Source organism: Erinaceus europaeus, chromosome 11, assembly GCF_950295315.1.
Source record: "Erinaceus europaeus chromosome 11, mEriEur2.1, whole genome shotgun sequence".
Classification (NCBI taxonomy): Eukaryota; Metazoa; Chordata; class Mammalia; order Eulipotyphla; family Erinaceidae; genus Erinaceus; species Erinaceus europaeus.
In genome coordinates, this window is record NC_080172.1 from 59519580 (window position 1) to 59663758 (window position 144179).

General features: G+C 42.6%; 1 protein-coding gene and 1 long non-coding RNA gene across 2 annotated transcripts; one reads left to right on the plus strand and one right to left on the minus strand.

Moving 5' to 3' along the window:
* Positions 1–19117: 19117 nt before the first annotated feature.
* On the minus strand, positions 19118–50460 carry ATP1A1 (ATPase Na+/K+ transporting subunit alpha 1). The gene is made up of 23 exons (XM_007525504.2): positions 50242–50460; positions 39782–39886; positions 38761–38820; positions 36392–36595; positions 35686–35799; positions 35148–35282; positions 34944–35061; positions 33868–34136; positions 33291–33489; positions 32911–33020; positions 30795–30929; positions 29941–30133; positions 28556–28731; positions 27264–27400; positions 24403–24553; positions 23432–23600; positions 23152–23306; positions 22546–22669; positions 21518–21663; positions 21246–21376; positions 20906–21007; positions 19894–19985; positions 19118–19472 (listed from the first exon to the last, which is right to left on the minus strand). Exons 1-23 carry the CDS (start codon positions 50251–50253, stop codon positions 19444–19446), a joined length of 3066 nt encoding a protein of 1021 aa, XP_007525566.1. The 5' UTR covers positions 50254–50460; the 3' UTR covers positions 19118–19443.
* Positions 50461–50658: 198 nt separating this feature from the next.
* LOC132541378 (uncharacterized) lies at positions 50659–55764 on the plus strand. The gene is made up of 3 exons (XR_009552577.1): positions 50659–50726; positions 51228–51580; positions 55228–55764. It is a non-coding gene; the product is annotated as an uncharacterized LOC132541378 (long non-coding RNA).
* Positions 55765–144179: the final 88415 nt, after the last annotated feature.

Genomic DNA, 144179 nt, shown 5'->3' on the forward strand with positions numbered 1-144179 from the left:
TGCTTCAGTCTTCACAAGAGTTCCTGGGTTAATTTAGTTATCATTATCTTAAATCACATACCATATTTGTTCAAATCTAAGATAGTTACCATTAAGAAAAATAAATCATTAGGGGCCGGGTGGTGACACACCTGATTGAGAGCACATGTTGCAATGCTCAAGGGCCCGGGTTCGAGCCCCCAGTCCCCACCTGCAGGGGGAAAGCTTTGCAAGTGGTGAAGCAGTGCTGCAGGTGTCTCTCTGTCTCTTTCCCTTTCTGTCTTCCCCTTCCTCTTGACCTTTGGCTATCTCTATCCAATAAATAAATAAATAAAATTTAAAAATTAATAAAAAAGAAAATAAATCATTATAATTGCATGACTCTAGAGATATAATGAAAAGATTTTAAAGATATTTAATTATGAAAGCATGTGTGTTTTGGAGTCAATGAAATGTGGTACTTGAAATATGAAGGAAACCTTCAAATTTCAGCAGTGCCTTAGCTAAAGTCACCCTCAATGATGAAGCATCAGGAAACTTGGCAGGTTGGTAAAGAGAGAAGCTAGAATCAGGTGCTACTTCTTAAATATTTATTAACTTTAAGGAGAGAGATACAGAGAGAAAGATACAGAGGAGTGAGAGACCAGGCCACTGTTCAGCTCTTGTTTGTAGTGATGTGAGGAATTGAACCTGGGACCTTGTAGTCTCAGGCATGAAAGTCTTATCTCTAATCACTACACTATCTCCTTTGTCCCAGGTGCTACTTTTGTCACTACACAAACCATACCAGCTGCCAGTTCCATCCACAGAATGGCCACAGGTGGGAAGACCTAGCACACAACAACAAATACAGCATAAATTTAAACCATGTAAATAAAGAAACATATTTGCCTACAGGAAATCCACAGATGTTTTGTAATACTTCATAAGTCTCATTCAATGGAGAAGGCAGAAAAATCATGGATTTTTCCATTTTTATTAAGTAAAGCCTCTGAAATGAGAAACATAACATATATCCTATGTGCTAGAGTGCAGAGACTTGCATGCCTGAGGCTCCAAAGTCCCAGGTTCAATCCTCCATACCACTGAAAGTCAGAACTGAGCAGTGTTTTGGTAAAGAAGAAAAAAAAATTCTATCTGCCATGCACCATGTAGGAATTTGGTATATATATTTCATCACAAGAGCTTCACCACTCAGGGCTAATTTCTTCATGTAGAAAGAGAGAAGGAGAGAGAGGGAAAGAAAACACAGCACTAAAATTTTCTCCAGAGTGACGGAAGCCAGGCTCAAACCTGGAAAGAGTGACTGGCAAAGTAGGTGCACTATCCAGGTGAGCTATTTTTCCAGTCCACAAATGAAAATCTTTTTTTTTTTAAATAATTTATTTCTTTATTGGGGAATTAATGTTTTACATTCAACAGTAAATACAATAGTTTGTACATGCATAACATTCCCCAGATTCCCATTTAACAATACAACCCCCACTATGTCATTTATCATCCTTCATGGACCTGTATTCTCCCTACCCACCCACCCACCCCAGAGTCTTTTACTTTGGTGTAATACTCCAATTCCATTTCAGGTTCGACTTGTGTTTTCTTTTCTAATCTTGTTTTTCAACTTCGGCCTGAGAGTGAGATCATCCCATATTCATCCTTCAGTTTCTGACTTATTTCACTCAACATGATTTTTTCAAGGTCCATCCAAGATCGGCTGAAAACTGTGAAGTCACCATTTTTTACAGCTGAGTAGTATTCCATTGCATATATATACCACAACTTGCTCAGCCACTCATCTGTTGTTGGACACCTGGGTTGCTTCCAGGTTTTGGCTATTACAAATTGTGCTGCCAAGAACATATGTGTACACAGATCTTTTTGGATGGATGTGTTGGGTTCCTTAGGATATATCCCCACACAAATGAAAATCTTAACTTACTTGCTTTTTTACATCAAGTTATAAACTTCATGTGACCTTCATATGCCTCCATGTCCCCGTGTCCGCACAGAATATTGTGGGAAGCACCCAAACGTCAGTCTCTCTGCTTAGGCTTCCATATGAAGGCAAGAGACCTAAGCTTAGTTCTTTGTTTGTTACTTTCCAGTTTCTGGGGTGGGGGCAGAAACATAGGTTTGTGGTTCTCAAACATTGTCCTCTCAAACATTATAGTCCCTTGCGGGAGGGGGATAAACAAGTGGACTTGTGATTCCATCAGATCAACTCCACTATGATATGTCTTAAATAACACATATCTGAGGCTTTTAATTGGAAAAAAGAAATTCTGCTACAAGAAAATTCACAAGCCGTAATATAGATGAATCTACTATTAAAAACCCTCAAATTCACAATGCCCCAAAAGTTATGTTCTAACAAAATACCAAGCAATTTCTCCTTAAATATCAATAGTAACATCAAACCAATGGATTCACATTAGTATGTGCATTTTATCCAAAGTAAAAATAAAGCCCTATATACATGAAAACAGAATGAAGTGAAAATATGCAAAGAACAACATTGTTTTGCTTAAAGGTAGAATGAGTGGAGCCCTTAAAATCATTAGATTGCTCTTAGTATGCTTCTGCAATGCATTACGTCTTTAGGCTAGGTGCACGCAAGCTGGCAGCTTCCAGATGTTCGTCCTTGCGAAATTCTCTGCCTGGAGCCGCAAATATACTCTCCAAATGTCCCAGGATCACGGAGAATCCTCAACTAAACGCGAACTCCGCAGCAGGAGCCTCGGCGGCCGCCGTAGCACAAACCCAATCCGTGCGCCCCAGACGCTAGTTGTGTGGTGAAACCAACCTGAATTCTAAATGGCTTTGCTTTCTGTACTGCTCGGGCCTGCCCTTTGGCCTCTGAGGACTGAGTGGGGCACGAAGAGATATGGCCAGAAATGCTCATCACAGTGTTTCGTCTCAGTGTATGAGCAGCCCGGCAGTGTATTGGCCCCTTCTCAACCCGGAGCTGCCTTTCCAAATAGCCCAGGCGACGGCAATGCCAAAACTCTTAGCACCAGGCAGGGACAGACAGGGCTCTCCGAAGAGATCTTACTCTCCAGTGAGGAGGACGCCCCAGGGTTTCTAAAGGGATTAGATAAGATTATATCTAAAGGGATTAACACAGCGGTTGATGCCAGAATAAATCGTTTTCTCTGCTGCCACCGCTTTTTCCAACAGGAGGTCTGCAGTGGCCTCCTACCAGGCCACCTCATTTGTAGACTGTCTTGTGAGAATTAAGATCGGAGTGCACATAAAGAAAAAACAAAACTGGCATTTAATCAGAATTGAGGAAGATGTAGCAAATCTTTCTCACTGTGATGAGAATAAAAACTGAGCGGCTGGAAATGCATACCTAGCGCCGGTTTAGGAGTGCAGGTGGGCAAAGAGAAAGCAAGTACCCCGTGAGCAGAGAGAGCCGGAGGGAAGTTGGCCTCCTGAGTTCCCTTGGCTGGTCTCTAAACCCATGAACATAAGTTTGGCTTGTGGCTCGCTCTTCCTTCCTTCCTTCCTTCCTTCCTTCCTTCCTTCCTTCCTTCCTTCCTTCCTTCCTTCCTTCCTTCCCTCCCTCCCTCCCTCCCTCCCTCCCTCCTTCCTTCCTTCTTCCTTCCTTCCTTCCTTTTCCCTTTCTTTCTTTCTTTCTTTCTTTCTTTCTTTCTTTCTTTCTTCCTTCCTCTCTCTCTTTCTTTCTCTCTTTCTATTTCTTTTATCTTTATTTATTGGGTAGAGACAGCCAGAAATCAGGAGGAAAGGGATGATAGAGAGGGACACATGCAATACTGCTTTGCCACTTGCAAAACTTCCCTCCTGCAGTTGGGGACTGGGGGCCCAACCCTGGGTCATTATGCATTGTAACATGTGTGACCAACCAGGTGTGCCACCACTTGGCCCCCTGGCTTGTGGTTCTTGAGCCAAGCCGGTGTAAGTATTAAATATCCCCCACATCTTGCCAGCAGATGAAGGTCCTGCAGCCTTTGGGTGAGTGGAGAGCTTCAGTTAGCTACTTGGAAATACCCCAGCTCAGAGGCCTGCCTAGGCCAGTCCTTCTTCATTTCTTCAGTAAATCAGACTTTACTGGCTACTAAAGAAAATAACATATATGTCACTCTTTGCCCCATTGTCTAAATGAAAGGTATTCCACCTGAGTCTAAAGTGAATGAGAATATTACTGCATGCATACAGCTCTTTTCCTGTGCAGTCATTCATTGGGTGTTCCTGTAAGCCTCACAGCCTTGTGTGTATTTTGCATACAGGAAAACTAAGATGCAGGTTAAAAACCTTGATGAAGGTTACAGTTAGTGAATGACAGCAAAGCCATAATCTGAGCCTAGGATGCTCTGAGTTTTAGCTAGTGTGCTTTCAGCCACTTGCAAATATATATTCATGGTTTTCACTCCAAGTAAAATGCATTCTGTATCATGAATTTCAGTGCTTTTTATTTGAAAAAAAAAAAGTTTATGAGAAAGAGAGAGCCAGAGTATCACTTTGGCATATGTGGTACCAGGGACTGAATTCAGGACCTCATGCTTTTGAGTCCTACACTTTACCCTCTGCATCACCTCCCAGACCACAGTTTCAGTGCTTTTAATTAAGTGTTTTTGCAGAACACCTTTTCCAGGTTCTCTTCTAAGGACCACACTCCAAAACTAGGCTTCCTTCACTAAGCTTCCATTCATTGCTGAAGCACACAATAAATTCATGGTGACTTTGTGATTTGGCACCACACTTGACAAATGCTCAGACAAACTCAGAGGTGCTAGGACTTTTGGGTCTGTAGTGGCAGTGACATTATGACAAGGTCTCCTTGAATTCTGCCTTGGAGACCTTCCCATTCACCTGATCTAAGAAATGCTCTCCCCTCCCTGCCAGTTATTGGGACAAAATGTCTTGTGCTTTCACCTTGATGTGGCCAGATGTTAGATTTGATTAAAAAAAAAAAAAAACTCCTACAGTTGAAAGGTGATTATGAGTCAGTTGTGTGTATGCATGTGCTTGCCTGTGTGTGAAGCCAGTCTCTCAGCACCAGCTAAAAATGTGAAGAAGCCAGTCTGTGTCAGAAATTGAGGACACCATATGCTTGTATTTCTAGGTCTTCCTAAGAGTTATGTAACTGCCCCCAAAGCCAGGAGGGCAGGAGGAGGGCAATCGTGGGAAATGTTTGCAGAGAGAAATGCTGAGGAAGGACTGACCTTGAGGAGACAGGGAGTTTGCCAGGTGATGGAATGTTCCCAGCCTTGGGGCACAAACAAAAACTGCATTCAGAGGGTGAACACTCTGTGGAACAAACCCTGTCTGTCTTCCTGCTTTGTCTTGGGGGCTTATCAAGGTGTGCCCTTACCCTGTGGGGCACTGGATATTGAATTTAGAACTGGGCACAGCCGCCAAACTAGGGCCCTAGTAATCCAGTCAGCCATCGCTAATTAGTAGGCTGTAGGGCCCACAGCATCTTGAGGCCAGGCCGAGGTGAGATAAGAAATTCAGCTTCATCTACTGGCAGAATAAGACTGCAAAAACCCATTGTTGGGGGAGGAGGACTTGGGAGGGGGACACAGCCAAGCAACAAAACCTTATCAAAAGCTCACTCTGTAGTGATCCTAGTGAGGGTGGGGGTAGTGGAGTGTGGGGGAGATATCTGATTAGCCTCTGTCTACTGAGAACCTTGTAGGGAAAAAAAAAAGCCTCTTCTCACCACCCTCCCTGTCTCCTATCTTACTTGATTAAAACTTAGTTTCCTTTCAGGCCCAATTTGGGAGTTTAGACTTAGAGCAGCATTTTTCTACCTTGGGGTCATGGCCCATTAAAAAAAAAAAGAGTAAGGGGGCACGCAGTGGCCAACCTGGTTGAGTATACATGTTACAGTGCATAAGGGCTAGGTTAAAGCCCTCAGTTTCCACCTACAGGAGAGAAACTTTATGAGTGGTTAAGCAGTAGCACTACAGATGTCTCTCTTTCTGTCTCCTTCTCTATCCTCTCCTTATCTCTCAATTTCTCTCTGTCTCTATCCAAAATAAATTTAAAAAATAAAATATTAAAATACACACACACACAAACACAATATTGAATTGACTAGATCATTTGAGTACCTCAACTACCAGAAAAGGTTATGTTGGGCCTGGGAAGTACTATAGTGGTTATTCAAAATACTTTCATGCTGGAGGCTCTAAGGTCCCAGGTTCAATTCCTAGCACCACCATAAGCTGAAGAGTATTCTGGTAAGATATATATATTATTCCTGGAACCTCTGGATTAGGAACTGCATCTGTTTATCACACTTTTTCTAGAAACAACAGAAATGCTATCTCAATTTAGACAAGAATTACATTTATTGTCTTGCTTAAAAATTAGTCTACAGGTGGGACAGATTCCAAGGATATTAATATAGGCTCCGCCATGCCACTAAAGATGCCAAGCCTTTATGGTAGATCTTACCTTAGACCCAATGAGCAAGATGACTGCAAGGGTGACATATCACACCTAGGGGCATCTAGAGAAAGGAGAGACTGACTCTTCTTATAAGTCTCAGAGTTAGGAAACCTCTGTTGGAATTTCTCTGCTGACTTACTTCTCAGTGGTGATTTGGTCACATCTCTGTCCTCAGCCTATCACTGGAAAGAAGTAAGTGACACCCCTATTAGGCTACCCCATCAGCTGGGGCCCTATTCAGGAAGTCCTGAGATTCCCAAACAGACATAATGGGCCTAGACCTCGAATAAATCCCTCTCTCCATTGTTACTGGTCATTCCTGTCAGGAACAACACAATAGACCCCTTTGTGGGCCCCCATAGGACCTTGCCCTTAACTTGGATCAACAATGGTAGAGAATGTTCCATCCTCCGAATGGAGGATTGACAACATACTCTATGATACACCTGAGGAAGATGGGTCGATATTGGGGCAGCTTGGAATGTTCCTACTCATGACCACAGAATGTGAGGTCAAATCTACAGGGATGCAGAGGTCACATAGACTCCTAAGCTATTATGGGCCCCAGATCACATCAGATTGATGGGGTTTACAGTCAACAATATTTATACACCTTTCCCATATTAGGGAGCTACTCTCTTCCCTGATCCAGCTTTCTGGGCCTTTTTCCAGCCATGACATCATCTCCCCAGACAATAACTTGGATCCACATGCATATCAGATTTCAGGCTCAGGGGATAAAAGAAAAAAAAAACAAACTAGTATAGCTACAGGCCCTTTAGAATATAACTAAAATATGCCTACTAGCTATCTGCAAAATGGAGGACCCCCCAACTCTTCATCTGCACTATTTTAGCCTTTAGGTCCATGATTATTTAACAATTTGTTTGGCTTTGTATGTTAACTCTCTTTTCAGCCACCAGGTTCCACATGCTAGCATGATGCCAACCAGACTTCCCTGTATAGACAACCCCACCAATGTGTCCTGGAGCTCCAATTCCCCAAAGCCCTTCCCCACTGGGGAAAGAGTATGGATCAACCTGTCAATGCCCATGTTCATCGGGGAAGCAATTACAGAAGCCAGACTTCCCACCTTCTGCATCCCACAATGACCTTGGGTCCATACTCCCAGAGGGTTAAAGAATAGGAAAGCTATCAGGGAGGGGATGGGATATGGAGTTCTGGTGGTGAGAATTGTGTGGAGTTGTACCCCTCTTATCCTATGGTTTTGTCAATGTTTCCTTTTTATAAATAAAAAATTAAAAAAAAAAGAATGTTGGTCCATATTCTCAGAGGAATAAAGAATAGACAACTTCCCTGGACAGACAACCTCACCAGTGTACCCTGGAACCCCACCTCTCCAGAAACCTGCCCCACTAGGCAAAGACAGAAACAGGCTGGGAGTGTGGATTGACCTGTCAACGCCCATGTTCAGTGGAGAAGCAATTACAAAAGCCAGACCTTCCACCTCCTGTACCCCATAATGATCCCGAGTCCATGCTCCCACAGGGATAAAGAATAGGAAAGCTTTCAAGGCAGGGGATGGGATATGGAACTCTGGTGGTGGGAATTGTGTGGAACTGTACCCCTCTTATCCTATGGTCTTGTTGATATTTTTCATTTTATAAATAAATTAAAAAATAATAAAAATTTTTTAAAAGTAGGTGACGTTAATAAGTGAGTAACAGGGCCAGAAAGACAGCTTACCTGGATAGTGCATCTTCTTGGCCATGGGCATGAGCCAGGTGCAAGTCTGCCCCCCACTGCTCCTGAGGAAGATTTGGTGCTGTGATGTATTTCTCTATGTTTATCTCTGCCTTTCAATCTGAAAAAGTTGGTTTGGAGCAGTGAAGTCCCAGTGATAACAAGAAATGAATAAATAGCTAGGCACTGGTAGTTCAGTGGTAGAATTCTCGCCTCCCAAAAATGAATAAATATTAAACTAGAACAAAGCAAACAAACAAAAAAAGTGAGACAGAGTAGACACTCCTCTCCTACCCCCACCCTGGAACTGACGATAGCAAGGAAATGTGGACTCTTGATCAGAAGTAGTGCTCTGACCATGGGCCAGAGGCACTAATATTTAGTGCACAGAGGAGACCCCTACAAATTAGGAACAAAAAAATCAACCCCAGTAGAGAAATAGGCAAAAGATATGAATATGCAGTTTATATTGGGTTGTCAGAAAAATCAGGACTTACTTTTTTTGTTTTTCTATGTAAACGTGTCATGACTTTTTAAACATCCTGTAGTGGAGTTAATCCTGAATGCTAACAAACATATGACAAAACACTCGAAATTATGTTTATCACCAAAGAAATGTGACTTCAAATGAGACTTTCCACCTATTAGGCCAACAGAACTTTGAAAGATGGGTAATACCAACTACTAGTAATAAATACCAACCACTCAGCTAGTGGGAATGTGGAGCAACAGCCATCTGGGAGGATCAGGTGGTCTTGATCGGCTGTGTCAGGACAGATGCCAAATGACTAGCAGTTCTGCTTCCAGAGGTTTTCAAGAAGGTTTCAGGGGCTGTGTGTGAGGATGTTCCTTAGAGCTCTTTTTGGAAGAGGCACTGTAGGTTCCATTGTGTCTGTGGTTGAAAGAAGAGGTGTACTAGCAAGTCCTTATGAAGTTGCTAATTATGGGTTAGTAGGTCCCAAGGCAATATGGAGTTTCAAAAGCAAAGTTTAGATTTAAAGAAAAGCAACTTTAAAAAAAATTTTTATTAGTGATGTAATATTGATTTACAAGGTTGTCAACGTGGCATTTTTTTTATTTTTGCAAAGGTAATTTCTGTTAGAGTGCATGCACAAGTATTTTGGGGTGGAATACCAGGATATGATTTAAAATACTCCTGAAATGGGCTGGTGAAACAGCTCACTTGGACTGTGTGCTGCTTTATTATGTGCACAACCCAGGTTTACTACATTGAAGGAAGCTTTGGTGCTGTGATACCTTTTACTCTCTTACCTCCGTTTCCAAACAAACTCCTGAAAGAAAAAACTGAGCCTGAAGATGGGAGACTAGATGAAATATCAGTAGAATTGGCAACTGTTGGTGCTTGCTCTAGCCAAGTGATGGCGATGGGGAGCATTAGTTCTACTTATTTTATTTTATGAGATGCCCTAGGCTCCATTCCATTAGCAAATAAACCAAATAGAGCAAAAATTATCAGTTCTTCTCAACCTGTAAGATAATCATAACCATTAACCCCTGCTGCCTCCTATAGTCCTTTCTCAGATTCTGGAAGCTCTAAACACAAGGTCGTGCCAGAAGCAAGCTATTTTCCAGAAAAGCCAGAGTGCTGGCTGGGCCTCAAGATCTCATACATTGGTGCCATTTCCTTGCTACATTTCCTTGCTAATTCATTACAGTCTAGGGTCGTTGCACCATAATGTCCATTTGCTCCTAAAGATGTGCTAGTTAACGTTTAACAAGCAACTCTCTGGGTAAACAAGCCCAGGTTTGCAGCTTCTGATGATTTCCATGGTTGTAAATATTCCAACCTTAGCCAATTTCAGCTTACCAGTATAAGGTCAAAGGCTTGCAAAATTCCTAAAAATGTAATAATCAAACAAGTTGGTATAAGGCAGGAAGCTCTCATCCACCCTTGTTTGGTCCCACTTTCTGACTGTCCACAGTCTTAAGCTACAGGAATGTTTAGCAAAGATGTAACATGTCTCAAGGGTTCATGTCTCACTCACATGCCAATATGCATATTCCTCCTGTTTTGTCTACCTTCCTAAAACTTCAGGGCATCGGTCTCACTTGGAGAGCTAAAAATATGATGCATCAGAGTTTGTATTCAAGAAGTCTAGGATGGGGCTGAGAAAATCCTTTTTAACTTTTTTTTCTGTTGTCTTCCCAGGTGCTGCTGCTGCTACTGCATGGGATAGGCAGAGGACAAGAAGATGCTGAGAACTGAGAACGCTTGCTCTAAGAGTGATGGCTTTTGTGGTTGGTCAGCTTACTTGTATTGCAGTCTGTCAGCCTTCTGCAATTTCACCTCTCTAACATTGACTTTTTCATTCTTTTTATTTCAGATGGAGGGAGCCACAGTAGCAGTGGATTTGAAGTTTCCCCTAGTGCCATATGTATTGTGCCGGGGTTTAAATCTGGCTTATGTGCATACGTTCTACCAGGTGAGCTATCTATCTTTCAGCCTCCTATTTTTCTCGTTCTTTTCTTGTAGTGTCAGGAATCGAACACAGGGCCTCATAGACTGAACCCAGGGCACTTTATTACTGATCTGCTGCCCCAGTCACAGGGCAATCATCACACACACACACACACACACACACACACACACACACACACACACACACACTTTATTTAATTTCTTATTGGATGGAGACACAAAGAAATCAAGAGGGAAGATGGAGATAAAGAAAAAGACAGACACCTGAAGACTTGCTTCACTGTTCATGAAGCTTCCCCTTTGCAGATTGGGACTGGGGAGCTTGAACCCGGGTCCATGTGCATTGAAACACATGTGCTCAAACCAGGTGTGCCAGCGCCTGGCCCCAGGGCAATTATTCTTGTGTGTGTGTGTGTGTGTGTGTGTGTTATGGGAAAAGAGTTTATTAAAAATAAGTATGGTACCATGCAGAGGGGGAGAAATTCCATGTTTCCTACACATACTCTCACACACATCCTTTTTGTAGGGCAATCATTCTTAATGTTGACTGTGTATTAGAATTATTTGGAAAACTGGATCCTCCCAGAGATTCTGCTCTCATTGTTCTGTAAGGCAGCCTGGACATGAAGTTAGCTACAGTTCCCCAGGTCATTTCAGTGACTAGAAACCACTACTTTGGGGCCTATCTCTTTCTCTATTCAGTGTATGGGTTTAGGAAGAGGTGGAGGGTGTTAAGTGCTAGGCTGGGAAGTGACCTATATGTCAGGTCGGCTCACCTTCCATTGCCTACAATGGTAACATCACTACACTTCCCAAGGGAAGCTGGGGAATATGGCATCACTGAATGCTCAGGAGAAAAGGAGGCAGTTTGCTGAGCAACTGGAAAGTTGCTGCCACCCTTGCTTACTAGCTCCTGCTTGGGAGCCAGTGTACAGTGCTGGGTGTCTCTGTGTGTGGACACACATGTCTCTCTGACCCTGTAGGAGTGTGTGGGATCTGATCTCCTGGTCCCTGGAGGGAGACAGCTCCATGTGGTGGAGAGACCTATCACTTTTGTGCACAAAGACTGCCTGTCACATTTCACAAGTTACTGCTCTCTTTGAGCCTCAGTTTCCCCTTTCTGCACAGCTCAAATAATATTTCCTTCAGAGGTAATCAGTGTAAAGCCTCAAAGATAATACTGTGGGTACATAGTTTGTGTTTTCAGTGACAGCTTGTTCCCTTCCCCTGAAAGGGATTGCTGAGCAGACTCCAGAGATAAGAGAAGTGGGGTAGGAGACCTGCTGAGTCTAGGCTTCTTCAGTGGTAAATACACACACACACACACACACACCCACACGTGTGCTGAAGAATAGACAGTGAATGGTTCACTGCTTATTTTTTGGAAAGTACCCACACACAGAAGACTTAGTGTTGTAAAGGATGAAACTGCCATTTGGGGCACAATGTTTAGTTAGAAATCATGTCCTTATGTCTATCATTTTAGGAAAAATTTTAAACTACACAACCAGTTATTTTTATTTTTGCGGTCATCAGGGTTTTACTGCTCCAAGCTGACTTTTTCAGAGAGAGACATGGAGACATAGAGAGAAGAAAAGATGCCATAGCACCAAGGTTTCCTTCAGTATAGTAGGGGCTGGACTTGAACCTGGGGCTTGTGCATGGCACAGCAGACACACTATCCAAGGGAACTATTTTAGCAACATTTCTGACCTGCTTTATCAAGAAAGTAATTACACCAGATAGTATGCATGCCTTACCATGCACACAGTCCAAGTTTGAGCCCTGACACTATGAACGGAAAAAAAAAAAAAAAAGAATCAATTACATTATTGATTCTTCATGTTACTCTGCAACATCTTTTAACAGTTCTGCTCTCCTCTGTACAAATACAGCAAGGCAGTACTGAATGTGGGAAGGGTTCCTTACTGCCTACAGAAGGCAAAGTGGATCTTTGGCATTTACCCAGGGGCATATAAACACTAATTTAAAGGGACATGTGTTCATAGCTGGATTATGCACACGCACTGAAGAGTGAGTGCCTATCAACAGATGATTGGATAAAGAAGATATCTCCATGGAATACTACTCGGCAATCAAAAAAAAAGATAATGTTGTGTCCTTTGGGACAAAATGGTTGAAACTGGAAGTGATGAGGCTTAGTAAAATAAGAAAAGAAAGACAACTACCAGATGGTTTCACTCATGTAGAATCTACAAAATTTATACACATAAACTTGTTTTGGCATAACAAAACAAAATCAAACAAACTATTTCTAAGACTTCGAAGCTTGGTGATTATCTTTGGGAGGAAAGAGGTTGGGCACACAGAGCTTTGGTGATGGGTGCAATGTGGAACTATACCCTGTAATCTTAGTCTTATTATCTACTATTAATTACAAATAAAAAATGATTAAAATGAAGAAGAAAAAAGAGAAAGAGGTGACAGAATGGGAAGGACAGTGCCAGAATCACTGACTGCACTCCAAAGAGAGCATAATGGTTATGGACAGACTTTCAAGCCTGAGGCTCAATCACCACCACACCACAAGCCAGAACTGAACTAGTGAGAATATATAGTAATAGAATCACTGACCAGTGAACAGTCTTAGCAAAGAGTCTGCAGGAAGGTAGGGACCCACCACCTCCCCCTCAGCTCACAGCCCTCCCACAACAGCAGCCAGCTGAGAAGGCAAGTCACTAGTCTCCCTGGGTGGGCAGCCTGGAACTGGCTGGGATTAGAGCTGCATGCCTTCTTGCTCCCAGTTATGCAAATTACAGCTAGGTCACCCAGCAGCTGGGGGGGGGGGGGGGGCGGCAAATCCATTTGAGTTGCTCTTCATTTCCAAGAAACTTTCCAGTCTTATGTTTGAGCACCAACTCAAGCCTTCCCTGCTCCTGGAGGGCTGGCATGAAGCACAGGGAGAACACACAGATGGTACCCACTGGCCTCCCTTCCCCAAGAGTACCCCAGCAGGCCCTAGATATGTGTTATCAATATAAAGATAGATGCCTGTCTTTGAAACCAAGCTCTAAAGTGGGTGAATAAACTTGTCACGTGAAAGCTGGGCCACTGCCACTGCACACTTGGTTGAACACATACCTTCCAATGTGCAAGGACCTAGGTTTAAACCCCCAGAGACCACCTGCAGGGAGGAAGCTTCACTAGTGGTGAAGCAGTGCTGCAGGTATCTTTCTCTCTTCCTGTTTCCCCTCTTCCCTCTCAACTTCTTTTTGTCCTATCTAATGAATCAATACTTAAAGAGATGTTTTAACAACTTCTTTCAGCTGAAATGTGCGCTTCCCAGTTGGTTGTCTCTGCTGGGCCTTGGGCAAGTGAGCTAAGCACATGAGCGCCCTTAAGAGTCATTTCTCGGGAGTCAGGTGGTAGCACAGTGGGTTAAGTGCATGTGGCACAAAGCGCAAGGACCAGTGTAAAGATCCCTGTTCAAGCCCCCAGCTCCCCACCTGCAGGGGAGTCGCTTCACAGGTGGTGAAGCAGGTCTGCAGGTGTCTTTCTCTCCCCCTCTCTGTCTTCCCCTCCTCTCTCCATTTCTCTCTGTCCTATCCAACAACGACGACAACAGTAAAACAAGGGCAACAAAAGGGAATAAATAATTTTTTAAAAAGTCATTTCTCAATAAACTGTCTGAGCCTTCTCAATTTGAGCTCTGCTGGACCGATATTTGGAGGACTTATCTCTCGGGCACAAATCTTTTATAAAATTAGTTTATTGGGTAGAGACAGAGAAACTGATAGGGAATGGGGAGATAGAGAGGAAGAGGAGGGAGGCACACATGAAACACTGTTTTGCCACAACTGAAGCTCCTCCTTCCCGACAGGCGGGGACTGAGGGGCTTGAATCTGGGGCCTGGTGCATTATAACATGTTTGCTCTACCAGGTATGAGGCTACTCAGCTCCAGATATAAGTCTTAAAAGTTGTGGTGCTGGGAGTCAGGCAGTAGTGCAGCAGGTTAAGCGCAAGTGGCGCCAAAGCTCAAGGACTGGCGTAAGGATCCCGGTTCAAGCCCCCAGCAGGGGAGTTAGTTCACAGGCAGGTCTGCAGGTGTCTTTCTCTCCCCGTCTTCCCCTCATCTCTTGATTACTCTCTGTCCTATCCAACAACTACATCAATAACAACAATAATAACTACAACGATAAAAAACAAGGACAAGAAAAGGGAAAATAAGTAAGTATAAAAAAAATTCTTAAAAAAAGTTGTGGTGCCTGGGCTGAGGAGAGAGCATAGTGATTATGCAAAAGACTTCCATGCCTGAGATTCTAAGGTCCCAGGATCAATCCCTAAGACCACCAGAAACCAAAGCTGAGCAGTGTTCTGGTAAAATAAATAAAAAATAATAATATTTATAATTAAATACGAGTGCCAATGTGGGGTTTAAAACTTTCCTTCCTCAAGCAGGTATGGGCCTTGCATTTTCTTCTGCTATGGGTTGCTGACTTGGGGTGGGGCTTACAGTGAAATTTTTTTATCTTCAGTCATTTTTCTCACAAGCTGTTTCCCTGTGGGGTGTTCTTTGCCTGATGCATGGGAGTCAATCTGCTAGTTTTAGGATTTCTTGACCAGAGGAAATTATGTCATATATAGTTGTAGATATTGGTGTGTCTGTGGGAGGTGGTGAGTTCAAGAATCTTCCTGTCACTATTCGGAACCAGAACTGACCTTTTCTTTAGATGGGAGGTGGGGGTGAGGGGTGGTATTAGCAGCTGGCAGGTAGTCCAGTGGTTGAAGTGTTGAACCTGAGTATAAAGTTCGAGTCCTATCCCTAGTATCAAGTATACAAGATGCTCTGGTTCTCTTTCTGTCTCATTAGTAAATCGGTCTTTGGGCCACTGAAACAGCTCACCTGCATAGTATGCTGCTCTGCCATGTGCACAACACAGGCTGGAGCTTGATCTCCACTGCATTAAAGGAACATATGATGCTGTGGTCTCTTACATGCACACATACTCACTCTCTCAAATAAATTAGTTAAAAAAAAATACAAGGTCACTTTGCCAAGTTCTCTTTAAGGCACTGAGCTGAGCACCAGTAATATAGAAAGGAAGGCTTAGAGGTTAGCAGGGAAGAAGAGATATTTTCTGTGGTCAACTTAATACAATATATTTATATGCTGGTTTCCACTAGTGCACAATTGAGCCTTTCCTTATATTATAATGCAGTGTTACTTCAATAGTAAATAACTGCAGAATAAAATAATTAGTTGGAAATAAGAACTCTGGGGACTGGGTGGTAGTGCACCAGTGCAAGGATCCTGGTTTGAGCCCCCAGATCACCACCTGCAGGTCTGCGGGTGTGTCTTTCTCTCCCATTCTGTTTTCCCCTCCTCTCTGTTTCTCTCTATCCTATCCAACAATAGCAACAATGGAATGGGGAAAAAAAAAAAAAAAAAGATGGCCACTAGGAGCTGTGGATTCCTAGTGCAGGCACCAAGCCTCAGTGATAACCCTGGAGGCAAAAAAAAAAAAAAAGAAAAAGAAGGAAGTACGAACTCTAAGGAGCAGAGCACTAATCAAGTATGCTAGAGGAGATAACAGGGAGGTAGGAAAAGATCCTTCAAGATCATTCAAGACCCAGAGACTGTGGGAGTCAGGTGATGGTACACCTGGTTGAGCACATGCTTTAGTGCACAAGGACCCATGTTTGAGCCCCGTCCTCACCTGCAAGGGGAAAGCTTCACAAGTGGTGAAGCAGTGCTGCAGGTGTCTGCCTCCTCCCTCTTTATCATCCCCTTCCCTCTCAATTCTTGGCTGTGTCTATCCAATGAAGATAATAATAGTAAAAAAGAATCAAGCGTTAAAGACCCAGAGACTCAAGGACCTGTGCTTCTGTAGCTGTAGACGTCATCGTATCTTCTACTCCCACTTGCCATGGTCTCACAGCCCTTTCTGGACGTCCTAATTCCATGTATTCCATTATTGCACTTCATAATTTCCAACTTCAAAGTCTTTAGAGAGGAAGAGGCCCTAAACCTAGATTGCTGGCAAGCTTACGCATGGATTCCCCTAGGGTGAAATCAGCTCTCAGCCAAGAAAAACTCAAGCTGTAAGTGAAATGTTAAAACATATGGCTATTTGGGCAGCAGGGGGAAAAGTCTGGTGTGAAGATTCATTCATTCACTGAGAACTGATGGTGCCAGATGTTAAAATGGTTACAGCCTGACCTACATATTTTGGACCTTGTTGTGTACCAGAACTTGCAATCTATACTGATTACCAGTCATGAATGCTACAGTAAAGTGTGCAAAAGTGAAACTTTCCTGGATGATCACAAGAAAGTTGAATGAATTAGCCACAAGTATGCAGGTTGGCAAAATGTCAGGTATGGTAGAAGAATGCCAAGGAGACATGTAGCACATAACACAACTACCCAGGAGTTTGAGAGGCTGCACAGAGATGCACTTAAGTGCTGGAGTTGCCAAGAAGAGCTTAGATGGGGCAGGGCAATGGTTGCCAGACTCACACAGGGGGAATGTCAGCATTATGGAGGGTCATCAGAAGGGTTCAGCTGATGTGATAAGGGGAGACAGTCACTAGGGTCAACATTCAGAAGCTGTTTTATTGTTTAAGTAATTTTACGAAGAGGGAGAGACCTAAGTGAGAAAAGGTTGCAATGAGTGCAAGAATGAGCACTCCTTTCATTATTTTACTCTTGTTGCTTTGGGAAAGCTTAGGATGATGCAAGCCCACTTGGAAGCTGGGGTTGGGTACCAGTTTTACCCACCTTTTCTCCCTCCAAATAAATTATTTCTCTGGGAAGTCCTTTACTCAAGGACAGTCAAGCAAAGTTGGCATAATCTGCTGAGTCAGGTCAGAGGTTCTAAGCTCCCCCTTGCTCTGCTCTTCTCTCCCTCCCTCACATGTCCTCCAAGAGCATTCCGAGAATGCCTGGTTTGAAAGCTGTCCAGGGAAACTGCCAGTCTGTGGTCTTGGGCTGCTTCCAGAAACCAGTGTGCTCAAGGGTCAACTCGTTAGGCGGCAAGGGACATAGGGGCAGCAGTGGGGACAGCAAGCCTGACCAGGTTATGTCAGCCTAAGCACAGTGGGCAGCAGCCTCATCCCTGTTCATCACGCTGAGTCAGAAGATGTCCCAAGGGAGGACTCAATCACTCACCACCCGTCTCAGCCCTGTAAGGGTGAGGTCTTTGTCAGTCCTCTAGCTTCATCCCGGTCTCCTTACACTGGGGCTTTACAAGGGGCTCTCTCTAAATGTGGCTGGACTTGCAAGTATAGACAGATCATTCCAGGTAATGTTTTGCTGAAAACAGGGGAGAGCTGGTGAATTAGACACAGATCATCTGGCCTTGAACAGGAGGGGCTGAGGTAAAATAAAATAACCAACTAGCTGAGTTCCCTACAACTCTCCCCTGTACCCTTCCCCCTCCTCACCCTCACTGCCTCAAGGGAGCAGCTCAATCCCCAAATTTAGCTTTCAAGAGAAGAATAGTTAACACAATCTACATCCATCTGGCAGGCAGACTGTGATTACCTTACCGTGTGGCATCAGAGGTAAGGACTGCTAGCATGTGCCTAAAGCAAAGATAGCTGTGAAGTGAGAGTCGTTAGCAGCACTCAGGATGGGATTACTGCCCCTTGAGGGGCCCTTCACACTAACTCTGAAAGCAGGAGGTGTTTTCAGACTTGACCCTGAAGTAGACAGATCTTTCACCTCCCCCCTCCCCCTTAAGTGCCTGGTGGCTCATCACTATGTCCTGAAGTAGAGCCATCCAGTGCTAAATTAGGAACAAGTGTTGTGGAAGGGACCCTGACAGACTATGTATATTCATAAGGTGTCTGCCTTGATGACCAACCCTGGCCTGGAGACACTTGAGACTGATGTGGGGGGGATATGACCACAAGAAGGGCTGAGGGGTGGCAAGGGGAAAAGAAGGCAAGCCCTGTACTGTACTGAGGGGCTGAAAATGCGTGTGTGACACACTTGTTTTCCTGCCAAGAAGCAGATGAGTGAAAACAGCAGGTGGAGTGTGTCACAGCACCTGAGGCAGCCAATTCACAGGACAAGTATGAGGTTCCTGAGTTTGACTCCCAGCATTGAATGTGCCAGAGCGATGCTCTGGTTCTCATTAATTGTAATCAACAAATAAGAGTATTTACTTACTTTCCCCCTAAATTTTTTACATTTTACCTATTTATTTATTTATTATTGGATATAGACAGAGAAATTGAGAAGAGGGGGAGATAGAGAGGGAAAGAGACAGAGAAACACTTGTAGCCCTGTTTCATCACTTGTGAAACTTCCCCTTACAGGTGGGGATGGGGGGGGGGAGCGAGGGGGGTTTGAACCCTGGTCCTTGCGCACTGTAGTGTAAACAGAATATTTAAATTAAATATTTAAAAGCACAGGCAGAACACTCATCCACTGTGATTCTCCAGCTTGAATATGAATCACCTGGAGAGCTAATTAGCTGAACAGACTGTGGGTGAACCTTGGGCTTGGGTTTCCTGGGTAACACTGGCAAGGTTGCTTGCCTTCTGGGAACTCCATACACTAGGATCACACCCATCAGGCCCACAGAAGCAAAGAGGGCAACAGGGTCCATTATAATAGCCATCTTTATTTGTAAAAATCCAGATATAAAATGTAGTTCTTTCAGTCTTCCAAGTTATCCTTTTTACAAAAACAAAAAGGCACGTAAAAACCTTCCCCGTTGTCACTCCCACGGTGGATGGTTTTCAGGCAGCCCTCCCCCCTCCCTCCCCCGTATAGCTACATGCTTCATTCCGGGACATCTTCACTTCCCCACATGCTTCGGTGCTTTCCTACCAGGGTAGAATTCTGAATTCCAAGACTGAAGTACACAAAGAGGGGGCGGGTGGTGGGTGCATTGTGGCATATACTCCACGGCGTGCAGGATGGGGGTCTAGTAGTAGGTTTCCTTCTCCACCCAGCCTAAGGGGCAGCAGAGAGATTAACAGTTAGCCTCAGGGTCTTCCTCACAGATGGAGAGCAGTCCTAAGAATCCACCCAAGGGTACAGACAGCAAGGGCCAAGGGTGTTGGGCAGTGGTTAACTAACACTCAAGTTTAGTATGTCACACCAGTGGTACATATAAGAGTTTCTGTTTTTAGGAAATACACATTATTTGGCAAGGTAGTTTCTAACCAGGTTTCCACAGTTTCTACTTGATTTTATATTGAAGTCAAAAATATGCCCAGCTCTCAGACCTATAACTGAGATCTACATTCTGGCAGTGGGGCTGTGACCAGTGTCCAATGGAGTGGCCCCTGCCAATCAGGGGAGCCCATGAATCAAAGGAGTCATAATGAAAGCCCCCTCCAGTGTCAGCCCCACTCCCACTGCCTGTAATTACCTCCAGGGCGTCGCCTGATGATGAGTTTTCTGACTTCATCATACACAAAGATGAGCAGAGAGTAAGGGAAGGCACAGAACCACCAGGTAGGTCTGCAAACAGAATCAGGTAGCAATTTATACATGGACACAGTCCACGGGAAGGAAAAGGAAGCTCCCAACACTGTGGAATGACAAGGAAATAACCAACCGGAAGAGACTCAAGATGTGTAGTCATGGTTAAAAAGACAAACACAGACGTACACAGACGGCTGTGCTATGTGCCCAGACCCAGAAGACAGGGGAAACTAGACTGCAGACTCTAGACTCCCCTTTCCCTGCTTCATGAGGCTTAGTTTATAGGGTGAGTTTGAGTTTAAGAAGTTCATGTGCATTTGTCCCAGGGTAGGGCATTTAAAGATCAAGAATGTCCAGTGAGGATCAAAACCAATTTAGCCATGACTGAATTGAGTCTCTGACAGTGAGATCTGGAAGTCAGCTGTGTGCGCTCAGACCCAGACAGGGGGAATGAGGAGAGCTGAGCTGAACAGATCACAGATGCCTTTGGAGGCTGCTGCCACAGTCCCCAGGCTGGAGATGCCACCCAAGGCAGCCTGCCAGAGCCCAACCCTGACTACCAGGGTCCCACAGTAAACATGTGAGGAAGGCTGGCCCAGGGCAGAGCCTGGCAATCTTCTCCTTTTCTTGTCCTCTGTGTCCTCCAGTGCTGCTCACATATGACCTCGCTCAACTCAGCTACCAGAAAAACTAAGCTACCTTCCAAATTGGGTAGAAACTACCCGGGAGCCTGTCCTGGCCTTATCTAGGTCAAATTTTATTCTAAGAACTGTTTGTGGTTGTTGAGCATGGATTTAATAGTCTGATTTATAGTTAAGTCAGCCTTCCTTAATTTCCCATCAGTTCAGAAGAATTCTTATATACACCGCCCCACAGTTCTGGAGATAAGAGTTACCAATGCCAGAAAAGGAAACACACACTTGGCACTTTCTGGAACCAAAAAAGGTTGGACTTACTTGAGGGGATACATCCTCAGGGCAACACCCATTCCAGGACAGTAGGAAAGGAAAGCAGCAAGGGCGGTCTCTTCAAAGAGGCCGAATATTAAGATTTTGTTCCTAAAATTGAGAAGGAGAGAAGCTTTTTTAAGAAATGCAAACATAAATTGATCTTGGGGGTAGAGTGGCAGGTGGAAGTCTTTTTGTTGGTTGGTGTTAGGTCATAAAAACTGAAACATTACATTTTGTTTCCTAAATCAACTCCTCACATTAGAGGCTGCAGAAACTATCTTGTGATGGTTGGTGAAACTTTTGCAAAGGGTTCTGGGCCAGAACAACACTGACTGCCTTTACTTACTTCATCCCCTGCTGGAAGACAGAATTCCTCCTGGTCTTACAGATAACCAGGTCGGCCCACTGTACCACCACGATGCTGACAAAGAAGGCTGTGTGGCAGGTGAACTCCACGATTTTCCTCTGTTCATAGGTCTGCAAGGCAAACAGCAGATGGGTGAGCCTGGTTCTTGGCCCCTGTGGCTGCTGGCTGAGGGTGGGGGTGGGGTGGGGTGGGGTGGAGTGTTACATCCTCTAGGGCTCCAAGAGCTCTGGACTGGTTGGGCCCTGACTCACCCACTGCTGCCCATAACTATCTTCCACATCATTGACCCAACGGTCATCCCAGTCCACACGAATGCCCAGCAGTTGAATGGGAAGGAAACCATTCTCAGCCAGAATTACGAAGTAGGTGAAGAAGCCTCCCAGGGCCTGGATCATACCTAAGATTGTGGGAGATGAAAACAAACTTTAATGCCTCACAGGAGGGCATCTTCACTTATGTCACCTCATCAACACAGTTCCTGCATTCTCAAGGACAGGTTTTTGTCACTGGCTGAAAAGGACTAGGGAACAGCCTGGTCGGTCACTCAGGCCAAGGTTGGTTAGAGCCTAGCTCAGCAAACTTCTAGTTTTAGATGCACTGCTTAGAGCTTCAAAAGAGAAAATGCATGGGTCTTGCTCTTAAACATCTTCTTTTATTACTTCATCATCTATTCCTATTAGGGCACAGCCCTTGGGGAGTGAGGGAAGAGTAAAAAGCTCCCTTCTTTTAAATCTCAATCTCTGCCATGTCAGTTTCCCTTTGCCCAAGTGTTCAGTGACAGAAAGCCCCCCCACACACATTGTGCATCATCTAAGGCCACCTGTTAGGTGGCCATACTCCACTGGTAGATCATCATACCAACTTTTCAAAAACCCAAAGCCAATTCTCTATCCAAATTAGCAAGATACAGTGTATCAGTGTATCCCCCAGAGAAAGTAGCCTTTGAATATACATATTAGAACTGGTCCCTGGTTCAATCACCAGCACCACTGTAAGCCAGAGCTGAGCAGTGCTCTGATCTTTCGCTCTTTCTTGAATTAAAATAACAAGTATGTCTAAAAATTAATTAATTATATGACTGCAGGGGGATACCAGAGCTCTTTGGTAGATCTGCACTCAATCTAAAGAACTACAGTTTCCACAGCTAACTGGCAGACAGTGAGAAAGATCTCTTCTCACAGAAAGGAGGGTTTATGACCCCTCCAGTCTTGATCTAGACTAAAAGCCTAGACTTGGTCCGGAGCAGACAGCAATACAGAGATTCTGCCTGGTGGCTCACCAATCTGCCCATAGGCCATGCTGATCAGCCTCTCATTCACTAGTTTGTCCGTCTTAGGGTTCCTGGGCTGTCTCTTCATAATGTCACTTTCAGCTTGCTCATAAGCCAAGGAGATGGCAGGGACCTGAGAAAGAAGAGTAGGAAAGACATTAGGTGACCAAACTAGTACAATACAGGGGGACTCCTCAATGGAAGATAGTCTATCACAGCAGATTTGGGGACTGAGAAGGGGGGAAGAAGGATTATAAAGGGGAACTTGTAGACCTAAGTCCTTATGGTAGCCATGAGATGATTAGTTTTGTTGAAGGTATAACGTACTGATACTTTCTCTGGGGGAATGTGGAAATGTACCATTGTGGCAACAAAACCCCTATAAATCAACATTTCCTCAAAGTAATACTGGAATTGAAAATAAAATAAGGGCAAAATAAATAGCTGTTGGTACTAGACCAGTAATACTGATTCTTTGATACCAAGGTAAGCATACCCATTGGTTATTGCTTTTCCCAACAGCGAGCAGTCTCCTGGGAACAGCAGTGAACATTCACTCACTCATTCATTTCACATTTAATAGCATGAAGTGCACAAGTTGTGACATTCACTTACCATGTCTGTGCCCAAGTCAATGCAGAGGATAGTGACGGTCCCCAGGGGTAGTGGAATGTTTGCAATAATAAATATCAGGAAGGGGGTGATCTCTGGAATGTTACTGGTTAGGGTATAGGCAATGGATTTCTTCAAGTTATCAAAGATCAGACGACCTGTGAATGCAAGAGGTATTTTATTTTTTCTTTTCCTGTGTTAATTTAGGCTGACTAGGAAATTGCAGTTTCCACAAGTGCTCAGAAATGGAGACACACTAGCACTTCAGATGCCGTGTTCTCACCTTCCTCCACTCCAGTCACAATTGAGGCAAAGTTGTCATCCAGAAGAATCATGTCTGCAGCTTGCTTAGACACATCGGAGCCAGAAATCCCCATGGCAACCCCGATGTCTGCCTTCTTCAGAGCCGGAGAGTCATTTACACCATCCCCAGTTACAGCCACAATAGCACCCTAGCACAAAAAAAGGCAGTGGGTTAGGAAGATCTGTGTTTTCTAAGATTCATGTCCAGAGATGGAAATAAGCTGCAATCCCTCCCTAGCCCCTCCATTAAGACATCACTTCTTTTTCACTGGACTCTTTCTAGTCTCTATATCCTGTCAGCCAAGAACTCTTACTACCAAACAGATAACAAAGCCCCTGCTTATTAACCATGACTTCTCAAAGTTGCGTCATCTTTGGTGGGTCGCACCCTCAAAAAGCCCATTTCTTTATGCAATTCCTTAAATTGTTCCTTTAAACCAGAGCACTGCTTAGCTCTGGTTTATGGTGGTGCCAGAGATTGAACCTAATTGCTCAGAGCCCTGGGTATGAAGGTCATGCTGTCTCTCCAGCCCTGTCTTTTCTTTCTTTTTAATGAGAGGAAAGGAAAGGCCAAAGCATGGCTGCAAGGCATGTGTTTTACCATTAAGCCATCTTCTCTGTGTCTTTTCAAGGCAGATGAGAAAGACTATCCTGGCTGTTCACATTTCTAATGCAGCAGCTAGGATACTGTGGCTGCAGTTCTAGGTGGTGCAGAGCTCAGGCTCTGGGCCACCTTGAAGAGCTGCATTGTAAAGTGTGTGCTATCTACTAAACTGGTACTCAATGGCCTTTCTATCCCAGCTGGCAGCTTTCTGCTGCCACATTCAGACAAAGTCTGAGACAAAATGGGTAGGGTTTCTACCACTGTTACTTTGTTTTTTATTTTTCCTGGGACTGCCATCAACTGAGCTCAATAGGACCCAAAACAGCTCAGCCTGGTGGTGCACTGACCTGCCTCTGGCAGCCCTCCACAATGATAAGCTTCTGTTGAGGAGAGGTCCGGGCAAACACGATCTCCGTGTGGTACTTCAAAATGTCATCCAGCTGCTCTGAGGTCATGTCCTTCAGATCACTTCCATGCACCACACAGGCCTTGGCATCTCTAAGATCAGGACCAAAGAAGAAACACAAGGTTCTTGCTTCCCCAGAAAGACACTCAACAGCCAGGGGGAGTGTTAGTATGCATGGCACACCTCAAGCCACACCAAGCAAGAACTCTACCATCTACAAGGAGATGTCTGGACATTCACCAGTAATCACACACTTTTCTATATTTATCTTATCTTAAATAAGGAAGCTGTGGGGAGGTCCATTATCTTCTTTTCCTGGCTATATAAAAAGGTGATATATGACCAGGCTACAGATAGAAGCAGACCTGATGAAAAGACCTAACCCTTTACCAACTCAAAATAAGTGGGAGTGGGAGAGACCAAAATTTAACAAACAGAAGAAAACATTATTTTACTTTACTGTCAAACTCTTTAAAAAAAAAAATTAGCTTTATTTTATAGGACAGGAAAATTGAGAGGGAAAGGGGATGGGGGGGAGGGAGGGAGGTAGAGAAGGGGGGAGAAACAGAGAAGACAACTGCAGTCCTGCTTCACCACTCATGAAGCTTTCCTTCTGCAGATGGGGACCAAGGGGCTTGAACCCAGGTCCTTGTGCATGAGTTCATGCACTTAACCAGGTGTGCCACTACCTGGTTCTTATTGTCAATTTTTTTATATATATTTAAGAAACAAAATGCTTTCTTTATTTTGATAGGACAGAGAGAAATTGAGAGGGGAAGAAGAGATAGAAAGTGTGAGGGACCTGATGAAGATGGGTTGATATTGGGGCAGCTTGGAATGCTCCTACTCATGACCACAGAATGTGAGCTCAGATCTACAGGGATGCAGAGGTCACATAGGCTCCTAAGCTGAATATGGGCCCCAGACCAAATCAAATCGATGGAGTTTACAGTCAACAATTTTTATACCCCTTTCCCATATTAGGGAGCTAATCTTTTCCCGGATGCAGCTTTCTGTTCCTTTTCCAGCCATGACATCATCTCCCCAGACAATAACTTGGATCCATATGCATATCAGATTTCAGGCTCAGGGGAAAAACAAACAAACAAACAAAAAACTAGTATAGCCACAGGCCCTTTGAAATATAACTAAAATATGCCTACTAGCTATCTATAAAATGGAGAGGACTCCCCCCAACTCTTCATCTGCACTATTCCAGTTGTTTGGCCTTTGTATGTTAACTCTCTTTTCAACCACCAGATTCCAGATGCTAGCAGGATGCTAACCAGACTTTCCTGGACAGACAACCCCACCAATGTCTCCTGGAGCTCTGCTTCCCCAGAGTCCTACCCCACTAGGGAAAGAGAGACAGGTTGGGAATATGGATCAATCTGTCAATACCCATGTTCATCATCGGGGAAGCAATTACAGAAGGCAGACCTTCCACCTTCTGCATCCCACAATGACCTTGGGTCCATACTCCCAGAGGGATAAAGAATAGGAAAGCTATCAGGGGAGGGAATGGGATACAGAGATCTGGTGGTGGGAATTGCACCCCTCTTATCCTATGGTTTTGTCAATGCTTCCTTTAAAAAAAAAAAAAAAAAAAGGTGTGAGGAGCCAGGTGGTGGCGCACCTGGTTGAGCTCACATACTACAATGAGCAAGGACTCAGGTTCGAGCCCCCGATCCCCACCTGCAGGGGGAAAGCTTTGCAAGTGGTGAAGAAGTGCTGTAGGTGTCTCTCTCTCTCCCTACTACCCCCTTCCCCGCTCAATTTCTGGATGCCTCTATCCAATAAATAAAGATAATAAAAAAACTGGGGGAAAAAAAAAGGTGTGAGAAATAGAGACCTGTAATATGGGCACTTACCCAGGTGCACCACCATCTGGCCCCAAGTATACGCTTGCTTATTTATTTAATTATTTATTTTCCCTTTTATTGCACTTGTTTTTATTGATATCATCATTGTTAGAGAGGACAGAGAGAAAATGGAGAGAGGAGGGGAAGACAGAGATGGGGAGAGAAAGATAGACACCTGCAGACCTGCTTCACCGCTTGTGAAGTGACTCCCCTACAGGTGGGGAGCTGGGGGCTCGAACCAAGATCTTTACACCGGTCCTTGCGCTTTGCGCCACCTGCACTTAACCCACTGCACTACCGCCTGACTCTCCCAAGTATATGTTTAAAGGTGAAGCCAGGGAATTGTAAATGCACAACAAAGCTGAGTGATCCCTTGGACTTTCTTTTTGAGGGGGAATACAGGGTGTGGGGAAGAGTACTGTTTCACATCCATGGAGTGCCAAGGTGGTGCACGGGCTTGAAGGCACTCAGGGTAACCCTCACCCACTCCCAACTCTCCTCCTTTTGGTCTGAACTACCTAAGCAACTGTGCCTTCCCATTTTATTTTGGCAGTGTGGAACTAAAAAATTGATACGACAAGAACAGGCAGCAACGCCTACTATAGTAGGGTGGTGGTGGGAGACGCTATCTAACAAAACAGCAGCTGCGTATAGGCAATGTCCCTGCCTTTCCAGGAAGCAATCTTAGGGAGGCTTTTCTCTAAAGAGGGCTCACAGTAACCCACACTTGGTTTGTGCCCCCTGTTCCAAGCACTCAATACAGTAACTCAGACTCAACAATGAGGGAATAATACACTTTTAAATATCACTGTATCAGGGGCTTAGATGCACTATCTCAGAGTAAGCCAAGATACAAATCACTACACAATCAAGCTGAAGACTCCCAGCTACCATCATTTGCACATGCAAGACTAACTGTGCCTTGAATTTCCTGCTTCACCTGGGGTTGACCTGGCTCACTGGGATGTTGAGCCGGGCAGCAATGTCTTCTACGGTCTCGTTGCCTTCTGAGATGATACCCACACCTTTGGCAATGGCTTTCGCTGTGATTGGATGGTCGCCAGTGACCATGATGACCTGTTGCCAAGAAACAGGACAATTCAATGAATGCTGCTGAGCAAGCGACCTTAACCTATAAGTACCAAGAGTAAATATTATCTGATGACTCAGTGAGGAATAAGAAAGGGGAAGGGATACAAATATACAACTGATAAGCCTTAACTAGCCAAAAATATAAAAACGTGCTCAGAGAAACAAAACAAAGCTCATATTCAGATTTTATCTTGGAGCATGGCCACATAGGATATACAGTATTTATTTTTCTTCTTACATAGTCACATAAAAATACAGAAAGTTACTAAAAGCAACAACAAAGAAATGATAATAATTCCAAGCAGTGAGGGAAATAACTTTTACAAAGCTATTTGTGAAATGATAGAATGAGAACGTGCTAACAAATTTAAGAGACAGCAATCAAGGTTCCTCAACTAAACTCACAGTATCAATATGCCCAAGCATGTCCCAATTTTAATAAGACAGGTATAAAAATCAACTACTGAGTTAAAAAGAAAAACAGATAAAAGCAGGGTGGGGGTAGAAAGCATAATGGTTAAAAAAAGTCTCATTCTCAAGGCTCCAAAGTCCCAGGGCCAATCCCCCACACTACCATAAACCAAAGCTGAACAGTGCTCTGGTAAAATATAAACAAACAAGTAAAATAAAAGCAGACCTAACAGTCACTGCATGAAGTTTACTCCAAGTATTTAAAAATAATAAAACTCTACCATGCCTCTTGATCTTTTTTAATTTGCCTACATTGCTTTAAAAGATAAAAGTTTGTGGGCTGGGGAGACAGTATAATGGTTATGCAAAAGATTTTCATGCCTGAAGCACCAGATCCCAGGTTCAATCCCCAGCAGCACCAGAAGCCAGGGCTGAGTAGTGCTCTGGTATCTCTTTTCCTCCCCCATCTCTGTATTTCTCTTTCTCTCTTTCTCATTTAATAAATAAGTAAGCAAGTAAATCAATCAATCAAAGTTTACTATATTTTTTAGTCTTTCACCTGCTGCTGACATTCACACTTTAATTCTATTTGGTCTTTTCTGATAGTTCACTAAAAACGTGGGAGAAGCGAATACTCCAGGTGTAAGGTTGACCTCAAAGGGCTACATGACTAAGTAGTGTCTCAAGGCACTAGAGAGTAACCCCCAGCAGGTGGACTGGGGCAAGTACCTTAATGCCAGCACTTCGACACTTGCCCACAGCATCAGGAACAGCAGCCCGGGGAGGGTCAATCATGGAAATAAGCCCCACAAAGCAAAGATTGTCAACAGGGAAGTTCACATCATCAGTGTCAAACTGGAACCCCTCGGGAAACTGTTCATCTGGCAGGTAAAGGTGGCAGAAACCTGTATGGGAAAGAGGCACATGGTGAGGAGCAGAAGGACAACAGCAGCTCACTATTCACTATCTTTGGCTGGGTATTTAGAACACTTTTCAGTGTCCAATCTTATAACAGAATGCGGTTTTATGAATGAGTCATTAAAAAAGTCACACAAGGAATGAATGGCTCAATGCGGAAAAGACTAAAATGATGACAAGAATAGAGAGAACCAGGATTTCTACTCCTGTCTACTGAGTTGACAAAGTATGTAACTGCTTGTCTCAGCTTCCTTTCTGGCAGAAGATGATGCCACATCTCTGCTCACTATCCATTTAACCAAGATAAACTTAGCACCAATGTAGGCCATGTGTTAGCAACTTGGACTTAAAAATCAGATTGGACATATTCTATCCAAGGCTTCTCACCTAGTATTACTCTTAATGTAAGAACGATAATAACTAAGACATTGCTTTCAATGTCCTATGCTGGATTCAATGCACAGAATAGTATAAGATGCCAGAAGCAGTTTGTAGGAAAGAGAATGATTACTTTGGGGTAGTGGAGGAAAAAAGTGCTTAAGAGCAATCTTTCAGTTTGACAGAGACACAAGAAAGACACCTCTCAAGTTAAGAGGAGGTTAGAGAGTGAAACTGAGAAATGAGCTTTCAGTTTTCCAACCTAGAAGGAACAGAAAGAGTTACAGAAATTAATGCTTTATCTGTCCACCTGCCTAATTTGGGAGGAAGGGTCCTTCTAGTCTGGCTCAGAAAGCAAGAACAAGTAGCATCATATACCCAGCAAGTTTCCTGCATAACTTCCCAGGTACATACACACAGCCATTCTTCGACAGCCAGGAAATAGCTTTAGACTAGATGCTGTAGCAATGTATCAATTTTAACTTCACTAAGTTTATTTACCGATCATGGACTTAGCAACAAGGGCTAGCTAACAAAACTCAAGACCTCTTCCCCTATTTTCTTCAAGCAAACAAAACTGGACAGCATGAGACCAAAGGTCTAAGTAGAAGTCACAAGTGAACCTACAGGAGTTTTGCCGCCTGCCGCCCACTACACTGAACTTTTTCACAGCCCTGAGTGTTTTTAAAACAGTGGAAAGCAAATAAAGAAGTGCGAGGATTGTTCCAGAAAATAGAGAAGTAGGGAGATAAACAAGATAGAGGTCAACTTGTAATTGTCTAGGAGACTGGCTGGCTTGTTAGCAGATCACTGTTTACCTAGTACTCGCTCGCCGAGGCCACCCAGCTCCAGGTAGGCGTTCTGGAAGGCATCTTTCATCTCCTCGTCTAGGGGTAGCTCCTTGCCGTGGAGAAGGATAGAACTGCAGCGGTCCAGGATCCTTTCTGGGGCACCTTTCATCACTAGCAGGTGTCGGGGCTCATTTGTGTTGGTATTCTTGTGAATAGACAACTGTGGAGGACAGTTTGGTTGTAAACATTTGGGTGCTAGGGTGGCACACAAAGCTCATTTACTAGTTACTGTGTCACTGGAGAAGGGGGGGAGCAAGATCTCTTATTTTAGAACATCCAGGTGTCTCTCACCTAATAACCGACTCTGAGTGCTACAGAAAAAAACAAGCTCAGTGACGTTGTCACAAATCCCTGAAAGAACTTTATACAAGTTTTCATGATAAAAATTTGGGGATGAGGGACTGGCAAACACTTGTGTACCCACACAATCTGTTTCAAATAGCAAACACTGAAAAAAGGGCGTTAGCAGAGGTTTAGAAGAGGCATCCTATAGTCTACTGATATTCAATGAAGTTGGAATTTTTCTCTACATAATTTTACAAGGGTAAAATTTAGAGTTAAAAGCACTCATGTCAGAAGTGAATTATTTCTTTTTCTTTACTGCTCAGCTCTGGTTTATGGTGGTGTGTGTGTGTGTGTGTGTGTGTGTGTGTGTGTGTGTGTTTTGTGTAGTGTTGAACCTGGAACCTCGGGCATGGAACTCCTTTTTGCATAACCATTATGCTATCTCCCCAGCCTGAAACTTCATTTTTAGAAAAATTTAAGCTTGAAAAATTCCTCAGGGGAAACAGTTCCTTGTTTCTGCTCAGCCCCTCTCTGACCTGGTACTTGTTGGTGGAGTTGAAGGGTATCTCCACAATCTTGGCGTATCTCTCGCGCATCTCCTTGACAGAGCCACAGCACACCTCAATGCACTTCAACAGCGCCGACTCTGAGGCATCTCCAGCAACAGCCCTCTGTGAAGGGAGATGACATCTGTTATCGACCTGGTACCATGGAAAAATAACTCAGAGTATTCCAACTCAGAGGTGGAGAGGAGAGGCAGCTTACTGGAGTGATAGGACTCCCTTAAATCCACACCCACAGCCATCCACTGCCCTTCAGGTTACTTAACTTCTACCCTCCTTTCCTTGTCAGCCCATCCCAAGTCAATTTCTCAAGAAAGGACACTTAAGAGTGGCACCTACCCCAGGGAGAACTGTAGCACACCTTTCTAACACATACACATACACACACACACACACACACACACACACACACACAGTTTTTGTTTTTTTAATGTTTACCCAGTCTGTATAAGTTTCAAAGCCAATTCTATTTACAACCATACATTTCTGGCTATGAGTCTGAACACACCAGGTGGGAATGTACATTCACAGTACCCTTCAATGTCCTACAATTTAAAAGGAAAATGCTGCAGGTTCTCAGGGCCGGGGACAGACTGTGTCAAGAGCAAAGTAGTGGACTTAGTATTCTAAATAGAATTCACCTACAAAAAACTATCTGGTTCTGGAGGATGTAAATAAAAAGGTATTATCAGCTCCAATAGCAATAAAATCAGTTCCCGTTTCTGTTAAAGTTCACACACCACGTAACACACATTTTATGTGTTACTCTGACACACATGTTGACATGCTAAAAGCATTTCCAGCTGTTGGCAACTAGTTAGCTTAGGACTCTGACATACAAGGCTGTGTATGCAGATGAGCAAATTCATGTTCATTTACAAATACAATACTGACCATCAGTTTAGTAATGAGGTGAACAGATTTGGTAAGAAATATGAAAATAAATCCAAGACCTTTATGGGGCTTTGGCATTGAGGGAGATTTGGTACTTGTGGGTCCCTGTATTTATCAGAGGCTATAAACATTTCCACTTAAGCAGGAAAGGAAAACACCAAGCAAGCATTTCAAGTTGTATCCCAAGATAAACAACATCCTCCTTAAATCAGTATCAATTTGGTGCCCTGAGAAGATAAAAGAAGCCTGTCTTTTGGGGCCAAGTGGTGGCACAACTGGTTAAGCACACGTTACAATGCTCAAGGACCTGGCTTTGAGCCCCCAGTCCCCACCTGCTCGGGGAAAGCTTTGCAAGTGGTAAAGCAGTGCTGCAGGTGTCTCTCTGTCTTTCTCCCTATCACCACCATCCCCACTGATTTCTGGCTGTCTCTATCCAATAGATAGATAAATTTAAAAAAAAAAAGAAAAAGCCTATCTTTACAACAGAAGCCATCTCGGTTCCACCTAAGACACCCTCTCATCCAAGAATGATTACAGGCAGTGCCACTGAGAACAAATAAACCAAGTGGGACTCACACGGCTGAGTCTCCCTGTCCTCAAGGACCTTGTGTAAACCTGTGACCTCTGAGACTGCACCTTCACTTGTGCAGTGCAGGAAAATCTCAGCTATTTCAAATTTCATGCGAATTCCATGTGCTTGAACTTATTTTTGACACCACTAGTAAGCAAGAGCAGAACAAAAATAAGAGAAATAGCCAGGCTATTTTAAGAAAATCCATGACTTAAAGGATTTACTGGAATCTACCGCATCCTAATAGGACAATGTGATTATCTAGTCACAAAAGTAGCCCTCACTGTCTGCCAGGCTAAGTGATATCATGCAAATGAGGCAGGATAGTAACACAACACCATTGAGTCTTCTCCAATTAAGACTGCCTGTTCCCTTACACCTGCCCTCCCCTAGTCAGTTTTTACTGAATTTTCCTTTTTATTCCCCAAGCTACGTAGCCTACATGTTACTCTAAAGGCAACACAGTATAAATCACACATAGCAAAGCATCACAAAGACTATTTCAATAGCCCTATGAGAAATGACTATGTTCTGATCACAAAGATCATATTAAAAAAGGACACTTATCATGGGACAGCTACATAACCCCCAGAGGCAGCTTGCTGGTTATCAGGTTGAGCATACCTTAAGAATAGGCAGGTTTTCTTGGTTGGCTTGAAACACTGCTCTGTTACAAAGACCTGCAATCCTGGACAGAGCGACCCAGGTGACTGATGTCTTGTCAAATGAGACACCTGATGGAGGCAAGAGAGAGAAATAAAAACCACCATGAGCTTTAAAAAAAAAAAAAAAAGCAAAAATAATAGCGGGGTAGATAGCACAATGTTTCTACAAAGAGACTCTCATGCTTGAGGCTCCAAAGTCCCAGGTTCAAGCCCCCGTACCACCATAAACCAGAGCTGAGCAGTGCTTGTTAAAAAAAACCAAACAAACAAAAAAAGCAAAAAACAAAAGCTAAGCAGTATAGATAGGTAGGTGAGGGGTGGGTCAAATACTAGCCTTACCGCTCTGATTCTCTGTTGTGTCCGCTTCATGGATTTGATTGTCAAACCACATGTGGGCCACTGTCATCCGATTCTGAGTCAGAGTTCCAGTTTTATCCGAGCAGATGGTGGATGTGGAACCCAGGGTCTCCACAGCTTCTAAGTTCTTCACCAAGCAGTTCTTCCTTGCCATGCGCTTGGCAGTAAGGGTCAGGCATACCTAAAATGTGTCAGGAACTAGATTACTCCCAACTCCATCTAGCTGGAATTCTATCAAGTCTGGTTACATCCCAATATGGAATCCAAATCAAACCTCTTCTTTCTCGAAGCCTGAGGAAATGAATATAGTAGTTGGGATCTGTAATACTCTACCCCCTTCCTTCCTCCATTGCTGTTCTGGATGGTGTGATAATTATAGTAGATACATGTTTCTGGGTAACTATCTTCCATATTCAAATACACCAGCATCTTCTGTCTAACCTATGTAGCTCTGAAAAGAATCACCTACAAACATGTGAAGTGAAGCCCAGTCGGCAGCCCTATTGACCAGGAAAGTGGGTGAGTCTCACACATGCAGATATTCTCCCAAGCCCCTCACCGTGACAGTGGCCAACAACCCTTCTGGCACGTTGGCTACAATGATACCGATGAGGAAGATGACAGCTTCCAGCCAGGTGTACCCCAGGATCAGAGAAAGGATGAAGAAGGACACCCCCAGGAACACAGCCACACCCGTGATGAGCTGGATGAAGTGCTCGATTTCTGCAGCAATGGGAGTCTGGCCTCCTTCCAGTCCTGAAGCCAGAGAGGCGATCCTCCCCATGACGGTGCGGTCCCCAGTGTGCACAACGATGCCACGTGCAGTACCTTAAAGAAGGGGGGGGGGGTGGTGGTGGTTTGTACCAAATGGTATCAAAGAGGCCACATCACTTGCACAATTATCTGTTTTGCTTTGAGTGTGTTTCTTTTTCTTTCTTTCTTTTAAAGTTAGTGAGATAGTATACCAGAGGATTACTTTTTTCTTTCTGATAGACAGGGAGGCAGAAATAGAGTTAAGAGAAACTACAGCTATGAGGCTTCTGGGTTCTAACCTGGCTTCCACACAAAGGTGTGTGCTGTTCGTTTTATACTGTACAGACTCTAGTAGAGAATTTGACTACTCTAACCATCACACTTATTCAGCTCTGCCCACATGTTAACTCCTTAGACGGAGAGGAGAGAGGAAGTACAGCCATAACTTTCCCTGGGTTTTATATATTTATTTATTTTCCTTTTTTGTTGCCCTTGTTGTTTAACATTGTTGTGGTTGTTGATGTTATTGTTGGATAAGACAGAGAGAAAGGAGGGGAAGACAGAGGCGGAGAGAAAGACAGACACCTGCAGATCTGCTTCACCACTTGTGAAACGACTCCTCTGCAGGTGGGGAGCCAGGGGCTCGAACTGGGAATTGGGATCCTTCATCGGTCCTCACGCTTTGCGCCATGTGCGCTTAATCCTCTGTGCTACCACCTGACTCCCTTCCCTGGGTTTTAAATGGCAGCAAGTGAACCATTTCTACTCCATGTTTGACTAATGTTGTCAAGATGGAGCCATGTAGAGAAGAGGAACTGTGCCTGTCTTTTTGTCAGCAGTGCCCAAGAGAAATGTCATGCTGTACTAAAATGATGGCTTTACCTTCAACGCAATTGGTTGAGAAAAAGGCAATGTTCCTTGTCTCCAGAGGGTTTTCATGTGTGAAATCTGGAGACCTGGTCTGGGGCTCCGATTCCCCAGTGAGGGAGGAGTTATCCACCTGTCCATGAGAAGAAAAGTGTTCTGTGAGTACACTCACTGATCACCTTCATCTGCTCAGATAGCTGAGATTCTGCTTCAGCCTACCTTGCAGCCATTTGCAGATATGATTCTGAGATCAGCGGGGATTCGGTCTCCCCCTTTTACTTCCACCAGATCCCCCACAACAACTTCTTCTGCATTTATGCTCAGTTTCTCACCATTTCGAATCACGAGAGCTTGCTGGGGGGTGGGGAGGGAGAGTAAGAGACAACTTATACTATTAAGTCAGAGAAAATCCAAATGCCAAAAAGGACAAGGAGTATGAAGACAATCGAGTGACAAAGTGATCTATAATCCTGCTTATTTGAATGTGTAACAGATACCATTACTGCCAGGGTTTCATAAATGTAAAGCATGTGCTCCATTACTGAGGAATACCCCCAGCCGGTAACATATTATTTATCTTGTAAATCATTCAAATCCCTTGTTCCTATGGTGCTGGCTCTGGTTGGGGGGTGGGGGAATGAAGATGTGATGGAAACAGTCCTTAGGTGTCTGACAATCACTGGATATTGGAGAAAATCTAAATCACATTTTTTGGCCTGATGAGTCACCTGAGGGGGAAGGACAAAGCAGCACATACCTGAGGAACCATGTTTTTGAAAGATTCCATGATCTTTGAACTTTTAGCTTCTTGATAGTAGGAGAAACAACCAGTAATGATGACGACAGCTGATAATACCACACCGAGATAAAGCTGGAAGGAGACAAAAAAGTCAAGACTGTGTGCCTCAGTGAAGAAGCACTGGGAGTATTCACTTGTTTTTCAACTGAATTAAACACACACACACACACACACACACACACACACACACACACACACACACACACACACACAATTTAATGGTGAAAGCAAGGCTTCAGAAATACAGAACCCATATATTTGTAGTTATCTTTCTAGAGGGTCAGAAATGAAAGTCATACAGACACCAAGTAACTAACTTGGTAGACTTTTAGAAATATTCTAGATGATTCCATTCCTCTTGACTTGTGGCTCTAAGAATGGCTACTAACATATCTTAGACAGATGCACAGTGTCAGCAGTAAAACTGTGCTCTGTCCTTTACTAAGAGACAGCCTCAGAGCTACCTGTTGACCAAAACATAAGGCTGGGTTATCCAGAGTTTGGAGATGGCAAGACAAACTTGAATGGGAAGAGGGAAAAGGATAGCTAAGACTTAAAAGCAACTGTGGTTGACACTACTGGTCCTTCATGCTTTAAGTCACTGAGTAACTAGTGCTAAATGAAAACAAGGGGAGCCAAAGGTCAAGAGGACCCCAGAACTCACATTATCATTATCAACTTCCTCTTCAGTGGCAGCTCGGATGCCGTAAGCCAGGAAACACAGAATTGCACCAATCCACAGTAGCATTGAAAAGCCCCCAAACAGCTGCCGGCAGAATTTGACCCACTCAGGAGTGGTGGGAGGAGGAGTGAGGGCATTGGGTCCATCTCGGGCCAGGATCTCAGCAGCTCGCGCAGTTGTTAATCCCTAAAGAATTAGAGGAATATAAGACAAACTGTACCAGTTCTTAAGAGTGCTATAGCTGAAAATCTGTAGTAAAGAATTTAGGGAGGAAAACAAAAGTTCTCAAGCCAGCATAAGATCTGGCAAGTTCTGATGATGATCCCCCATGCGGTTCAGGCAAAGAATAGCCTATGTTACCCAAGGAACCAGTAACACCCAGATTAAAATTCTTTTAAAACTGATCCAAGGGCAAATTTGAATCCAGTCTGGTCTTTTCTAAGTTTTCAATAAGGGGTACATGGGAATTTGCACTTTTTATCCCAAAGATACCAATATTCTAACTGAAAGAGATTTCCAAATTAAGTCCTCTCTCTCTGTTTGGGGATTGGGGGGGGGGGGGGAAATAGTTCCAAGCATCAAAGGAAAAAAAAATTCTCTGTAGGAATTCAACTTGCTCTTGGGTTAATAATCAAGCTGTAACTATAGGGCTTTGGATAGCAATGAAAGCTTGTTGGGCAGGGAAGGGCTCATGTATGCAGATGTTAGCTACCCCACAGCAAACCTGCTAATTGAAAAGCAGCCACTGGAAATGTCTACTGTTTTTACATAGATCTTAAAATCAAGAACCACTGATAGGGGACAGTCTTCCACTGTGGAGAAGAAATATGACTACTTTCATACTAGCAAAATGCCAAGTTGAGAAGAATTATTTTTGTCTCTAAGTGTCTGATATATTTTTTTTTCCCTTGGGAGTTATTAACTAAGGAAGGAACAAAGGAAAATCTAACAGTAGGAAAAGACTTACCTTAGGATCCACCTCTGCCTCAAGTTTAAGCTGTGCTCCCTGAGAAGAAAATCTACCATACCCCCAGAAATCTGAGCATACTCTACACATCAAGCACTGAATCTGGGGCTTCTGTTTACTTTCTCTCTCCACAACAACAATTTTAAGTCTCATTAATATCACTTTACAAGCAAGAAATAGACCCACACAGCATTTGAATACAAGGCATGGGGACAGAAAGGAAACATCACAGAAATGTGACACAGACTCAAGTGAGATAATGTTTATGATGTATGTGCTTGGCTTTGAGTCTGAGCACAAAGGGCCAATGGCTTGCTCGCTCCAAGGTAAAGTCTCCCCCCTGGGAGCTCTGAGCAAGTCTACCTTCTGGGGAATTTACTGAAAGCATGACTGTGTGTTGGCTAGGGCTCAAGTTATTTCCCAGACTTTTCAGTAACTAGAAGGAAACTTAACCCTCCTTTCTCCCAGTGGTTTACATTTTTTACTTTGTGTGGCAAATTTAATATCAAAGTCCCTAGAGTATAGCTGAACAGATTTAATTGAAGGTTTCTTCAAATTGTGTTTAAAAAAAAAACCAAGTTTCAAATGAATGAGGGACTAAGGTCCTGACAAGATAGAATGTGAGGAAATTACAAGGAAACAAGTAAAATGTGAGGAAATTACAGCCCAGAAGGTAGTACAGTAGGCAGAGTATCCAACCTGCCGGCATGAGGTTCTCAGTTCAATTCCTGGCATTGAATATGCCACAGAGATGCTCTGATTTTCTCATTAACAAATGAATAGATCTTTTTAAAGAGTTAAGAACAGGGGCCAGGCGGTGGTGCACCTGGTTAAGCACACACATTACAATGTGCAAGGACCAGGTCCAAGTCCCTGGGCCTTACCTGCAGGTAGAAATTTTAACGAGTGGTGAAGCATGGCTGCAGGTGTCTGTCTCTTTCCTTTCCTACCTCCTCCTTTCCTCTCAATTTAACTTTGTCTATACCCAATAAAAATATATAAAAATATAATTAAAAAAGAATTAAGAACATCTCAACTGCTGAAGATCTATCTAGTTGAAATATTCAACTCAACTGAACAAATGTAGACAAAAAAAGGGGAAGATATGTAACCAAAAGGTTAGAGTATGAGAATGGCTTTGCATGGAGGGGGGAAAAAATTCTTGCAGCTATTCAATTTCAAATTCTGGCACTCCCAAACTTTCAAGGGAAACAAAGTACTTTAAAAACATATAAAAGCCCAAGTTTTGTGCATGGAGCAGGTCATATACTAGGGTGGTGGCTGTCATTATCGTCCCCAAAACCTCTGATGTAAGGGAAAGTGTCATCTAAAGAAACACAAGGGAAAAATTAGGATTCTGCACAAGTTTTCAATGAGAACATACTCGGCTCAAGTCTGTTCCGTACTTGCGGTGAAGCTCATCAAGGCTAAGTTTATGGTCATCCTAAGGGGAAAGAGAAACAAAAGAATTAACACACACATTGTACCATTAAAAAAAAAAAAAAAACAAGGTCACATATCACTATCATTGGGCTCAGAAAGCCAAGGGCAGAAGCTGATATAACTTCTCAAGTGGCACACAGCTAGCTGTCTGATGAAAGTTCATTACTTCTGCACTGAACTACAATCCTAGAGAGCAAGTATCAATAAGACCTGACCACCAGGAAGGTTCCCAATAGCTCACACCTGTGCAGTCTCTACCAACTGGAGAAGCCAAGACTTCCCAATGTTTGGGATGCTCCAAAATCAGAAAAGCAAAGCCTGTGTTTTCTGTGGGCCTTTGATACACCCATGTTTCAATAACTTTTCCAATCCCCTATGAGCATCAATAATGAAAATGTCCAGGGTTTCAGAAATAGCTCAGCACCGGGGCACAGGACTTGCATGCATGAGGCCTTAAATTTGATTTCCTGGCACTGCATATGCCAGAGCTGAGCAGTCAGCGTTCTGCTTGCAGGAAGGAGAAAGGAAAGGAATGGGGGCTGGAGAGACAACATAATGCTGATGCAAAACTCTTCATGCCTGAGGCTCTGAGGTTCTAGGTTCAACCCCTAACAGCAGCAGCAGCAACATCATCACAAGCCAGTCCTCTGGTTCCCACCACCCCCTCATTAAAATGAATGTTTATATAAAATATAATACATATATAATATTAAATAAAATTAAGAGTGGCTTGGGGTGTGGTGCGTGGATAAACCATTAATGAAGTCCCTGAATTCAATCCCCAACATCACATGCTCTTTCTTCCTCTTCTCATTAATAAAGGAAATACACACACACACACAGACACACAATCAAATAATACAAGCCTTAAAAAAAAAAAAGGATGTGGATGTGATTGATTCTTTTTTTTTTTTTTTTAATTCAAAGAATGAAAGCACGCTTTCTTCCTTCCTGGTACTTACCATAGAAACTTCTTTCTTGAGTTCATCCATATCCTTCTCCTTCTTCATCTTCTTTTTGTTGCCGTGCTCTGACACGGCAGCAGGTTCATATTTATCACGTCCAACCTGCAGGAGAGAAACATATGGAAGGAAGGTGTGGCTGTGAATGAACAGCATATCAAAACAGAAGATTCTAGAGCAAGGGTTTCTTCCAGCAGATTTTAGGATAATTGTCATATTATTTATGGAAAATCATAATATTCATGGAAAACAATTATGCCAAAGAGGGCAAACTAATTAATATTCCCATCAATGGCTCAAGACACCATCTTAGTCAAGGGCACTGAGATGAGTGGGGACGTCTTGACAGGCCTCACAATGGCCCTATCAAGTCACTTCCATTTGGGGTGAGTGAAGAGAGGGTTGTACTGTCAAATTCTCTACACTGTGGCCTTCCATCTTCCCCAGTGAAAGACTGTCTCCACACTACTAGAATATAGTTTGTCTTTATGTTCTTAATCAGCCATGTCTAAGTTAAAATGCTGGGCTCTCTGTGTGGTGCCTTCATGGGCAAGTCATTTATTTTAAGCAAGCTCCCATTTCCTCTTTGATAGGATGGAGATGACAAGTACCTGCCTCACTTAGTGTTTGGTTTTTTGTTTGTTTCGTCTTTTTTTTTTTAGTTTTAAAAATCTTTTATTTATTATTGGATAGACAGAGGGAGAAATTGAGAAGGAAGGGGGAGATAAGAGAGGGAAAGAAACACCTACATCACTGCTTCAACACTCATGAAGCTTCCCTCCTGCAGGTGGGGACCAGGGACTTGAACCCAGGTCCTTGGTTTGTCTTTAGGACTCACTGATCTTTTCCATCTATCAAGAAAGAAAATAAAAAATCCTGAAGAATCCTTACAGTTCTTAAAAACAGAGTCCCCATTCCAATCTGGAGGCTGAAAAATAACCCCCTCCCCTGAAAATCACTGGAAATGTTTTGACATAAGCAGGATGTAAGAAAAGCATGTGCATTACCACAATTCACAGGATCCACCCACACCTCTTGAAAATTGGAACAGTTTTTAGAGAAAATGTTGATTCTATAGTTTAAATTTAGATTGTTCCACTCTCCCACCGCCTGCTGAAAACACCTAGACTTAAAGCAGTGTTCTAGTACTCAGGCCACTAAACAGAGGCCCCTTGCTCCAACTGCAAAGCACCCCCCACCCCACCTCACCTCACCCCAGCATCTCCCACTACATCCTAGAAAGGACAAAGAAACTAGCAATTTTCTTTAAATGGAGGCTTTCTGTTACTACTGCTATTATTTTATGCCTCCTTTATTCATTTCTAGACATTCAGAAGTACATTCCCGGTAACTAAAGCAATGTGTCTCCATATTAAAAATCTTGCTGCACTGAAACTAAAAAGAAAGTAAGAGTACCTAGTTGTGTCTGAATCATAACCAGTACAGTTGCAATTATGTAGAAAGTTCACCTGAATTTGAAAAGTACCCCTTAAAGCCTTAGAGAAATACTGCTCCAAGTTAGTAGGTGTCATCCCATGTAGAAGCATCTATAATAGTCATTGTTCAATGTGTATATTCAAATTTGCAGAGTCCCTTGACTAGTAACTTCTCCTAATACTTTTTATTGAGAGAAGCTATTGCTTTCTACCCTATCCACTAAGAATGAAGCAGATCTAAAGATATCAACATTCCTGACATTCTCTCCATTATGGAGCAACCACATTTTTAAGTGTCTCATGTAGCAGTTGGTGTCAGGATTAAATGGAAAATAAACACACACTGAAAGCAAAAAGACAAGGAAAAGAGCTTCTCCTAAGAGGAGCCACCATCTACTAAAGTGGTGTTTCCTTCATACAGTTGGTGGTCATATACAACACTTAAGACATGTTTAAGACAGCTGACTAGGTATACCCTAAAGATTTATGTGGCCAGTTTGGATTGACTTTGAAAATATGGTTCAAATTCTCTCTAAGCAAGTTGTAGTGTCATATGTGTGTGTGTGTGTGTGTGTATTAGTATATATACTAGTGTGTATACACACACATATATACACATATATGGAAATTAGATTGAAATCTAATTTGTATTGTTAAAAAATAAAGAACTCCTTCTGCCTCACCATCTGTATGCTTTAATGCGTTATAATTATCAGTGGCAAAGTTGATCAGGAATCTAGATTCTCTAGTAACTCTCCAATTTATTCACTGATTCCTGCTCTATAAGGCAGTGTTTTAAATGAGATTATTTTAAAAAGAGAGAAAGGATGTATGAAGATGTGAAATTTCTCTCCCTTCAAGATTTTTTTTCCTTCTAGTCTATATTTGTCCAGAAGACAATGTACACAGCTTATATAGTTCAGCCCCCCTTAGTCTTAATTACTATATACTCAACATAGGAAAATATCTCAAAAAAGAAAGTGTGTGTATGCACAGGGTAGGACAAAAGAAAAATGTAAGAAAAGAAAAGAAAATAGATAAGACATTTCATTAATATTTTTATAAGGTTGCAAGGAGAAATATATACGCCCCCCTGATAGGGATCTTCCCACTTGGAGCACTCCACAATTCCTAGTTTTCCTTTATTTTTAAGATTCTATTTTTTTTTTTTAATGAGAAAGATAGGAGAGAGGCAGAAAGAAAGAGAAAGAACCATACCTCACCCTAGTACATGTGCTGCTGGGGATAGAATTGAGGACCTCATGCTTCAGAATCCAGTGCCCCATCCATCCACTGCACCACCTCCCAGACCACAATTCCTAGTTTTTCAATTACAAATTCAGAGCTGGATGGTGGTCCACCCAGTAGAGTACACATGCTACCATGTGCAAGGAGCAGAGTTCAAGTCCTTGCTGGGGACTTCCCAGCTTCACAAGCTGGTAGAGCAGTGTTAGTGCTGCAGGTGTCCCTCTTCCCTGTCTTTCCCTCTCTATGAAAAAGGAAGGGAGAAAAAAAAAAAAAACCAAGAATAGTGGAGCCGTGCAGGCATGAAGAAAAAAAAAAAGTCAGATCCCTAATCTCTCTCCCACAGAGTACTGAGTAGCCAATTCCCAGGCCTCATGCTTTACATGATGGCACCCTCCTGAGGTCTCTAGAGAAAGGTACAATGAGGCTGAAGGTTATTACACCCTTCTCAAAAGGGCAACCAATGAAAATGAAGTAATTTGAGTTCTGGGTTTTGTTTTCCATTCTAATTTAGGAAGTAGAAGGTCAAAGCACGGGCAGAGGCTTGCCCAGTGTGACACAGCTTAAAATGTGTCATTTCTTCATGCTGCGCTTCCCAGGGATACCATCTTTTCAAAGATTCAGAGTTTCATTGCTATTTGATTCTAGCAGAAGGCAAGTGTGCAGGGAAGAGAGAAGCATTGACATGAGGAGCCTGAGGTTAGCACATGGAGCCAAGCTCCTTCACTTAGAAACAAATGCTTCCATGAGAGAGGCATCTCTGAGGCCTGCTAGGTTGAGTCACCCCTTCCTCTCCCTCCTTCAACAAAAAGCAACTGAAGGCAAACTGAGTGGGGGACAGGTAGGTGATGGGAAGAAAATTATTCCCAAGCTTAGGAACGGCTCACACACAGAGTGCAGTGGTAAGTATGAAAGAAGCTGGAATCCCAGAGGCAAGTCATGTGAGGCTGGCATGAGCTGAAGCTGCCACCTAGGCCTTCACATCCTACCCCTAGCTGCCGGAATGGTAGGTTCAGAGGTTCTCCCGCGTGCACTAAGGATATTCTGGCCACAGTCCCCACTGTATTTCCAGTACCTTGCCCTGTGGGTTAGCAGAGCATGAACTTCTTCAGACTAGAGGTTACTCGAAGCTGAGATGCCCATGCCCTCTAGACAGAACATTCTAGCTCTGCCAAGCATCAGCTACACAGCCTGAGCGTCAGTTTCCATAACCCTAAAATAAAAATAGCACTTGGCATAATTAGTATAGAGTCTAGAGTTGGCATTCTGATAATCTGGTTGATCAAAAGGCTGCTGCCAACTGTAGAAACAAGACTCCTGCAAATGGCACTATTTCCAAAACCTACAACAGCAAAGCTCTGGAACAGAGAAAGGGTCCAGGAGGAGGGTATAAGTGAGTATCTCCATGGTGGCCCTTTTAAAAGCTACTCAATTTGGCAAGTTCCACCTATGCAGGGAACTTGGGCTGATGGTTCTTAATCTTACTGGCTGCCCTAGTGTATGCTGTATCTTTTCTTTATGTGAAGTGTTTCTATATTTTCCAGATCTCTCTGGGACCACAGATTATGAAATCATTGTCAAACACAACTGTGGATGCAAACGTCCTCTGCAGAGCACCACACAAAGGGCATTATCATAGCTCTATAACTTGGCTTCAGTGAAACAAATGACTGGCACTTCTCATTATGAATACTAGGGGCTAGGGAGATAGTATAATAGTTGTGCAAAAAAAAAAAAGTAGAAACTGAACTGGAGTTGGTACATTGCACCAGTAAAAGGGGTTGCATTGGATCGACCTTCTCGTGGTGCATCCCGTGAGTACCCATTCATTGGGGAAACTGACGATCCTTCCTAGCCAACTGAATCCACATGGATCCCAGTCACTTTCAAAGCCAGCAACAAGCAGCTCCTGACAGCTTTGCTGTTGACTGGCTACGGAAGAAGGGCAAACGCTAGAAGAAGAAGAACCAGTAAAAGACTTGGGTGGGAAGAGTTCAGATTCTAGAACAATATGGCAGAGGACCTAGTGGGGGATGTAATGTTATATGGAAAACTGAGAAATGTTATGCATGTACAAACTGTTGTATTTACTGTTGACGGTAAAACATTAATTCCCCCAAAAAAGAAATAAAAAAAAAAATACAACTTTAATAAAGGCTCCAGGTTCAGTCCCCAGCAACACCATCACCATAAGCTAGAGCTGAAGAATGCTCTGGAAAAAAAAATAATGAAAGACCTAAACTGCTTTTAAACATTTTCAGAAAACTCATTTTTGGGCAGTAGAGAAAGAGCTTTTCTCCTCACAGGCCTCCCCAAGGTATCACCATTCCTCTCGCTTCCCTAAAGAGGCAGCATCCATAGTGAGGCCACACAGCCCACTAGGGAACAGCAAGCATGGCTGGCTAGAGCCATATGGACAAAGAAAGCAGCTGCAGCTCTAGTAGCAGGTTCCCTCAGCCCCCCAGGGAACTAGGCTTCACCTTCCTCAATTCGCCTGCAGAGAAACTCTGATGGAGCCTGCCACCCCCACCGAAGACATGTCTACAATCCTTCCAATGAAAACATCTAAAGGGATTATCATACTTTTGGTGTTCTGTATGTGCTTTATTTGCCCAGTGGCTGAGAATCTTCAGTATTTTTTCCCCTACCTCTACATAAGACACCTGAATTATGCGGGGCTGTCTGCCTACCCTTCTTTACCCATTTTCTCATTTTGTCAGATCTTTCTATGGCTAGTGCTGCTCAGAAGCTGAGAGACAAAGGAAGAATAACTAGTGTAAGCACTGAAAAGGGACAGAATCAATCCCCAATAAGCCCTGATCTCAACTGGTACCTCAATGGTACTTGAAGTCTTCGCCAAGAAACTAACTGGCTCTCAGGCTGAGAGGATAAAGGAAGTACAAGGCTCCAAAGAAGGCCCCAGCTCATTGTGGACTATTATTATCATGCACAAGGACCTGGGGTCAAGCCCCCAGTCCCCACCTGCATGGGAAGCTTCACAGCTGGTGAAGAGGTGCTGCAGGTGTCTCCCCCTTTCTATTTCCCCCTTCCCTCTTAATTTCTATTTCTAGTAAATAAAAAGAAAGGGAAGGGGACACTAATATGACTCCAAACAATAAAATATGGCATTGTGGAAGCATCTGGTGAAGGAATAGGAGAAAAAGTTTAACACCCGAAAGTGCATAGAGGTTCCAGCTTTTCCTACCATCACAGATTAGGAAGAGAAATCAAACACTGATCCAAAAAATCTTGCACTGATTATCAGGCCTCCAAACAGTAAAAGACCCAAAGATAAAGCACTAGCCAGATTCAACTTTTAGGATCACGCATGGAAAACAGCTAGTTGCTACTACAAAGGGTTTGAACAAAGACAGATTTAGAGATCACTGAAGTTCAAATGTAATTTATTGCAAAGTCACAAAGGCACTCACAAAAGGGTTTACTGCTCAAAATTCCCTTGACTCAGGACCCAAAAGAAAATATAGGGTGGTTTGGTGTGTGTGTGTGTGGGGGGGGATCCCTTATTCTCACTAAACAAGGAATCTATTCCCCTATATATCAGTCAAATAAATGTGAAGAACTTCTTGTGGACTCCTGACAGCAGATTTCAGCACAGCTAATGAGGTTGAGTCATATGCACAGAACAGTCTCTCTGTGACTACAGCCAAAGAATACACTTCCTCTCATGTGCTCAATTCACAGCAGCGTGAGAAAGTTCAAACCTCAGCTGGCTACGCCTCTATTCTCAAAAATACAGAAATGAAGGAGAGTTGAGGGGAGGGGGCGTGGGGGAGAAAGAGTCTGTGAATTAAGAAATTCTCGACTATACAACATCACATGTATTTTCAGCGTAATCCAGAACTGGACAGCTCTGGCAAGAATGGGGAGACATTCTGCCCAGTGTTTTGCTGTCCAAAAGCAGCCACTCTGATTACTGTGAGCCCATCTGATCTGACACTCGTGTTTCTTCTGGCCTAATGGCTGGAGTAACACCCTGGACAGTGAAGAGAAGGCACGGCAGCACCAATGTTCTCATGCCCTTCCATCATAGAGGATTTTAAAGACTTTGAAAAATGTAAAAAGCCCTTCACTTGAAAAGAGAAAGTAGATGAGATTTCTGAGATGCTATTAAATAGATCAGCAGTACCAGCAGTGCACTTCCACTTGGCTATCCTCTGCATAGTTATTTGTCTTTCCCTTTATTTGCAATCCTTATGGTTTTTCAAGGTAGAAGGAAAACACTCCTTTGGTAGTATAGGACTAGCAGATGAACGGCAAACCTGTACAGTTTATTTGATTCTCTCAGTGCCAAATATTTTGTAAGCCCCAACTTGAACCGCATTTGCTCCACATAGCTGACTTCATTTAGTCCTCAGGGCAAAAAAAAAAAAAAAAATCAACTTCAGGGTCAGAGGAGAAACAAGTTGCAAATATTTAAGCCTTTTGCTTTTTTTTTTTTAAATAAAACTTAATTATCTGACTTTTCCATATGAGATTAATCTAAGTCAAAAGATCCTCATTTATTCTTAAATTTGGATGTATGTAAGAATAAACAGACTGATTTGAACAGAGCCACATCTGTGAACTTGTTGCTAACATGAATAAAAAACAATGGTCTCACAGACCTCTGGCTTAGAACATGATAGAATACCAGGTCTGTGCTTTGGATCGGGGGGGGGGGGGGGGGGCTCACTTATCTATTTTTGATAGGCCATTTGGGGGTTTGTATCATTTAGGTTTTAGCTCTCACCTGGATAAACACTTCACCAGATTAATTTTTTCCCCTGCTTTTTTGGTTGTCAGGTTTAGCCTACTCTCAAACCTTCTCCAGTTGCTGATGTAGACCTCCTCTCCTACCCTCCCACCCAAAGGTGAGTCACTGGTGTTACAAACTTGCTGGCAGAGAACACTAAACAGTAAGTTACCAAAAGAGGATACACCCTCAGAAAGAGGGTACAGAAAGAACTCTGGGCAGAGGATTGTCACTCACACAGGAACACTTAACTGGCAAGGGTGTGATGCAACTCCAGCCCTCTCCTCTGCCCCTCAGGCTAGTATCCAGTTCCGCCTGTAACTGTTACATTTAGTGTGGGCCAGGCCAGGGCAATTTTCCATCCAAAGGACTCTGCCTCATGGTGTTTTTAGTCTAAAGTACTAGCTTTATAGTGGCCAGAGGAGCTGGAGTCACACTTTCAAGTTGAGCTTCAAAAGGGCAGCTGATAATGTTACCATACAACCAGGGTTTCTGCTGACAAGTGTGTGCCTTGAGCAACCTTCACCCCAACCTTTTCCCCTGCTCCTCTTTAAACCATGACCCACAAGCTACAGTGCATTTTCCAGGCAAGGTGGTTAATGTTCAAACAGTGGGAAGCCGCAGTGAAGATCTAGTGACATCTTCCTCCTCTATCCTTTGTGAACTTAAAAGAGAAAGTGTCTCTCCTGTCTCCACAGAGGGGTGGGAAGCCTGGCTGAAAAAAATGAAGCCAAGTCACAGACACAAACAGCTGGAGAGGCGGAGGGACTGACCACCACCACCAAATCCTCTTTTACCTAGGAATGATTCAGCAAGTTTTTTCCTTTTTTTTTTTTTTTAACCAAAAGGCATTTTTCCAAAAGCATTTTTCAGGAGAATATATAATCACCTGAAATACCATCAAAACCTAGAGTCATGCCCCCCACCACCACCCCCAGCAGAGGGAAGAAATTAACAATGACCTTAAAAATTAGCTGCCATCATAGGCTTCCTGGTTAACCAATTATCAGCAGGGCTTTAGTCACCACTCCACCCACCTTTTAATCCTCATGTGGAAAAATCCCAACATTTCTGTCTAAAATATATTCTTCTAAACATTTGGATTCTCACAATAAATCACTAGGGACAAAGGGGGCATTCTCTATCCCAGGGGAATCAACACACACACACACACACACACACACACACACACACACACACACACACCCTCCCTACCTTAGTATTCCAGTGTGTCAGACTATCCAAAATACTAACTACAAATCAGCAGAAAAGCAAAAAATCCTGCATAAACTAACTGTAATTCTATTTTATGTTTGCTGAGAACTAACATTTTATTAGGCTCTATAAAGGCATTTTTTTATTGAGCCTCCACTATCTAGTGTTATTTTACCCCTACTGTGCACATGTGTGATAGAGAGACAGCCTTCAGAATCATTAATCCAATATCCTAACTTCATCAGAAATAACTTGAGAGTTCTGCATATAAGGCATTGTTCAGTGCGTGTTGTGTTCAGGCTGGTGAGATGACAAGCTGTTCAGGGATCAGGGACGTCTGCAGTGTCACTAACCAACCATTTGACCTTGAGCATGTCACTTCACCTTCCCAGGCCTCCACTTCCTACCTAGGATTTCTATAATCCCCTGTCTCCCCCCACAATCAGTAATGCCTGGCTCAGGAAATACATTTTGTTTTGGGGAGAGAAGAGACAAAAGACGGAGCTTTAAAGGCTTGTTTACAGGAGCTGAGGGTCTGAGGTGTGGTGGCTGAGCCACAGGCGCTGGTTTTCATGGTGGAATGGAGGCTGTACTCAGCTCCAGTCCTAATTCCGCTTGACCTAGGCCTGCCTTCCACATTTTGTGCTCCCTATGCGACCCTCCCCTTCCAGGTTCAAGCCTCCAGTTACCTCCTTTAGAGGCCACTGAGCAGTCCCCTAAGAATGCTTCCCCTCCACTCAGTCTACACTGGAGAAGCTCTAAGGACCTTCAAGAACCTACTAAGCTCGGTGAGTACATTCGTTATTAGACCCCTATCAAGACCCGGCCGGCCGGCCATTTAATCTCATGACCCAATCTCGGGTTGTGGGGAAGGGGTATATTCTGTTTGTTATCAACCAGACTTGGGCTTGACAGGGGTTCAGGACCCATTTTTCTGCAGTCACTACAGAAATGCAGGAAGGAGAGGCTATTCTGGTAATAGCCTAGATCACTCGCTCCTGCGGGGATGGTTTCCTGCGGGTGGGCACCCCTACTACCCTGCCCTTCTCCTGGTTTATTCGACTCAAAGGTCTGGGTGTAGCAGCCTGGGGTCCTTCCATGCACGTTCCTCCTAATACATCTACACCCTCTCCCCAGGCTAAATGTCATTCCAGCTGCCCTGGGGGCAGTTACTGTTTATAGAAAGAGCTCTACATGTCTCAAAAATATACCTTAAAGGCCATCTTAGGGCGCCGAAGACACACCCTTTCTGGCACCAGCCCGCCCGACCGGCTCTGCAGTAAGGGGAAGCCAGGTTTTTCTCGGGGGTCAGGCGGCCTCCTCTGCGGGGACCTGGCCAAGCCCCAGCGCCACCCCAAGGAGCCCGGGACCCCAAGTCGGCTCCCGCCGGTGCCGGGGCCGCGGCGGGAAGGGCAGCCCCGAAGAGGGCCGGACAGGGTGCCCCAAGGGAAGGGGAGGAGCGCTCCTTCCCTCCCCGCAAGGAGGGCGGGGGCAGAAATGAAGGCGAGAAGCGGGAGGTGAGGGCGGGCGGACGAGCGGAGCCGGCTCACTCCGGGACGCAGGCGGCTACTGCTCCAGCCTCGACCGCGCCCGGCCCGCAGCTGCCGAGCGCCGCTGCCCCCGCGCCCTCTCCCCCGAGCCCGCTGACGCGCGCCGCCGCCGAAGCCTCCCGCTTTGCAGCCCGCGCCGCGCCGCTTCCTCCTGCACCGCCCCCCGCCGGCCTCCCTCCTGACTTCCTTCTCCTCCTCCTTCCCTCCCGGGCGCTCCGCGCCTGCTTCCCGCCTGCTCCCCGCAGCTGGCCGGACACTCACCCCCTTCCCCATGGTGGCGGTGCAGCGCGCCCGGCGCCGGGTCCCGCGGCTGAAGAGTTAGAGAGGAGCGGGCAGCACGGCTCCCGGGCGAGCGGAGAGGAGGGAGCGAGCGAGCAAGCGAGCGAGGGAGGGAGGACGGTCGGCGGCTCGGGCCGATGCCGCCGCTGTGCCGCCGCCGCCGCCGCCGCCGCCGCCGGGGCTGCTACCGCTGCTGCTGCCACGTGTCCACCTCCTCCCGCCGCCGCTCTGTGCCCCAGACTCTGCCGCAGCTCAAGCCCGCGCCGCCTCCTCACTTCCTAAAATATGCAACCTGCGTGCTGGCCCCGCCCGCGCAGCGGCACGTCACCGTTACCGGAGCAACATGACACCGGCTGCGGGCTGGCCCCGCCCCGGCTCGAGCCCCGCCCCCGGTCCGGGGCCCAGCCGGTTGCGGCCAGTCGCGGCTCCAGGCAGTAGGGCGCCTGGCCCGGGGCGCGCGTGCCCAGGTCCCGGGTGGCCCGGGCTGTGCCGCTGCGGGGCGCACGGGCGGGTTGGGTGGTGGGGACCGGCTGCTGCCAGGCCTGACCCGCTTGCGCTGTAGGGCCCTGGAGGCCCGCGGTGGGTGCGGGTGCTTTTGGGAAACCGGGCTCCGGGAATCCCCGCGGGCCCTGGACAGGAGCCTCGCGCACGGTGGCCTTTCTGCATTCGCACCGGGGTGGGGGTGGGAAGTCGGCTGTGACTGCTGCCGGCACCCGCCGGAGGGACTCCACCTCTTGGTATAGGCCAGACCCTGCACGCACCTGCAAGTGGCTTCCCCAGCCTCTTTGTGCCTGCGCTAAGGCGTCCTCTGGACTGCGAATGGGTCTGCAATGCTTTTGCCCAAGATCCCTAGCGGCCTCTCTCTTCTTGCCTGAGCCCCCCCCCCAAAAAAAAACCCGATAATTTAATGATTCATTCATACCCTGTGTGAATGAAATTCGCTTATCCATTTCATTTCCCCTTTTTAGGAGAGGAACATATGAAATCTCAATGAATGCCTGTGTGTAACTGAAGAGGCTGACTCGAGGGGGAGAGATGTTTGAGCATCTGTCTGGTACATTTCCACACCTCCCACCTAGCCCATCGGTGCAGCCTTGGGTGCCCTAATGGGCTTTGAGCCTGGAGTGTGATGGCGCCAGGACCAGCTTCTCCAGCTCAGGCTACCTGACCCGGCTGGGTATGAAGCATGCTGCCTTCTGGTAGAGTTTGTGCATCTTAGCTGAGTCCCCTGGCTGTCAGAAAGCAATAAATTCTCAGTAGAAAGACAGTCCACATTTCTAGGAATTCCTACAAGAAAACAAGGAAAATATTAACTTTGGAAGTAAGTTAAAGCTGGCCCTATCAACTTCAAATATTAATTTAACATGAATAAATAAAGATGTGAAGCTTGAAAGAGCTGGGGATGGAAGAAAAGGACAAGCTTAACAAATGTTTTCAGTGAGAACATTACGGTAGTTATTACTCCTTAGAAGAAACTGTTTCTGGGAGCCGGGCGATAGCGCAGCAGGTTAAGCACACAGGGCACGAAGTGCAAGGACTGACATAAAGACCTGGGTTCAAGCCCTTGGCTCCCCACCTGCAGGGGAGTCCCTTCACAGGTGGTGAAGCAGATCTGCAGATGTCTTATCTTTCTCTATCCTCTCTGTCTTCCCCTCCTCTCTCCATTTCTCTGTCCTAGCTAACAGCGACGACATCAATAAAAACAATTGTTTTCGACGGGTTATGTTGTTTTCGCCGGGCTGGCTTCACGGGCGGGTAACAGACGACCAGGGACTCATGGCTGGGTTGTACGCAGTATCTCTTTATTCATGCAGGACACAGCACAATCTAAGACGAGCTAAGCTGAACTCAAGGTAAAGTACTCTAAAACTCACAATGCTGTCTTTATATATACTTCCCAAGTAGGGTGGAAACAGGATGTGACATAGAGAGGGTGGAGAGAAAAGTGACTGGTGAAAATCAGAGTGTGACAAAGAGGGGGCAGATTAGGCGAGAATCCTATCACTGAACCACAAATGCCCTGGAGGGAGGGTGGAACTTGTTAACAGTGGTTATGTAAATAGAATGAAGTGGTTATGTAAATAGAATAGTGTTAAGCAGGGGGGATTTAAACCAAATGAAACAGAAGGGGTCTCATGCATACCAACAAACAATAATAACTACAACAATTAAAACAAACAAGAGCAACAAAAGGGAAAATAAATAAATAAATTTTAAAAAGAAAGAAGAAACTCTCTTAGAAGAGTCATTTTTCTCTTGCCTAAGAATACATTGTTAAGAATATCCCCAGTGGGGAAGCTTCACAAGCAATGAAGCAGGGCTACAAGTATCTCTTCCTCTATTTACCCTCTCTATTGTCCCTCTCTATTTATTCCTCCCCTATCAATTTCTTTTGTTTCTATCAAAGAAGTAAATAAAATATTTTTAAAACATATATATTTAAAAAAGAATATCTCCAGTGATCTTCAGGTTTGGTTAAATCACTCCAAAGGAAGACACTTATAATGTGCTATCAGATCTAGAGAATTTCTTGTGTATTCTATAGTTCCCATGACTGCTAACTTATACAGGGCTTTGCTTGTCAGAGATCTCAGATTATTTAAGATGAGTTCATCTCTTAGGCAGTGGTCTGAACATAAAATAAAACATAGAAAGCAAAAGTCTAAGCAATGTATGTGGATTTCTCCTACCAGCTAATCTCCTTCTACTCTCTTCATAGGTAAAATTATCATTATTTCATTTCACAGTTTAACCAGTCAGGCATTCCCCATTGTTCCTAGAACTGTTTTGTTTGTGGGAACTAAATAGACAAAGTTTCCTCTGAAAGGTTCTAGCTGTATTTTACTGTGAGGGGGAAAAGTACAAAATCATGAGAAATATTAACTAAAACTTCATATTGTCTTTGCCGTTACAAAACACTTCTACAAGCAAAATCTTGAATTACTATTTGGGGCTCTTCTTTCAAGTTCACTCAGTGACTGTTGGAAGCTTGGCCTCAAAATTGCAAAGTGGGAACTATTTTCCTATTCCTAAAGTCTGGTGCCTAAGCACAGGACCAAGGAAATTTTAATAGAAAGATACCAGGTGCTTTTGTTGGTATGCTTCTAATTCTGCTTCTAAAACCCCTTCTGTTTCATTGGTTTAATCCCCCCTGTTTAACACTGTATTCTATTTATATAACCACTGTTAACTAAGCACCGCCCTGCCTGCAGGGCATTGGTTTAATCCCCACTGGTTCAGAATATCTTTTTGCTCCACCCCCTCTCCTAGTACACCCTGATTTCAACCAGTCTTTTTTCGCTCCACCCTCACTGTGTCACATCCTGTTTCCACCCTACTTGGTGAGTATATATAAGGACAGGATTGTGATTATCTTGACTTAAATTGCGCTGCGTTCCACATGAATAAAGAGATACTGCGTACAGCTCTGCCATGAGTCTCTGGTCATCTTATCTCCCGCCCGCGAAGCTAGCCCGGTAGCTTTCATCATGGTTGTCCTCAAAATGCAAAGGATTTCCACATACTTCTCTTTAATAACCAGGAGGACTAGGCTGGCAAAATAGCACAATTCAGCAGCGTGCTGCTTTGCCATGTGCTCAACACAAGGGTATAAAAGGAGAAAAGAAAATTGGACAGACTTGTTAATATAAAAAATAATAGCTGAGAATTTCCCTAAATTTAAGAAGGTGACAGTTTGGTCCAGAAAGCTTTAAGAGTTCCAAATAAACAAATGATAAAAATAGAGCATCAGCCCCCGATTGATTTCTTAACAGAAAGTCTAAAGACCAGCAAAGACTGTGTTTTTTTTTTTTTCCTTTACCAGAGCACTTATCAGCTATGGTTTATGATGGTGCCAGGGATTGAAGCTAGGACCTCAGAGCTTCAGGCATGAGAGTTTCTTTGCATAACCACTATGCTATCTAATCCCCCCCGCCCTTTCTATTCTTTTCTTTTTTTCCTTCTTTCTTTCTCTCTCTCTCTTTGTTTTCTCCACTAGAGTTACTGCTTGAACTTGGTGCCTGCATGATCCCACTGCTCATTCCAAATAGACTTTTCCTTTCTACTCTGTTGTTTAAAATTTTTTAAAATTATCTTTATTTATTTATTAGAGACAGCCAGAAATTGAGAGGGAAAGGGGTGATAGAAGTGAAGAGAGACAGAAAGACACCTGCAACACTGCTTCACCACTTACAAAATTTCCCTCTGCAGGTAGGGAATGGAGGCTCAAACCTGGGTTCTTGTACATTGTAACATGTGCACTCCACCAGGTGTGCCACCACCTGGCACCTTCTCTATCTCCTTTCTTTCTTTCTTTCTTTCTTTCTTTCTTTCTTTCTCTTTCTTTCCTTCTCCTTCTCTCTTTCTCTTTCTCCTTCTCCTTTTTTTGCCTCCAGGGTTATCGCTGGGGCTTGGTGCCTGCATTAGGAATCCACTGTTCCTGGAGCCCCCCCTTGTTACCCTTGTTGTTTATTGTTGTTGTTGCTATTATTATTGTTATCATTGCTGTCATTGTTGTTGGATAGCACAGAGAGAAATCGAGAAAGGAGTGGAAGACAGAGGGAGGAGAGAAAGACACCTACAAACCTGCTTCACTACTTGTAAAGCAACCCCCTTGCTGGTGGGGAGCTAGGGGCTCCAACCGGGATCCTTCCTCCTTGTGCTTCATACCATGTGCACTTAACCTGCTGCATTACCCAGCCCCCTTTCTTTCTTCTTTGCTAGTAGGTGAGAGACAGAGAGAGAGAAAGAGAGAGAGAGAGAGAGACCTGTAGCACTGCTCTACCACTTGTGAAGCTTCCCCATTACAAGGCCTTTGAACTTGGATTCTTGCACATGATAATAGGGGTACTCTATTGGGTGTGCCACCCCTAGACCCCCATGTTTGCCATCAGATATTCAAAGTTTTGAATAGAAAAGACCTCCACCCAAGATTACTCTATTCAGCTATGTTATTACTCAGATTTGAAGGAGTAATGAAGAGCTTTCCAGAAAACAAATTAAGTTAAAGCAGGAATATGAATATGGGATGACCACACTCACTGAATATGGGATCACTGAATATGGGATGACCTCACTCTCAGGCATAAATTGAAAAACAAGATCAGAAGAGAAAACACAAGTAGAACTTGAACTGGAGTTGGTGTATTGCACCAAAGTAAAAGACTCTGGGCGGGGGGGGGGGGGGGGGGGGGGGTACAGATGACAGTGGAACTAATGGGGGTTGTATTGTTATGTGGAAAACTGATGTTTTGTGGAAACTGATGTTATGAAAACTGATGCTATGTGGAAAACTGAGAAATGATATGCATGTACAAACTATTGTATTTACTGTCGAATGTAAAACATTAATCCTCCAATAAATTAAAAAAAAAAGAAATCCATGAAAAAAAAAAAAAAGCAGTTCATTACCACTAAGCTGACCCTACAAGGAATACTAAAGCCACATGTTAAATGAAAAGTATTAATCAACATTACTCATAAAAGGTAAATAAAAAAACAACAATGTTAAATAAGATAACCCTGTGGACTTGGTTTGCAGAATAAGGGCATCAAAGGGGGATAGGGAGGGAGGGAAGGCTGTGTTGCAAGAGAGGAAGGGGTCTTGTGTACTTTGCTGGAGGGATGTTGGTACTTTGGTAGTAGGTGTGGTGTGGTAATATATTTTGAAGAGGTGTGAAATCACACTGCTAGGACACTTACAGTCTTGCAAATCAAAGTTGACTCAAAAGTGAATAAAACAAATCAATTAAAGTTGAGTCCCTTGAGCCAGTGAAATAGCTGATTTGAACAGTGCACTGCTTTACCTTCTGAATGACTGAGGTCCAAGCCAGTCTTCTAGTGTATTGACAGAAACATCAGCACTGTGGTCTCTTTCACCCCCTCTTCCTGCCTTTCTGTCTCTTAAAAAAAGACAAAGCTGGGTCTCTTCTTCTTCTTCTAGCGTTTGCCCTTCTTCCGTAGCCAGTCAACAGCGTCAGGTTGAGCCTGATGTAAAGTTTCGAGACCTCCTTTGAATCTGGAGAGGTGGCAGTCGTTGACTATGCTGGGTCTCTGACTAAACATTACACCCAAATACCATGATTAAGAACTTCTTCTGAGTGTCTTCAGAAGTTTTAATGGTCAAGGTTATTACCAGGTATTGAGAGTTGCGAACATTTGATGGGGCAAAGTGACGATACTACTCTGCATGGTAGTAGTATGGAGCTGTGGAGATGCTTATGGAACTAGAAGACAGACTTCATGGCCAGCACTGAGGTGTGGAAGTTTCAGACAAGAGAGAAAACCTTGGGAATATCTGTGACTAAAGACAAGCCCAGTCCTTTTCTTGGGACTCCATCTCTCCATTTCTTGGAAGAGGCATTTAAATAGAAACTTAGACATCAAACACTCCTTTACTTTTATAGTGAAAACATTGAGGTTCAGGGAATGATTGGTACTGGTGCTATCTAGGATAGTGTCAAAACTTGTGTGTACCTCATTTAACTCTCTCAGAGTAATACGTTACTTCCAGAAGAGAGACTAGGACAAGTTCTATCTCTCAGTTCTCTCTTCTTCCTAACCTGACTTTTTTTTTTAAAACCCAGGTTACACTTACTGACCAAAGATTCAGCTTTTGCAGGTCCCAAGGCTACTAGATGTACCCATTCATTGGGGAAACTGACGATCCTTCCTAGCCGATTGAATCCACATGGATCCCAGTCACTTTCAAAGCCAGCAACAAGCAGCTCCTGACAGCTTTCAAGCTGTTGGTCCTGCTCTTCGAGTCCTCCAACTTAATGTTGAGGGGCTGTCTTTTGCCAAACCCACATAGTCAACGACTGCCACCTCTCCAGATTCAAAGGAGGTCTCGAAACTTTACATCAGGCTCAACGTGACGCTGTTGACTGGCTACGGAAGAAGGGCAAACGCTAGAAGAACGGTTGGCCCAGTGTTTATGCGCAGTCAGCAGATGAAAAAAAAATGATGCAAGTCAGTATTTTGAGCCAAGAATGCTAACACTTTGAGTAAGTAGTTGCTGAATTGAAGAAACACTCCATTGCAATTACAGATTTAGAATGTGAGTTGGAGCCTAAACCAAGTTAACATTTTCCATACAAATAAAATAAAATAGACAATCAATAAGCAGCTGAAAGGACAGAAGTTTCTCTGGCCCAACCTGCACTAGAGTTGGCATGCAAACAATCTTAAATACACATCTAATTCCTTCTCAATTTCCTAGGTAGCCCAGAACATCACTTGTGGTTGCCTCTCTGCATCTCCATAGTGCTTCTTAACCAGTACCTATGCTCTCACTGCAAGTCTATTTCTGTCCATTAACAGACACACTATCTCCTGATTGAAAACTATGTTTTTAGGCACACTGCAGAGCATCAGAAATCTGTCAGCTAATCAGTTCTGATCCTGCCACTTTTCCTTCCAAACATCATTTTCTGCTCCTCTCTTAATTCTGTTGTAAAGCTTCTTAGTGCTCCTCTAAATATAGCTTCTTCTGCAAATGTTGAAAATCAGTTCTTCTGTTAATGCTCTCAGGTTTTGCCTGTAGAAATTTAGAAAAGCCAGAATTTGCCTGGTGCCTTTCCTGGTAGTTGTTATCAACCACCCAGAGTCAAATTTACAGTCTCATTGTCAGCATCCTTTTAACACAACTGCTGCTTAAATGGTTTCCACTTCTTAACAGCTATTTCTATAAATAAAACAGTTATAAATATCTCTAGTTGTTTTCCATTGGATCTTGAAATGAAGAATCAGGAATCTATAAAAGAGAGTGGGACCTACATGTATAAAGTTCCAGGTTCAATTCCCAATGCCGTTGAATATGTATATGTGTATGTATGTGTATGTGTATGTGTATGTGTATGTGTATGTGTATGTATATGTCGGTCTTTTAAAGTACTTAAGAAAAGAGGTCTTGACAGTGGCACCCAGTTCTTCTTCTAGTGTTTGCCCTTCTTCCGTAGCCAGTCAACAGCGTCGGGTTGAGCCTGATGTGGCACCCAGTAGAAAGCACATACTACCATGGACAAAGAATCAGGCTTAAGTTCCTAGTTTCCATCTACAGGGTGAAAGCTTCACAAGCAGTAAAGCAATGTTGCAGGTTTCTTGTTCTCTTTCTCTCTCTCTCTTTTCCCCTTCCCTATCAATTTCTCTATTTCTATAAAAACATAATTAGAATTCTGTATTGTCTTTTTAAAAAATTATGTTTTACTTTATTTTTTGTACATAAGTAGTATATGATATTTTAGGTGTGACTTCTGCTTTAACATGATAGTTAAAACCAGAAAACATTTTGCTTTCTAGTTATACTATTGGTTCTTTGTAAATGCACCACCAGAAACAATGTGGAAACTGTCTTGTTTTTTTTTTTTACTCTATCCAAAACATTTCTATTCCCTTCACGCCAATTCAAAACATTATTAAATGTCACAACATCCTGGCAGGTAAAAAAAAAAAAATTCTAAATTTTTAAAAAACCTTACCTTTTGTATTTTACCATTGTTGGCACATTACAAGCAAACCCATATGGCAACAAAGAAGGGATCTGAACTGCAAAACATTCTACATCCAGTGTCCCAGGTGAAGCCAGACAGTAGAGGAAGGTCTCAGGCAGGCTTATAACTCAGAGCGGGCAAGCCTGTAGCAAAGAGGCCACAGGAAGCAGCTGTCAGCTACCCCTACTTTTCTCCATCAGGACAGTAAAGAAAGAAGCACATCCATTGCAGTAGTCAGGTTTGCTATTCTTCTTTTAAAAATTAGCATATATTTCATTTTATAAATAATTTTTAAAAATTGTCATATACAACAAGGGCAACAAAAGGGAATAAATAAATAAAATAAATATAAAAAATTGTCATATATACTTATTTTTTAAAAAAAGATTTGTCTATTTATTTAGGAGAAAGAACTAGAGCATTATTGTGATGTTGGAATAAAATTGGGACCATATACTTACAAGTATGTCACTTTAACCACTGTACAGCCTAATGGGCTTCCCTACCTTCTTTCTTTCCTTCCTTCCTTTCTTTCCCAGAGTACTGCTCACTTCTGGCCTATGGTGGTGCCAAAGATTGAACCTGGGACCTCTGCTGCTTTAAGCTTGAATGTCTGTGCTATTTTCCCCTGCCCCAAAGTTACTATTCTAGACCTTTGCATTTTCCATGGAAAAACAATCTAGAAAGTTCTATTGAAGTTGGTTCTGCTGAGAACAATGTTCCACTGATGGCTTTGCACTAAGCCTTAGTTTCTGTGTGGGGACTGCAGATTTTTCCTTTTAGAAGCATGCAAGCCATCTTAAGAGAAAAGAGTATGAAACCATCACAGAGTGGTTTGCTTCATTTGCAAAAGTCTGTAAGTTTTTGTAACAGCAGTAGAATCTAACCAAAATTAGGTCAGGTACAAAAATAGTAACCAGCTTGATTCATTTTTAACAGCTTAAGCTTTACTCTGGAGGCTGCCATTTTAGTTGATAGGTGACCTCCACATATGGGCTATTACAAATAATCGGTTTAAAAGGTTCTCTCTTTTCTTCCTCTCTTATTCATAAGTAACTGTCACTAGTCTCCACCTCTAGCAGCTACAATGTTTGGTGGAAGGGAGGTCTGGCTCATGCAAAAATCCCAGAAAAGCCATTGTCACAGAACCTGGAACCATTTTTTGGTACTGACATAAAAAAAAAAAAAATGTCTAAGATATAGCCTCTATCCTCAAATAGCTCACCATCTGCTATATCAGAAAGACATACAAAGAAATATTAGCAACAGTGAGAGGTGGTATGTCTAAAAGAAGTGGTCATGTCTGAAAAAGTTGGACCACGAAATATGACCAGTTGAGTAAGTATAACTCTCTCTCTCTAAAGATGACCAGTTGAGTAAGTATAACTCTCTCTCTCTCTCTCTCTCTGTGTGTGTGTGTGTGTGTGTGTGTGTGTGTGTGTGTGTGTGTGTGTGTGTGTGTGTGTGTACATATGTGGTGAGGGTATGGCTACAACCAAAAGCAATAGCATAGGCAAACCTTTAGGACATAAACACACTTGGCCTGTTGGAGGAGTGGTCTGCTATTTAAAATGACTATTTAGAACACAAACTGTTGGAGAAAGCAGCAAGAAATGAACCCAGAGAGATGAGCAGGATCCAGATTGTGGAGGACTTGGCAGCCATCCTGAGGCCTTGGACTTTATCCTGTAGGGCAGCAGTTACCTTGCAGGGTTTTAAGCAGGAAGGTGGCATGATAAGAATTCTGCTATGGAGAGACTTTGGCAGCACCATAAGCTGGGGATACATCTTGGTGATCAGAGCATTTATCAGAGCTCTTTAGATAATATAATTGAATTCAGAACCCCAAGGCATCTTTCTCTCCCCTGTGTATCTAAGAAGTGGCACACTCCTTTCTTTTTCTCCTGCTCCTCCTTCCTCTTCCTCCTCCTCTTCTTCTTTTTCGTTTGTGTGTAGGCATGTCCTAATCCTCATTATGATTCCAGCTTTCCACTGCCCCTCAACAAACAGAAGCTTTCAAATCGCTAGAAATGTCTTGAAAAACTGGCATTTGAATCTAATTTTTATAATCAGTCAACACATGGTTCTCTGACCCCAGAAGATCACTCAGTTTGCTGGAAAGTTGCAGGTATTTTACCTAGATTTTAAAATAAAATTTGCTAAACCCAATGTCAGATTGACTGGGGGTTTTATTGCCTATAACTTGTCATAGGGATCAGTTCTGAATGTGATTCCACTGACTAAAGAAAAAGTAAGGGAACTGGCTTCCAACCACCTTATATAGTCCAATGAAAAGACTTAGACTATAGATGATGATAAAGAGAATGGAGTAAGAGGCCAAGTAAATGTCTAATTTGGTTTCAGTGTTCAGATAGATCAAGAAAAAATATATCTTTCTATGTCAATAAACTTCAGTTATTATTATTATTATTATTATTATTAAACAGCTCTCTGACAGTTTGACACTTACTATCTGGTAATGGACATGGCAGTAGAAATAGTAATGGAAATGTTGTTAGGAAGTAGTGGTAGCACTGATGTTGATAAAAGAGGCGGTGATGGGAGGTGATAATGATAGGAAGACAGCAATGATGGTAGTAGTGATGATGGACCCCACATAGTCGATCAAATAATAGGATTCCTATCAAACACCTCCTATAAGCAATAACACTTTTGAGTGTCACCCTTTATTCTATCAGCAGCTGCTATGAGGATCCACTGACAGGAGACACTTGGACTCAAACTTGGCCTACACTATAACTATAGTAACTGTTAGGGGGAAAAAAAAGGGCAAGGAGTTATTTTGTCTTTTGTTTCAAATGGCTATCCAGCCTAGGAAAAACGAGACCCAGAGAAGAAGGCATCAATCAGAATTTGTCCCGAGGAGGAGAGTGTGAGGGCAGAATCTGCTTTGTACTGGTTCCAACCTCCTTTCTCCAGCAAAGGGCAGGTCTCCAGGTACCAGCAACCAGGTGCAGTAGGTAGAGAGCAGAAGTAGGTGGAGAATGGTGGGTCATCTTCAACCTGAGCTAGTCTGGCTATTGCCAAACTGTGGGGAACAAAACATCACAGTGCCCACCCAACTGTGAGATGTGCCCCCTGTGTTGGGGACTGCACAACTAATACAACACAACCTCTCCAGGAAAAAGAAAGCCTTGTCTCCAAATTGCGATTGAAAACCTTCAGGGAGCTGGGCGGTAGCACAGCGGGTTATGGCGCAAAGTGCAAGGATCCTGGTTTCAGCCCCCGGCTCCCCACCTGCAGGGGATCGTTTAGCAAGCAGTGAAGCAGGTCTGCAGGTATCCTATCTTTCTCTCCCCCAGTCTGTCTTCCCCTCCTTGATTTCTTTCTGTCCTATTCAACACCAACAGCTATGACAACAATAACAATAACAACTATAACAAGGGCAACAAAAATGGAAATCCAGGAGCAGTGGATTCAGAGTGCAGGCACCGAGCCCCAGTGATAACTCTGGAGGAAAAAAAGAAAAGAAAACCTTCCGAACCTTTCATTTTACAAAAAAAAAAAAAAAAAATCAAATGCAGTTGTCAACTGGAAAGATAGATAGATGATAGATAGGTAGGTAGGTAGGTAGGTAGATAGATAGATAGGTAGGTAGATAGATAGATAGATAGATAGATAGATAGATAGATAGATAGATAGATAGATGTAGAAGTTTCCCAGCTTCCTAAGAGGAGGCTGGCTTTCAGGATCATCAGACCCATTCTGGGAACAAGCAGCCTGGCCAGCTAGGCACAGGCTACAGCTGGACCCACAGGGACCATGGGACTGCATGGCCAGTGACCTGTTGCCCTCTTGTGCCTCTAATCTCATCAAACAGAAGCACTCAAACTCTGTATTTTCACTCACTCCCTCCCTAACTCATTTTCCATAATGAAAGAAAAAAGAAAAGCAATGTTAAAAATTTGAATTAACCAACAGTTGCCATCTGCGTAATTGAATTCCACTTGAAGCAGGACACCTGGTTCCCATCAGTAGGTTCTGGCAGGTATGAAAGTGTCAGCCGAGGGTCTGCCTGGACTTGGGAACACAGGTACACCATCCATATGCACAGTGCAGAGACCTTCACTTCCAAAGAGTAGGAGAGCCGGTTAATATCATCAGGCCACCTCCCCCCATAGCAGTTCTCTCAAGCTGCAGGCATTGAGAATGTGAGCAGTTGTGCTGGCTTTTTCTATTTCTAGTAACACATGGCCTTCATAAGACAAGATGTGAAAAGTCAATTTCTTTTGGCTTCCTGTTTGGACATATATGTCACAGAAATATGTGTGACTGAAAACACCTTGCTCTTCCCTAAAGATGGAGGAGGTTGAGTGTTCCTGACACTCTGAGTAATGGAAGAGGGATAGGCAGCCTGGGAGAAATCTCAAGGGTCAACAGGCTGGGCGTCACACCCCACCCTTCTCTGCAGCTTTCTGACTTGCCAGTTAGTACATTCCACAAAGGGAGGTGGCAGCAAGCAGCAGGGACAAGGCTGAAGTTGCAGGCTGATCTCAGCTGTCCTGTGTAGCAAGAGAAAAGGCATCAAGAGTATCACATGCACTGTCCAGCCTGGGTGCCCAGTTGTGGAGTTCCTTCTATGTACTTGCATCGTCAGAGGAGATATCAAAAGCAAGAGCTGGTGAAGGCGACACAGAAGCAACAGCAGAGCTGTGGAGACCTTGGACGGGCTCCAACAAGTCTTTGTTCTTTCTTTTGCATCTGTCTCCCATGTAACCACGAGGTTTACAATAGAATGGAGTACAATAGGAGTCTTGCTCAGACAGTGTTGATTTTTACAGCTCAGGAATGAGAATGCTACACCAGAAATAAACTAGTCTGACCTACTCTTTCACCAGCTAGAATTGGGTCTGATGAAGGTGTGTGTGGGGGTGATTTTCCAAAAGCCTCCTGCTTGAGATTGAAACCAGCTTCCAGTCCCCATGCTTAGGTTGGCAGCATGTTGTTTGCTTAGCTTTAGGACTACTACAGAAGAATTGACTCTAAGAACAGAAGTGTTTTACGTTCAAATAAACAGAAGAGAGAAAGAGACAGAGAGAGAGAGAGAGAGAGAGAGAAATCCAAAACATATAATTTAAAGGACCAGCTCTTTTAAAATTGAATTTTCCATGATGCCTTGGGCACTGGTGTAGATTCATCTTAAAAATCCCACTTCAACTCTTTTCTCAAGGTATCAGTATCCAAACACTCTCTCTCACACGCACACGCACACGCACACACACACCAGACACTATCATTAAATCTGAAAGAATTTATCATTATAATTATTTATCATCAACAAGGATTCACTGCTCCAGGTCAACTTTTTAAGATAGAAAGATTGAGATAGAGACAGAAGGAAAGACACCACAGCACTGAAGCTTCTTCCAGAGTGATGGAGGTTGGGCTTAAACCTGGGGCATGAACATGACAAAGCAGGAGCACTATCCATGCAGGGTATCTTGGTAACCCTCATCTGCAATAATTGAAGGAAGCCTCTTCCTTTTACAAAATCATATCAAGGTAAAATTACCAAGATTTCTTCTCAGGCTCTGGACTCAGGAAGAACCCCCACTCCTTCGGTCTTGGACAGACTCTTGTCTCACCACTGAAGAGGCTCTGGACTGAAGGAGTGGGGGTTCTTCCCCATACACACCAGCTGGTGAGAGGGAGAACTCTAAATGGAATGTGGAAGACAGTACTCTAATGCCAGGGTTAGGGTGGAGCAAGGAGAAGGCTTGAGCAAACAAGAAAGGTGGAGTGGGGAGCCTGAGGTAGCCAGAGCAGCTTTGCCTCAGCTGGCTTATCCCATTCCCAGCAGCCTCATGGCCACTCCCAGGTCCTCATATCCCCCTTTAAGTATCTGATAAAGAAGCATTTGTGTAAATTTGATAAGGTGCTATCAGTTGATTTCTTCCACAACCTCCTGTCCTGAAGCAGTTAAATTTACCCATTTCCTCTTCAAATGGCGTTTCTGTCTAATAGAGGGCTTTCAGAGTTGATCTAGAAGAATCACCAATACTTTACAGCCTGCAAGGCATTATTGTCTACACTTCTCTCTCTGGCCAAATGTACAGTGCGTTCCAGTGCCTTGTTTCTCCTCCCACTCTGGTATTTCTCTCTGGGCTCTCACATACATTTCTGAGCACAGAAGTATCTCTCCTCATAGCTCTGCTGAAAAGTCTAATCAGAAAAAAGTCTGTCTTCCCCACATCTGGATTTTCAGTGATTAATGTGCACAAGTCAGACTCTCTGCTTAGGAATCGAGTAGTTTCAGGGTAAGTGCTGATTCTAGTTGAAGTTTATAGGAGACAACCATAAATACTTGGTTGCAGGGTAAGCACTGCAAACTTAACTCCCAGAATGCTTACCTTTTTCCACATAGGTATTGGAGATTCCCTTTGCAAGTTCACTTGCCATTTTTATGGCTGCCTCCTTATGCATTATATCTCACTGATAATGGGAGGTTGGGTTTTTGTGGAACTTTGCTATACTTACCCACAGTTTTGAAAAAATAACATCAAAATAAAGGGTCTGGTGAGACAGTTGGACACTTGCTTTCCCAGGCTGGGAATGAGTGACTGATACTGTCACCATTGTCATCCATTAGGACAGAAGTCTTGAGATCAAGCCCTCTAGCAGTTAATTTCTCTTTGAAGGACTAGGCTACACCTTTAAATTAGTTGTAACCCATGCCCTCGAGTTTCTCTTCCAGTGGGGGACTGCAGTCTCAGCATCTCTTGAGAGGTCTCAGACTCATCTTTTGCAGATGGGACAGGACCTCACTCCCAAGTACCAGAGTTGATGATTTCTTTCTATCAATGCTTTTTCCTTAGGGATATTTTCCTGTTCAATAATTAGCCACCATTTTTTTGTTTGTTTGGTTAATACTCTTTTTTATATTAAAATTTTCCTGCATAAATTACTGCTCTGCTTTGTGTCTTTTTCCCTGGACCCTAATTGATAGGAGATTGAATCAATGTAGGAATGTATAATGTCCGGGACTCAATACTGTAAAAGAAAAAGTCATTTTCCTTAAATTGAGTTATAGATTTAAGAAAATAGATCTCTCCTAAGTGCTTCATTTTAGGGATATTGGGGTATTGGACAAATATAAAATATTCAACAAAATTTGACTGCTGCTGCAGTACATTTCTGGAAACCACATGGATAATCCTAAATTTGATCTCACCCATGGGATCTATGTTATAATTGGATATTGCACTCTTGTCCAAGTACTTGGCATCAAATAAATAATAGATACTAAATATATCATTGGAGCAAAGATGCCAAGTTGAAATTAGTAGTCACAACCTTGACTGCACATTAAAATTATCAGAGGAATTTAAAAGATATCAATGCCTGGGTCCCATTGGGGACCTACTGAAGCCATATCTCTATAGGTGAACCCAGGTAAGCCTTGCTTGTTTACCAAGAACCATGACCAAAAAAAAAAAAAAAAAAAGCTGTCATCTGGCATTTTGAAACTCTTAAAGAGCCACTTGAAAGCAAATCACAGGAGTTACTGATTCTCCAAACCGAAGTTTAAAGATTCCACTTTGACAAATGAGTCATTTCACAAGGTAGTAAGATGCCACTTGCTGCATAGGCACTGTGCAGCAGGCCTGAATTTGAACTAATGCCCTCAAGGTACAATGTTCTCAGACTTAGGTTAGGAAGTTAATGAGTATTTAAACAGATTATAGAACAAGTGCAATGTCTCTGTATTGGACATCTGGCTAGGAGTCTTTGGGAACAAATAGTCACAGCTCCTCTCCCTAAGATGCATTTGAGGAGAAAAGAGCACAAAGATGCTAAAGTTAAGTTCCCAGTAATATGTTAGTTTATGCTGATAGTAGAATTTTTTTTTTTTTTGTCAACAGTGTTTTGCTGAGGCTCAGTGGGTCAGAATACATCATACCCATACGTCAATCCCACGCTTCTTCCATGCTTCCTTTTCCCCCTCTTACCTCCCTTCACTCCTTCATTGCTTTATCTTTCTTGCTCCATCCTTTCTTCTTTCTTTCTCTGTTTGCTTTTATATAGGGTGAAAGACAGAGATAGAGAGAGAGAAAGAAACAGAGAGGAAAGACACCTATAGCACTGTCCTCTGCTTTTGAAGCTTTTCCCCTTCAAGTGGGGCCAGGGAGCTTGAACACAGGTTGCTGTGCCTGGCAATTTGTGTGCTCAACTGAGTCCTCCACCACTGACCCCAAATAATAGCATTTGTATCTGAAATGTTCTTAACCTAAAAGATTCCATACTTTGGACATTTGTGTAGCCCAGTAATACATTTAAGGACAAGTCCTTTCCTTTGACAGAAGATTGGAACACATTGATACAGGACTGTTTAATTGCTTTGGACAGTTTTTGTTCATGGCTTGATTTGTGCCATGTACAGAATGAACACTCAGTAAAAGAGTGAAACACTGTCAGAGCAGAGAGGAAGGCAGACCCTGAGCCTTTCTCATTGAGTTTATGCAAGTGAGGTAGGAAGCAAACCCTACCAATCCATGAAGCTGAGTTCTCTTTCAGATCCCAGGTTTTTAACATGAATTATGTGATTTGAGGCAGGGTGCATTACAACACTTCATTAAGTCCACCTTAAAACGAAAAAAATAGGGGACCAGGAGATAAATAGCTGGCCCAGCAGAATACACATGTTATCATGTTCAGGAACAAGGCCTGGCAACCACATCGAGCCTCACACAAAAAGGTGAAGATTTGGGGCCAGGTGGTGGTGCATCTGGTTGAGTGCACACATTATAGTGTGGAAGGACCCAGGTTCCAACTCCTGTTCCTACCTGTAGGGGGAAAGCTTCACAAGTGTTAAAGTTGTCTCTCTGTCTCTTTCCCTTTCTATCTCTCCTCCCCTTTCAATTTCTCTCTGTCTCTAATATATATATAGCTGAAGCTTCACAAGTGGTGGAGCAGTGCTGTGGTTTGACATCTTCGTTCTTTGTCTTTTGTCCTATAACCTGGAGGGGGGGTGTCCAGTGGGCAGGGGAGACAACGTAATGATTATTAAAGTTGGAACTTACTGAGAATAGTTACACAAGGAAGAAAGTATGACTCTCATACTCATAATGCCACAGATATTTTAAACATAAAACACATAGAACAGTCTCTCAATAGGATTTTGAAGGGTTTGTAATTAAGAGAGGAACCAGAGTTCTGCTCTGGCATATGTAGTGTGAGGAGTGAAAGTGTGTAAGCAAGGAATGCATTCTACTTGCTGAGCTGCTTCCTTAGTACAAAAGGATTTTATTTTATTTTATTTTATTTTTTTTATTTAAGAAAGGATTAATTAACAAAACCATAGGGTAGGAGGGGTACAATTCCACACAATTCCCACCACCCAACTCCATTTCCCACCCTCTCCCCTGATAGCTTTAGTACAAAAGGATTTTCTAAAATTTTATTTAGCAAGCATTCAGAACACTGGTCTGACACATTTGCCACTGGGATCAAACCTGAGAATTTTTTTTTACTTGCCAGAAGATATATGAGTATTTAAGTAAATCTATATAGTTAAACCCTTTTTCATTAATCAGTTTATTAAATATATTAAGTTCTGACTTATGTGCTGCCAGGAACTGAACCTTGGCCTTCTGAACACTTGGCCTGAAAGTCTCTTTGCATAATCATTATTCCCTCAGCTATCTTCCTAGGCAACATAAATATTTAAAATATGAAAGGGATAGCTACTAACCCAAGAAATTTTGGTAACTATTGTTGGTAGCACTTGGATAACTAAAATATCCATCAAGATTCATATGAATAACTGTGAGAAACAATTTCACAGGCACAGAAAATAAAATAAAATAATCAAGAACAATTTTATTTTTAAAGGTCAATTTCCTTACAAGAAACACAGAGAACATACAATAATTGCCTATAACTACATTTCCATTGACTTCTGAGAGGCAGTTTTATCCTTAAAATCCCCTACTGGTTCTTTTTATAATTCTAATGATATCATATTCATTTTTTATTGTGATTTTATTAGAAACCTGCCCTCTTACTACTCCTGTCCTTTTCATCCCCCATCCTCAAAACTAAAAAAGGGATAGAGGGAAAAGAAAAAAAAACTCATAACTGACCATTATTATATATACATGTACCCCATCCTCCTCTGTATCTTCTCTATTCCCTGCTTTCCAACCTCTGTTCACCATATCAGTGAATGAAGACTAGAAAAACTCAAAAGAATGAGGAGATATCCTCAAAGCTTTTCCTAAGAACTTTGAAACTTACTGCTTTACTCACTCATTCAAGATCATTGTCATAGGTGATATAGGTCAGATTATTCAGTTTATCTGAATGATAAGCTCTGGAATGTGTACATTCACTGGAACCAAGTGATTAAGTCAGTTGTGAATGTGTATTCATCCCTTTTATTGCCAGGTTTCCGGGCAAATCAATTCAAAAGGCTCCTTGCGATCACACTTCACTGTGCAGATTTCCCCCCTATCAAAGCACTTTATAGAAAGTTCCATTGTACAGTACAATTCCAGTTCCCATCACAAAGGTCAGCTGATGGCTTGTGTGATATGAGGAAACTGGAAGAACTATCAATAGTACTCTTTGACTTCAGATAGATCAGGGCTTCCTTCCTTCATTCAAAAAACATTTGTTGAGCAATCATGGACCTAAAGACTGGAATAGTGCAGATGAAGTGTTGGGGGGAACTCACTGCAGACTATTGTGTAGTTTTGCTTTCAGGTATATATTTTGCACTAGTTTCTGGATATTTGTGAACATATATTCTATCTCAGGGAACCTGGTCTATATCTAGGTTTTGGAACTTTGTTAGGAAGTGAACCACCTGGAATGGAATTAGAGACTACCATGAAAGGAAAGGTCTCACCAGAGTAATGAAGCTGCAGGGTTGTCATTCCACACCTGAAGTCTCTGGACACAGTCTGAAGTGAAGCATGCTGAGGTGGTACTCAGTGCGTTGATTAGGTTGGGCTCGGCAGATGCAATATTATTTGGTATGAATTGAGAGAAGCATGCAGGAAAATGCACCCCACCCTAAGGTTCCAGGACTGGGGGAAATATAGGCTCTATAGGGGAAATGTGAGGTTCCTGCTGTCTTAGGGTTAAAGAAGACAATGGATAGTTATTGTTATAATCACATTATTTGGTAATTGGGTTAATTTTGAAAAATCTCTTTGTTAGGATTTGTTGTATCATACCCAACATCACCATAATTTATGTTCTTTGACATTATTTGTATATAGCTGTGTCACCGGTTGCTTCTGTTCTCCCTGGTCTAGGCTTTTGAGAGAGTCAACATATCAAAGACTCAGCCTATGTATTAAAAAGACTGTGCTTTAAAAAGTGTGAGACATACAATCAATTTTCCCCTCTCATATTAATTAAATAGTGATTTATATGACTGAAAATTAATATGAGTGTACATAAACACCATTCCCACAACCAACAGACTGTGTGTTCCATCCCACCTACCCCCACCCCACCCCTACCCCCACCCCCACCCCGGGAAGCTGAATATCCACCCTCACCCTTACCCAAGGTTTTTACTTTGGTGCCCTTAACAATTTGTTTTGCTTTGTATTTTAACTCTCTTTTCAGCCACCAGATTCCAGATGCTAGCATGATGCTGACCAGACTTCCCTGGACAGACAACCCCACCAATATCTCCTGGAGCTTTGCTTCCCCAGAGTCCCAACCTACTATGGAAAGAGAGAGGCAGGCTGAGAGTGCGGATCGACCAGTCAACGCCCATGTTCAGAGGGGATGCAATTACAGAAGCCAGACCTTCCATTTTCTGCATCCAACAATGACCTTGGGTCCATACTCCTAGAGGAATAAAGAATAGGAAAGCTATCAGGGGAGGGGATGGGATATGGAGATCTGATGGTGGGAATTGTGTGGAGTTGTACTCCTCTTATCCTAGGATTTTGTTAATGTCTCCTTTTTTAAATAAATAAAAACCAAACAAACAAAAAACCAGAAAACATTTGTTGAGTGTTTAGCCTGTGTTTGGCCCCAGTCTAGACACATGATCAGGCCAAACCAGGTGCCTTGGAGTTATTAGCCTTGTGAGAAAGATGAACAGTAATTATAATGAGACCACATAGGCCCATTTAAGATTAAACCAATAAAGGGATTTATTTAGAAAGTCATAATAATCATGAATAAATTATTCTAGTCAAAAGAACAGGCAAAGTCTAAAATCTGCAATCAAACCACCCAAGACCACCATGTGTGAAGGTAAGTCTGAAATCCAAACGACCAGGCGCTTGCTGTGGTGAAGGTGACCAGGTCAAGAGAGTGTGCTGCTCTGAGCCCCTCCTTTTATGCATTCCTCTCTGTGTCTCATCCTCAGGCTGATGTATTCACTTTTATGCTAATAGTCCCAAACTCCTATTGGTGTCACAACAATTCTCCACTTCTGATTATAGACATGGACGAGTTGTCAGTCAGTACAAGCACAGGAGAAATATGCAAATCTTCAATGATTTCAGGGTTACCCCTGCAAGCTCTGCCTTCACCCTCAGAGTGTGGGGTCAATAACTGGGTATCAGATAAGCCTTGTTAGCCTGAAGACCTGTGGTCTGGTATCTGGTTCTAACCCAGAAATGGTCCATCACTCAAGGAAGCTCAGAACAGAGACTTACAGAGGTGTCCCCAAGTTCAAGTAGCTCACGGGAGGCAAGTGTGGCATATGCAGGGTGTTGGACTGCTGCAATCTATGCTTCAGCTTGTGTTCTTGTGAGGAGTTCACAGATGAGAGGGGTTTAACTGCTCAGCATGGGTCCAAGCAGGACCTGTGAATGAGAAATTGGAACAAACATACCCTATGCCTTAAATTAGTAATTTTATTTCAATCACAAAGACTAGCCAACTCAGGAGGCATCTGCTGGAGAAGGAATTGCTCTGTGGAGAAACGTAATGCTTAGCAGCTATCTGATTAGAATTGTGAAGTACAAAATTTAAAATAAATAAAGCTTCTTGTATTTGGTTCATGTCTGAGAAATAGCCCTTTAAGGGTACATATGGAGGTCGACAATTACTAAGCCTAAACCAGCTAACCTGCCTTTATGCAGACCTTATCTATACTGTCTCTCTATTTCAAACACCACCCTACCACCACAATCTTTGATCCATGGAAATCCTTTCCTTAGTCCATATCCCCCTGTTTCCTCCTTGTAGCCTCTAGAGCCTCCACCTCCACCCCCTGTGGTGCCCCACCTCCACCCCCCTCTTCTTGTGTTACCATCCCCCCTTCCACATACACTTCAATGGGCTACCCCCTGTGACTCCACATCATTTAACCCATTCTTACACTCACCACCTCTTCCTACTGTGCCATGTGACTTACTCAACTCCTTCCTAACTCCTCCTCCTCCTTTGCTTTCACCCACAAAAGACCCAGATTTGCTAGCTACCAGTGACAAAAAACAGAAAAATTCCTATTGAGTGAGGCCTTAAATTTGATGCTTTTCCCATGATCCCTACAGGAGAAGGAACTGAGATGGAATATAAAGTTTGGCCAGATCAGCTTTCCAGAGTTATCTCACCCAGTCAGTTAGTGGGTACAGATGCCTTTACTCTTCTCAGTGAACATAATAACATTAGAAAAAATGACAGGCACTTTGCTGTGCAATCAACAGTCAGAATAAGTGATAAGTTACCTAGCACTAATGTAGAGTCTTTCAGCTCTGTTATTCAGGAAGCCACAGAACCCTACAGAGAATTTGTGGACAGGTTACAAGAAGCTATCAGTAGACGGGTAGACAATAAAGAAGCAGCCAGAATGTTAGTTAAACCACTGGCCTATAAAAATGCAAACCAAGATTGTAATGACCCTGATGATAACATTCTATTAGTGAGTCACAACCTGGTCCCCATAACTCCACCTTTAATAATGGGCAGAACAACTAGGTAGAAGTTAATAGAAGCCAAGTATCTCTAACAGATGTTTACAAAACAAACTATTCAACAGGCACAGGTTATCCACACTTCTCAGGTGCATGTGGAACATTCTCCAGGATAGGTCATAAGATAACTTTCACAATACATTTAAAAGGGTTGAATGGTTTATACAAAGTATATTGTATATCCATGATAGGATGAAATTAGAAACCAATAAGTGCAAGGGACATAGCATAATGGTTACTCAAAGAGACTTTCATGCCTGAGGCACCAAACATCTCAGGTTCAATCACTAGCACCATAATAAGCCAGAGATGAACAGTGCTCTGGTTAAAGACAAAAACAGGGACCAGGTGGTGGTGCACCTAGTTGAGCACACATGTTACAATGTGCAGGGACTCAGGTTCAAGCCCTTGGTCCCTACTTGCAGGAGGAAAGCTTCATGAGTGGTGAAGCATGGCTGCAGGTGTCTCTCTGTCTCTCTCCCTCTCTATCTCCCCCTTCTCAATTTCTAGCTGTCTCTATCCAATAAATAAATAAGAGACAATAAAAAAGATGCAACAAAGTGAAAAAAAAAAAGGCAAAACCAAAAGCAAAGCAAAGCAAAGCAAGGCAAAAGCAAAGCAAAGCAAAGCAATGCAATACAATACAATACAATACAATACAATACAATACAATACAATACAATACAATACAATACAATACAACACAATACAAAACAAAATAAAACAGGTAAGAAAAGAAAAAAAAGCCAGTAACAGAAAACATTTTAGGAAATTCATAAGCCTGAAATCTTTTAATTTTGCAAATAAACGAAAAACACTATTAAATTACTTACTAGTGAAAGCACAATAAACCATAATTTATTGATCCAGCTAATATTACACTTTGAGGGGAGTATATTTATCTAATTATTTATTTACTTAATTTTTTTCCTTTTATTTTGATAAGACAGAGATAAGTTCAGAGAGGGCAAGGAGATAGAGAGGGAGAAATAGAAAGATATACAGCCTACAAACTTGCTTCATTGCTTGAAGCATCTCCCATGCATGTGAGGAGCAGGGACTCAAACCAGGGTTCTTACACATGGTGCACCAATACATAGCCTCCCTGAGGAGATTTTTTTAAATGTGAAAAATAAGAAACCCAATGCAATAATCTATCATTTTACCTTAGAAATTAGAAAAATATTTTCAACATACATATTCAGCAGAGAAGAAATCACAGAAGCCAGACCTTCCACCTTCTGCTCCCCATAAAGGTCTTTGGTCCATAATCCCAGAGGGATAAAGAATAGGGAAACTTCCAATGGAGAGGAGATATGGAACTCTGGTAGTAGGAATTGTATGGGATTATACCCCTCTTATGCCACAATCTTGTCGATCATTATTAAATCACCAATATAAAAAATACAATAAATACTTATTTTGGGATAGATGAGATGTTACAGTAAAAAAAAAAAATCAGAAAAATACGATCAATGAATATGATCAATGAAGCAGAAAGCAAGCAGAAGGAAGAAATAAATGAAGAGTGGAAATGATCAATTCATATAGACTTCTAGGGAATAGAAGAGGAAGGAGTACTTCTCAACACATTATATGAGCTCAGTATTTCATCAATATTGAAACCAGATGAAGACAATTAGAAAAAGTAAATTAGACATCAATGTAGTTTATAAATATAGGCACAATATTGTTATTAATATGTTAACAAACCACACTGAACAAATTAAAAAGGATTCTACATCATTGTCAAGTGAAATTTATCTCAGGAATGCAAGCTTGACTTAACATACAGACACTGAGTATCTTATACATTTTATGAATAGAATAAAGGAGAAAAGCCTATGATCTCATCAATAGATGTTGAAAAAAATTGACACATACATTTCATGCAAAAATAGTCAAAAAGGTTGGGTGGGGGTAGATAGCATAATGCTTATGCAAAGAGACTCTTGTGCCTAAGGCTCTGAAGTCCCAGGTTCAATCCTTTGCACCACCATAAGCCAGAGCTGAGCAGTGCTCTGGTGTTTCTCTGTCTTTCTGTCTCTGCATCTTTCTCAAAAATAATAAATAAAATACTTAAAAATATATTTCTAAAAACAAAAATAGCCAAAAAGATACCACAATAAATCAGGACAGGACCCCAGAAGAAACTCCAAATAAGCCAAAAGCAACTAAAAATGAGGAAAATATCCAAACATTAATTGACATGTTCATCACAGGAGTGAGTAAAGCTTTTGATGAAAAGACCATTGGAAATAGGGAAATAACAGATGAGACCCTCAAAGAAAATACTGGCTACCTCTAGATAATTAGAGAATAGAAAGCTGAAATAGCTGAGCTAAGAGGCCAGTTAGCAGAACAAGCTAATACAGTAAGTGAGCAAAGTTAAAAAATAGCTAAACTGAAGAAGGAAGTTGAGGGGAGGGAAAGCAGATTAACAGAAGCAGAAAACAGAATTAGTCAGATGGAGGATGAGCTAGAGAAAACTAAGAAGGAGGTAAAGAGCTAAAAAAGAGATTGAGAGACACTGAAAACAGTAACAGAGATGAGAGGCGGGGCTACAGAGCAGTAGCAGCTGTGTTTCTCTCCTCTCTTCTCCCAGGTCAACTAGGAATACCAAAGGAGATCATCTGGGACTACAACAAGGCAGGACTAGAACGACTTCAGGAACCTACCAAATCACTGGTGAATACAAATACATGTGGCTTGTGGACAGAGAGGAGCCAAGGAAGAGATTAAGTGGCTGGTAACAGTCCAGCAGTTTACCAGTTGAGGCACCACCTCCAGTCTGTTTCACCAACAAAAAGATGGCTGAAGGGAGGAAAGACCCCTAAGACTCACCAAATGCGAGTTCCAGGAAGATGGCGGACTGAGAAGCTGCTAGCAGCGTGAGCTCTGATCACATCTTCTGGAAACGGTTCCAGATGCCACCAGGATGCTGGCCAGGCTTCCCTGGATTGAAGACCCCACCAATGTGTCCTGGAGCTCAGCTTCCCCAGAGACACACCTTACTAGGGAAAGAGAGAGGCAGACTGGGAGTATGGACCGACCAGTCAACGCCCATGTTCAGCGGGGAAGCAATTACAGAAGCCAGACCTTCTACCTTCTGCAACCCTCAATGACCCTGGGTCCATGCTCCCAGAGGGCTAGAGAATGGGAAAGCTATCATGGGAGGGGGTGGGTTATGGAGATTGGGTGGTGGGAATTGTGTGGAGTTATACCCCTCCTACCTTATGTTTTTGTTCATTAATCCTTTCTTAAATAAAAAATTTAAAAAAATAAAAAGACTCACCAAATGCAACTGTGAGTCTCCATTTCTACTGCCCTCAGAGGCTGGGGCAGCAGTGGGGAGGCCCTGTGCTGACACCAGGGGACAGAGAACTAACCAGGAAACTCAGGAGAACAGCTACACCTCAGTGGCCTCAGTGGTGGGAGCCTTTCCATGTTGTTCTCCTGATGAGAACATTGTGAATAGTTGCCTCAGAACCTACAGAGTATAAACAGGACTGTTTAGAAACTCGCAGGGCCCAGCAGTGCTGTCCGGCTTGGCAGAGAAGCTGAATTGAGCCTGGAGCTTTGGATCTTGGGGTGTAAGAGTCTCTTTGCATAACCACTGTGCTATCTCTCCTCCACCCTGCTTTATCTTTTGGTCAGGAGTGAGGGCTTAAACTAAGAAGCCTCCTTATAGTTTAAAAGCCCTCAGGCTCCCATAGCCTGCAGGGAAGAAAAAGAACAAAAGAGGCTTTTAAGACACTGAGCTCCAACTCAGGGATTAAAATAATATTGAGAGAGAAGAGTTTCACTTCCCTTAATCACTTCAAAGCTAACCTTGTAAAAGTAAGGACTACAAAGTTTGGATAAGGGCAAGAGACTGACATACTTTAAAGAGGACTCTTTAGTTACGATCAGGCCACCCCATCACCTGGGCCCTAGTCAGGGACTCCTGGGATTCCCACACAGGCACAATGGGCCTACACTTCTAACAGATCCCTCTCTCCACTCACTGGTCATTTCCATAAGGAACAACATAATGGACCCTTTTGTGGGCCCCTATAAGACCTTGCCCTCAATGTGGATCAACAATGCTAGGAAATGTTCCATTTTCCAAAGGGAAGTTGGCCAACATACTCTACCTACCACCCGAGGAAGATGGGTCCTGATTAGTGCAGCCTGGAATGTTTCTAGCTATGACCACAGAATGCTAACTCAGATCTACAGGGATGCAGAGGTTACATAGGTTCCTGGACTGAATATGGGCCCTAGATCAAATTGATGGGGTTTACAGTTAACAATATTTATATACTTTTCCTATATTTGGGAGCTACTCTCTTCCCTGATCCAGCTTTCTAGCTCTTTTTCCAACTCTGACACCATTTCTCCAGACAATACCTTGGGTCCACTTGCATATTAGCTGTTAGATTTAGTCAAAAACTAGTAAAGTCATGGGCCCCTTGGAATATACCTGAAATAGACCTACTAGATTTTTCCAAAATGGAGACCCCAAATATTTGTCTGCAATATTCTTGCCTTTAGGTTCTTGATTATTAAACAATTTGTTCAATTTGCTTTATATCTTAACTTTTTTTTTTAAATTTTTTATTTAAGAAAGGATTAGTGAACGAAAGCATAAGGTAGGAGGGGTACAACTCCACACAATTCCCAACACCCAATCCCCATAACCCACCCCCTCCCATGGTAGCCTTCCCATTCTCTATCCCTCTGGGAGCATGGACCCAGGGTCGTTGAGGGTTGCAGAAGGTAGAAGGTCTGGCTTCTGTAATTGCTTCCCCGCTGAACATGGGCGTTGACTGGTCGGTCCATAACCCCAGTCTGCCTCTCTCTTATATCTTAACTTTTTGTCAGCCAGCAGATTCCAGATGCTACCATGATGCCAACCTGACTTCCCTAGCAGACAACCCCAACAATGTGTCCTGGAATCCCTTTTTATCAGAGCCCTGCCCCACTAGGGGAAGAGAGAGATAGACCGGGAGTATGGATCGACCTGCCAACACCCATGTTCTGTGGGTAAACAATTACAGAAGCTAGACCTTCCCCCTTCTGCACCCCATAATGATCCTGGGTCTATACTCCCAGAGGGATCAAGAATAGGAAAGCTATCAAGGGATGGGATGGGATATGGAGTTCTGGTGGTGGGAATTGTGTGGAAGTGTGTCCCTCTTATCATATGGTCTTTTAAATATTTCCATTTTATAAATGAAAATTAATAAAAATAAAAAAATTGAAAGATAAATTTCATGCAAAATAGCCAAAAAGTAGGTCTCCTCACCTGATGAAAGCCACCAATGAAACTAACAACACTGTGCTTAATGGTAAAAGTTTGAATGCTTCTTTCCAAAGATTGGCAATGGAACAAGGATGTCTATTTACACTGCTTCTATACAACATTATAATGGAGGTTTAAGCAAGGATAGTCACACAATAAAATGAAATAAAAAGTACCCATATTTGAAGGTAGATTTGCAGGCATAGTGATTTTGTGTGCATAAATTTTCAAGAAATGCACACTTCTACTACAGTAAATGATATTGCAGGTACAATATCAATAAACAAAAATGAATTCCTTTCTGTATAGTAACAATTAGCAAGCAAAAATGAAATTAAGAAAACATTTTTACTTGCATAAGCATACAGAAGAATAAGAGACATTAGAAGAAATTTAACAAGAGGAGTATAAGACAAATACACATGGAAAGGCATCCCAGGTTAATGGATTGGAAGACTTAATACTATTAAGATGGCAGTATTCCCAAAACTGATCTACAGATTCAGCACAATTTCACTCAAGAACTTAAATGCCTTTGTGACTTTATATTTTATTTTATATATATGTCTGGTTAAAGTGATCCTAAAATTTTCATGGAAATGCAGTTGAAATAGACTGAGATCATCTAATTTGTACTCAAAAAAGAAGAAGAAAGATATAATGCTGTTTTTCATTTCAAAACTTACTATAGTCTGATGATAGTGAATATATTATGGTACTGGTATAAAGGAAGACATATAAATCAATGAAATGGAATGGAAAGTTCAAAAACAAACCTTCACAATTACAGTGTTGATTTTCACCTGGGGTATCTTTTAAAAGAAAGGTACTAGACAATAAGATATTCACATGCAAAAGAATAAAGCTGGACCCTTTGCTCACACTGTACACAAAAATTGATTCAAACTGGACAATGAGCTTAAATTTAAGAACTAAGATTATACAAATCTTTTTTTTTCTTTGCTTTAGAGAATATATCTTTTAAAAAATTTTATTTCTTTATTTATTTTTAAATTTCTTTATCGGGTAATTAATGTTTTACATTCAAGAGTAAATACAATAGTTCGTACATGTAGTAATATTCCCCAGTTTCCCATATAACAATAGAACCCCCACAAGGTCCTCTGTCATCCTTCTTGGACCTGTATTCTCCCCAGATTATACAACTCTTAGAAGAAACCAAAGATCTAAATCTTCATGGACTTAAATTAGACAATAGTTTCTTGGCTGCACTGCTGTTGCACCTTTTTCATTTATGTTTGAAAGCGATGCTCATAGAACTGTGTTTTCTCTCTTGTTCTCCCTCTCTTTAAGACCCTAGGACAGAAATAGCTAGCCTAAGTGCTTTTGGAATGGCTGAACTGAAGATAAATATGAATGTAAAAAGCTCTAACTTCAAACATGGAAGATAAGATTTAAAAAAAAAAAATCCAGACAGTCTTCTATCCCAATCAAACTTCTGTCCCAAAGAACTATTTTTAAAGGACCCGACATATGTGAAACACAAAAATGCTTTTTATAAACCTTCAGGGGTATGACAAAGAGCCTGAAATGAGACTATCTCCTTCCCACAGCATTTGATGCCCTGTGAATGCCAAGGTAGGGGTTTTGCAGGGAGGCTGGCTCAGTTTTGCCTGCCCTCGGGCCATCTGTGATCCCAATTGTATTTTCTGGACTCCTTGCAAGTTGCAAGCTGCAAATGTTTGCCCCACAAATCAGGTTAATATGAACAAAGGCAGACTTGAAGGAGATGTCTCAAAGGGTATTGCTGTCCAAGAGGTGCCTGTGATGTGTGGTGGCTAAGGGTGGGGTGGAGCAAATTACGAAGGCAGAATGTCACTGTTGCTAGGCAACCAGCCCTGGTTCCTTTGTAAATGGATCTATTTTGTTTGGTGCAGCAGCTGGCAGCCACCAGCTTTCTTTTATCTTCCTCCTCCTCTACCTTCCTCACCCATCTAGGCCTAGAACATAAACCTGAGCACTTGCAGAGATCCTAGGGGGACCTAGTAGAGAACCTGGTAGGGGGACTAGAAGGAACATGTACATGGAAAGGCTAATAGCTCTACAAGACAGCACAGGTCTAGTGGAATCTGGATATTCACACTTACTAACAAGACCTCAGGCAAGTTTATGGAACCTGTGACATGCAGATTCCCTGGTTGTACAACTGGAGTGGTAATGAGCAGGAACACTGTGGAGGTTGGAGAAAATATATGTAGAAGATCCAGTTACATACCTGATGGGAACATGATTTCAGGCACCAGGCTGCTTTTATCCTCACCCCACTCTATTACTTACTAGCTGCATGACTTCAGGCATATTTCTTTTCTTTTATATTCATGAGAAAGGGAGAGAGAAAAAGAGAGAAAGGAAGAGAGAGAGAGAGAAAGAGAGAGAGAGAGAGAGAGAGATATTTCTAGTATACAAAAGTGCTGGGCACTGAGCTTGGAATATTCTGGGGCTTCCGGCAGGCAAATTAGTTTCTCTAAAGCTTAGATATCTCCCTGGACTTCTGGCATATTTCTTAACTTTTCAGTGCCGTTGTTGTTGTTGTTGTTAATTTGTAAATGGGGGTTAGTAGTGATGATTGTCTAAGGGTTATTTTGAGGTTGCTGATGCAAGTTGTTTAGAATGGTGCCTGTTATGGGAAGCACTCAGTCCATGTGAGTGATTATGTGTAACAACATGCATAGCAGGTCTGTGTGTCTACACACAGATGTGGGGGTGCTGACTGCACTAAACTTACTTTAATTTATTGATTTTATTGTTTTTAGATAGAGACAGAAACAGAAAGGCAGAGAGAGAGAGAGAGAGAGAGGGGGAGAGAGAGAGAGAGAGAGAGAGAGAGGCGACAGCACCAAAGCTTCCTTCAATCTTCAGTGCAGTAGGGGCTGACCTCAAACCTGGGTCTTGCACATGGCAAAGCAGCACATTATCCAACTGAACTATTTCACCAGTCAATGTTAATTCTAAAAAGATTTTACCTTGATATCTATTGTACCTTGATATCTATTTATGTGTCAATTAAGTAGGGGCTTCATTTTAAATTAAAATTTTTAAATTTTAATTAGAGAGACAGGAAGAGAGAGAGAGAGACAGAGATTGGGACCAGAGCATTGTTCAACTCTGCCTTATGGTGGTGCTGGGGATTGAAACTGGAACCTTGGAGTCTGAGGCATTAAAATCTTTTGCATAAGCAAACTGTTTCTAAGGCTTGTACAAACTATGGGGATTAGGTTTAGGAGGTGGGAGAGTAGAGACATAGAACTTTGGTGGTGGGTGTGGTTTGAAATTATATACTATAATCTTACAATCTCTTTGTCAATATTTTTATTTATTTATTATTGGATAGAGACAGAGGGAAATTGGGAAGGGAGGGGGAGATAGAAAGGGGAAGAAACAGAGAGATGCCTGCTGTCCTGTTTCACTATTCATGAATGTTTCCCCCTGCAGGTGGGACCAGGGGCTTGAACCTAGGATCTTGCACTCTGTAATATGTGCGGTTAACTGGGTGCAACACCACCTGGCCCCATAATCTTACAATCTTGTAATCTCCTATTAATCATAACTGAAAAATGAATAAAATATTTTACATATCCATTACAGTGTCTCCCTGGCCCTAATAGACCATAGTTTCTTCAGTGAACTGTGGCTTCTGGGCACTTGGTTAAACTCATTCTATTTAACACAGGTATCAGAAGGATGGCTGCTCTACCAGGTGGTGTTAAAGATAAAAGCCTCTCTTCCTCAATTTGTAGTCTATAGGGCAGGTGCTTCATGCTTGGGCATAATGTCTGGCCCAAAGCAAGTAGTCAAATAGTTGGCACCTGATATCTCTGCAAACAGAAGAGAGGGAGCAGCATGGTGTCCTTGGCCACTGCAACCAAGCCACATTAGGACAAGTGTCATAGAGAGAAACTGAAGCAGATGCCTTTTATAGGGCTCTGTCAGTGCAGGGTGGGGTTAATGGGTTGATCTACAAGCAGAGCATCTTTGGCCTCCAGGTAAGTGACAGTAACCTGGACCAGAAGGAGTGCCCTTCCTTTAGTATGAATTGTTACAACTGATCACTCAGTGACTGTGAGGTTGAGACTTGGGGCCTCAGGAGGCAGCTCCCTTGAAGCTGACAGTGGAGTTCTTATAGGGAAAATTGAGGTGAACTCCCCAAGAGGAAGACCTCAGAGAGGTGAACTAAACAGAAGTTGCATGGTGTTGGTATCAACACTAGCAGTTGGAGACCTGTGTCACAGACATACCCTGGCTACTACAGGGTCCCATCCGATGAAACCTTGGGATATTGTAGTGTTCTCAGAATTGGGAGGAAGAAATCTCACCATTTCTCTTTTGTATAATTTTAGGATTAAATTCAGATGTCATAAAAATAATGGGCTAAAACGAGTGAAGAGGGAATGGCAAGAAAGTGCAGATGAGGAAACTCAAGGGAAAGTCCTAACTGCAATGATTCACTTCCATATTTTGGTGTTACTCATACAGGTGAGTTTATGGGGACCCTTGAATCATTACCTCAAAGATGTCAATCCCCCCTCTTCCTGGAAATCATGGGATTATTTTTCAAATGTTTTTGAGGAGTAAGATGATAGGAAGGAAGTTATGATTCAAGAAAACATGAAGGAAACTGCATCTGGGAATGAAAGACCTAGAGATGAATTTTGGTTCATCCTTGCTTTGTAATAACAGACAGGTCATTAGCTTTCTGGAGACAGAAGATGAGGCTAATGGCCCATTCTCACAGCTCTCTGTTAGGATCACGTCTGTGCTGTGAAAGTACTCTCTGAAAGAGTACTTTTCTGGGGTTACCATCTTTTCATGCTTTAACTCAACATCATGAAGTTTCTGGTTTCAGTAGCACCTTGCATGCTGGTATTGCTAATGCAAGAAACAGATGTCCCTTGAACAGTCTTGAATAATAAGGGCATTCATGGTTCACGTAACCAGAAGTTCAGCAGTAGGGCAGATTGCGGAATTTCTTCAATCCCTAGTTGGGTTTTTGGTGACCCAAGGAATCACATCTGGAGAAAGAGAAGCAGGTTTCCTTCCAGTGCTGTTTTCTGAAGAATGAGAAATAGGGTTCTCTACCCTTCACCCTCTTCCCAGTATAAAACACCCACTTTTCTTTATAGCTCATTTTACTAAGTTTGTCACATATTTACCTAAATCAATCACTGTCAAGGTGGGCTGATTTAATTTTAAATCAGTGGTTCTCAGCTGGGGAGGGTTTGCTTTTCATTCTCCTTTCCATGACTACCCCCACCTCCACCCTCACCAAAGGCATTTGCAATCACTGGAGATGTATTTGATTGCCAGGGGTGATGGTGGGAGATGTATGTGCCACTGGAGCTTAGCAGGTGGACAATGGAGGTTCTGATAAATACCTACAGTGCACAGTACATCCCCTTCACAGAAACTAGTCATCTAGGACAAATGTTAATAGGGTCAAAGTCAAGAAATCCCATTTTAGACTATTCGACCCCATACTTGTGGCTTGGAGTATGGTTACGGACTGGATGCTGGCTCATTACCAGGTTCATAACCCCAGTCTCAAGCCCCCAATCCCTACTTGCAGGGGGGATGTTTCATGAGCAGTGGGACAGTCTGTCTGTCCTTCTTTCTTGTCTCTCTGCCTTTCACCCTCTATAAAAAGAAAGAAAGAAAGAAGAAAAGAAAGACCACTAGGGACAGTGGAGTCACGCAGGCATTGAGGCCCACGATAATCCTGGTGGTAAGAGAGAGAGATACTTTAAAGTTATAGGATAAAAAGTTTAGGAAATGAAAAGGTGTATGTGGATGAGTAGAATTAATATAGTTGAAATATTAGTTATACCCAAACCAATATATATTTAATGTAATCTCTATCAAAATTCTAGTGATGACTTTTTTAGGAGATACAAAAAAAAAAACCACTAAGTTTTATATGGAACTATAAAAGACCACAGATAGCTAAAAACATTATCAAGAAAAAATAAGAAAATTTGAGATGTCATTTAACCAAGCTTCAAACTATACTGTAAAGTGACACCAGTTAAGGCTGTATGGCATTGTGTGTGGGGGGGAAACAGACACCTGGATCAAAGTATTAGAATCAAGAGTATAGAATCAAGAGTATATCAGCATAAGTTGGCACTTAATCTGTGGCATAAGAATCATGACTATATTGTAGAGAAGGTATTTTTTTCAAAAAATAGTACTGGAAATATTGAATAACCACATCCAGAATAATGGTGCTGGATCTTTCTCTAAGTCCATACACAGAAATAAATTTAAAATGTATTAAGATCTGAAGCCAAAACTATATAAAAGATAACACAGGTGAAACATTCAATGACATCACTGTTAGCAATGTCTTTGGTAACTTGATGCCAACATCAAGGGAATTGATAGCAAAAATAAACAACTGGACTGCAACAGATTAAAAAGCTTTGGGACAGCTAGAGAAAATGTTAACAGAATAAAAAGACATCCTACTGAACAAGGAAAGATATTTACACACCATATGTCTAATAAAGTTATATGATTCAAGGTCTACAAAAATCTAAGGAAACTCAACAACAATAAATATCCTCCAACAAGAGTAGGGTGGTAGCACAGCGGGTTAAGCGCATGTGGTGCAAAGCACAGGGACTGGCTTAAGGACTCTGGTTCCAACCTCCGGCTCCCCACCTGCAGAGGAGTCGCTTCACAGGCAGTGAAGTAGGTCTGCAAGTGTCTATCTTTCTCTCCCCCTCTCTGTCTTCCCCTCCTCTCTCCATTTCTCTCTGTCCCATCCAACAATGACAACAATAATCACTACAACAATAAAACAGCAAGGACAACAAAAGGGAATCAATAAATAAATATATTTTTTAAAAAGACTTAAAAAATACCCCAACAAATCAGTTTTAAAAATGGACAGGAGATTTTTGTTTCTGGTGAGATAAAGTGGTTCAATTTCATTCTTCTGCATGTTTCAACCCAGTTTTCCCAGCACCATTTATTGAAAAGAGCCTCCTTCTTCCATTTAATGCTTTGAGCCCCCTTATCTAGGGAAAGAGAGAGGCAGACTGGGAGTATGGACCGACCAGTCAACGTCCAGGTTCAGCGGAGAAGCAATTATAGAAGCCAGACCTTCCACCTTCTGCAACCCACAACAACCCTGGAAATGGGAAAGCTATCAGGGAGGGGGTGGGATATGGAGATTGGGTGGTGGGAATTGTGTGGAGTTGTACCCCTCCTACCCTATGGTTTTGTCAATTTGTCCTTTCTTAAATAAAAAATAAATTTAAAAAAACCTGAAAAAAAAATGGACAGGAGATTTGAACATTCCTCCAAAGAATACTTATAGTCAACAGGCACATGAAAAGATGTTCATCATCAAAAGGGAAATCAAAATCATGATAAGATATGACCTTACACTTATATGAATAGCTTATATCTAAATGAGTAATGGTAATAGGCAATAAGAAAGGATTTGGAGAAAAAGAAACCTCATACACTATCAGTGAGAATACACATTGGTGTCACCATTTTGGAAAATAATGTGGCACTTCCTTAAGAAGCTAAAAAGAGAACTACCATGTAATGCAATAATCCCACATAGGGATATCTATTCAAGGAATATGAAATCACTAACTGGAAAAGTTATACCCACCCAATATCTTTCCACTAGTCAGAATATGTTAGTGACTGAAATAGTCATTAGTAGATAACTGGATAAATAAATCTGACATATATGCATAGTGGAATAATACTATTGAACTATAAAAAGGTGGAATTTTTGCCTTTTCCAGCAAAATGGATGGTACTTGAGGGGGTTATGTGAAATGAAATAAATCAGAGAGCAAAAGACAAATACTGGGTAATTTAATATATATGAACAATACAAGGAAATAAAACTGATGGGACAGGATAAAATAAAAGTACATCAGTGGACATTGACAACAGAATCAAGTTTACTCTAGGGGTATACAGTTGGGGGTGGGAGAAAAGATGAAGGGGGTTTAAGAGACAAGTACAAGTATTAACTTTTTTGTTTTTGAAAAATGAAAAGTATATAAAGCAGGTTAGGTCCATCTAGATAATTTTCTTTCCTTACTTGATCTGGGCATTTTATAATACTGAGAAAATTCCTTCATAACAATATCCATATAAGGGGTTGAACAAATAACCAAGAAGTGTACATGCTCTGAGCATAACTGAGCAAAATTTTCTTGTCGAGAAGTATTGTTTGAATAAATAAAGAGAAGAAGAAAACAAACTCATTTCCTTTAAAAACTAAAAATCACTTGGAGGATGTTATAAGCAGAGACACACCAAGGCTTGGAGTTAGGAGATGTATATGGTCATTGAGAAGTCTGTCAATCAGAAACCCACATATTCATAGTGGAGGGCTCATCAAATCCAAATCTCACTGGCTTTCAGCACTGTATTCTTTACAATGCAGACTCATTTTTTTGCATTACTTTTTGGGAAGACTTGGCAGATTGCTGACTCATTAAATTTGTAATTCCAATTAAAGATTGCCTTCATTGATTGATATATTGCCATGACACTCCCATTTTGCATTTCAGCAGGTTTGGATGTTACTTGTTTCTCATTCATTTTCACATTATGAGTTTTGACCTATGATATCAGTCTACTGGATATCTTTGACAGTTCTGATCTTATTATGCAATTTCTTGACTCTCTTGCTTACCTCTCTTGTACTCGAAAATATAGTAAGAAAATTTTTGTATATGTGTAAATAGCTTATAAAAATATTGAATGCTGCAAGGTCAAATTCAAAAGCCTGGAGGCATGTTACTTCTTTGAAGCTGATAAGAATGACTTAACAATACTTTTTGCATAAAAATTGTTCAACCCATGATGAATCAACTCTTACTTTTATATGTCTATCATATCTTGAGGCATATTATGAAAGGCTTAAATGACTGGCTGGCTTACACAATATAGTATGCCATTCAATTATGATACTAGGCATATAATACTCATATTTTGTGATCAGGTACATCCACACATCAGGAATCTCTCTTCCAAATTCTCAGCTGTATCATGTGTTGTGATTCTTAGTATTGTTCTGGAACAGAAACAAAAATCCTTTAACCCCCAACCTTGTAGTGTCTTATTAGCAGATGTTCCAGTTGATCTAGTTTGTTGGCATGCATTTCAACTTTCTTGACTGCTTGGCTAATGAGAATTTCTACTTGGGAAAAGAGATGAGTGTCTCAACTTGTGAGGATTAAGGTTGAGCTGCAGAGTGTAAGGAAATGAATGGATTCTCATTGAGGCATATGATTATTTATCGTGTTTTTCTACTTGATTGTTTACATTTACCATTTCTCCTACTCTGCTTAATAATCACATTTTAGGCGATCAAAATTCCTTTGTGGTTCAGAAAAAGGTTGGGACTTCATTAATTTGCATTTCCTGCTAGTCTAAGAAAACAAGTTGTTTTCTTCTAGCAAGAGGCTTTGGCAACATGGATTGTACCCATAGTAGCGTAAGAAGAGTTGCTCTACATGAATTTTAGAATACTTGTAAACTCAGATAGGAAGAAGAGAAAGAGAGTGGGGTAATTTTAATTGGGGTAGCTAGTCTTCAGAGATCTCCACCTTCTTCTGTTCATACTCTCTCACATTGGACCAAGGTTGTGAAGCCAACTGATTACAGCATAAGTGATCATTATTCTCCTCCCATATGCTACCAAGCTCTGTCATTGTGGCCAATCCACAATGACAGAGGTGATAGCCTATCACTTCTAAAATGAGGTCATAAAATGAGATCACGGCAGCTTTCATTTTGTCTGCTACTTCTTCTTGTGATCAATCCATCACTCTAGGAACAGTCAGCTGTCATGATGTAAGCACTGTAAAGAGGTCCCTATGAAGAGGAGCTAAGGACTCTAGCCTAGTTAGTGAGGAACCAAGCTGCTTTTTTTTTTTTTTTTTTTAACCAGTAATGACATGAAGGACGTTTAGGTGGATCTTTCAACCCTGACTGAGTGCTGCTGATGGTGATGAATCTTGGCTGCAACCTCCTGAGAGACCTGACCAGGATACCCAGTCAAGACAGACCTGGTTTCCTGATCCCATAAGCTATATGAGGCATTACATTTTTGTTGTTGTAGGCTAGTGACTTTTGAGGCCATTTGTTTTGCAGCAACAGAAAATTTGTTGCAGCAATTGAAAACCACAGGGAGATGCTAAGTGAGATGATAAAGGAAGAGAGTAAAATGTTAAATTCCCAGAGGATAGTGGAAGAATAGTTTGTGAATTTCTAAGATCAGAAACTGGGGGATACTGTTATCAAACTTGCATAACTAAGTTCTCTACTAAAAAAAAAAAAGTACTTGTTCTTTGTGAACACACAGAGATACGTAAAGTAAAAAAGAAAAAAGTACAATTACTTTTTCTGTCTTTCTTATCTTACATAGTAAGGAAAATGTTATTTACATCTTTGATTTTTATCCTTATAGGTCTTATTTTAATCCATTATAGTCTCTCACACACACACACACACATACAGTTGTGCAACCTGATATGAATGTGCTGTTTGACAAATATATTTATCAATCAACAAGTTGTCATTGATTTTTCCTATGCCAGTAGACATAACACCACTGCATTTACTCTAAAGATTTGTATAGGGGACCAGATGGTAGCCCATGTGGTTAAATATATACAATACCATGTACAAAGACTTGGGTTCCAGCCCTGATCCTTACCTGCATGGGGGACACTTCATGAATAGTGAAGTAGGTCTGCAGGTGTATATTTTTCTTCCTCCCTCTCTATCTTCCCCTCCCTTCTCCTCTCAGTTTCTCTTTCTGTCCTGTCAAATAAGATAGAAAGAAAGCATGGAGGGTAGATAGCATAATGGTTATGCAAACAGACTCTCATGCCTGAGGCTCCAAAGTCCCAGGTTCAATCCCCCACACCACCATAAATCAGAGCTGAACAGTGCTCTGGTAAAAAAAAGAAAGAAAGAAAGAAAGGAAGAAAGAAAGAGAGAAAGGAGGGAAAAAATGGGAGAGGGAAAAATAAAAATGGCCTCTGGGAGCAGTGGATTCACAGTGCCAACACAGCTCCAGTGGTAATCTTTGGTGGTGATAAAAAATAATAGTAATAAAAATAAAAATAAAAGATATATCTGGGAAATATCCCTACCATATAGATGAAGATATAGGTATATATCCAGACTGTGATTTATTAAAAAACAATTTCATGAGTAATGATTTTAGTGCTTTATCAAAAGTGCATTTATTTGCCATTAAAATAAGCATCTTAAGCACTTGTACAAATATTTCTGTAGGCTAAGTTTCTAGAGGTGGCACTGTGAATTAAAAGAGGTAGAGATTTAATTTTTTTATTAGTGATATAATAATGATTGACAAGATTGTGGGATAAGAAGGGTACAATTCCATACAATTCAGTTCCTATCACCAGAGTTCTATATTCCCCCCGCCCCCTTAGAAGTTTCCCTGTTCTTTACCCCTCTGGGAGTATGAACCAAAGATCTTTATGGGGTGCAGAAAGTGAAAGGTCCAACTTCTGTAACTGCTTCTCCACTGGACATGAGTGTTGACAGGTCAAGCCATATCCCCTAGGTCATTTCTAGTGGGGTAGGGCTCTGCGGAGGTGGGGTTCTTTAATTTTTTTTATGATACCTAATTGGTTTTCACACACTATTTTCTTATTTCCCTTCCACTAACATGTTAGTGCATTTTAATTCTAGATATTAGAAATTTTAAAATTTCTTCTGTGGTGGGCAAGAAATTTGCAACTTTTTTGTATTTCCCTTATTTCTGATGAAAATTCATGTTCAATTCGACTGTTCTTTTGTAAATAATATGTTATTTTTTTCTGATGACTTTTTAAAGATAGAGATAGAGAGGCAGAGAGGGATACAGTGAGAATGAGGGAGGGAGAGGGATAGGGAGAGGGAGAGAGACCACAGCACTGAAGCTTCCTTCAATGTGGTGGGGGCCAGGCTTGAACCTGGGTCATGCACATGGCAAGTGGCACACCATCCAAGTGAGCTATTTCGCATTTCAACCTGCTTGTCTTTTACCCGGTTCCCTCTGGTCACTTGGGAAAGCTCCAAGTCACTGCTCCTGTTTGAAGCTTATCTACTGTCTTGCAAGGGAGGCATTACATGGATCCTTTGCTCCAAGAAAGCCTGGTGCTAGCTCCCAGCTGCCTTTACATACACACAGTACATCTGACTGCAGCCCAGTGTCCTAACCTGAGACATGGGCTCTCTGACCATCTGCTTCTGTTTCCTGCCCTTTTGTCTCTAGATTAAACAGTGTTGGGAAAGCATGGGTTTTTTAACTCCTTTTGGTAGAAAAATCACTTCAGAACTAAAAAACAGTTGACTTCCATTAAGCAGGGTAAAGGACCAGGGCACCACTCTGTGCTACCAAGAAACATTCCTGCCTAATCATCCAATTCTCTCACTGGCCAGGACTCCTCAAATAGGACTATTTCTGTAAATTGTCCAAGGATTTTGTTCAAAGAGATACTGCACACATTCATCTGGAATGGGGTCTGAGATCCCAGTATACTCACATGGGATCCTGGCCCTGATCAGTCTGCTCTTAGCAGACTGGATGGAGGCTGGATGGTGCTCTTAGCAAAAGAATTTGCACTTGCATTTGTAGAGCTGCTATACTAATGACAGTGGTGACAACAATAAAAAGTAGTGTGTCAAGTAGTTAATAAATGTGTAAGGGCCTGCAAAACAAGAAGGGTTTACTTGAAGAGTGTACTGCTTTGCCATGTGTGCGACCTAGATTCAAGTAAGGCCCTTACTACATTGAAGAGAACTTTGGTGCTGTGGTCTCTCTCTCTCCCCCCATCCCTCCACCATTCTATCTAAAAGAAAGAAGAAAGGAAGAAAGGAAAGAAAGAGAGAAAGAGAAAGCCTAAGTTTGGGGGCCAGGCAGTGACTCACCCAGTGGAGACCACATTACCAGGCACAAGGATCTGGGTTCAGCTCCTGCTACCTCATGGAAGCACCTGCAGGAAGGGAAACTTTATGAGTTGTAGGGTAGAGCTACAGTGCTTCTCCTCTCCATTGCCTCTCTCTTCCTCTCTAGTTCTCTCTAATTCTCATCCTATATTAATAAAAAATGGCCAGAAGGAGCAGTGGAACCTTACAGACATGGAGATCCACTGATAACACTGGTGGGGATAAAACAAACAAAAAGAAATGCCCCAGTTCTCTGGCCATTGTCTCAGGCTGGGATAACTGCAAAGCAGGTTGGGATAAGCTGTGTGAAGATTTTTCCCAAGTTTCCCCCACTCAGGGAGAGAGAAGCTGGGCCAGGAGGCTGCTCTTCTCCTAGGAGCGCCCCAGCAAGGGTGCTTCTATAGAGTTGTCCTGAGTTGATAATGACTTGATGGAGTCCAGGCCTTTGTAAGCTGTCCCTGCTGCCAGCTGCCCCAGGACTGGTGTGCCACCTTGAGCGCTATGATGCAGTGGAGGCACCACCTGCATTGACAGCTGAGGCTGTTTGCAGGCCACTCTAGCGGCAGCTGAAGGGCATCTAAGCTGTGGATCAGGTTGCACACTGTTCTGACAACCCTGGTCTCCAGTTCCTCTCTTGATGGGGAGCTAGCTTAGATCCCCTCCTCCCCTCCTCTTTTCTTTCCTTCCTTCCTTCCTCCCTCCCTTTCTTCCTTCCTCTCTTCCTTCCTTCCTTCCTCCCTTCCTTTCTCTCTCTTCTTTCCTTTCTCTTTCTTTCTTTCTTTCTTTCTTTCTTTCTTTCTTTCTTTCTTTCTTTCTTTCTGCCTTTCTCTCTCTTATATAGAGAAAGAAAGGCAGAGAAAGGAAGAGAGAGAGAGTCCATAGCACCAAAGCTTTCCTTTCTTTATTTATTCATGAGAAAGATAGGCAGAGAGAAAGAACCAGACATCACTTTGGTACATGTAATGCCGGGAATCAAACTTGGGACCTCATGGCTGAGAATCCAGTGCTTTATCCACTGCACCACCTCCCACACCACTTAAAAAAACTTTTTTTTTAGTTATCTTTATTTATTTATTGGATAGGAACAGCCAGAAATCGAGAGGATAGAGTAGGAGAGAGACAGAGAAATACCTACACCACTTCTGAAGTTTTCCCCCTACAGGTGGGCACTGGGGGCTTGAACCTGTGTCCTTGAGCATTGAAACATGAGCAGTCAACCAGGTGCGACACCACCTGGCCCCGCCAAAGCTTTTCTTCAATGCTCTGGGTACCAGGCTCGAACCTGTGTCATGCACATAGCAAAGCAGTATACTATCCAAGGGAACTGTTTCATCAACCCTCCCTCCTCCTCTTTGCTTTTTTGCTGAAATAAGCCCTACCCACTCCCAGCACCATTTTTTCCTAGGGTTTTGACCTGAAAAGTCAACCACTATAGATTTATCAGTGAGTGCCCATTTGAATGTCCATATAGCTTTCATTTGTTAAGCATTTCCTGGTGGAGGGGGGTGGGGTTTGAGGAGACAGCAAAATGATTATGCAAAAGGTATTCATGCCTGATGCTCTGAAGTCCCAGGTTTCATCCCTAGGACTACTACAAGCCAGAGCTTAGAAGTGCTTTGGTCATGTGCATTCTCTCTTTCTATTTCTATCTCACATTAAAATAGATAAATAGAATAAAGTAAAATAAAAAAGCATTTCCTAGCACTCCTAGGGAAAAAAAAAGCATTCCTTTCAGCACTCAAAACCTTGACAACATTTTACTCATGGTTTCCTGCTAAATCTGAGGTTCTGCTAGCCCTAAGGATGAGGCTGAGTGAGGAACCCAAAGGCCTCAAAGAGGAGGCCCCTCTTCCTTGCAGAGAACAAAGGCCTCCTGGTATGGTTAGGGGAAACTGCAAGGAGAAAGATGAGGACAGAATAACCTGTTTGTGGAGGAGTGAAAAAGAAAGAGTCTGTTAATAATTGAAGCCAGGCCCCTGATAATTTGTGATGTGAACTTTAACTTTTGCTAAATATAGTTTGTACCCTGAAATCTTTTACACTCTAGTAAGAATAGCTACGCACTTGAATGGCTCATGTTCTTAATAACTGCAGAGAGACAGGGTGACTGAGAGGACAGAAGAGTCAGGAGTCCCCAGGGCAAGGAGTATGGAACCACTGTGTCCATTAGAATGTTCTAGGGGCTGAGTGGTGGCACACCCAGTTGAATGCACAGGTTACTATGTGCAAGGACCCAGGTTCAAGCCTCTGGTCCCCATCTGTGGATGGGGGCATGAGTAGTAAAGCAGTGCTATAGGTGACTCTTTATCTCTCCTGTTTTTCCCCAACCTTCTCAATCTCTCTCAGACTTATCAAATTTAAACAAATAAAGAAGAAATCAAAACAAGTAAACAAGAAAAAGAGTGTTCTAGGTTGCAAAGATAAGGAGTTGTCTAGCAAAAACAGTAGCAGGAGGAGTAGCTAGATGGTGAGGGGTTGCAGCAAGCCTACCCTCCCTCTATACACACCACCTTCTGCCTTCCTATCTCACCTGCTCTGTGATGTCTGGGGGACAAGGCTTCCTGCCTGGAGTAGATTCCAGCAGCATTGGTAGGGGTGGGGCAGGCAGTGGTGCACCTGATGAAGTGCACACATTACAGTGTACAAGGACCCAGGTTCAAGCCCTTGTTCCCCACCTGTGGGGGAAAGCTTCATGATCGATGAAGCAGGGCTACAGGTGTCTCTGTCTCCCTCTCCCTTCTCAGGTCCTGTCTCTATCCAATAATAAGTAAAAATATTTTATAAAATTAGAAAAAATATGGAGGGTAAAGAAAACCAAGAAGCTGGCCCTTGACCTGGGCAGAAGCTCTGTACCAAGGTTAGCAGGTCATACAACCCATAGTACAGTAAATGTGGTGATCTTACCTAAGGGCTATTGTGCTACCACTAGACACTAGTTGGGATGCCAAATAGTGGGATGATCAAGTACCTAGGAGGTGAGAACTCTGATCATATTAACTTTTTTTTTTTGGCATACCCTTTAATTTGGGACACAAAGGAAAAATAAAGGAAAAAAAGCAAGCTTGCAAAACTGTTTTTGCTTTGGAGCTACTAAGGTAGCTTCAAAACCTCAAGACATCCATTGTCACTATTTACTTGTTCTAGCTCCTAGGTATTCTATATCCTACCTCTGGTGGTGCCAGGATTTTCTATATGCTGTGTGTCCATGGATGAGTATAGGGACAGTGTCTGATGCCCCTGGGATGGGCCTGTGGTCTTATCTACACACTCATCTGAGGCATGTCAAGGGGGTTGGGTGGAAAGGGCACAGAGTCTGGGAGAGTGAGATGTCTCTACCTCTAGTCCATGTCTCCTGCTTCTATCCTCCCTCTAAAGATTTCCCTATGCAGTACTGTTTATAAGCAGAAAACCTACACAAATGGAAAGTATAAACAAACGGATGCAAATCACTGAGCAACTAGCACCACTTCCTGAGGGATTAAGTGTGCCCAGGCACTGATTTACATAGGTATTTAGCCCAGGAGGAAGGGAGAGAGGACAAAGAGAGGGGTAGGGAGGGAAGAAAGGAGGAAAGGAGGGAGGGAGGGAGAGAGAGAGAAAGAGAGAGAGAGGAAGGAAAGTCTTCAAATCTACTGACCCTGTAATGCACACCTTCACAAGGTCTGATCTCTCTAAGTATCTAAGTCTCTTTACTCTTTTTCTCTTTCCCTGGATGACTTCAAGCTACTTTGTACCATTGCCATCTAAGTGTAGAAAGGGAAGAAAAGTCAATTTTCTGAGAAACTACTATGTGCTTTGATACTAATCTAAATACTTATTGCAACTTAATGGGATAGATTATTTTCCTTTTTATTTTTTTATTTTATTTGCTAGAACAGAGAGAAATTGAGAGGGGAAGGGAAGATAGAGAGGGAGATAGGTAGACACCTGCAGCCCTCTATACAGCTTGTGAAGCATCCCCCCTGCAGGTGGGGAGTGAGGGCTTGAACCTGGGTCCTTGCATATGGTAACCTGTGAACTCAACCAGGTGCACCACCACCCAGTCCCCTTATTTCCTTTGTTTAATTACATGAGAAAACACACACACACACACACACACACACACACAATAGGTGTATGTGCTAGGGTTGAAGATTGTAGTTCCAATTCCATCTGACACCAAAAGCTTGTTCTTCAGTGGTTCTTAATGCTACACTCCTGCCACCACCAGCATCACCATCACCACCACTACCACCACCAAAAGAACCTTGGAAAAATGCTGTAGTCTGATTCCCACCTCAGGTCAAATAAATCAGAGTCTTTGGAGGTAGAGTTCAACACTAGCCCTCTACATAATGTTTCTGACCACAAAACAAGTCTTAATAAGATTAAGAGAATTGAAATCATGCATATTTTCTGAACACAGTGGTACAAAACTAGAAAACAGTTGAATGAAGAAACCTGTAAAATTCACAAAAACATAAAGATTAAGTAACATACCATGAAACACCTGATGGGTCAAAAGCATTCAAATTGGAAAGGAAGAAGTGAAACTATCACTATGTGCTGGTGACATGATGTCTAGAAAACCTTAAAGATGCCATCCAAAAATCTGTTAGAGAAAATGAATCAGTAAAACTGTAGCACACAAAACAAATGCGTAAAAATGTCTATTGAACTATTGGAAACAGAAATTAAGAAAGTACACTCATGTACAAATGCATAAAAAAATAAAATTACTAGGAATAAATGTAATAAGGGAGGTAGAAGGTCTAGCCCGAGGTCCTTAGGAGTCTGGAAAGCACAGCTCCTGGTCTGGCACAGGTGTTTGCCAAGTGCCAGCAAACTGTTTCTGCATAGTTGAAGCACTGTGCCCCAGTCCAGTTCTGTTTCTACAGTCTGGTAGTTGTAGATTTGCTTCTGCTTCCCTACGCCCTCCAGCTATAATAAAGACAGGGCTAGAGAGATCAGATTTCTGTGTGTACACTGTGTGTCGTTCCTTTTGACTAAACATCTCAAAGCCATGTGACAGACCAATCAAAGCCTCAGCAACACCCCCTCCACACACACCACCCCCTTTCTTTGTGCTTTGCGCCACCTGTGCTTAACCCACTGAGCTACAGCCCTGAACCACCCCCTTTTTTTTTTCTTTTTTTTCTTTTTTTTTCTTTTTTTTTTCCCACCGGAGTACTGTTCAACTCTGGCTTATGGTGGTGTGGGAGATTGAACCTGGGACTCTGGAGCCTCAAGTATGAGAGTCTTTTTGCATAACCATTATGCTATCTACCCTCCATACAAAAGTTTTTTTCCACTCCCTTTCTTGAACTTACATACTTCGTCTCCATAACCAGAAGATTAGGATGGGATTATGTTCTCTGAAGAGCAACGCCATAAACTTTTATCCTAAGAAAATGCCTTTGAGAATGAATAAGTCTTTTTTTAAAATAGACTTTATTTATTTATTCATGAGAAATGACAGGAGAGAGAGAAAGAACCAGGCATCACTCTGGTACATGTGCTGCTGGGGATTGAATTTGGGACCTCATGCTTGAGAGTCCAAAGCCTTATCCATTGCACTACTTCCCAAACCACAAGAATGAATAAGTCCTAAGGATGATTTGATGATAGACCCCAATGCAGATGTGTCTTATTTCCTGTAAAATATTCCCTAAAAATGAACAATGAACTCAATTAAATTCACTTTTTTTTTTTCAGAGCACTCTTTAGCTTTTCCTTGTGTTGGTACTGGTGGTTGAATCTAGGGCCTCAGATCTACAGGCACGAAAGTCTATTGCATAACCATCATGCTATCTCCCTGACCCTATGTTCACTCTTTGGAAAAGAAATAGAGGGAAAATACATGTGGAATTGCCTGGATTTATCTGATAGGGTTGGGGTTCTGCAAGCACCAAGCTTCCTCAAGGTTAATTAAGGTTTGCACACATACTCTTGGTCTATCATCTCATTGCAAATGTCTTATACAAGGTAAAAGATTTTATTTTCCCATGAGTTTGGCCAGTTGTATCTCTGTTGTTTGGTCCAACCTTGAAAGGGTCCATATTTAATCTTATCTTCCACATTGATTGACCTTGCCAGGACTCTCAGGACAAACTTCTGTATCTGCTCCCCTGTGGGTGAGGCTGTCAGGTACCTGTGACAGTAGAAGTGAGCTCTCAGCATACAGCTGATGCTGGTTCCTTTGTCCTACAGTGGTTTGGCCAAGCCCTGCAGAAGAGCGTCTACCGTGAAAGACAATTTCTGTTGGTGCCAGCTTGTCTACAGGAAGAGAGGGAAAAAAAATTACTTACTTCTGTGATCATCATGGTTCTCAGCATCTTTCCCTTAGCAGATGAAGTTGAGGCAGGGACCTCATTCATGCTGAGAAACCCTCTCCAGCATATGATGAATTAGCACAGTCACTTCTGGGCCTGCTTTTCAGGGGACTAGGAATATCATTAGAGTACAGGGGAGACAGTGTAATGATTGTTCAAAGGACTTTGATACTTAAGGCTCCAAGTCCTAGGTTCAGTCCCCAGTGCCATCATAAGCCAGAGTTGAACAATGTTCTGGTAAGAAAAAGAAAGGAAAGTAAAGGAAGGCAAGGAAAGGAAGAGAAAAAAAAGAAAAGGCAGGGAGAGGGAGAAGGCAGAGGAAAAGGATCAGAAGAAGGAGAAGGAGGAGGAGGAGCAGAAGAGGAGGAAGATAAAAAGGAGTAGGGGAGGAGGAGAAGGAGAAGGAGGAGGAGGTGGAGGAGGAGAAGAAGAGGAAATAGTAATAAGGAGGAGACACTGCCACTAAGTGCTGTACTAAGTATGGTAGATACCATTAGCTAGAGTTGACTTTGATTTTCCATTTGAGTCAAATTTGCTTGGATACACAGGTGGTGCAGTGGATAAAGCATTGGATTGTCAACCATGAGGTCCTGAATTCAATCCCTGGCAGCACATGTACCAGAGTGATGTCTGGTTTTTTCTTTCCTCCTATCTTTCTCATGAATAAATAAATAAATTCTTAAAAAAAAAAAGAAAATGGGGGCCTACTTTGGAATATGACTAAAAATATGTCTACTAGCTATCTACTAAATGAAGACCCCCTCCAACACTTCATCGGCACTATTCCAGCCTTTAAGTTCATGATTGATTAACAATTTGTTTGGCTTTGTATGTTAACTCTCTTTTCAGCTACCAGGTTCCAGATGCTAGCAGGATGCCCACCAGACTTCCCTGGACAGGCAACTCCACCAATGTGTCCTGGAGCTCCATTTCCCCAGAGCCCCACCCTACTAGGGAAAGAGAAAGGCAGACTGGGAGTATGGATCAAACTGTCAACGCCCATGTTCAGCAGGGAAGCAATCACAGAAGGCAGACCTTCCACCTGCTGCATCCCACAGTGACCTTGGTTCCATACTCCCAGAGGGTTAAAGAATAGGAAAGCTATCAGGGGAGGGAATGGAATACAGAGATCTGGTGGTGGGAACTGTGTGTAGTTGTATCCCTCTTATGGTTTTGTCAGTGTTTCCTTTTTATAAATGCATTTTAAAAAAATTTTTTATTTAAGAAAGGATTAATGAACAAAACCATAAGGTAGGAGTGGTACAACTCCACACAATTCCCACCACCCAATCTCCATAACCCACCCCCTCCCATGATAGCTTTCCCATTCTCTATCCCTCTGGGAGCATGGACCCAGGGTCATTGAGGGTTGCAGAAGGTAGAAGGTCTGGCTTCTGTAATTGCTTCCCCGCTGAACATGGGCGTTGACTGGTCGGTCCATACTCCCAGTCTGCCTCTCTCTTTCCCTAGTAAGGTGTGTCTCTGGGGAAGCTGAGCTCCAGGACACATTGGTGGGGTATTCAATCCAGGGAAGCCTGGCCAGCATCCTGGTGGCATCTGGAACCTGGTGATTGAAAAGAGAGTTAACATATGAAGCCAAACAAATTCTTGAGCAATCATGGACCCAAAGCTTGGAATAGTGGAGAGGAAGTGTTAGGGAGGTACTCACTGCAAACTCTAGTGTACTTCTGCTTTCAGGTATATATTTTGCAGTAGTTTATGGATACGTGTGAACATAAGCTCTCTCTCACAGAAACTGGTGTATATCTAGGTTATGGGACTTTGTTAGAAAGTGAACCACCTGAGATGAAATTAGAGTGTACTATAAAAGGAAAGGTCTCACCCGAGTAATGAAGCTGAAGGGTTGTCATTCCACACGTGAAGTCTCTGGACACAGTCTGAGGTGAAGCATGTTGAGGTGGCAATCATTGCGTTGGTTAGGTTGTGATCGGCTGATGCAATATTATTTGCTATGGATTGGGAGACGCATACGGGAAAGTGGGCCCTATCCAAGGGTTCCAGGACTGGGGGAAGTAGGGGCTCTATAGTGGAGATGTGAGGTTCCTGCTGTCTTAGGGTTCAAAAAGACAATCGATAGTTAATGTTATCACCACATTATTTGGTAATTGGGTTAACTTTGAAAAGTCCTTTGTTATGGTTTGCTGTACAGTATCCAGTATCTTGTATATAGCTGTGCTATTGGATGCTTCTAATCTACTTGGTCTAGGCTTTTGAGAGAGTCCGCATATCAAATACACAGCCTATATATTAAAAAGATTCAGTTTGTGTTTTGAGAAACTTTGAGACATACAATTGATTTTCCCCCTCTCATATTAATTAACTACTGATTTATATGTCTACATTTTGCTAGGAGTGTACATAAACACCATTCCCACCACCAAAAGACTGTGGCCCATCCCTCCCACCCACTCACACCCCCCACTGGCCCAGGAAGCTTCATGTCTACCCCTCACCACAGGGTTTTTACTTTGGTGCCCTACTTACAATTTGGTCAGGTCCTGCTTTTAGTTTCCCTTTCAGATCTTCTTAGTCAACTTCTGTTGATGAGTGGCATCATCCCATACTCATCTTTATCTTTCTGACTTAGTTCACTTGACATAATTCCTTCTAGCTCTGTCCAAGATGGATCAGAGAAGGTGGGTTCATTGTTCTTGATAGCTGCATAATATTCCATTGTGTATATATACCACAGCTTTCTCAGCCACTCATTTGTTGTTGGGCACCTGGGTTGCTTCCAGGTTTTAGCCATTATGAATTGTGCTGCTATGAACATAGGAGTACACACCTCTTTTTGGTTGGGTGTTATGGAGTCCTTGGGGTATAACCCCAGGAGAAGAATTACTGGATCATATGGAAGGTCCATGTCTAGCCTTCTGAGAGTTTTCCAGACTGCTCTCCACAGAGGCTGTACCAATTTACATTCCCACCAGCAATGTAAAAGGGTTCCTCTGTTCCCACATCCTCTCCAGCATTTGTTGCTGCTGTCCTTTTTGATGTATGCCATTCTTACAGGAGTGAGGTGGTATCTTAGTGTTGTCTTAATTTGCATTTCTCTGACAATCAGTGACCTAGAGCAGTTTTTCATATGTTTGTTAGCCTTTTGGATCTCCTCTGAGGTGACTGTTTTGTTCATATCCTCTGCCCATTTTTGGATGGGGTCATTTGCTTTTTTGGTGCTAAGTTTGCTGAGCTCTTTATATATTTTGGTGATTAGTTTCTTTTCTGATGTAAGGCATGTGAAGATCTTCTCCCATTCTGTGAGGGGTCTCTCTGTTTGTTTAATAGTTTCTTTGGATGTGCAGAAGCTTTTCAATTTGATGTAGTCCCATTGGTTTGTTTCTGCTTTTGTCTTTCTTGCAATTGGGTTTGATTCATCAAAGATGTCCTTGAGGTGTAGGTGGGAAACTGTTTTACCAATGTTTTCCTCTGAGTATTTGATTGTTTCTGGTCTGACATCTAGGTCTTTGATCTATTTGGAGCTGATTTTTGTTTCTGGTGAGATAAAGTGGTTCAATTTCATTCTTCTGCATGTTACAACCCAGTTTTCCCAGCACCATTTATTGAAGAGAGCCTCCTTTTTCCATTTAAGCCTTTGGGCCCCCTTATCAAAGATTAGATGTCCATAGGTGTGGGGATTTATTTCTGGGCTTTCAATTCTGTTCCACTGGTCTGTGTGCCTATTTTTGTTCCAGTACCATACTTTTTTGATGATGATGGCTTTATAATATAGTTTAAGGTCTGGGCGTGTGATGCCTCCATTTCTGTTTCTTTTCCTCAAGATGGTTTTGGCAATTCTAGGTGTTTTCAGGTTCCAGATAAATGATTGTAGTGTTTGTTCTATTCTCTTAAAGAAGCTTGTTGGAACTTTGATGGGTATTGCATTAAATTTGTATATGGCTCTGGGGAGAATATTCATTTTGATGATATTTGTTCTTCCAATCCATGAGCATGGGATATCTTTCCATTTCTTGGTATCAGTTTCTATTTCCTTGAGTAGTGACTCATAGTTTTCAGCATACAAGTCTTTCACTTCTTTGGTCAACTTTATTCCTAGGTATTTGATTGATTTTGCTGAAAGAGTAAACGGGAGTGATTTCTGGATGTCTTCTTCTTCAGATTTAGTGTTTGCATAAAGAAATGCCACTGATTTTTGTACACTGATTTTGTAGCCTGATACCTTGCTATATTGCCTAATAACTTCCAGTAATTTTCTGCTGGATTCTTTAGGTCTTTCTATGTATACTATCATATCATCTGCAAATAGTGAGAGCTTGACTTCTTCCCTTCCAATCTGTATTTCTTTGATTTCTTTCTCTTGCCTGATTGCTATGGCAAGAACTTCCAATACTATGTTGAAGAGTAATGGTGACAGTCGACAGCCCTGTCTAGTCTCCGATCTGAGGGGGAATGCTTTCAGCTTCTGTCCATTGAGTATGATGTTGGCTGTAGGTTTGCTATATATAGACTCCACTATCTTGAGGAATTTCCCATCTATTCCCATTTTTTGTAGAGTTTTGAGTATGAATGGGTGTTGGATTTTGTCAAAGGCTTTCTCTGCATCTATTGAGATAATCATGTGGTTTTGGCTTTGCTTTTATTGATGTGGTGAATGACATTGATTGACTTATGTATGTTGAACCAGCCTTGCATTCCTGGGATGAATCCCACTTGGTCGTGGGATTTTTTTTTTTTAAAAAAGCAAAAAACAAAAACAAAAACCAATAATGCATCAACAGAAAAAAAAAAAGAAAATGGGAGCCTACTTCTCTCATGAACTTTGACTTGCACTCTGTTAGAGACTGCAAATAAATATTGCAATTCTCCAGACTGCAAATAAATATTGCAATTTGGTGTTTAGCTTTTTTCTTGTACTCTGCATTTCATGAGCTATTTTACTTATTCCTATGGCTCTAAAGTCCACCTAGCAGCTTTAGTCTTCAACATCAGTGTTTAAGATTTCTTGAGGCCAGATAGGTGGCTCAGAGGAGATAGTGTAGGACTCAGTTGTGTGGGGCCTCAGTACAGTGTATGCCAGAGTACTACTCTGTCCTCACTCATAAAATAAGTGTACAAATTTCAAAGAAATTATTTTGAAATTTCTTCAGGACATCTAGAGTCATATTTCTGTCCTTTAGCACCCCCATGGGAATTTCCACTGCATGCTCTGAACTTAACATATGCAACCTTGAGTTCATGCTCTTCTCAGTCAGTCTTTGCTTCTGAGCTATTTTTCCTGGTAGATTGTGTCATCATCACTTGCTCAAGAGAGAAAGTCAGAGGCTGGGGAGATAACATAATGGTTATGCAAAAAAGACTTTCGTGCCTGAGACCCCAAAGTTCCAGGTTCTATCGCCCAAACCACCACAAGCCAAAGCTGAACAGTTCTCTGGTAACATTTAAAAGAGTTAGATAGATAGACAGACAGACAGACAGACAGACAGACAGATATATGATAGATATATGATATATGATAAATAGATGATAGATAGATGATAGATGTTAGATAGGTGATAGATTGACAGATGATAGATAGATAGATAAAGTTATCAGCCTATACTCCTTTTCCTTCTGCCGTGACCACCCTATTTCATTATCATTGCCAACTTTGAAAAGCCTCAGCAGTTTCTTACCTTCCGAATGGAGTTGGAGCTTTGCAGTACAGCACAGAAGGCCCTTGTTTTCCCAGCATATATATCCATGACTTGACTTCAGTCAAGTGCAGCCTTTGGCAGCCTTTTGAATTTTGCACATTGATTTTTAATGCTGGGGACACCCATTGCTCCTTTCTGCTCCAGAAACCTTTATTGCTTTTTCAAGGAAAACTTTGGTGCATCTCCAGAAAGCCTGCTTTCCATATCAATACCCTCTTAAGGTGATTAATTGTTATTAAATTTCTGTGAGGGACTTAGTACTTTAAATGTATATGTATATCTTATTTTCTGTAATACTTTCACCAGTCCTATAAAGCAGGCATTATTGCACTTGTTCAGTTATAAAGAAAGTGGGATTAGAGAGGCAAAAAAAACAAAAACAAATAGAAAAAAACCCTCCTCTGGTCTCACTTTCTCTCTCTCACTAAAATAAAACAAGCTATATAACTATACATCATCTTTTGTTTGATTTTTCTTGTTGCCAAGACTTCAGAACTCTAGGCTGAATTTTTCATATATAAAAATATATATATATATATATATATGATAGATAGATAGATAGATAGATAGATAGATAGATAGATAGATAGATGTTGTTTTGCGCAAGCTATGTTGTTTTCACCGGGCTGGCTTCACGGGTGGGTAACAGACGACCAGGGACTCATGGTTGAGCTGTAGCTAGTATCTCTTTATTCATGCAGGACGCAGCGCAATCTGAGCCGAGCTGAGCTAAACTAAAGTTACTGTAAAACTCACAATGCTGTCTTTATATATACTTGCGAAGTAGGGTGGAAACAGGATGTGACATAGAGAGGGTGGAGAGAAAAGTGACTGGTGAAAATCAGAGTGTGACAAAGAGGGGGCAGATTAGGCGAGAATCCTATCACTGAACCACAAATGCCCTGGAGGGAGGGTGGAACTTGTTAACAGTGGTTATGTAAATAGAATGAAGTGGTTATGTAAATAGAATAGTGTTAAGCAGGGGGGATTTAAACCAAATGAAACAGAAGGGGTCTCATGCATACCAACAGATAGATAGATAGATAGATAGATAGATAGATAGATAGATAGATAGATAGATGTACCAAGGTACTACAGAACCAAAGCTTCCCCCAGTGTAGTGGGGACTGGGTTCAAAATTGGGTAGCATGCATAGCAAAGCAGGTACACTATCCAGGTGAGCTCTTTTTCCATTTTGAAAGATACTATTTTAAGATGAAATTAACTGGAGAATGAATTAGAATATCTGGATTATCTAGGCACATGGAAGTTATAATTAAACTTACTGCTGAGTCTAAGGAAGCTTGACTTTGAGACAATGATGATAGATTAAGTATGATCTGGTTTGCCAAAAATCTAGTCTTTGTAAATTGTCCTTTGGCAGAAGAGTGAATTGGGGTCACCTTGTCCCATGTATGCATCACCTTCACCTTTTATTTTATTTATATGCTTTTAGTTACCCACATCTCCCCCTGAACTAACTAATGCCTCACCATCTGAGAACTGTAGGTGGGTTTATAAGTAGGTTTTAGGCCGATCATTCATTGGGAGTACTTGCTTCTCATTGAAAATCCTTCAACTCCCAAATCATGCATGATCCTTTAAAGGTGATATTTCATAACAATAGGAACATCTAAGAGGTAGATATCCTCAAATTAAAAAGATGCCTGGGAGGCATGCCGTGGCCTGGGAGGTGACACAGTGGATAGTGTTGGACCCTCAGTTGTGAGGTCTTGAGTTCCATCCCAGATATCACATGTTGGGGAGTGATGCTCTGGCTCTTTCTCAAATACATACATACATACATACATACATAAACATTTTAATAAATGACTTATATTGTTGATTCTGGCTGACATCAGGAGGTGGCCCAGAATATATTTAACATTATTTATGGAATATCTACAATAAGCTTTACTAACAGCAAACAAACAAGCAACCCTTCCCCCACCTTTTATTAAACATTTTACATATAAAGATATTGTACTGCAGAGATATAATTTATTGCAGCTTGCATTCTGAGGAAATGATGAGGTCTTGCATAGTAGACAGAGTAAAATAAGGTGGGACATATTTTCCTTCTTGGAACTTTTAAAATTAGAGTCAGTGTCAGAATTAAACTTAGCAGTTCCTTCAATCATGAATGTATTCCAGGTGTCACTGTAGAAATAACAGTACCTATACGGTGTCAGTAAAGGAGCTGTAAATCATTTCATTTCACATTACAGTTGCTGTGACTATCTCAAAATACATTTTCTTGCTTATAATTCTCATCAAAGTTTTGATGCCTCTAGATCTCACTCCTTAATGTCCTAATCAAAAGGCAAAAAATATCCTGTAACAAATTATTCTTTAAAATATTCTAACAGCTTTAAAATAGTTATTATTTAGATACAGAAAGGGAGAAAGTGAAAGAGATCACAGAACCAATACATACAGCAGGAACCATACAGCAGGAACCAGACTCAGATCTGGGCAACACACATTACAGAGCAGTGTGTTATCCAAGTGAACTATTTTGCTTGCTCTCTGACAATTTCTTTTTATTGCCACCAGTGTAATCTCTGGGGTTCAGTGCTTGTTTTGGGAGTCTACAGCTCAATGTGGCCATTTTCTCTTTTCTTTTCTTTTTCCTTTTCCTTTCTTCTCTTCCTTCCTTCTTGCCTATTTTTATTTGTACATTTATTTATTTATTTATTTACCTCCAGGGTTATTGCCCAGGCATGGTGCTTACATTACGAATCCGCTGCTCCTGTGGCCACTGTCACTGGTCATCTTCATCAGGAACAACATAATGTACCCCTTTGTGGGCCACTATAGGACCTCTGAAAGGAGGTTGGACATCATACACTACCCACTACCTGAGAAAGATAGGTCCTGAAGTTAGTACAGCCTGGAATGTTCCTAGCCATGACAACAGAATGTGAGCTCAGACCTACAGGGATGCAGAGGTGACATAGGCTCCCAAGCTGAATATGGGACCCAGATCAAATTAATGGGGTTTACAGTTAACAATATTTATATACTTTATACTTGGGAGCTACTCTCTTCTCTGTTCCAGCTTTCCAGTCCTCTTTCCAACTATGACATAATCTCCCCAGACAATAACTTAAGTCTATCTGCATATTAGATGTCAGGCTCAGGCAAAAACTAGTAAAGTCATGGGCACTCTGGAGTATACTTAAAATAGACCTACTGGCTTTTTCCAAAACGAAGATCCCCAAATCTTCATTTGCAATATTCTTGCCTTTACGTTCATGATTAGCCAACAATTTGTTTTGCATTATATCTTAACTGTTTTCCAGCCACCAGGTTCCACATGATACCATGATGTCAACCCGACTTCCTTGGGCAGAGGACCCCATCATGTGACTTAGAGCCCTGCCTCCCCAGATCCCTGCCCCACTAGGGAAAGAGAGAGATATGTTGGAAGGATGGATCCACCTGCCAACACCCAGGTCCAGCAAAGAAGAAATTACAGAAGCCATACCTTCAACCTTCTGCACCCCACAATTATCCTGGGTCCATACTCTCAGAGGAATAAAGAATAGGGAAGCTATCAAGGGAGTGGATTGGATATGGATCTCTGGGGGTAGTGGAAATGTACCCCTCTTATCCTATAGTCTTGTCAATATTTCCAGTTTATAAATAAAAAAAAAACTACAAAACAGAAGCATCAGCTGTGTTGGTTGTAGTCAAACTGGACCAGTCTTCTAATTGAATCCAGAATGCTTTGGTTGTTTGAAAATCAACCTATGAGCTCTTATCACCACAGACAGAGGGAATTACAAAGCCAGAGATGGCAACATTTGTAATGCTTACTGAGTATCACTGGGTTAGTTCCAGGAAAATTTACCTCACATTGAAACGTACAAATGTATATGGAACAGTGGAAGAAGTAGGTCACATTTCTGGTTTTGGTGGACAAATTCAGTAGGGCAAAACACAGGCAAGCCTTCTGTCAGTGTTTTGGCAAGGATGCTGGGTAGTTTGGATAAACCAAAGTAGCTTGTGGAGGTTAGGAGTAGAGAAGCTCATTCCAACAGGATGTTAGTTTTAGTGTGGGGACACACACACACACACACACACACACACACACACACACACACTATAACACAACAACTAAAGGTATATACACACCTATCCATTGTAAGACATCTATTCATGGGCACTTCAGAGCCCACCTGCCTTTTAGAGGGAGTGCCCACTCCAGTGGGAGGGTAGAGCAAAGACACACTTGGCCATGGTGACCAAGCTGCTGGTCATCAGTATTAGGACAGAGGCCCCTGAGCAGGTGGGCACTCTGTGAGGTACACAGTGTAGCAAGTTCCTTCTTCCTGTTTGTGTGGTCTTTCTAGTTTTCCCTGGAATCAGCCACTTCATGGAGTGTGTCCAGAGGAGAGCTGGTCAATGAGAAAGGGCCTAAGCAAGCTGATGGCATCTAACGTGCTGTCTTGTTCTGCAGTCTGTCTGATGCCAACTAGTGGCCTGGCCAGCACAGTTAGTAGAGCACTGGGTGGGGCTGGCATTTGCCTTCACACACTGACTGGTCTCAATTATTCTTCCTTTAATACTTAAATTGAGCCCCAAGTCTAGCTCCAACAGAAATAACTGCTGTCTTCACATTGCACAGGTGCCCTCCTCTCCATTCCTATTGTCAAGATCCTAGGGTTCTTGCTAGAATTAACTGATGGCAACCGCAGTGCTTACCTTTCCACCCATACCCTTGTTTCTAGATCACCTCCTCACAGGGGAGAGTGGTCCTCAGAAGATTCCAGTCAGCTCACACTAACAGGAAAGTGGCTTATCTTCTTATATATCATGGTTTCCAAATGTGTTAAATGGCGCTCACTACTATATCCCTGCTCTGTGAGCCTTTTAAGAATCTGGTGGAGATAAGGTAGGATTGTATTCATAAAAACTTAGGAAGTCTATTGGAATGCTGATGATGGTGCAGGATTTGTTTTGCTTATTTATTATTCAATTGTTATTTATCATCATCATCACAGCTTCACCACTCTGGGATGACTTTTTGAGACAGAGAGAGAAAGAGAGAGAGAGAGAGAGAGAACAGAGCACCATAGCTTCCTCAATGTGGTTGGGGCCAGGCTCAAACCTGAGTCATACACATAGCGTCAATCCAAGAGAGCTATTTTGCCAGCCCAGAGGTGCAGCCTTCACAGTAAAGAGTAATTGCTTTGGATTTCACTTAGGCATGATTTGAAGCTACACAGGAAGGGGAGGGCTGAAATTTGCCTCTGCCCAGTTATGAAAAGAAGGATGTATTAAATAATTGAACCTTGCAAATTATACATGAGGGATATGTTTAACATACTTATGAGAATGATCAGGTTTCACAAACTTAGCAGCAGCCATTTGCAAATTAAAAATTAATGAGCCATTCTCTTGTGCTCTCCACAGCAAGTCATGGAATACCTCTGTGTAGCTTCACAGTACTGTTTGAATCAGAAACACAGCACTGTTTGAAAGGAACATTCAGTTCTTGAAGGTCTCTGAGTTCATCTAACCCCAGAGTCTCATTTTACATATGACAAGACTGACTTCCAAGGATAAGTAACATGTCCCAGTTCCTTTGGTTCACCAGAAAACCAAAAATTAAACCAAAATTGCTGTTTGTACTGCTTCCTTTTTTGGCATGGTTAGAGACAAATTTTCCAGTTTCAAAGAAATGAATCTGTGGGCTGGGAAGTGGTGTAATGTATAATGTTATGGACTCTCAAGCGTGATGTCCTGTGTTCGGTCCCTGGCATCACATGCTCTAGAATGATGCTCTGGTTCTCTCTCTCTCTCATATATATATGCACAAAAATGAATCTGCTTTTCTTTCATTTAAACCTTATAGAAGAACACTGGCTTACCATTTGAGTTAAACAAAATTAGCCTTGGGGCCAGGCATGGTGCACCTGGTTAAGCACAAGCACTACAGTGCTAAAGGACCGCCCCTGGTCCCCACCTGCAGGAGAAAAGCTTCACAAGTGGTGAAATAGAGCTGCAGTTGTCTCTGCCTCTCTTCCTTTATCCCTCTCTATCCCCCCTCTCAAATTATTTCTGTCTCTATCCAACAATAGATAAATAATATAAAATAAAAAATTAAAAAATTAGCCTTAAATGTTTACATCCTCAGGAGTCTTTTTGCATAACCATTATGCTATCTTCCCACCCCTTATGGCAACAGTTTCTTTTCTTTTTTTTAAATTTTTTATTATCTTTATTTATTTATTGGCTAGAGACAGCCAGAAATCTAGAGGAAGGGGTGATAGAGAGGGAGAGAGACCGAGAGATACTTGCAACCCTGCTTCACCACCCGCAAAGCTTTCCCCTGCAGGTAGGGACCGGGGGCTTGAACCCAGGTTCTTGCTCATTTATAAAATGTGCGCTCAACCAAGTGCACCACCACCCAACCCAGCAACAGTTTCTTAATGGAGTCTACTTGCTACATAAGTGTTTGGTTAGTTTATACCAGCACTGAACAGTTTAATAATCCCTTCATTTCTTCTTTGATCAAACTCCACCTCCACCCCCCACCTTTTTTCTTTTTTGTCTTTGGCCAGGCCAGTAGATCCTCTACCACAAAACATAGCCTATAGACAACTTTCTTTTCATGTAAGACCAGCTCAGGACCCACCACCTGCAAGCAGCCTCCCCCAGACTCAGCTAGAAACCATCTGCCCTGCATGGAACAACTCCTTGGATCAGGAGTCCTTGGAACAACTTCCAGCATCTGTGAAAATCACCAGTCACCATGGCTGTTTATTTATGTGTTTATCTCTCTGTCACAGTGTCCGTGCTGGCAGGGTAAGGATGAAGTCCTGCCTCTGCACCCCCAGCCTGCTGCAAAGGCAAAACACACAACTGGAATTTCACAAGTTTTAATGTCAGACTTCACTGATAATGTTTTACTTGACAACCACAGTCATTGTATTCTTGCCAGTGGACACCTTAGGAAGGTATCCAATGGATGGGATGATGTATCTATGATAATATGTGACTTGTGGATGAAAAACTTTTCATTTTATTGAATTCAAATGCATGAGATTATAGCCTTTTATTGCTGCACCTGTTGGATGGCACAGACTAGGTAAATTCAGTTTTGGAAGTTGAAACACATTCCAACCCCTGTCTTTTCTTCAGTGGAGAACTACCATGTCTGGGCATACCCAAAACTATGTGGTCAACCTGCAATCTCATGAGAAGAACACAGAGGATGAAACTGTTATGCTGAGGATGGCAGGAAGGGAAATGGAAAGAGTCTGAGCCACTGACTCATTTGCCCCCAGACTTCCCCCAGTTGGTGTGTCCTCATTTGTGGGAAGGGACACCTTTCTCATCGGTGAATCCATTTTTTTTTTTTTTTGGTTAGACATTTCTGTAAACTGCAGCTAATAATCAGTGAAAACTGTAGTGCCATTATGCTAATCAAATGAGGGGGGCTGGACAGGATATACTACTATATCCTGGGATTGGCGGACATTTTGTAGAGAAAATTCATGGCAATACAAGAGCAATATGCAAAAGGTCAACCATTATGGAATGCCTATGCAAAAAGCATGATTTCCTTTTCCCTCAGACAAATCATAGGACCATTGAGCTGTTATTGAGTGAAAAACAAAAATTCTGCAGGGTTACCTGTGACTTTGTGGAGGACTTCTTTTGTCTGTCTAGTACAAGACGCCATGTTCTGTGAGATCTCATGTCTTGAGATTCAGGGAAGGGTAACCTTGCATTCCCAAATCATAGAACCATGCTGGATTTGGAGGTGCCCCTCTAACAGATTATACAGTGGTCAAACCATGGTGAATGGTTGAGGAATAGAGGCAAGTTCATTTTCACTAAAATGTGATTGTGGACAAAGAGACACTGGATGAGAGGAAGGGTAGTCTTTCTATCTCCCATCCTGAACCTCCATGGGTTTTTGCCCAGAGGGGAGAGTCCTTTGAGAATAGAGTTAATCCCTGAATCCAAAAAGACAGGAGAATGAGACACATGTTATTTACACTGGCTGAGTCCCTGATTACAGCTATGCCTGCAACCCAAATCCACCTTTAGACTCTTTGTGTGCATGAACCTGTTTTGTCCCTAAGGTGCTTAAATTAATTTGTATTGAGTTTCTGTAACTTGTAGCTTAAGAGTGATTGATAAATGTAGAAAAGCAAACAAGGCAAGAGGGAGGGCTTGGTTCTACCATAATGGTCAGAGTGTGGTCAGGTAAAGAAAAACTTACGGAAGGTAAGGTATTGTTCAGGTTTCATGAGGAAGACTGGTGCATGGACAAAGGCAGAGCTGGCTTAAGGGTGGAAGGCTATCTGCCATGTTCTCACAGTCATCCCAACATCTGCTAGAAGAAGGACCAGTTTCTCAAAAGTTAATTATTAGAAAGACCATTCTGGAGCCTGGCTGCCACCACTCTGAAGGAAATTTAAGTGATGTGATCTCTCTTTTCTTCTGAAAAGAAGAAGAAGGAGAAGGATAAGGAGAGAAGGAAAGGAAGAAAAAAAGAAGGGAAGACAAAAAGGAGGAAGGAAGGAAGGAAGGGAGGAAGGAAGGAAGGAAGAAAGGGAAGGAAGGAAAGAAGGAAGGAAGGAAGGAAGGAAGGAAGGAAGGAAGGAAGGAAGGAAGGAAGGAAAAAACAGTTCTGGGCTATGCAAGTCATAAAGATAGAATACTATTTATAGCAATAACTACCATAGCATGTTCTCTTAAATACTGATTGATATGTTAATTGAACCGTGTAAACATCCTTATGTGTTTTTCTGAATATAAATGACTTGTAAAAAAAAAAGACATCAGCTGGGGCCCTAATCGGGGAGTCCTGAGATTCCCAAACAGACATGATGGGCCTAGACCTCAAATAAATCCCTCTCTCCCATTGTTAGCGGTCATTTCTATCAGGAACAACACAATAGATCCCTTTGTGGGTCCCCATAGGACCTTGCCCTCAGCTTGGATCAACAATGGTAGAGAATGTTCCATCCTCTGAAGGGAGGCTAGACAACATACTCGATGCTATACCTGAAGAAGAAGGGTTCTGATATTGGGGCAGCTTGGAATGTTCCTACTTATGACCACAGAATGTGAGCTCAGTTCTACAGGGATTCAGAGGTCACATAGGGTCCTAAGCTATTATGGGGCCCAGATCACAGCAAATTGATGAGGTTTACAGTCAACAGTATTTATACACCTTTCCCATATTTGGGAGCTACTCTTTTCTCTGATGTAGCTTTCTGTTCCTTCTGCCAGCCGTGACATCATCTCCCCAGACAATAACTTGGATCCACCTGCATATCAGATTTCAGGCTCAGGCAAAAAAAAAAGAAAGAAAGAAAGAAAGAAAAAACACTAGTATAGCCATAGGCCCTTTGGAATATAACTAAAATATGTCTACTAGCTATCTACAAAACAGAAACCCCCCTACTCTTCATCTGCACTATTCCAGCCTTTAGGTCCATGATTGGTCAACAATTTGTTTGGCTTTGTGTGTTAACTCTCTTTTCAGCCACCAGGTTCCAGATGCTAACAGGATGCCAACCAGACTTCCCTGGACAGACACAGCCCCACCAATGTGTCCTGAAGCCCTGATTCCCCAAAGCCCCACCCCTCTAGGGAAAGAGAAAGACAGGCTGGGAGTATGGATCGACCAGTCAATGCCCATGTTCAGCGGGGAAGCAATTAAAGAAGCCAGACCTTCCACCTTCTGCATCCCACAATGACCTTGGGTCCACACTCCCAGAGGGTTAAAGAACAGGAAAGCTATCAGGGGAGGGGATGGGATACAGAAATCTGGTGGTGGGAATTGTGTGAAGTTGTACCCCTCTTATCCTATGGTTTAGTCAATGTTTCCTTTTTATAAATAAGTAAATAAATAATCCAGTGGAGAAGCCAGACCTTCCACCTTCTACACCTATAAAATATTTTGGTCCATATTCCCAGAGGGATAAAGAATCAGATTTCCAATGGAGCAGATGAGACATGGAACTCTGGTGGCAGGAACTGTATGGAACTGTATCCCTGTTATCTTATAATCTTGTTAATAATTATGAAATCACTAATAAAAATTAATAATAATAATTTTTTAAAAGATCAGAATTTCACAATTAAATATTTAGAGCAAAAACTCAAAATTCTCTATGACTCCCTTCCAAAGGCAAGCTGAATAATCACCAACTAGTAGATTGGTACACTTCCTTCTAGGCTTTTCCATCATACACATACTTTCTTTGCTTTTCCTTTTTTAAAAAAATATTTTTATTTATTATTGGATAGAGACAGAGAGAAATTGAGAGAGGGGGAGGAGATACATATAGAGAAAGACAGAGAGACATTTACAGCCCTGCTTTACCACTCTGAAAGCTTTCTTCCTGCAGGTTTGGGACCAGGAACTTGAGCCTGGGTCTTCGTGCCCTGTAATGTGTGCACTTAACCAGGTATGCCACTGCCTGGCCCCTGCTTTTCCTTTTTTTTAAATTTTGATATTTAGAAAATATTATATTCTAAATATTATTCTACAACTTAATGTGTAAATGATAGACATATTTTGGCATTTTCCCGTATCTATATATGTAGATCTTTCCCCTTCATTTTGGCTATAACTGAGTGAGTGTGTCACCTATTTAACCCCTTTATTGTTAGACATCAGCAGTATAAACAAAGCCTCCTTTGCTATTGCAAACAGACTATGGCAAATATGCTCAGACATTATTTTCAACATGTGCCTGCATACCTTTCTTTCTGATATCAAGTTATTGTTTGCTTTATTTTAATGAGAGAGATTGTGAGAGAAATTTACAGAGACTGGAGCACTGGGCATCTCTGTCTTATGGTGGTGCTGGGACGATGGATCCTCAGGCATAACCTGAGTCTCTTTGCATAACTATTATTCTATCTTCTCTCAAAATTATTTTTTCCCCCACCAGATGTATCTGCGGCTTCTGGTGGGACTGGAGTTTGAACCTGAACCTCTGGTATCTTAGGAATGAAGGGCTTTCTACAGAGCCACTACACTAATCAGTCTCCTTCCTTCCTTCCTTCCTTCCTTCCTTCCTTCCTTCCTTCCTTCCTTCCTTTTTCTTTCTCTCTTTCTCCCTTTCTTTCTTTCTTTTTCTTTCTCTCCTTCCTTTCTTCCTTCCTTCCTTTCTTTTTTTCTTTCTTTCTTTCTTTCTTTCTTTCTTTCTTTCTTTCTTTCTCTCTCTTCCTTCCTTCCTTTCTTCCTTTCTCTCTTTCTCCTTTCCTGTCTTCCTTCCTTCCTTTATTCCTTTCTCTCTCTCTCTCTTTCTTTCTCCTTTCTTTACCAGAGCACTGCTCAGCTCTGGCTTGTGGTGGAACTGAACCTAGGAGCTTTGGTGCCTTAGGAACAGAAAGTTCTTGCATAGCCATTCTCCCAGCCCTCAACTTGTGTATTATTATTAAAATTTCTTTAAATTTTTTAAAAATTATCTTTATTTATTTCATAGAGAAAGCCATAAATCAAGAGGAAGGGGGAGATAGGGAAAGAAAAAGATACCTGTGACCCTACTCCACCATTCACAAAGTTTTCCTCCTGCAGGTGGGGACTGGGGGGCTTGAACCCAGGCCCTTGGTCTTATAATATGTGCACTCAACCAGGTGCGGTGCCACCACCAGGCCCCGACTTTTGTATTTTCATATAAGAACAAAATTGGTCTTGTAGATGCACTAGTAAAGACAGCAAGTAACTCTGGATAAACCAAGTATATTTCTTTGAAATATTTCTAGGGGCCAAACTGTAGGGTGGGAACGGAGATGAACAGTGGGTGTTTGTGCCTGGCCTGGGGATTTTGTATTTTAGCATGAATCTTGTTTTCCAACTCTGCATTCTAAAACAGTGACTTTGGAACTGATTCTAGATTTGATTTAATCGAAAAATCTCAATTTTGGAGGAAAGCTATGTGAATCAAGAACATTACCTCATCTGTAGTTCAGTAAGGATAGCAATTGGATCCATTGTTGGGTCCTGCATTCACTGGGTCAGTTTCTACTTTTTTTTTCCCTGTTGAAGGACTTACAGGTTCTTTAGTTACACAAGTAACTGATTTGAAATTCAAAACACCAGCCTGTCTTTCATAATTATCTTGAGAAAGAAAAATTCTAGCAGTTAACAAAACAATGCCCAAGAGGCTTCTCCTCTCCCCACTGGTTTCATCTAAAGACTTCCCTGACTTTCCCTTCTACTCAGTGTAGACAAGCCACTTGAGTATCTTGCCTGTGAAACGGTACCATAGCTACTTTGAACCATTATTATCAGGCTGACAGATAATGTATATAAATCACATGAGCAAGGTATGTGTCCAAATAATAGCAAGTACAGATATTTCTCAGCTTACCATGGGATTATGACCAGATAAACCTCTTATAATGTTGAAAATGTCATTAAGTCAGAGATGCATTTAACACACCTAACCTACCAAACATCACAGCTTAGCCTAGCCTGTCATAAACATGCTCAGAATGCTTATATTAGCCTATTACTGAGAGAAGTTGTGTGAGACGGAGCCCACTTTATAACAAAGTGTAGAATAACTCATACAGTTTATTGAATTACATGACACAAATGACCAGAAGCTAGGGCTTCTGAAAACCTGCTCAGCATCGTAAGGAAGTAGCACAGCACAGAGGCCAACCCTGGAAGCTAAGAGTCCATATCCTAGTGTCAGTTTCTTCCCTCTCTCTTTCTTCCTTCTTCCTTCCTTTCTTCTTTACCTTCCTTAACATTTAATTTATTTATTTTAATAACTGAAATACAGAGAGGAAGACACATATATGTACACACACACACACACACACACAAGTGTTGGTGGAGTGGAGGGTGAGGCAAATGTCTAGAGCACTGCTAAGATCTGGTTTATGTTGGTGCTGGGTATTGAACCTGGGACCTCAAAGCCTCAGACATGAAAGGTTTTTACATAACTATATAACTATTTCCTCCAGCCCCCAACATGAGTTTCTATCCAATTCATGCCTCTTTTACCCATCATAAAGCCTTAAAAATTATTAAATTGGATTATTGTAGGTTTTCAATTGTTTTGTTCATTGCTATCAATTTAAGGTGGAAACTACTGGGACTAAAAGGCTAGGGGGAGATACAAGTCAAAAGCTACTTGAAATAAATAAAATAAAAAAAATAGAAATGAGAAAACAAACAAATAAAAAAACCCAAGCCAATGGCTGTTGGTAGTCAGTTTAGACATTTGTACCCCTCTCCCCTTCCTTAAGAAGCTATCTTTCCCAGCTGCAATTGTTTTGAAGCAACTTTGAAATCAGATCTTCACTTATAGACAGATGTTGAAAAATAAGAAGAAAAAGGGAAACACAGAGAAGAAATAGACTGTTTGGTGTAGTGTACCAAAGTAAATGTCTTAGGGGAGAAGGGTTTTCAGATCAGCTGTAGGGGAGTAGGGGTGGGGACACAGACTTTTAGTGGTGGGAGCTGTATAAAACTATACTCCGATTAACTTATAATCTTACAAAATCACTATTAATTCAACATGTCAAAGGAAAACTAGATAGACTATTCCAAGTTCTTTAACTGCCTAGATTTTAGTTCTGAGTATATATTCCTTTAGTCTAAGCATATAAAGTTTCAAATTTGAAAACTGATTAAATTCTGACCCTGGGCTTAAATTTTTTAAGCACTTCTAAAAATAATAAGAAAAAAAAAACTAAGTTACCTATAACCTTAGACCAGATAGATCAGAATCTTTTACTCCTGTCATTATTTAAGATATTGTTATTAGTATACATCATTAAATGACACACAGCATGGTGAGGACAAGAATAGTACTGTAAATCTTAACCATGGGATTTTCAAAGAAAAACAAATGTCCGACTAACTTGGTTATAATAATTATCTATTGCCTTTTTAAACTCTAAGACCACAAGAAACATTCCCCATTCTCCTCAAAAATCCATATTTCTCCCAGTCCTGGAAACTCTGGAACTTTGCTTGTATATCTTGACGCTTCTCTTTCTCATCCTTTATTATACTGCTCCTGCTGACCTCAACTAAATCTACATAACCAGTGCCACAATACTGCCACTGCCTTTTTGCTTCAGATGATATTCAAAGATGCCATGCCTGGCACACTCTCCAACAAAATTATAGATCCTAGATATAGGCTAAGGCCTAGGGAACTGGGTACATGTATGCATATAATCATAAGTTATCAGTAACTATATACCTCTAAGTAAAAGTGCTTAATAGTCTTTAGTGGTTAGACTTAGATCTAATAATTTTGGCAATCTAGTAGGATGGCCTACAGAAGGCACCATGAATTTTCTAATCAAATACTTATTACTTAGGCCAAGACACCTTCCTCTCCTACCTCCTACTGTACTTCCCTCAATCACTACATCTACTCAACTAACTACACAAAAGTAAGTAAGACACATATCTTAAACTATTCTAACAACAATTTTTGTCACCCCTTTATAATCTTTAGAAGAAATACTGTAGACAGTTGGCCAAGAGATGTACTATATATATACACCAGTTAAAGAACAATCATTATCCCATGGCAGCCTTTATTAGAATCATCAAGCAAGAAATTTAACTTAGACCCCACTAAGACCTTATGTATATTTCCTCCCCAACTTGAAACCAGACTCCATAAACTTAATACCAGTTTGGATACAATTAGTGACACTCAACACTTTAATAGCTGAGGGAAAGCCAAAACTTGTCAGATAAAGAAAGGACTACTAAAGCTGGGTAAGGACAAGAGACTGGCTCACTTAATGATGATCTTTTCGTTCACTACCAGGCCACCCCATTGCCTGTGGGCCTAGTCATGGAATCTTTAGAGTCCTCCATAGATACTATGAGCCTAGAACTTTAATAGATCCCTCTCTGCACCATAACTGGTTACTTCTATCAGGAACATTATGATAAGGACTTTTGGGGGGCTTCTCCAGGACCTTGTCCTCACTATAAAGGAGTAATGGTAGGGACTAACCCATTCATTATCCAAAGGGAGGCTGGGTTGTCCTACTCTGTCACTCTAGGAAGACTGGTTCTGAAATGAATTCAGCCTGTGACCATGGACTACAAGCTCAGTCTGACAGGGATTTGAAGGTTATACAAACTATTGTGCTAAATGTGAATACATGAGTCCTGGGTCAGATCAATGTGGTAAACTGTTAATTGTATATATATATATTTTTTTTCTTCAAGTTTGGTAGCTACTCTTCGCCCTAATTCAGCTTCTAGTTTTATTCTCAACTCTGACACTGTCTTCCCAGTCAGTATTTTTAGTTCATCTCCATGTTAGCTATCAAGCTCAAGCAAAAATTACTAAAGTCATCAGCCCCTAGGAATATACATAAAATAGACCTAACTTCTTTCCACCCCTATTGCCATGTACTCCATTCCTACTTTTAGTTTGCTGTTTATTAAACACTTTTTCCTGTTTTTGATCTTACTGCCTTTTAGCCACCAGGTTGCAGATGCTACTATGATTCCATCTTGACTTCCTTGGGCAGAAGACCTCACCAATATGCCCTGTGACCTCATCCCTACTCCACTAGGGAAAGATAGAAAAAGGCTGAGGTTATGGGTTGACCTGCCACTGTCCATGTCCACTGGAGAAGCAATTGCAGAAGCTAGAACTACCACTTTCTGCACCCTGTAAAGAATTTTGGCCCATACTCCCAGAGGGGGAAGAATAATAGAGGGAGATGACTAGAGGGTTTTGAACTCCAATTCCATCAGGACCTTGAGAGAGAAGAGGGAAAAAAGGAAGGACATTGGAAATACTAAGAGGTGTAGGTGTGACTTAGAAAGGAGGAGAAGTGGGGGGAGGGGAAAGCGGTAGCACAGTGGGTTAAGCGCACATGGCACAAAGTGCAAGGACTGGTGTAAGAATCCTTGCTTGAGCTCCTGGCTCCCCATCTGCGGGGGGGTGGGGGGTGTGCCTCCTTACAAGTGGTGAAACAGGTCTGTAGATGTCTATCTTTCTCTCCCCATCTCTCTAGATTTCTCTCTGTCCTATCCAACAACAAAGGAAACAAAATGGAAAAAAATGGCATTCAGGAGCAGTGGCTTTGTAGTGCAGGCACCGAGCCCCAGCACTATTATAATCTTGGAGAGAAAAAAAAAGAAGGAAGAGAAGACAGAACCATAGCAAAAAAAGGGGGTATATATATATAATGTTAGAAGTAATGGTCAACCCATATATGTGATCTTGGGAGAACTATTGCAGTTTCCAATGGAGGAAATATTAAATCACTAAAAAAAAGGGGGGGTCTGGGCAGTGGCACACCTGGTTAAGCGCATACATATGTAAGGACCAGGATTAGAGCCCCTGCTCCCAACCTGCAGGAGGATGCACTTCATGAGTGGTTAAGCAGGTCTTCTGGTGTTTATCATTTATTTATTTATTATATTGATTTAATAATGATTGACAAGTCTTTTGGACAAAAGGGATACAATTCCACACAATTCCCACCACCAGAGTTCCACATCCCATCTCCTCCACTGGACGCTTTACTATTCTTTGTTCCTCTGGGAGTATGGACCCAGGATCATTATGGGGTGCAGAAGGAAGGAGGTCTGGCTTCTGTAATTGCTTCTTTGCTGGACATGGGTGTTAGCAGGTTGATCCATACTCTCAGCCTGTTTCTATCTTTCCCTAGTGGGGCAGGGCTCTGGAGTGGTGAGGTTTCAGGACACTGGTGAAGTCCTCTGCCTAGGGAAGTCAGTTTAGTGTCATGGTAGCATCTGCAACTTTGTGGCTGAAAAGCATCAAGATATAAAGCAGAACATTTTTTTTTAAATAACCAGGAACTTAAAGGAAAGAATACTACAGATGAGATTTGGGGTCTCCATCTTGGAAAAGGCTAGTAGGTCTATTTTAGGTATAGTCCAAGGGGCCTATGACTTTACTAATTTTTACTTTTTTTGAGCTATAATCATGTTTTTTTTTATTAGTGACTTAATAATGGTTGACAAGATTGTGGGATAAGGTAGCACAATTCCATATAATTCCTACAACCAGAGTTCCATAGACCATCCCCTCTATCAACAATTCCCTATTCTTTATCCCTCTGGGAGTATGGAACAAAGATATTTATGGGGTGCAGAAGGTGGGAGGTCTGGCTTCTGTAGTTACTTCTCCACTGGATATGAGCATTGACAGGCCAATCCATACCGCCAGTCTGTTTCTATCTTTCTCTAGTGGGGTAGGGGTCTGAAGAGGAGGTGTTTGAGGACACATTAGTGAGGTCATCTGCCCAGAGAAGTCAAGTTGGTGTTATGACTGATAGCTTCTGCAACTTGGTGGCTGAAAAGTATTAAGATATAAACAGAAGAAATTGTTTAATAAATAGGAACCTAAAGGTAAGAATATAGTATGTAAGATTTGGGGTCTTCATGTTGAAAGAAGCTAGGAAGTCTATTTTAGGTGTATTCTAAGAACCCCATGACTTTACTATTTTTTGCCTGAGCCTAATAACTAACATGCAGGTGGGATAAAGTACTGTCTCTGAAGATGGTGTCAGAGTTGGTACTAGGACTAGAAAGCTGGTTAACATATAAAGCCAAACAACTTGTTGACTAATCATGAACCTAAAGGCTGGAGTAGTGTTGATGAAGAGTTGGGAGAGTCTCTGTTCTGTAGATAGCTAGTAGGCACATTTTAGTTATATTCCAAAGAGCCTGTGGCTATACTATTTTTTTTTTGCCTGAGCCTGAAATCTGATATTCAGGTGGATCCAAGTTATTGTCTAGGGAGATGATGTCATGGCTGGAAAAAGGACCAGAAAGCTGGATTAGGGAAAAGAGTAGCTCCCAAATATGGGAAAGGTGTATAAATATTGTTGACTATAAACCCCATTAATTTGATGTGATCTGGGGCCCATATTCAGCTTAGGAGCCTATGTAACCTCTGCATCCCTGTAGATCTGAGCTCACATTCTGTTGTCATGAGTAGGAACATTCCAAGCTGCCCTAATATCAGGACTCATCTTCCTCAGGTGGAACATACAGCTTACATTTACAATTCATCTTCAATCAGAATAGATAAAGTTCAAGTACTGAACTGCCACATGTGGCTGGTGGCTACCATGTCAGAGAAAGCAGGTCTAAGGGGAAGACTGGCCAATGAATAGACCATTCTACAGCATGCTGCCAGATGCCTTCATACTTATATGTCTAGGATGCTGTGGGTTGTGATGTGCCATGTATAAGGAAGAAAGTAAGAGTCAGGGAAGGCTTCAGAAAGAAAGATGGGGTGGGGGGAGGCTGGTTGATGGCGTATCCAGTTAATCACACATACTGCTGTGTGCAAGGACCCAGGTTTGAGTCCCTGATCCCCACCTATAGGGGAGACACTTCATGAGCTGTGAAGCAGATCGACAGGTGTCTCTCTCTCTATCTCCCACACCCTCTCAATTTGTCTCTGTCCTGTCAAAAAATAAAAATAAAAACAAGGGAGAGGTGACATGTGAATTGAAGCAGCCTGGTAAGTTGTGGGGAAACTATATGCGTAAGTGGAGTAGGTAGTCTGAAGATGGATGCTGGAGTTTCAGATGGGGCACTACCATAAGGGCTGACCCTGAGTTTGGTGGCTATAGTATAAGAGGTAAAAAAAAAAATTATAAAAAGGAAATATTTTGGTACTAAGTTTGAAGTCAATGGGAAGTGTAGCAGAGAGGGGATCATCTCTCTCTTTTTTTAATTATTTATTTATTTAAAAAAGGAGACATTAACGAAACTGTAGGATAGGAGGGGTACAACTCCACACAAATCCCACCACCAGATCTCTATATCCCATCCCCTCCCCTGATAGCTTTCCCATTCTTTATCCCTCTGAAAGTATGGACCTAAGGTTATTATGGGTTGCAGACAGTGGAAAGTCTGGCTTCTGTAATTGCTTCCCCACTGAACATGGGCCTTGACAGTTTGATTCATACTCCCAGTCTTCCTCTTTCTTTCCCTAGTAGGGTGGGTCTCTGGGGAAGCGGAGCTCTAGGACATATTGGTGGGGTCGTCTGTCCAGGAAAGTCTGGTCGGCATCATGCTGGCATCTGGAACCTGGTGGCTGAAAAGAGAGTTAACATACAAAGCCAAACAAATTGTTGAACTATTATGGACCTAAAGGCTGGAATAGTGCAGATGAAGTGTTGGGGGGTACTCGCTGCAGACTATTGTGTACTTTTGCTTTCAGGTATATATTTTTCCCTAGTTTATGGATATGTGTGAACATATGCTCTATCTCAGGGAACCTGGTCTATATCTAGGTTTTGGGACTTTGTTAGGAAGTGAACCACCTGGAATGAAATTAGAGAATACTATGAAAGGAAAGGTCTCACCCGGGTAATGAAGCTGAAGGGTTGTCATTCCACACCTGAAGTCTCTGGACACAGTCTGTAGTGAAGCATGCTGAGGTTGCACTCATTGTGTTGATTAGATTGTAATCAGCAGATGCAATATTATTTGATATGAAATGAGAGAAGCATGCAGGAAAGTCCACCCCACCCTGAGGTTCCAGGACTGCAGGAAATATAGGTTCTATAAAGGAAATGTGAGGTTCCTGCTGTTTTAGGGTTCAAGAAGACAGTGGATACTTACTGTTATCATCACATTATTTGGTAATTGGATTAACTTTGAAAAGTCCCTTTGTTAGGATTTGTTGTATAATACCCAACATCTTGTATATAGCTATGCCACCTGTGCTTCTGTTCTCCCTGGTCTAGGCTTTTGAGTGAGTCAACGTATCAAAAACTCAGCCTATGTATTAAAAAGATTCAGTCTGTGCTTTAAAAATTTTGAGACATACAATCAATTTTCTCCTCTCATATTAATTAGTGATTTACATGACTACAATTTAATAGGAGTGTACATAAACACCATTCCCACCACCAAAAGACTGTGTCCCATTCCACCTACCCACCCCTGCACAAAGCCATCCTGGGAAGCCTAATGTCCACCCTCCCCCTTTTCTCTCTCTCTCTCTCTCTCTCTCTTTTAAAATAAATTTATTCATGAGTAAGAGAAGAGCAGAGCATCACTCTGGCACATGTGAGGCCAGGGATCAAACTTGGGACCTCATTCTTGAAGTCCAGTGTCTTATCCACTGCACTGTCTCCCAGGTCACAAGAACAAAGTTCTTTTCAGGAATGAGCCTGGCATGAGACTGGATAGATGAACAGTTGGCGAGGCACTGTCCAGAGAGTGGAGGGCAAGACCAGCTCTTGGCCATCACTGACTTCCCCTCCAGGCGCTCCATGGAGCTCATAGGCGGCACAGCCATCTGCTCTTCTGTCATGCAGTATCCTCTCCATCTGGGCTGCTTCTGCCACTAAGCACAAGAGATCTGCCTCTCGGGGTGTGTCAGGCAGTTTGATCCCAGGAATTGTCGAGAATGTCATATTTTTTTGTCATCACCAGAACTTTGCCACCTTGAACTGACTTTTTTTTTGGGGGGTGGGTGAATGGGGGATGAGACGTGTGGACTTAGACTATAGCACTGAAGCTTCCTCCCAATGTGATAGAGCCAGGTTCAAACTTAGGGTGCATGCATGGCAAAGCAGCACATTTTCCAGGTGAGCTTTCTTGCCAGCCCAGGTGTGTAACTGAAAGCAGAATAAACCTGATTTTAGGTGAGATTATTAAAGAATCAAACAGAGGGTCTGAGCTCAGAAGCAATTTGAACCTATTCATGGTTCTCATGTTGTTCTGAAAAGATTGGTCCCAAGATTGGGTCCTAGTATGAAGAGCTGATACACTGTGTATCTGTGAGGAAAGGTGATATTTCATGTTTTTAGGAAGTTTGCATAGCAGAGTGAGTCTTGCTTAACATTATCTACATGTAGAAGCAACCAATCAATCAGTACCATTAAATTTTTCCATCAATGCTATTATTTTTATCAATAATTATGAATTATCAATAATTAATCATCATCAATGCTATTAATTATTCATTATTTTTTCCTGGGAGTTGGGGGTTCAGGCTTCACAGAACCTGAGGCTGTCTTTAGTCTACAATTCTTTGTGCATCCTTGTTGGTTGATGAAGATCATGCCTCAGGTCTGCTCCTTCAGAGTCTCGAGGTTTGGGGTGTGGCTTCTTCACAGAATCAGAGCCTCTTGAGTTCTAACTACTGACTCATATGTATGTGCAAGAAAGATGGTGGTTGCAGGCTTAATTATTTAAAAGCTTTCTCCAGTGGTTGAGGGTGAGACTCGAACTTGGGTGGCTCACATGACAAAGCAGGTGAACTATATCTTGTTGGCCATTATTTGACAGCATGTGGCCCTTTTTAAAAGAATTTTTATTTATAAAAAGGAAACACTGACAAAAACCATAGGATAGGAGAGGTACAACTCCATACAATTCCCACCACCAGACCTCTGTATACCATCCCCTCCACTGATAGCTTTTCTATTCTTTATCCCTCTGGGAGTATGGACCCAGGGTCATTGTGGGGTGCATAAGGTAGAAGGTCTGGCTTCTGTAATTGCTTCCCCGCTGAACATGAGCAATGACAGGTCGATCCATACTCCCAACCTGTCTCTCTCATTTCCTAGTGGGGCAGGGTGTTGTATGCTTTACATTGGGTTCTAGTTCTCCCCCGCCAAGAGAATTGGATCAGTCCAGTTAGTTTCATGGGCCTGCTTGGCCCCGCCCCGAGGATCCCGGAGAGGGTTCCTGAGTTCAAGGGTTCAGGGGTTCTTGAGTACAGAGTAAGAGAGAGTGCTTGTGCCGCCGCAAAGAGACAGCAGAGTTCTATTTGGTGATTAGTTTGTTTTAGTTTATGAATCGTTGTTCCTGAATAAAGAAATACAGCTTCCCTGCCCAGCCGTCTGTCTCTGGTTGTCTCTGTTACCCGCCTGTGAAGCTAGCCCGGCTGGAGCCTCCAAATTTTAACAACAGCAGGGCTCTGAGGAAGCAGGGCCCCAGGACACATTGGTAGGGTCATATGCCCAGAGAAGTCTTGTTGGCATCATGTTAGCATCTGGAACCTGGTGGCTGAAAATAGAGTTTACATATAAAGCCAAACAAATTGTTGTCTAATCATGAACCTAAAGGTTGGAATATTGCAGATGAAGATTTGGGGGGCTCAGTGTTTTTTTTTTTTTTTGTAGATAGTTAGTAGGCCTATTTTAGGTATATTCCAAAGGGCCCATGACTATACTAGCTTTTTTTTTTTTTTTCCTGAACCTAACATCTGATATGCAGGTGGATCCAAGTTATTGTCTGGGAAGATGATGTCATGACTGGGAAAAGGGCTAGGAAGCTACATCAGGGAAGAGAGTAGCTCCCAAATATGGGAAAGGTATATAAATATTTTTTACTGTAAACCTCACTGATTTGGCCTGGGGCCCATATTCAGCTTAGGAGCCTATGTAACCTCTGCATCCCTGTAGATCTGAGCTCACATTCTGTGGTCATGAGTAGGAACCTTCCAAGCTGCCCCAATTTCAGGACCCATCTTCCTCAGAATATATTGACCAGTCTCCCTTCGGAGGATGGAACATTCTATACCATTATTGATCCACACTGAGGGCAAGGTTGTATGGGAGCCCAAAAAGGGGTCTACTGTGTTGTTCCTGATGGAGATGACCAGTAACAATGGAGAGAGGGATCTATTTGAGGTCTATGTACATTATGTCTGTCTGGGAATTTCAGGACTCCACAACTAGGGCCCCAGATGATGTGGTGGCCTGATAGTGATTAAAGAGTCATCATTAAAGTATGCCAGTCTCTTGCCCTTATTCAGCTTTTGCAGTCCTTACTTTGATAAGGTTAGCTTTGGAGTGACTGAGAATATAGTAGGAAGTAGGTGAGGAAGGTATCTAAGTCTAAGTAGAAACTATTTCATTGGGCACTTCATGGTGTCTTTTTAGGTCATTCTACTTGCTTGCTGCATATATTGACTCACTGCAGACTATTGTGCACTTTTGCTTTCAGGTATATATTTTGCCCTAATTTATGGACACATGTGAACATATGCCCTATCTCATGGGACCCGGTCTATATCTAGGTTTTGGGACTTTGTTAGGAAGTGAACCACCAGAAGTGGAATGAAAGAATCCTATGAGAAAGGAAAGATCTCACCTGAGTAATGGGGCTGAAGGGTTGACATTCCAAGCCTGATGTCTCTGAACACAGAACTGAAATATGCTGAGGTGGTAAATGTTGCGTTGATTAGACTGGGATGCAGTATCATTTGGTATGAACTGAGAGAAGCATGCGGGAAAGTGAGCCCCACCCTAGAGGTTCCAGGATTGGGGAAAATATAGGCTCTATAGAGGAAGCGGGAGTTTCCTGCTGTCTTAGGGTTTAAGAAGGCAATAGATAGCTATTGCTACATTAAATTACTTGGCAACTGAGTTAACTTTGAAAATCCCATTGTTAGGATTTTCTTTATCATACACATCCTCACTATAGTTTATGTCCTTTAACATTATTTATATATAGCTGTACCTTATAAAGTAACGAGATTGTGGCCTTTTTAATGGAAGCAAAGATTTGTTACTTGTAACAAGAAGGCAGGAAGGTAACTGTGGAAGTATTACCTCTCTCCAAATAGCCTGTGTAGGGAGGTTTTTATATTCTACAGTGACATAGAAGTGGGGAGAATTTTTGCAGCTCAGCCGCAGTAGTGCTCAAGCTTCTTACAACTCATGTTCAGAAAATGGTCTACTGAGCATGCGTGGTGGTGTCATTTACACAGGGGACATATAACTGTGTCACTTTAAGATAATTCAGTCTTAACTGCACAGCCTGGAAGCTATAGGTCTGCCTAAAACTGCCTTGGTTTTGTGAGGGTTTGAGATATGCTCAAGGATTTGATAAAAGGGAAGCTGAGAAAAACAGTACTCTTATCTTATTTCTTATTGCTAGTTAGCTACAGAGAGGCAGAGAGAGCCTGAACGAGACACCGAACCAAAGATTCCTTCAATGTAGTGGGAGCTGGTCTCAGACCTGGGTCACACACATGGCAAAGTGAGCTATTTCACCAGCCAAGAACATTTTAAAGATATTTGTTTGGCCCTGTTCCCTGGGTGACCCGCCCTCCCTGATTAACATCTATCTGTCTACATTTTCATGAAAATAAGGAACCTGGAAATGGCTGGAAGATGTGACTTTGTTCCCCCCACCAACACAAATACACACCTTTATTCTATTATTAAGGTTTGTTCAGAAGCAGGAGCTCCTGACAGTGCCTGGACCTTGCTGCTCACCACAAAGTCTTGGGGAAAGTCCAACCAGTAGGCTTTTCTGCCCTAATGCTACAGTTGCCCAGCATGACCATGTCAAGAGTGCCTGTGGGTCTGCAGCATAAGTACCACACCCCACAGACACTTGGCTCTCTCTTCAGGACACCAACTCATAGAAGTGACCTTGGGTCAGCCACCACACCTCTCTGGGCTTCCTCTCCTCCTCTGTGCAAGGAGGGGCTGGGACAGATGACAGGGCTCTCTGTTGTAACTAGGAACCAGCAACCAACCAGCACAAACCAGATACAGGATAAACTCTGCTCCAGGTTGTCCCAACTGCCTCTGCCCCTAGCTCCCAGCCCCCAGCCCTGGGGTGCCAGATATGCACTTGAACTCTTGACCCCACTCACGGCCCTTCAGCAGCCTGTTTGCTGAAACCTGGGGGAAGCCAGTTTCAGATCTGCCCCGAAGTAGCAGTTCTCCCACACTGCTTGGGCTTTAAGAAACACAAGACTTTTCTAAAGGGTTGTGCTGGGAATGATTCCTGGGAACTGGATGGACCAGTTTGGTGGGAAGGCTGGGGGCACCTTCTAGAAGAGCCTGGCTGCTCTCTCCTTGCCTCTTTGCTAGGATGCAAGAGGGCAGGGAAGGAGTCAAATCAGGTCAGGGATGAGGATTCTGAGTGAGCTGAAGCAGCCTGGGATGGCTCTGGTGTAGCTGTGCCTTGGCCAGGCTCACTGGGGCTTTAATAATGCAATAAGAACCAGCTTCTCAGGAGCACAAAGGCTCTTGGAAAGCTGGAGATAAAAGCGACTTTGTTCTGGTCTTGCCCCATGCACTAGACCATAGGTGTTCCCACAGAAACTGGCCACTTGATTGTGGCTGTGGCTGGGTGACAACCCCCTCCCCTCACACAAGTTCTGAGCCCTCCCTGGTCTCTTCATGATGACTGAGAAAATAGATAAACCAGAAGATGCACTTGTAAAGAAAGCAGCTGTGGGAAACATGGTCTGGGAAGCTGAACATGCTTTGTGCTGAGACCCATCCTGGAGCTCCTAAGTGGTGTTGCAGCCTCTTCATCAGAAAGTCATTGCAGCCCGGTGAGGCATTATGTAGCTATGTGTGGGCAGCTCCAGCACAGAGCCAGTTCTCCTTTGCTTTGCCTGGAGGAGGGGCCAACCCCCACCTCCTTCTCCCTGCCGTGCCTGACCCCACCCTCTTAACCCCCCATCTTTCCCCAACCAGCTTCTTCCTGACAGCCCCACCCTTCCTCCTCAGATTTGTTTTCATAGTTGACTTCTCTCCCACTTGTTCTTCCACTTCACCCTTATACAATACAGAACTCAAACCTGGAACTGAGTGGTGGATGAGATCCAGGCCAATCCACCTACCAGAATCTCAGTGAGCAAGGTAGTGGGGTCAGCTTGATATAAATGGCACCATGTTGGAAGCTACTAGTTCCTCTGCTTACTGCTTTGTGTGTCCAGCAACCACACATCTTTGCTTTCTTTATCCTGTCAGCTGACATTTTTAGGAAGGTAAGTTCTAGAACTGTCTAGGGAGGAAGGGAAGAGATTTATCAATGTTTATCTCAAACATTTTTGGGGTTTGGTTATGCAAATTTGGGGCCAGCAGCTAGAGAAAATGACCCTGAATATCTGAGCAGAAGGAATCTGGGAGGAGAGGGGGAAATCAGAAGAGAAGAGGACAAATTGAAACACAGACACAGGCAAGGAGATCTTTAGGGAATGAGCATGTCTGGTGGGTTGGTAGTTTTTATTTTTATCTTTCGAAACATGTTTGGTAAGGGTTGTGCAACCAAACTTTCTCAGGAAACTTCAGGAAATTTGCCACTGCTTATCAATGTTAGATGAGTGAATCTGAGGGGTAACTGAAGAGTTATTAAGATTTGTTATGATACTGATCCCATGTAACATAGATAGCAGTTACAAATGCCTGACTGAGATGATGGCATAAATAAATGTGGTTCTGCACAAGCTACCTGTATTTGTTTGTGTATAAGTTTATTTGTTTGCCATCAAGTTTTTTTGCTGGAGCCTAATGTCTGCATGTCTCCACTGTTCCCAGAAGTCACTTTTATTGATGGGGGCAGGTGAGAGATGGAGAGATAAGAGACAAAGAGAAGGAGAGACAGTTGTAGCCCTGCTCTACCACTCACAAAACTTCCCCCTCTGCAGGCGGGGACCAGAGGCTTGAACCCCCTGTTCTTGTGTGTTCTGCTGGGTGTGTCACAACCCAACTCTGACAGCTGGGTTTTATTTATAAGTCCTTGTCCCAAGCAGGCCCATTTAGAACCGATCATCAAGGCAATGACATTTACTGATCTTAATAATAGTTTTTCCTAGCACTAGGTGCCTAGTTGGAAGTCCTGGGCTGTCTTTCCTAGGTTCTAGATTGTGGGGAAAGAAGCCCCTTCAGGCTATTCTAGCAGATGAAGGAAATAAGATAGCTCTGCTTCCCAGCCACAGCCTACTTTATGTTCTCCTTGCAGCCATTCATTGCCCACACATGCTCAGTTCATCACTGAGAAGCTGGGACCAGAATACTTCAATGTCAGGTCATGAAATTTCCCCAAGACCTGCATGATTCCTCGAATACTGTACTGATGTCATCTCCTTCATGTTCCAAACTGCTGTGGTTTCCTTTTATTTTTTGTTTTTGGTTTCTCCTTACTTATATGAAGCCTAAAATCTTGAACCAGGAAGTGGTATACTTTCTGACCTTAACCTACATTCATTCATTCATTCATTCATTCATTCATTCATTCACCAACTACTATTGACTTACTTAGAAGAAGTTTCTATGTTTCGTTTTCTTTGTCACTGCCGGGGACTAGACCACTCCCTGCGGACTCTTTTGAAACATTTTATTTACTTAATTTTAATGAGTGAAAGATACAGAAAGAAAGATGAATGATAGACAGACAGACAGACAGATAAGCACTGCTCAGCTCTAGCTTATGGTGGTACCAGAGATTGAACTTCAGATCTTGGAGTCTCAAGCACGAAAGTCTTTTGTATATCCTTTATGCTGTCTTCCTGGCCCCTTCTGACATTTTCATATATATATATATATATGAAGGGGGGCTGTGGGAAGGGGGCACTGCAGCATTGAAGCTTCCATCAGTGCAGTAAGGGCTGGGTTTAAACCTGGGTTTTGCCCATGTCAAAGCAAGTACACTAGCCAGGTGAGCCATCTTATCAGCTCTATCTCTTATAATCTATTTTTAATTACATATCATTTTTTCTTTGTAATTAGTAGTAGTTTACAAGGTGGTAAGATTACAGGGTATAGTTCCACTCTGCACCCACCACCAAAGTTCTATACCCCCTCCTTCTCAATAATAATCACCAAAGTTTTCAGTCTTAGAGGCAGTCTGTTTACTTCTGGTTTTATTTCGTTTTGCAAGTTCATGTGTTTCAGTTCTCTAGATTGAAAGTGTCCAGTGGTTGTCTTTCACCTCATTACTTATTTTGCTAAACACAATCACCTCCAGTTCCATTCATTTTGTCCCAAAGAACACAGTATCATCTTTTTTTGGTAACAGAGTAGTATTCCATGGAATATATGTCCCCGTAACTTCTTTATCCAATAGTCTGTCAATGGGCAGTTAGGCTGCTTCTACTCTGACATTTCTTACTTTAGAAAAGAAGAAGGGGAGGGTGGCCATTGGGCTTCCTGGCACGGCGGAGGGTGGGGGGGGGTGGGGGTGGGGGGTGGGGATGGGACACAGTCTTTTGGTGGTGGGAGTGGTGTTTATGTACAATCCTATTAAAGTGTAAACATTATATAAACCACTATTTAATTAATATGAGAGGCGAAAAACTGATGATACGTCTAGAACTTCTTAAAACACAGACTGAGTCTTTTTAATACATAGGCTGTCTTTGATATGTTCTCTCCCAAAAGCCTAGATCAGGGAGAACAGAAGCAGCCAACAGCACAGCTATATACAAGATGCTGGGTACTATACCCCAAACCCTATCAAAGGGACTTTCCAAAGTTAACCCTATCACCAAATAATGTGATGATAACAATAACTATCCACTGTCTTCTTGAACCCTAAGACAACAGGAACCTCACATTTCCACTATAGAGCCTGTATTTCCCCCAGTCCTGGAACCTTAGGGTGGGGCCCACTTTTCTGCATGCTGCTCTCAATTCAAATAAAATAATATTGCATCTGCAGATCGCAACCTAATCAATACAACGAGTGCCACCCCAGCATGCTTCACTTCAGACTGCGACCAGAGACTTCAGGTGTGGAATGACAACCCTTCAGCTTCATCACTCAGGTGAGACCTTTCCTTTCATAGTATTCTCTAATTCCATTCCAGGTGTTCTACTCCCCAGTAAAGTCCCCAAACCTAGATATAGTCCAGGTCCCCTGAGATAGAGCATAGGTTCACCCGTGCCCATAAACTAGGGGAAAAATATATACCTGAAAGCAGAAGTACACAAGAGCACGCAGGGAATACCCCCAACACCTCATCTGCACTATTACAGTCTTTAGGTCCATGATTGTTCAACAATTTGTTTGGCTTTGTATGTTAACTCTCTTTTCAGCCACCAGGTTCCAGATGCCAGCATGATGCCGACCATACTTCCCTGGACAGACAACCCCACCAATGTGTCCTGGAACTCAGCTTCCCCAGAGACCCACCCTACTAGGGAAAGAGAGAGGCAGACTAGGAGTACGGACCGACCAGTCAACGCCCATGTTCAGCGGGGAAGCAATTACAGAAGCCAGACCTTCCACCCTCTGCAACCCACAATGACCCTGGATCCATACTCCCAGAGAGATAGAGAATGGGAAGGCTATCAGCGGAGCGGGTGGGATGTGGAGATCGGGTTATGGGAATTGTGCAGAATTGTACCCCTTTTATTCTATGGTTTTGTTAATGTCTCCTTTCTTAAATAAAAAAAAAAAAAGAAGAAAAGAAGAAGAAAAGTCTCTTTTTTACTTTCCCTTGACTAAGTAATTCAGTCTCTGTACCTCCATAAGCTGACCAGGGTTCCTGGTGATCGCTTCCCTTCTGCTTTGCCTGGTGGAGTCTGTTTCAGTTTCACTATTAGATTGCAAGGAACAGCATTCAAGTGATAACTGGGCAAAGAAGGCTTAGGTGTGGCTGTTCTAGCTGCACACAGATTGAGACTGGAGCCAGCATGATCTCAGGTTCAAAGGTGGATCCCAGGAAGGGCTTTTCCACCTCCTGTTCCAGGTGTGGAGGCTTTCATCTCTGATGTTGTTACCACTGAGGATAAAGGTTTGCTGCTCCACTGTCCTGCTTGTTCTGCTTCTCATGATATCTATTCCTTAAGACTTCAGCTAGTTTTTCAGTCTCTTCATTATCAGGGTAGCAAGAGCTATCACCCTGTCACCAAGGTGTAGTACCAGCAGTGGATGGTGGTGTGGAACGGCTTCAGCTTCCTCAGTAAGAGGGACAAGCAGGGCCTGGGAGGTGGTTCACTTGGTTGAATGCACATGTTGCCATTTGCAAGAACCTGGCTTCGAACCCCAGATCCCCACCTGCAGCGGGCAAGCTTCATGAGCAGTGAAGCAGTGCTGTATGTGTCTCTCCTTCCCTCTCCCTCTTTTTTCATATTTATTTATTTTCCCTTTTGTTGCCCTTGTTTTTTATTGTTGTTGTCGTTGTTATTATTGTTGTTACTGATGTCATCACTGTTAGATAGGACAGAAAGAGATGGAGAGAGGAGGGAAGACAGAGGGAGAGAAAGTCAGACACCTGCAGATCTGCTTCACCTGTGAAGCGACTCCCCTACAGGTGGGGAGCCAGGGGGCTTGAACCAGGATCCTTATGCAGGTCTTTGTGCTTTGCACCACCTGTGCTTAACCCGCTGCACTGCCTGACTTCCCCCTCTCCCTCTTTATCTCCCCTTTCCTTCTCCACTGCTCTTTGTCCTGTCAAAAATGAATAAATAAATATTAAAAACAAACAAACAAAAAAAGAGGGACAAGCAGACTTATGGCACCAAATTCAAGACCTGCATCTCTTTCCACTGACCCAGGGCAGGGCTGATCTAGCGCAGGTCTGTGGGGGGATGGTGGGGAGGGGTAGCTGCAGTTGAGCACTCAGGATTGGTGCTTTAGACCTCCATCCACAAGATCACCTGGGCAGCCCCCAGTAGCATTTGCCTATGGTCCATGAGAGCAAGTGCCACCCCATCTGGCCACTCTGAGTGAGAAGTCAGTGGTAGAAAGAGAAAGACATCTGCCCCACCCAGAGCCCCTGGATAGCACCTTCCCCCTGCAATTCTGCTACCCTTTCCTCAACAACAACTTGGGCCTGCACTGGACTTTTTAATACAATGCCAGAGGCAAGTCTGACTGTGCTGTTCAGTCTCCCATTTTGGTTTCCCAATCTCACATTCCAGAAGGGAGTCAGGTGGACCCAACTGATCCTAAGTTGATCCAAGTTAGAGATCTAAGGTTGTGCAAGGATCAACCATGTAGTGCCAAGATTTGAATTTTAGGTCATGCAGATGGCAAAGCACATGACTTTCCCCCCTGCTCTCCCTCATAGTGAGCTCTCTCTCCAGCCAGCATGTTTCATTATTTGTATTCCACAGATGTGCAAAAATACTCTAGTTGCCTTTCATTATTCTGCTTATTTCACTTAGCATAACCACCTCTAGCTTCATCCAATTTTTTTTGTCTTGAATGGCACTACCACTTTTTTTTTTAATCTCAGAGTAGTATTCCATTGAGTAAATATTCCACAACCTCTTCAAACTTTTTTCTTAAAAAAAAAAAAAAGTGAAGAAATTGGGCCCATGAGACAACTCAGTGATATCCTGTATGCTAAGGCCTTGAATTCCTCCAGGGATGGCTCTCTCAATCTCTCTTTCTCTGTTCCTTTCTTTCTTTTTTTCTTCCTTTTTTCCATTTCTTTCTTCTTTCTCTGTTTTCTTTTCTTTCTCATCAGGGCACTGCTGAGCTCTAGTTTATGGTGGTACCTCAGATTGAATCTGAGATTTCAGAGCCTCAGGCATGAAGGTCTTTTGCATAGCCATTATGCTATCTCCCATGTCCTCCTATCCCTTTATATCTAAATGGACACAGTAAAGAAAAATGGAGCAGGCTTAAATGTTTTAGAGGAATGCCATGCTCAGGTGGGAAGATGTAGGACTTTCTGTGGAGGAGGGAAGGCTTAAATGGCTGCCAACCTTGTGAGATTTATGCGTCCTCCTGTGCTCAACCCCTCTTTAGAGAGAGAGACTTACCTGGAGAGACTCATCTCATAGGTTTAAGCGCAGCCTGCTCAACCATCTCTTCACAATATCTCTACATCTTTTCTATCTTTCTACCTAGTAATAGCATAAGATGTACAAAGTCTATAAAAGACTATCATGGGGCAGAAACCTTTTGGGCATAAGCCTAAATGACATAACAAAATAGGAAGAGATAAGTAGGGGAGAAGTAAAAGCCAGTGTGGTGTGAAGGGAAGGATTGGTGTGTAAAGGAGCATTCCCTGTTTGGGTGGGGAAAGGGGCAAGGGTACATAATGAGGGGGAGGCGGGAGGCATGACCCACCAAACAGAGGGGCTATTTGGCATTGTATAGTCCTCAAGGCAACAGTCTGTAAAGTCTATGAATTACTCAGGATCAGTCTATGAAAAACCAGCAACGTGAAGGGAAGGAAGCTGCTGTAAAATTGTCTATAGTGTCCAAAGGGTATACCAGCAAGTCCGATAGAAGTCTCAGTCCAAAGTAGGCGACTAGGGGGAGAAATGGCAGGGGATGAAATGCTGCATGAGGAAGGTCAGCCTCTGGAATTCTGCTTTTCTGTAGATTGTGAGCTGGAACCGCCAAAACGTGACAGGTCAAAGCAAAAGCAGGAAAGGCAGACAGGCAGTAAAAAGGTTCTGTCCTTGGAGTCTGCGAATCAGATTCTTCAGATCACGTTGAGTGACATCTAGGGTTTCGGGGGGTGTGCCACGGTAGTCGTGCCATCTAGTGAGTGACGTCAGGGTGTGCAGGGGTTCAGATGGTTTTTCCGGGATTCCTGTGAAAGAAACACAAACAATCTGCTTCTCGTGGTTAGCAGGGCATCTGATTTGAATGCTTTATAGAAGAAGAGGTTTGGTGCCTTGACCAACTGAGTATTGGGGGATGTATCTTTCCTATTCATTTATGATTATATTTTATATTATTTGTCATGGTAGTCAGCCGTTTATCTGGAAGGTCCTGGGTGATTCATGGGGAAAAAGACCTTATCTTTTAACAAAGACTCTAAGGTGTAGGGAAGCGGGAACTATCTTATCCCTTTTTTTTTTTTTTTTGTATCTTGTATCTTGCCTTTTGTTGCCCTAGTTGTTCTTGTTGTAATTATATTGTTGTTATTGCTGATATTGTGGTTGTTGGATAGAACAGAGAGAAATGGAGAGAGGAGGGAAAGACAGAGGGAGATAAAGATACCTGTAGACCTGCTTCACCGCCTGTGAAGTGATTCCCCTGCAGGTGAGGAGCCGGGGGCTCAAACTGGGATCCTCAAGCCAGTTCTTGCTAAACCCGCTGCGCCACCACCCGATTCCCAGGAACTATCTTTTAACATAAACTCTATGGCCATGCCAATAGCAACCTTGAGGGCACATGTGGCTCCCCACATGTCCCTCTGTCTTATATCATGTTTTGATGTTTGGCGGACTTTGTTTTGTGGCAGGGTGGACTGTGCCTGTCTTAGGTTGGGGATCAGCCTTCCGTCTTACCCGTCATTGGAACACCTGGTCATTTTTGCCCAGTAGTACCAGATGCCCTGTCTTAGGTTGACTGGATAGCGCTAGTTTCCTCTTACCCGTCATTGGCTAGCCAGCCCTCTACATGGTGGACGTTCTGATGGAGGGGGGCAAATCCTCCACAGCAACTCAATATTCTGCCATGTCCAGCCTATGATAGTGACTTTGTATAGGTTGCATCTTTATGGCATCAATCTGTTGCTGCAAAAGGCCATGAGCTTGTTAAGAATTATAGGACTATGGTCCGGGAGGTGATGCAGTGACTAAAGCCTTGGACTCTTAAGCATGAGGTCCTGAGTTCGATCCCTGGCAGCACATGTACCAGAGTGAGTCTGGTTCTTTCTCTCTTTCTCATTAATAAATAAATTTAAAATGTTGAAAAAAAGAATTATAGGACCTATTGTGAGCAGAAGAAGTAAAACAAGCTAGGGTCCCACAACTAAGGGTATACAGGTAAGGAAGGGGGAATGTATCCATTGATATGAAGAGGTAGGAGCATATCTCAAGTCTAAGGGAAGCAGTCAGTGAATGTGATGTCCAGGGGAACAGCCATTTGTCTTTGGGGGTAGTAAAGGATGTCCGTGGCATGGGTGATGTTATAAAGAGAAACATCTTTAAATTGTTGGCTGACAAAGGAAGGCCTATGGTGGCAAGACAAGATACACCAGTTAAGTTTACAAGAATATGTGAATGTTGCTAATTCACATAGGTTGGATATGGAGGAACTTCTTACAGTTTAATACCTTACCGTATGAACAGATGATTCCTCATATGAAGGCTTGATAGCTGTAATCACTTACTTGTGAAAAACAATAAAACTTGTAACAAGTTAGAGGTTTACTATAATTGACTTTGGACTATAAGCAGACTCAGGTTACTTAGAGAGTTAATGCATGTTAGTAACAATGGTTTTAACATTTAGAGTACTTCTGAGCAGATGGGTCATACAAAAAATTTTTGGTCATTCAGCACACTCACTCACAAAACACAACTGGCCATTCATAACATAAGACATTCAGGGAAGGGGTAGGAGAGAGGGCTCTGTGAGCCAACTTTTGTAGGTTCTGCCATGCCATATTATGGATCCTGGGATGTATCCTGCATCTGGTCCTCTTGTAGTATTTCTTGTTCTTCAGGAATAACAGCGTCATCCTGCGGGTATTGTCAGACATGGCGGGCAGGAACCCAGACAGGTTTAGAGAAATTTTGAGGGAAAATGCATGCGAAACCCCTTCCCATGGTCAATAATGGGTCAGGCTCTTTCCAAACTTTATCGAGTGGGTCTCTCCATTTGACCTTAATAGATGGGAGGGTAGATGGTGTTTGCCAGTGAAGAATAATAGGGGTAAGGCTGAGTTATTGTAAATATTAAAAAGATTTAACGTAGTTAAGGCTTTTGTTAGCTGGATATTTGGGGGATATGTTCCTCCTTTATCTTTATTTAGTTGAGCCTTCAGAGTTTGATGGGCCCTCTCAACAATGCCTTGTCCCTGTGGATTGTAGGGAATGCCCATGGTATGAGTAATATTCCAGAGGGAACAAAAATCTTTAAATTGTTTACTTGTAAACATAGGTGCATTGTCTGTTTTCAAAAATAATGGGACCCCATAATGGCAAAACAAGAAAGCATATGGCTTACAAGCTTTTTAGCACTTTCTCCTGTCTGAGCTGTAGCCCACATAAATTTAGAAAAGGTATCAATTGAGACAAACACATATTTTTGTTTGCCAAAGTTTGGTATGTGGGTGACATCAATTTGCCAAATAGCATTAGCTTTTAAACCTCGGGGATTAACCCCAAGGGTCTGGATAGCAGGTGTCTTTATGAGACTTGCACAAGAAGAGCATGTAGCGAGGATATGTTTTAACTGTGATACAGGAACATCAGGGAATCGAGCTTGAAGGCCTTTAAGATTAACATGGGTTAGAGAGTGAAAATTAGCAGGATCAGAGACAGATACTGGGAAAGTTCCTATGGAGGCAAGGCGGTCAACTGCGGCATTCCCTTTGGACAGGGAACCAGGAAGGGGGCTGTGGGAGCGAAGGTGTTGAATATACAGTGGTTGGGTTCGAGAACAGAGCATAGAGGCGATTTGAATCAAGAGAGGGGAAAGTGGGTTGTCATCAATTTTCACATATGAACGAGCAAGCCATGGAAGTAAGTTAACAGTATACACACTGTCAGAAAAAAGGTTGAAGGATTCTGGTACAGCTTTTAGTGCAAGAAAAACAGCATAAAGTTCTTTGTACTGAGGGGAATTATCAGGAAGCTCAGTAAAGAGAGGTTTAGGAGATTGTTTGTCTGGGTAATATATAAGGGCAGCAGCTCCCCTTTTTCCGCCATCAGTAAAGATTGTAGGAGCAGAGGGAATGGGATCCCGAGAGAAAAGTTTAGGTGCTAGTAGAGGCAGAAGAGGTAAAGAAGCTATCAATTTATTAGAAGGAAAATGGTTATCTATTTGTCCTGGAAACCCCACGAAGCTTATGGCAAAGCGGGAATGATGGCGTATAAGCCACTCTGTATCTGTGAGAGAAAAGGGCAGAATGATTAAATCCGGTTCTTTCCCTAAGACCTGCACAGACCTATTTCTCCCTTGGCGAACCATGAATGCTAACGCATCTATCTCAGTGAGGAGTCTTGGAGCTCCTCCTACTGGCGTGTGAAGCCATTCGAGAACCCCATGGTCTTGCCACAGTGCCCCTACTACTGTGGGGGTGGAGTTGAAGATTAGAAGGTTTACCGGAGAGGAGGGGGAGAATCGAACAAGGTGCATGTCCTGGAGGGCCTGGTTAACCCTTTCCAGTGCCAAGGAGGCCTCAGGAGTTAACTTTGAAGAGGGCTGTTTGTTTCCTTTCAACAGGTCAAACAGTGGTTGGAGGCAGCTTGTGGGCAGATAGAGATACTGCCTAAGCCAATTTAAATTTCCTAGAAAACTTTGTAAAGAAGCAAGAGTAAGGTTAGAAGGGAAGGTAACATTAGGTTTTAAGGGACGAATTTGCATTAGAGAAATCTCTGAACCTAGGAAGGATATTGGAGGGATTAGCTGTATCTTCTCAGGGGCTACATTAAGGCTGCTTTTCTTTAATGCAGGAATGAGAAAATCACGTAAGGCATAGAGATCTGTATCTGATTTTCCCCATATTAAAATATCATCTGTATAATGAAAAATATTAAGGCCCTTATGAATATATGGGACAAGGGCAGATTTAACAGCCTCCTGACAAATTGTAGGACTATTAGCCATACCCTGGGGCAGCACCACCCATTCAAATCTATCAGCGGGGCTGGCATTATTAATAGACGGAACAGAGAAGGCAAAACGTTTACAATCTCGCGGATGCAAGGGGATAGAGAAAAAACAATCTTGTTTATCAATAGCTATGATTGGAATTCCCGTGGGAATTGCAGAAGCAAGAGGCAAACCCCTTTGGGGGGAGCCCCAGACCTGCATGGTTTTATTTACTGCACAGAGATCTTGAAGGAGGCGCCATTTTCCCGAGCGCTTTTTAATCACAAAGACAGGAGTATTCCATGGGCTTCGAGAATGACGAATGTGTCCCAAGGACAACTGCTCTCGGACGAGCTCTTTTAAAATTTTTAGCTTATCCCTAGGTAAAGGCCATTGTTCCACCCAGACAGGCTCATTAGAAAGCCAGCTTAAGCGGGGTGTTTGGCTACGAACAGTGGCATTTAGTATTGGGGGTGCTGAATAGACCTGGTATCGCGGGAATGAGTTTTACGCTCTGCAGAGGCGTCTGTGAATATCCTAACATTAAGACATTCCAGAAGATCCCTGCCCAGTAAGTTGGTGCTAATATTAGCTACCAAAGGGCGGAAGTGTCTAGTAGAACCTTCTGGGTCTTCCCACATAAGCGAGTCTCGTGTGTAAAATGCTCTCGTCATCCCTCCTATTCCATGTAAACTGGGTCCAGGGATGAGTTCCCAATCTTGGGGAACCTCTTCTTGCCTTAAAATCGTCTTTGCTGCCCCCGTGTCAATCAAAAATTTAAAAGGAATGTTGCCTATCTTTACTGTCATAGAAGGGTGACCTTGTTCTAAAACAGGAGTGGTCCACAAAATCTCAGGCCCCGAATTTGTACTATTCAGGGGCGAACCATCTTTATGAAATTGGGACCAACAATCTCTCTTCCAATGAAACCCCTTACGACATTTTGGACAAACAGTACGTGGTCTCTGGCTCCCTGACTGAAAGCGGGGTTGCTCTGGCTGGAGGCGTGGTTTCCCTGACTGGAGGCGTGGTCGCAACTTATCAGGACATTGGTTACGCCAATGTCCTTTGCGACCGCACTGAAAGCAGGCCCCGTTTTGCTTACGTGGGGCAACTGCATAGACCTGCGTCGTAGCGGGTGTCCCATAATTGCCTGATGTAAGTTCCTGTGTCGCTAGAAACCAATTATCTGGGTGTAGGTGTTTAAGATTAAGGCATACCTGACGGAATTGTGGTGTCATGCCTTCCCAGACAATAGAGCGCAGGAGTAGTGTGTGGACGTCAGGATTATAAACCTTTCTCTCTAAGCTTCTCTTCACCCTTGAGATGAAGCTCGCCAATGACTCATCAGAGCCTTGGTGAAAAGAGTTAATGGGAGCTGATGGATCTACATCAGGTGTGGTCACCCTTTCCCATGCTTGTGTTGCACAGATGCGTACCTGTTCAAAATAACCAGTTGGAAACCTGGCTTCTGCCTGCTGAGCTCCAGATTCATAAGCTCCTGCTCCAAACAAAGCATCAGAATTCCATTCTATCTGTTTGTTACTATTTTCCTGCGATTGCCTAGAGCACTCATCGCGGAAACATGCCTGCCACTGAAGATAGAGTGGGTCTGGGAGTGCAGCACGAGCCAGTTCTTTCCAGTCTTGTGGTGTATTTAAATGCTGGTAAAAGCTTCTCAAAACGGACTTGGTCCATGGAGAGTGCATACCGTCCTCCCTGACTGCTTGTCTGAGCGTTCCAAGATCTTTCGAGGAATATGGCTGCCACGGCTGAGGGTTTTGTTTAGAAGGGGCCAATTTACCGGGAATGTGTGGATTTGGTCCGATGGCGCGGGAGAGGGAGCTACAGAAGTGGAAAGTTCAGTAGAAACTGCTGTAGTGGCTGCAGGGGAGACTAAACGCATATCTACGGGGACGGAGCTCCCGGGGTGGACTGCACATGGTTTAAAATCCTTAAGTGCTGAAAAAATATCCTTTAGCTCTCGTATCTCAGTCACTAGGTCCCTTAATGGTGACGTATCAGCAGGGGGCGGGGTCAGGGACGAGGAAGCCTCAGGCGGAGCTGAAACCGCGGCAGCAGGGGCCGGGGGCGGGGTCAGGAAAACGGAAGCTGCAGGCAGAGCTGAAACCGCCGGCAGGGGCCGGGGGCGGAGCTGAAACCGGAACGGCAGGGGGAGGGGCTAGAGAACCGGAAGCCTCAGGGGAAGCAGGGGGCGGGGCCAGAGAAGCAGAAGGAACTGAACACGTGTCTGCCACAGAAGGGACCGAACACTTGTCTGCAGAAGGAGCCGAACACGTGTCTGTGGGGACAGCTGGGGGAGGGATCAAAGGAGCGGCAAAACACGTGTCTTCAGGGGCAGTGGGGGGAGGGGTCGTGGAAGCGGAAGCTGCCGCAGGAGAAACCGAACACGTGTCCCTGGAGGCAGTGGTTTGGGGGCTGACTGCAGATTGCTTAGGGTGTTTAAGTCCTAAGCAAATATCCTTTAACTCCTGTATCTCAGCCTCAAGGTCACTTAACCTTTTGGCAGGAGGCCTTGTACATATCCTGAAAATAGTAAATATAGCCATGAGAACCCATGGTGTAGCAAAAATTAAAGCGTCTCTGAGATCGAAAGCCTGTCCCAGGAGAGAAGGATAGAATGTCTGGGACACCTCCTCATAAAATGGAAAAAATCCCATGGTGGAGGGAAACGCGGGGCCACAGAAGCGGGCGGGTGCCAGTTACCTGTGTCTGGGCGGTTTCGGAGACCTCAGGCCGGGTGTGGTGTGGGTACGGAACACGATGGGTGCCAGATGTAGTTGAGGCGGTCTGGTGTCAGGCTGCACCGCGGAGAAGAGAGCGGACGTCCAGAGCAAAGGGGTACACAGATCTTTATTATAGGGCCAGGATTGGTTGAAAGGGGGCACTCTAGGATTTAGCGGGGCATAGAAAAACCTGGGGGCGGAGCCAGGATTGGTTGAAAGGGGGCACTCTAGGATTTAGCGGAGCATAGAAAAACCTGGGGGCAGAGACTGCATCAGAATAAGTCCTCAGCAACACCCATGTCCTTACTCTCCACTTAAAAAAAAAAAAAAGTGGAGGAGCTGGTCAGAGGTAAAGTCATGAAGTTTTGTCCTTCAGTTTTTTTTTCTGTGTTCAACAATTATTATTCCCGTTTTTTATATCTGTTACCAAATGACTTGCATTTCTTTGAAAAACAACCACCAGGTGGTTTCACTTATATATGGAATAAAAAGAATTGAAACACATGAACTTGCAAAAAAAAAAAAAAGGCCTCTAAGATTTTGTGAGAGCTGTAATGGTTATCCTTGGTTGGGAGATGGCACAAAACTGTGGTGAAGGGTAGAATTGTGCTCCTATAATCTTACAATCTGTAAACCATTATTAAATCACTAGTAAATTTTCTTCTACTAGGTTTATTGCTATTTCATTAGAAGAGACACAGGAGTAGGGAAGAGAAAGAGAGACACTTGCAGTTCTGCTTCACTGATTATGAAGATTTCCCCTGTAGGTAGGGACTGGGGACTTGAACTAGGGTCCTAGTGCATGGCAACATGTATGCTTAGTCAGATGAACCATCACCCAACCTCATCCTACAACTTTCTCATTCTCTCTCTCTCTCTCTCTCTCTCTCTCTCTCTCTTCCCCCACCCCCTCTACCAGAGCACTGCTCAGCTCTGGCTTATGGTGGTGTAGGGGATTGAACCTGGGACTTTGGAGTCTCAGGCATGAGAATCTGTTTGCATAACCATTATGCTATCTACCCTCTGCCCCCTACAACTTTCTTTTAACCAGTTATCTATCAATGGTCAGTTAGGCTGTTTCCACATTTCAACTATTATGGAAAATACAGCTATGAACATACGGGTGCAAATATCGCTTTGAATTATTGTTTTCCTGTCCTTTGGATCAACGCCTAGGAATGACATTGCAAGAGTGTGTTGTATTTACACTTTTATTTTTTTCCAAATTCCGTTTTCATTTGTTTTTAAATTTTTTTTAATTCTTGAAAGAAATTCAATTAATTGTTTCTTTTTATTTATTTATTTGTGATAGGACAGAGAAATTGAGAAGGGAAGGGGAAAGAAAGATAAATATACACACCTGTAGTACTGATTCACCTCTGTGAAGCTTCCCTTCTGCAGGTGGGGACTGGGTTCTTGAATCTGGACCTTCGAGCATGGTGACATGTGCATTTAGCTAGGTGCACTAACACCCAGCTACCTTCTCATTTTTCTTTGTTTAAGGACTCTCCATATTGTTTTCTATAGAAAATGCATTTCCGTCAAAGTGCAACAGAGTTGTTGTTTTTTTCTCCACATTTTTGCCAACAGTATTGTTCCAATGTTTTTTTTTTGAAAACATATTACTTTATTTAATGAATGGAGACAGGCAGAAAGAAATTGAAAGGGAAGGGAGAGAGAAGGGAGAGAGCAGGAGAGGGAGAGAGAGAGAGAGAGAGAGAGAGAGGGAGGGAGAGAAATATACACACCTATAGCACTGCTTCACTAATTGTGAAGCTTTCCCCTTGCAGGGGCTTGAACCCAGGTCCTTGCACATGGTAATATGTACACCCAAATGGGTGCACCATTCCTTGGCCCCTCTTCCAATATTTTCAATGTAGGTCATTCTCACTTGTGTGAGATGATATGTCACCATGATTTTAATGTGAATTTCACTTAACAATAAGTGATCTGAGTCTTTTTTTCCTCCCTTCCTTCCTTCTTATTTTCTTTCTTTTACATTTTTATTATCTTTATTTATTGGATAGAGACAGCCAGAAATCAAGAGGGTAGGGGGAGATGGAGAGGGAGAGTCAGAGGGACACCTGCAGCATTGTTTCACAACTTGAAAAGCTTTCCCCCTGCAGGTGAGGATGGTGGCTCTAACCTAGGTCCTTGTACATTATAATACGTGTGCTCAACCAGGAATGCCACCATGCCACCCTCTTCTTCTTTTCTTTTCCCCTTCTTCCTTCCTTCCTTCCTTCCTTCCTTCCTTCCTTCCTTCCTTTCTTCCTTTCTCTCTCTCCCTTTCTTCCTTCCTTTCTTCCTCCCTCCCTTCCTTCCTTCCTTCCTCC

What these genes read in the sequence shown, in the direction of transcription:
- ATP1A1 (XM_007525504.2), bottom strand. An exon ending in GGTTGTTGGCCACTGTCACG is followed by an intron (nt 33,490 to 33,867) that starts GTGAGGGGCTTG and finishes GACACATTTTAG; the next exon opens with GTATGCCTGACCCTTACTGC. An exon ending in CATCAGGCGACGCCCTGGAG is followed by an intron (nt 19,473 to 19,893) that starts GTAATTACAGGC and finishes GCTGCCCCTTAG; the next exon opens with GCTGGGTGGAGAAGGAAACC.